The following is a 127,216-nucleotide window of genomic DNA, read 5'->3' on the forward strand; positions in this document are numbered from 1 at the left end:
CTCTGTTGTTCCTGTGAATTCACAGACCTTGTCTCCTCTGGCCTTCATCACCTAGCAGGCAACAGGGACGGGTTCTCACTGTGCCCATTTTACAGATAAGGGAACTGAGGCTCTGTGACCTGTCCGTGAGTGAAGAGGTAAATCTGGGATGAGAAAGCAGGCCTGGGTCATTCCAGGACACCCAGTTGACTGCAGGCAAACGGGTTTAGGAGAGCGCTTAGGTCTATGCCTGCATCTCACCAGCACCTTCATTCCAGGAGGGACAGGGTGAGTGGTTTGGATAAGCCACAAGAAATGTTCCAGAGCATGGTGCACATGGAGCACATTACCCTCTTGCTCAGAGAGAAGCCCCTGGAGGAGATCAGGAACTGTTGGTTTCTGAAGGGTGTTGATATCAGGGGGTGTTGATTTTTCCTGCATACGGTCTGCCCTACCTGGGTGGGATTCCAAAGATGTTTGGGTCCTTGTTCCTTCTGGGAGAAAGCACCTGCCACTGGGGTCCATCCACAGCCAGTGGGGATCAGCGCACACCTGGCCAGGCTCACCGAGATTGTGTGGGGTCTCTGAAGTAATTTACCTGAATGAACCCCTGACCACTGCTTGGGGAGTGGCAGGGCCCAGTCTGATTTCATTCTCCCATGCTGGATTCATGGGCATGGGGCTGGCACTCAGAAGGGTGCCACGCTTGGGGTGTAGTGCTTCAGTTACCATCTTGGAGTTCTTAGTGATTTTTATCTTTGAATTTATGCGTTATAAGTGATGTTTGATGGGACAATGGAGTGTGTTCTGGGCACTTGGACCTGCCTCCAATGCCTCCCAGGGACAATTCTTGGCTGCCTGCTTTCCACTCTGTGGGAAGCCAGGCCCTGCCCAGCCTCCAGCTCCCTGTCCCCACTGTGACTGCCACTGCCTTCCACCTGGCAGGGGCCTGGGTGCCAGTGTGAGGAGAGTCAGGGCTCAATGTTCACATCTCCGGCATCACCAGGTGAGACATGGTGGGCACTGGCCGTTCTTGCCCTGGGCTGGCAGTGACATATGTTTCATGGGCAAGGTGGGTAAGGGTTAGCCTTTCACCCAACCCTGATCCAGGTACCCAGCACATCCAAGCACTGAAATTGCAATGCCCTTGGAGGTTACCCATCTGCCAGGGTTTGGGGCAGTGGCCTCAGGGAAGAGGAGGTAGATGCTTGACTTCTCCACCCTGGGTCAGATTTGTCAGCTGGTGAAGAGCCTTGTGCTCCCATGCCAAGTCACTGTTTGGGGCCCCAGGTGCCTGCGACAATCTGCACTCACTTGCGAATATCCCTGAGGATGCATGAGTGAGCATGGCATTAAATAGGAAATTTAAAAACAACAAAAATCATGACAGGTCAAGAGCAAGATGACAAAGAAAGTAAAAAGCTTTTCGCGAGAATACCTTTAGCAATGCTTCTCCCCTACTTTAAAACAGAGGCCCTGCGTTTTCCTAATGTACTGGACCCTACAGATTACGCAGCTGAACCTACCCCCGTGTACTGGGTGTCTTGACCTGGTCAGCAGGGCTCAGCCATGAGAGGTCTGGGTACAGGCAAGAGCAGCCTCTCAGCCAATAAACATGTCTTCCTCTGAGACCGTAGCTTTACAAGGAGACATGCTTGGCAGCGTGCCAGCAGGAGATGCCGCCTGGTCAGGGCTGACATATCTGCAGCAGGGACTCTGGAAGTCCCAGGCTCAGAATCAGAGCTGGCAGGGCATGAAGACAGCCAAGGGTACACGTCCTGAGGGGCCACCGGAGGACACTGAGGTTGAGAAGAATTGGTGACAGCGTCACACAAGGAGGTGGAGCTGAGCAGGATAGGGCACTCACATGGTCTGGGCCAATTTCAGCCTCTTGCTTCACAAATCTACCCAGAGAAGGGACCGCACCCCAACCCCAGTTCCTTCTGAAGTCATCGAGGGAGGAAAGCATCTTCTAGCTGGGATTCTCAAATCCCCCAACTTGAAGCATCCAAGCCCCTCTTTATTTGTACCTTTTCCAAGATCACATGGGGTCCCTCTGTAGCTCCCAGCATTACTTCTCTTACTCCTAACACTCATCATCCCCAGACATCATCTATTGTTTCCTGTCTTTTAGCCCCACTGGAAAGTGCAGGGGCTTCCCAGTTTCCCTCATTGCTGTGACCCTGTGGGTCCTTAGGGCTGATACATGGTGGGCAGCCCAGCAATGTTTGTTGAGTGAATAAATGAAACCAACCTCTGCTCTGATGTTTCTTTGTACGTTTCCGTGTATGGAAACAGTTAATTTGTCTATCTATCCACCTATTCACTCAGCATTTATCTTACCCATAATGAGCACCAACCACTTATTGAGCACCAACTGTGTACCCAGGACTTGGGCTAGTGCTGGGGACACACTGGCAAAGAGGGACAAAAGCAAGATCTCTGCCCTTATGGACACTGGAGTCTAGGTGAGACAGATATTAACTAAAGATTATGAAAATATACATGAAATGCTCATCTTCATAAGTGACACCATGCTGAGAGAAAACTCAACATATACTATTTAGTAATCACCTTGGACATGAGGTCACCACAGCACATGAAGATATTCTTACTCCTGTTTTATGAGAAGGAACACCAAGGCCAGAGAGAAGGAAATTGAAGTTCAGAGAAGGCAGGTCATACAGAGGGAGCTGAGTTGCAGAAGCTTATTTTTTTATTATAAATTTTTATTTTACTTGAAGTTTCGGGGTACATGTGCAGAATGTGCAGGTTTGTTACCTAAGTATATGTGTGCTATGGTAGTTTGCTGCACTTATCAACCCATCACCTAGGTTTTAAGCCCCACATACATTAGCTATTTGTCCTGATGCTCTTCCTCCCCCGCTGCTCCCCACACCCATCGAAGCTTCTTGATGACTTATTTTATTTTATTTTTTGAGACGGAGTCTCGCTCTGTCGCTCAGGCTGGAGTTCAGTGGCGCCATCTCAGCTCACTGCAACCTCTGCCTCCCGTGTTCAAGTGATTCTCTTGCCTTAGCCTCCCCAGTAGTTGGGATTACAGGCGCCCACCACCATACCCAGCTAATTTTTTTTTTTTTTTTTTTTTTTGTATTTTTAGTAGAGACAGGAGTTCTCCACGTTGGCCAGGCTGGTCTCAAACTCTTGACCTTAAGTGATCCGATCCCCCTCAGCCTCCTAAAGTGCTGGGATTATAGGCGTGAGCCATCGTGCCCAGACAATGACTCATTTTATAGATGGGGAAACAGAGGCTCAGAAAGCTTAAAGAACTTTTCTGAGGTCACACAGCTATTAAATATAACAGCCATAGTCTGAACCTTGTCTGGCTGACTTTGAGGCCTGGCTCTACACTCTCCTTTGTCCTCCTAAGTCTTTTCTTTTGTTAAATGTTCTCCTTCCTCCAGTGTCCCTTACCCTGTCCTGCAAGTCCCTACAGGATGTAGCTCCCCTGCCTCCTGTGACTTCACTGACTGATGCCATTGAGTGATTCTGGCTGTCTCTCCAGCACAGCGCACACACTCCTGCCACAGGGCCTTTGAACTTGCTGTTCCCTCTTCCTGGAACGCTGTGCCCTGGTTATTTGTGTGCTTCTCTCTGTCCCTTTTTTCCCTGGCTCAGGTGCCTGCTCGGTGGCTCGGAGAAGCCTTTCCTGACCCCTTGCCTAAAATTGTGCTGTTGTGAGTCTTTATGGTTCCTCCTCACCTTGCTTTGTTTTTCTCCATTTAAATCGCTCCATGGCAGCAGAGGTCACGCTTACATGTTTATTTATTCTTTGTCTCTCCCTCACTAGGCCCTGGGCTCTGTGAGGGCAGTGGCTTCATCTGTGTAATTCCCTGATCTTCCCAGCACCTGGAATAGCGCCCAGCACACAGTAGGACTTTGATATTTGTTAAGCAAACGAAGGAATTTTTTTTTTTTTTTTTTTTTTTTTTTTTTTTTTTTGAGACAGAATCTTGCTCTGTCACCCAAGCTAGAGTGCAGTGGCATGATCCCGGCTCACTGCAACCTCTGCCTCCCAGATAGGGTTCAAGCAATTCTCCTGCTTCAGCTTCCCAAGTAGCTGGGATCACAAGCACATGACACCAGGCCCAGCTACTTTTTTTATTTTTTAGTAGAGACGAGGTTTCACTGTGTTGTTCAGGCTGTGTTGTGTTCGAACTCCTGGCCTACCTCAAGTAGGTCTGCCTGCCTCAGCCTCCCAAAGTGTTGGGATTACAGGTGTGAGCCACTACACCTGGCCCAAAGGAAGGATTTCTGTCCTCGTTCTGCACAAGAGGAGCCTGAGGCTTGGAGGAGCCGCAGGATGGCAAACTGGACGCTGCTGAGCTCTGAGCCCAGCTCTGGGGCCTGTCCTTCCTGCCACCAATACTCGGAGGAGGCCCCACGGAACCCAGGGAGGCCCAGGAGGCATGGAAGTGAGTGCCGGGAAGTCAGCAGCCTCGCCCTTGACAGCTGGCCATAGCTGTCAAGTCCCTGGAACCTGGATTTGGGAGAAAGTGATAAAGGTGAAAAAGTTGGCCCTCATTTCCATGTAGGCCTGCCAGCTCCACTCAAGCCTTGCTACTTACCTGTCCCTACCAGACACAGGACACTTCAAGATTCCAAGAGATGGACAGACTCAGCGTGATAGGGCTTCCAGGCTGGTGCTGAAGGGAAGTGCCAGTCTCCGAGGACATATAAGCCAGAATGTTTATTTTGTAGTTCAAACCCCACAATGATCCAAGAAGTTGGTATCTTATTACCACCTCCCCTTGGCTCTAAGATGGTGTGTGAGGACCCACAATTCCCCTACTTTTCCTCTCATTTGGGAGAGTTCTCTGAATTTTCCTAAAGGTTTACGTTTTTATGGTGTGAGAGGAAGTATGAACACAGGAATTGGCTGAGTCTGGGGGCTCAGGAGGCAGGAAGATTGGGTTCCAATCCTGGCCCCTCACCTCCTGGCTATGGGACTGTGGGGGGATTTCCGAACCCCTTTAAGTGATTGCGATCAGTTTTTTCATCTGGATGACAAGGGTTGTGATAAGTCCCACCTCATAGGATTGTTCTGAGGATCAAATGAGTTGATGCACGTGATATGCTTCGAACAGTGCCAGCGACTTAGTGAGGCTGCAATAAGCTGTCTCTCGTGGGACTCAGAAGCTGGAAGCCCTGGGGGCTCTTTCCTGTCCTCCCACCCCACATCAGCCAGGGTGGGAGCAGAAAAGAGGGGGCAAGGAAACACTGGGAGAAAAGACATACTTGCTCCCTCACCTTGTAGACCTCGCCACAAACCAGTGAGCTTGATGAAGCAGGAGTGTGATTCCCTTTAGCCAGATGACGAAGCCACAGTGGAGAAAGGTGGAAGGATTTGCCCAAGATTGCAGTGAGGATAGGCCAGAATCGGAATCAGACATTCGGATTCTGGGGCCAGTGCTACATTCTGGTCACATTCGCACATTGCACTGCTTTTCCTTGGATCTGCCTTCTGAATGGCAATGGACTGATCATGACTCAGATGAGCTAGAACCTGAAGACATGATAGGGAGTTGGACCCTGTTTTACTGCTGATGCTAGGTCAGAGCACAGCCACTGAACTCCAAGGCTGTTCTAGGAGCTTTCAGCAGGCACTATCAGTCTGTAATGGCCATAAGATATTTATGGGCCGGGCGCGGTGGCTCAAGCCTGTAATCCCAGCACTTTGGGAGGCCGAGACGGGCGGATCACGAGGTCAGGAGATCGAGACCATCCTGGCTAACACGGTGAAACCCCGTCTCTACTAAACAATACAAAAAACTAGCTGGGTGAGGTGGCGGGCGCCTGTAGTCCCAGCTACACGGGAGGCTGAGGCAGGAGAATGGCGTAAACCTGGGAGGCGGAGCTTGCAGTGAGCTGAGATCCGGCCACTGCACTCCAGCCAGGGTGACAGAGCAAGACTCCGTCTCAAAAAAAAAAAAAGATATTTATGGACAAGGAGTTCCAAGAAATCCTCAAAATGTAGGTGGATGGATGAAATTCCACTTGGACACAATTATGGTAAACGTCATTTAAGTAATTAGCGTCTGAGTACTTTTCTGTATATGTGGATGGGGGAAAGGAAGGGTAATTTCTGTTTGCTAAGTACCTAGCAGGTTCTTCGTGTCTGTTCTTTAATCAATTAATTAATTTTTTTTGAGATATGGTCTTGCCCTGTCACCCAGGCTGAAGTGCAGTAGCACAATCATGGCTCACTGCAGCCTGGACTTCCCAGGCTCAGGTGATTCTCCCACCTCAGCCTCCCAAGTAGCTGGGACTATAGGCACATGCCACCAGACCTGGCTAATTGTTGTATTTTTATGTAAAGACAAGGTTTCATTATGTTGCCCAGGCTGATCTTAAACTCCTGAGCTCAAGCGATCCCTCCGCCTTGGTCTCCCAAAGTGCTGGGATTATAGGTGTGAGCCACTGTACCCAGCCTTGTTCCTTAATTTAATACTCACATCAATAGCTGGGGAAATGAATGTCTGGTTCCAGTTTTTCAGGGAATCCTGGAGCCCAGTGTAAATGAGTCAGTTGCTCAGGATCACACAGTTAATAAACCAGTATCTGGAATTCAAATTAAGTTCTGTGTGTCTCTAAAGCACATGCTCTTTCAATCCACTCACGCTGAGGGAACTAAGCTTGCGTAAGTGCCTTTTTAACACATAAATAAGCTCTAAAGGCAGTGTGGAAAGTGGTTGCAAACATATAAATCAAATAATATGCTTAGAGGAAGAACAAAGAATGTTAACTGAAAACAATAGCGAACAACAAACTCTGAACCCTCTCCTGGTGTTGATGACTTTCACTGGAGATCATAAATAAATAGAAACTCTTAAAACCAGTCATTGGACTTGTTAATGATGGGCTGGTAGGAGAATGCTAATGAAATGTGATGAGTTTTTTCTTGTTAAAATCTCATTTCAAATAACTCCGTTCGTCATCCATTTTTTATGAGGAATGAAAACAAATGTTTTCCAAAGCTTCAAACCAAAATCTCTATGTGGGTTTCTTGTTTTGAGCCAAATATTCTGTGTCTTTTCCCAGCTGGGAATTCCCTCCCCCTCTTTGTTGGTCCAAGTCCTATGTGTCCTGCTGGTCCAACTCCTCCCTCCACCGTCCTCTGACAGAGAGTCAAAGTCCTGGGTTCAAATCCAGTATTCCCCCCTTTTTAAAAAAAAAATTAAAATTTAATTTTTGTTTTAATATAAACCATTTTAAAATATATTTCCCCCGTAAACGGATACATATGTTGTTTATAGAGCCTGTTTCCACTTATCCCTAGAGATTGTTTTTAAAAGTTGTTTGTAAAATTAATTTTGATTTTTTAAATTAAATAAATCATATATCATTTTAAGGGTCAAATGGTTTTAAAAGGCATGTAATGAAAAAGAACAGCCCCACCCTGTGCCTGCCCACCCAAATCTTTTCCCCAGATTGAGCATTTTCAACCTTTAGTTATTTATTCTGGCATTTTCTCACCTCTTTCTAAATTGCCTCTCTGCACTGATAATCCTTGATTTTTCAGTATTAGATATTATCGACGGACTTTCTGTTATGAAGAGTAACTCTTATGCTGCTTTCCCAAATACCCTCTCACCATTCTCATAAGAGTATCATTTTTTGTTAGATCAATATTCTGTGGTTACTATTATGACCACATAAATAGTGTCCATAGTTATGCCACATAATATGCTTTAATTACATTTCCTGTCTTGTATAACCTTTTTTTCTTGAAGTTGACCATTGCGTTTATGTTTTCTTTAGTTACCTATGTGCTTGTCGTTAATTTCACCTCTTCACTCTCTCAGAAATGGAGAACTATTCTGAGCAAATTTACACACGCCAGGTAATATCCCAGTTCCCTTTCTCCTCTTGGAGTCACTTCCCCTGGAGAACGTTGCCCTCCTACCGCTGGTTGTCCTGGAAGCCATCAAACTGCTGTCAACCCTGGACTTCCCTGCTCTGTCATCTGAGAAGTCCCCTTTGCCCGTTTCCTGAGTTGGAGCCCTGATTTCCTGGGTTCCAGGCCTTCCTTTTGCCTCATTGATTTCCTTTCTTGGAGCATCTCCTTCAGTAGCTTCCTGAGAGAAGCTGCATGGAAGGTAACATTTTCTAAGTTTTGCTTGTCTAAGATTGTCTTTATTCTCCTCTTACATTTCAATGATAGTTTGCTTGAGTGTAGCATTGTACCTCTTCCAACCGTGGAACCATTTCTCTGTGATCTTGTTTCCAGCTATTGATAGTCTGATGTCATTCTAATTCTTATTTTCTCTCTCTGTGGGGTTTTGGGATCTTCTCCTTATCTCTGTTGCTTGGGAATTTCATCATCCTGTGCATTGGTGTGGTTCTTTTTTGTTGTTTGTGCTGGGCCCAAGTGAATCATTTCAGTCTGGAAACCTGTGGCCTTCAGTTGCAAGAAAGTATAGGTTAAGCATCCCCAATCTTAAAATTTGAAATCGGAAACGCTCCAAGATCTGAAATGTCTTGAGAGCAGGCATGATGTCACAAGTGGAAAATTCCACATCTGATCTCGTGTGACATGTCACAGTCAAAATACTGGCACACAACACATCGTTTATTTCATATCCCCAAGGGAAAAAAAGGCCTTCTCAGCCCCCTTCAGCGGTGATGTATCTTTTCCATGCACATCCACATTCCCTCCACCCCTCAAGCACTCACACAGGGAATAAAATAGCACTTGCACAGGCTGAGGCACCAATGACAGGTTCCCCACGATGCCCCACATGAAGCCAAGATCTACCTGCATTACTCCCTTGGTTCTTTTTCTTATTCTCTGCTGTGTGGTGTAAAGTTATTGATTAAGGCCAGGCACGGTGGCTCACACCTGTAATCCCAGAACTTTGGGAGGCCGAAGCGGGCGGATCACCTGAGGTCAGGAAGCCGAGATAGCCTGGCCAACATGGTGAAACCTCGTCTCTATTAACAGTACAAAAATTAGCCGAGTGTGGTTGCGGGCACCAGTAATCCCAGCTACTTTGGAGGCTGAGGCAGGAGAATCGCTTGAGCCTGTGGGGCGAAGGTTGCAGTGAACCACTGTACTCCAGCCTGGGCAACAAGAAAGAGACTCCATCTCAAAAATAAATAAATAAATAAATAAATAAAAATAAAATAAAAATAATTAATTAATAAATAAAGTTATTGATTAAAAATTTAAAGACCTGCTGATACTCCCATGGAGTGAGAAAAAAAAAAGAAGCATTTGTGTTTATCTATAACATGGAAAGTCAAGCTGTTGGAGAAGCCGGACAGTGCTGTAGACGTGAAACATTGGATGGAAGAGCTCAGTGTTGGAATGACCACAGCACATTACCTGAAGAAACAGAAGGATGAACTGTCAAAGTCCTATGCCGCAAGTCGTGAACAGAAGTTAATGAAAACTAGAAAAACACTGTGTATAGCTAAAAATGAAGATTTCAGCTGTATACTGAGTGTGACCCCGTCAGTTGTTGTGTACCCTGATCATGAAACAAGCAAGGATCGGTCACGCTGAACAAAACATCAAAGGAAACTGTGAATATTCAACAGGCTGGATGCAGAAATTTAAGAAAAGACAACATTAAGCCGAGCTCGGTGGCTCGTGCCTGTAATCCTAACACTTTGAGAAGCTGAGGAGAAAGTGTTGCTTGAGCTCAGGAGTTTGAGCCAGCCCGGGCAGCATAGTGAGACCTCATCTACACAAAACATTGTTTTTTAAGATTTTTTATTTCCACTGTATTTTTATTTCACATCATCCCAGATTCTTTTTGTCTCCTTAAAACATAGACTTACAAGACAATTTAAATATTTTTGTTAAAACAATTATGGTCAATGCCCCACTGTGTCTGCAATTAAAAAATACATATCCTGAATATTTGGGGATGAGATTTCTGTTTTGATTTTACTCCAGAAAAACCAATTACTATACAAAACATTTTTAAAATTAGCCAGGTATGGTATGTGCCTATAGTCCTAGCTACTTGGGAGGCTGAGGTGGAAGGAAGGCTTGAGCCCAGCAGGTCGAAGCTGCAGTCAACCGTGATCGCACCACTACAATCCAGCCTGGGTGAGAGTGTGAGACCCTGTCTCAAAAAAGAAAAGAAAAACTACCAACATTAGCTGGGCATAGTGGCTCATGCCTGTAGTCCCAGCTACTCGGGTGGCTGAGGTAGGAGAATCGTTTGAACCTGGGAAGCAGAGGTTGTGGTGAGCCCAGATCACGCCACCGCACTCCAGCCTGGCGACAGAGCGAGACTCCGTCTGAAAAAAAAAAAGAAAAGAAAAGAAAATTAAAGACAGCATTAAATTATTAAAGATGTGTGATGATAAAACATTTGCTGATCAAGAAGCAGTGAGGAAATTCAGTAACGAGTTTGCAAAGGTCATCACTGATAAAAATCTGACACCATTGTAGAACAACTCCACAATGCCGATGAAACATCACTGTTTTGCTGTGATTGCCCCAGAAAGACAGTGACTACAGCTGATGAGACAGCCCCTGTGGGAATGAAGGATTCCAAGGGCAGAAGGATTGTGCTGGGATGTGCTAATGCAGTAGGCACGCATAAGTTTGAGCTTGCTGGGATGGGCAAACACTTGCACCCTCACTGTTTTCGTGGAGTAAATTTCTTACCGGTCTAATTGTTATGCTAACAAAAATGTATGCAATGCCAATTCTGATTGATTTCACAAACATTTTGCTTTTTAAAACTCAATTTAATTTAGTTTAAAAAAACAGAGACAGGGTCTCATGATGTTGCTCAAGCTGGTCTTGAACTCCTGGGTTCAAGCAATCTTCCTGTCTCAACCTCCCAAAGTGTTGAGATTACAAGTGTGAGTCACTGTGCCCGGCCTATTTCACAAACATTTTGTACCAGTGACTTGTGCTCAGGGAAGCTGAGCTAGATTATGACCACAATATTTTGTTATTCCTTTTTTATTTTATTTTAACTTTTTAGAGACAAGGTGTCTCTCTGTCACCCGTGCTGAAGTGCAGTGGTGCTATCCTAGCTCGCTGCAGTCTTGAACTCCTAGACTCAAGTGATTCTTCCACCTCAGCCTCTCAAATAGCTAGGGCTACAGCTAATTTTTAAATTTTTTGTAAAGACAAAGTTTCGTTATGTTGCCCAGGCTGGTCTCAAACTCCTGGGCTCAAGCACTCCTCCCGCCTTGGCCTCCCAAAGATGCTGGAATTACAGGCATGAGCCACAAAACCTGGCCAGGTTTTGTTACTCCTCAACAACAGTTCTGCTCATCTTTCAGCTGAAATTCTCATAAAAAAAGGCTTATGCCATGTACTTTCCCCAAATGTGGCTTCATTAATTAAGTCATGTGACCAGGGTATCCTTAGATCAATGACGAGTAAATATAAAAACCCTCTCTTGAACAGTGCACTAGCAGCAGTGAACAGTGGTGTGTGTGTGGGAGATTTTCAAGAGGAGTTGAGCACAAAGGATGCTGTAAACACTATTGCCAATGCTGAGAACACAGTGACTAAAGACACAGCTGTGCATGCCTGGCACAACCTCTGGCCTGTGACTGTGTTCAGTGATGATCATAAACAAGCTGGTGACTTTCAAGGATTCCATATGTCAAGTGAGAAAAAAAAATCACGTCTGACCTTATATGTGCAAAATATAGACCTTCAGCATTTATCAGTGAGCTGGAAGAGGTGAATATAGAAGTTTTTAACATTGAGAATGGGGCTCCAATTGTTCATTTATTGACTAATGGCGAAATAGCTGAAATGTGTCTGAATCAAGGCGATGGTGATAATAGTGACAATAAAGATGACGTTAGCACTGTAGAAAGAGTGTCTACACGCAACACGATGAAAATGCAGGATGGGCTTATTGAAGGGCTAGCACGCTGCACATTCACAACAGAACAACAAAATCGTGTCCCTTATAAAATCAAAGAGAGACTCTCAGAAAAAAAAACCCTATTAATGAGGCAGAGGACCCTGCAGGAAATATTTAAAAAGCCATCCTGCGGAGTGCCTTCTCATCCCTGGAAGACTCACTTTCTCGTTCCTCAACTGCTTCTCATGTTTTTTCTCGCCCAAAACAAACCAAAGCGAAAAACAACAAAAAACAGTTACTAGGCCAGGCACTGTGGCTCACGCCTGTAATCCCAGCACTTTGGGAGGCCAAGATGGGTGGATCACCTGAGGTCAGGAGTTCGAGACCAGCATGGCCGACATGGTGAAACCCTGTCTCTACTGGGCATGGTGGTGGGCACCTGTAATCCCACCTACCAGGGAGGCTGAGGCAGGAGAATCGCTTGAAACCGGGAGGCAGAGGTTGCAGTGAGCTGAGATCACGCCATTAGACTCCAGCTTGGGTGACAGAGCAAGACTCCAACTCAAAACAAACAAACAAACAAACAAAACCAGTTATTAGTAACCTTTTAATCAGACAAGGCATTGCTGGCGAAGTCGAACGCCTGCCTTTGCTGGCTGCTACTGGTTAGCGGTGATGCATGAGTTCTCGTGATGCTGCTGCACTGCTTGGGTACCCTGAGCATATGATTTTTCATTGTATTAATGGCACATCTTTTTTTTTTTTTTTTTTTTTTACTGTTAAAGTACTCGTGTTACTAAGTGTAAGAAAATGGTTGTTTATCGGTAGAATATAAATTAAGTCAGGAATGTTGGTAATGCCAACCAACCAAGATTGTCCACATTGGTGGCTGAGATAATCACACCGTTGCTTGCTTGCTTGCTTTTGAGATGGAGTCTTGCTCTGTCACCCAGGCTAGAGTAGAGTGGCATGATCTCAGCTCACTGCAACCTCCGCCTCCCAGGTTCAAGCGATTCTTCTGCCTCAGCCTCCTGAGTAGCTGGGATAATAGGTGTGCACCATGCCAGGCTAATTTTTGTATTTTTAGTAGAGGCAGGGTTTCACCATGTTGGCCAGGCTGGTCTTGAATTCTTGACCTCAGGTGATCTGCCCTTCTCGGCCTCCCAAAGTACTGGGACTACAGGCGTGAGTCACCATGCCTAGTCCCTGCACCTTTGCTTTCCGATGTTTTAGTGTACACAAACTTTGTTTTCTGCTAAAATCATTAAAAATATTGCATAAAATTACCAGCAAGCTATGTATATGAGGTTTATATAAAACATAAATGAATTTATTGTTTAGACTTGGGTCCCACCCCCAAGATATCTCATTATATGTATGTAAATATTCCAAAATATGATACAAATTCTGATATGGTTTAGCTCTGTGTCCCCACCCAAATCTCATCTTGAATTGTAATCCCTATATTTTGAGGGAGGGATGTGGTGGGAGGTGATGGGATCATGGGGGTGGTTTCCTTTATGCTGTTCTCACGATAGCAAGTGAGTTCTCACGAGATCTGATGGTTTTATAAGTGGCAATTTCCCCTGTTCCTTTCCTCTCCTGCCACCATGTAAGACAGGCCTTACTTTGCCTTTGCCTTCTGCCATGATTGTAAGTGTCCTGCGGCTTCTCCAGCCATGTGGAACTGTGAGTCAATTAAACCTCTTTCCTTCATGAATTATGCAGTCTCAGATATTCTTTATAGCAGTGTGAAAATGGATTAATACAAATCCTAAATGCAGAATACTCATTGTTTCAAACATTTCAGATAAGAGATACTCAACCTGTACCCTTAACTGCAAATTTAATCATCTATCTTCTCAGAATTCCTATTACTTCCTATTATTTGGACGTTATGCTGATTAGATCAATCCTTTAGTTTACAAAAATCTCTTAAAATCTCTCCTATGCTCCATTCTAGAAGATTTTCTGAATTTTATTCATTTCCTTGGTTTCATTTCTGCTCTCATAGTCGTCGTATTTAAGAGCTCTTTCGTAGTCTTTGAATGTCCCCTTTATTATAGCATCCTGTTCTTATTTCACAGATGCAATATTTATCTCTTTGAGGCTTGGAATTATAGATTTTTTTAAAAATAAGTTTATTCTGCTTGCTGCATTTTCTCTGTTTTCTCTGAGTTCCTTCTCTCTCTCTCCCTTTCTGCTTTCATCTTCCTTTTCTATATCAAGAGATGTTTCCCAAATTACTGGTGACATTTGCCCAAAAACGTGGAATAAGAGCTCTGTGGGCATAGTCTGGGTTTGTGGGCAAGTCAGGCAATGAAGCAGCGATCCATCATTTCACTGGGGCTGCCGAAATGGCAGTTTGTGTAGGTCTTTCCCCTTAAGCCAGTGGGTTTCTCTAGAGGGGAACCCTTCAGTTTCTTCCCAGGGGAGGGCAGCAAGGGCAGAGCCTGGCTGCCAGGTTTCTGGGAGCCAAGTGGGGAAAGATGCCCAGAGGTCTCACCATTGAGAGTGCAGATTTCCTCCACATGTTCTGGGATTAGCCAGGTGTCAGGACACCTCCTTCAGATGTGTTGGTGTTCCTGAAGCCAAAGCCTGTTTGGGGCAATTCCTCCAGAGAGGAAACCAGAGTGGTAGCTCATGAGGGGGTGGTACTCATCTCGCTGCCTGTGATGAGGACCTTCCCACCAGGCCTGTGTGCTCCCCATTCATTTCCTGCCCCTGGGATTCTCATTCCTGGGCTATTACTCCTGGCTCTAGGCATAAGTGGCTTACTTGTGGTCACTCCCCTCGAAGGCTGGGATGGAACTGTGAGAGAATACGTTTACTTTGTTAAAAAACACCCAGCTTGTGGTTAATTGGTTACAGAAACCTCAGGGAACTAATGATGCCTTTGGGAAAAGTTTTCACAAAAAAGAGATGAGTTTAGAACATCTCAGGATTCTCCCACACATGACCAACTGGATACCTGCTAAAGTATGACCTGGTTTCTAAAGACCCAGTGCAGCAATCTTAGGCTGATGTTTCTTTCCAGCTTAGGCTTGGTTAATTTCTTGCAGGTGCTGCAGTTTTCAATGCAGGGTGTATGTGGAAACCACCTGGTTTCCATCCCAGAGGATACCTGGTCTCCATCCCACGGCATTTTAAAAGAGGTTCTGTGTGTGCTTCAGGTTACACAGTCCTGGTGAAGAGTCACGGCTCTGAAACCAGCATCGGACCCCAACATACAGCGAGAGGAGAGCAGACCCAGAGGGAGTCTCCTGGCCTGTTCTCGAACTAGGGAGACCTCTGGGATTGTCAGGGAGGGGGAGTCCTTCGGGACCCACCCTTGTGACTGAGAAACAGAGAGGCCCAGAAAAAGCAAATGACTTGCTAAAGTCATGAAACTGGCAAGTGATGAAGCTGGAATTTGAACCAAGCTAGAAGTTAGGTCTCTTGACTCCAACCTCTGGTTTTCATTTCCTTTGGGCATGTATCTGTGAGACTGGAAAATGTATCCTAATGGATCTATTCATGGTCCGGGGCCATGTGGCCAAATCCCACATAGGTCCCCTCCCACAGAGCCCCAAAATAAAGAGTAAAGCAGAATAAAATGAACCAACTTTAATCAAAAGGAAATTCTCCTTGTGCCTCTTCTATGCCTGGCCGACACTGGGTGCTGGGACTAGTGAGTGAGGTGGTCCTTGCTGTCAAGGATGGAGGGAAGGAAACTCCCTAAGAGCAGCCTGTGCTGAGCCCAAGACACGTGCACCAGACACAGACTCAGGGCCACTCAACTAGCAGCAGGTGTCGCCACTGAACAGGTAGGAACGCCAAGGCTGAAAGGGTAACAGATCTTAGCAAGGGTCACCCCGGTTTAAAGTGGGGTTATGGGTTGAGTGCTTGTCCATATTCATATGCTGAAATCCACAGTATTATAAAAACCCTCATTCCCAGGTCAAGAGATGCCTACGTAGCCCACAAACACGCTCAAATTCATGTGCTGAAATCTAACCCCCAATGTGACAGCATTTGGAGGTGAGGCCTTTGGGAGGTGATGAGGTGATGAAGGCTGAGCCCTCATGATGGAATTCATGTCTTATGAGAAGGGACCAGAGAGCCAGTGTACCCTCTTTCCACCATGTGAGGATCCAAGGAGAAGTCAGGATTCTGCAACCCAGAAGGGGGCCCTCGCCAGACCTTGGCCTTGCTGGAGCCTTGATCTTGGACTGGCAGCCTCCAGAATTGTGAGAAATAGGAGCCTATTGTTGATAAGCCACCTGGTGTGGTACTTTATTATAGCAGCTGGAGCTAAGAAAAATGGTGAAGCCAGGTTAGAACTCAGCTCTCTCCAATTTACAGCTTGTCGGGGCAGAGGGAATGTATATAGGTCATTGCAGCCTTCCCCAAGATGTGCTATCGCAGGTGGTCCTTCTTCCCCAGAGATTCTGCCCATCACTAACCCCAGGGGCTAGGGTTGAAGGAGTGGAGGGAAGAGGACATACCCTCTGAAAAGCCATCTTCCCATGCCTATGGGCACAGGTAGAGCCTGTGTTGAGTTACAGGTCTTTGGCATAAGGTGTTACAGAACTGGGCTGTGTTTATGAACTACCCAGGGATCTCTTGACCTGGGAAGCAGGGTTGTTATAATGCTAAGCCTGGGGAAGGCAAGGGGAACAGGGGTCATCAGAGGTTACTTTGGAGGGTCTGACTCAGTCTCCCATGTCTCTTTTTCAGGCCTACTGAATTCGCCGAGAAAGCCCTTGAGGGAGTGGGTGGCAGTCAGGCAGCTTCCTCACAACGAGGAGTTAGCCAGCCTCAGCTGCGGCAGGCCCTGCCCACCTGCCCTCAGCGGGTGAGCAGAGGAGCCCAGTGCTATCCCGAAGGAGGGTATCTTAGACCTGGGGGCAGGCACACCTAGCTTCTAGGCTGCCTTGTGTGCTCCTCCACTTCTCTGAGCCTCAGTTTCCTCATCTCCAACATGGGATGACTGATGATAACACAGTAATGCCTACCTTGTGAGGTTTTTGTTTTTTTTTTTTAGAAGATTAAGAACTGCAGTGGGGGAGCATGTTTTGCAAAAACGTCAGCTCCAAATAAACATCAGATTTCCCTGTCTTATGTGCTCCCATGGTCCCTTAAATAGCACTGAAGTTCACTACGTCACTGTCATTTTTACGGCATGTCTCCATGGTAAGGATGAAAGCTCTCTGCCAGTAGGCACCTAGGCTGCTCTGCTCATTGTCAAATTCTTGCCTGATGCTTAGGTGCTTAATAAATACTGTCTAAATGAATATATACAAATGTTGTTGTTAATATGATTGCACGAGATAGGATTAATACATCTTTTGTCTTATGAATAGAGCATTCTATACCAGATTTTGTCTTCCAGGTTATATATAGGGACTCCTCGAGAGTCAGTGTCTCTCTCCTTCTTTCTCACCGTCTCCAAATTCCACCTCTGTCCATGCATCTGTCGTCCTTGAGTCCAAGCCAGCACAGACCCTTCTTCCTCAACCCTCCCAGGCAGCCCCTGTCCTTTCCCACAGGGAATTTCCAGGCCCAGGCCTGGTAGAGGTCAAACTATCTGGACCTGGGACCCTCTTGAGTCCAAAGGCAGGCTCTAGTCTGACCCAGTACTGGTCTCAGTGATGGACTGAGGCCATCATAGGCTGTGGCTGGGCACAAACCTCCTGATCAACTTGAAAAAGATGTCAAGAATCTGAAAAAAATCTATGTTTTGGCTGGAGCCTCGGCTTAACCCCTCATGAGCTATCTCTGTTGAAAGGCTTTTCTTTTTTTTTTTGGTTTTGTTTTGTTTTGCGTGCAGATTATTTGAGAACTGCTTGGCACTTGGGAATTTTCCATTGGCGTGAGCTGAGCCTACTAGTGCCAAGAAAGGAGAGAAGAAAAATCAGAGAAAATGGGTCCCGCTCTCCTGCCAGTCTCAATTTGGGAGACTTTTTCCATCCTTGGGGCCTTTTGTGAAAAATCAAACTCTGAGGCCTTCTAGGGAAAATCTTTGGGCTTTTGATTCTCCAGCGTGGAAAGTCTCTGCATTTGAATAGTAAGTAGTGAAATGAGAGGGGTGTGGGCTACGGAGGCCAGAACAGTTGTGTGCACTTATTTATTTTATTTTATTTTTTCCTTTATCATGGGGAGGCAACATGGTTTCTGTAGTCTGAGAAAGCTTAATCAAACTGTGGCTTTGTTAGTCACTTCGTGGGTTGGAGAAATTATGTTGTTTCCTAAGCCTCAGTTTACTGCTCTGTAAAAAGAGGTAATGGTACTCATTTTGACGAGTTATTGGGAGGAGTGACTGTTTCTATGTGTGTTCTGTGGTCTTCTTCTCCCTGGGGAGTATGTGTGTGTGTGTTTGTTTTATGAATGAGGGGCTTGGTGGAGATGGTGTTTTCCTATAGGGGTTTCTGAGCCCCACTGCCTAATTATCTCTAAAAGTCCCTTGCAGTGTTAATCAAATGAAGAGCTGGGTCCTCAGCTGGGAAGCTGAATCTTGGAGGGTGGGACCTGAGCTGGTGCAGGGGGAGTTAATCAAATGAAGAGCTGGGTCCTCAGCTGGGAAGCTGAATCTTGGAGGGTGGGCCCTGGGCTGGTGCAGGGGGAGTTAATCAAATGAAGAGCTGGGTCCTCAGCTGGGAAACTGAATCTTGGAGGGTGGGCCCTGGGCTGGTGCGGGGGACTTGCCTGAATCACTTCAGGTTAGCATTCCTCAAGGGCAGGTGTGTGTGGCAGGGTGGTCTTTGGGGCAGTGGGTGCTAAGATGGTGAGCAGATCTGGTCAGAAGCCAGGACGACATAGCCTGCTGAGATGATGCTGTTTTATGTTCCTCTCCATATTTATTTTGGACTTTAGGGGAAAAAATCTTGATACAATAGAAACTTTTCGTCATGTCTCAACTGTACTATGGGATCTTAAGGGAAGAATCTTTGTAAAGAGAGTGAAAATGTGTGGGGGCCCTGAGCAGGCTAAGAGTTTGTCCTCCAAACTCATGTTCCCTAAATGTCTTCATTCTCATCTGGGGGCAGGAGTGGCAGGTATGGGGAAGTAGGAACCCTGATGCTACATCTCTTTTGCTGTCAGAACAATTCTGCTCTGGCCCAAATTTGCAGGCTGTACAGAGTAAAATAAAACTATAATTCACTGAGCCCCCTCCACTAAGATTAGATCAACCAACTATTGATCATCAAGCCTGTCTTTGGGGGTCTCATTTTTCAATCCTAGGGGACCCCTCAAAGAATTCTTTCCTGTCATATTGCCCTTGAGAGAATGTTGCTAAATATAATTCCCTCCATCTTACTCTCCCTGGAATGATCTGGCCCCTCTCATAAATAGCTTCAGAGACATGCTCAGCTGTTGGTTCTGTTTTCTCTCTTTCCTTTTATAGACAGGGTCTTGCTCTGATACTGAGGCTGGAGTGCAGTGGGGCAACCGTAGCTTAGCTGAGACCACAGGTTCACGCCACCATGCCTGGCTAATGTTTCTTTTCATCTTTGTAGAGATGAGGCATCACTGTTTCCCAGGCTGGTCTTGAATTCCTGGGCTCAAGTGATGCTCTCACTTCAGCCTTCCAAAGTGCTGGGATGACAGCCATCATGCCTGGCCTTGTTGGTTCTTAATCTGGCTCTGTGAGGCTAAGGGGGACAACCAATCTCCCCTAGGCCAGAGAGGTGGGTCATGGTAGCAGAAACCACCATCATGCATGAAGTAAAGAGGAATAGGACTGGGAGGTCCAAAACCCCTTCCTTGATGGAGATTCTGTGTTGCAAACTTGAAAGTTAAGGGTTTGTTTACATTAAGGAAACTGCTAGCTTATTATAGTTTATAAAACAGCACAGGACTGGCATGTAGTAGGCATTGCGTATGAGGCAACGTGGTGCAGTGTTTATAAGAGTGGGTTTTAGACCAAAACTCTCTGGTTTCAAATATAATCACTATCAGCCATGTGACTTTGGGGAAATTACATAAGCCCCCTGTACCCCATTTCCCCATCTGCAAAATAGGGATGATGACAGTACTACTTTACTTGGTTGTTCTGAGGACTAAATGAGATAATACTTTAAAAATGCTATCACTGGGTGTGACATGCTGTGGTAGGCAAAATAATGGCTCCCAAAGATGTCCACTTCCTGATCCCCTGGACCTGTGACCACATTAGATTCATGGCAAAGGGAAATTAGGGCAGCAGGTGAAATTGAGCTTGCATATCAGCCATCCCTGAGATGCAGAGCTCATCTTGGATGATCTCAGTGGCCTGATGTAATCGAGAGGGTCCTTATAGGTGGATGGGGAAGGCAGAAGAAAGAGAACCAGACCAATGGCAGCCTGAGAAGATTGTGGCCCACAATTGGTGGTTTTGAGATGGAAGAGGTCATAAACAAAAAATGGAGGCAACCTCTGGAAGCTGGAAAAGGCAAGGGAACAGATTGACCCCTGGAGCCTCCAAAAAGGAACATAGCCCTCCTGGAACCTTGATTTAGACTCGTGCTGGGCGTTTGACCTACAAAACTATAAGAATATCCATTGTGTTGTTTTATTTTTATTTTTTTTTCACTGTTCAAAGTTTATTGGGGTTTTAGTTGGTATGACACTTGGATAGTTGGTTGCATTGTTTATATGTAGATGTTTCTTTTGCAGTATATGGCAATGTGTACTACTGATATATATAGCACACAGAATAAGATCCTGTGAAACAGTTATGCACAAGACATGAAATATTGGATTTATACACTGGATTCTAGGATGTGACTGATTGGGAAAAAAATGTTGGACTAGGCATGTTTGGTGAAGGAGCCAGGAAGTTATATAACATACAGTAAGCATCCATCTGGCTCAAGGGGTAACTGCAGCATGTGCAGCTTTGGCAGTGGTGCCTCAAAGGTGGTACACTTATAGGACTACACAAGATTAGTACCATCCAGCATCAGGATATAGCTGTAGGATTTTACAAACTATGCCTCTTTCTAACTTTAGGAATTGATGCTTTTCCCAGTCCATCTTAATATTACTGCTTTAATCACAGATCAGATAAAAAGGATGACATGCACAACCTCCAACTAAAATCCTGTTGTAGCCTAGACAGTGAAGTGGTGTGACATCAGAAAACTTTAAAATTGCAGCTCTTTTTGGATCCCCCAAAGTGTATCTGCACTCTTCTTCAAACAGGCCTCTTCCTCAGGAGTCAGAATCACCTTCACAAGGTGTGAGATTCCACTCTGTCCCAAGATGCAAGGAACACTAAGGAAGACATCATCCTTTATTCCATAGAAACCCTTAATCGTGATGGAAATCGGGTGTACCTGCCTAAGATTCTTCATTATACTCTCTGCCAAATCTGCCACAGAGAGACCAAAGGCCCAGGATGTGTAGCCTTTCAGTTTAATCACCTCATAAGCACTCTTGACCACCTGCTTGTGAACCTCTTTCCGCTGTTCTTTATCTGTATCAGTCCCTAAATCTGGGTGCAGAATCCTCAGGGAGGTACCAGCAACATTCACTCCACTCCATACAGACACGCTGGACTATCCATGCCCCCCAAGGACCCACCCATGACAGCTTGAAGGGTGGACTCCCAGCCTTTCCTCCATCAGGGAACGGAATTGGGCTGAATCCAGATTGCAGCCACTTCCAATAACACAGCTTTTGGGAAAGCCACTTATCTTCCAAGCCACACAAGTCAAGATATCCACTGGGCTTAAAACAATAAGCAACCTGCAGTTGGGCTGTATTTTACAATATTAGAAATGATGAATGTAAAGATGTTTACATTACACTGGACCAAATTAAGAGAGCTTCCTCCTTCTTGCTGATGTGCCCCAGCTGTGATCATGACCAGCTTGGAATTTGCAGTTACATTATAGTCTTTGCCAGAGACCATCTTTGGTTTTCTTAGGAAAAGTCTGCCATATTGGAGATTCATCATCTTTCCCTTTAATTTGTTCTCCGTGACATCAACAAGAGCAAGTTCATCTGCCAAGTCCTTCGTTAAGATACTGATGGCACAGGCCATGTGAACAGCACCAACCTCAACAACGGTAATCATATTCTGGGGGGTCTGTTCTTCCTTTAGAAGATTATGAATCAGCTGATCCTTGAGAATTGCCATATTGGACTTAGAACCAAAAGGAATCGGGAATGCACATTGGGTGGCCATCGGGGGCATGCAGCAAGGAGATTTGGACTTGGTGGCGGCGGCTCCAGCTATTGTGTTGTTTTAAGCCACAAGTTCTTCATAATATGTTACAGGATCAACAGAAAAGTAATCATATATGGTAGGCATTGAAGAAATATAAACTTTCAATTTTCCCTTTACGACTGTTCAGATGTTTCTTTTCTTAACCCCTAGAGAGCAGACATCATACATTTATTTGCGATGACCAGAGCCATGCCAGGCATACACGAGGTGGTCTAGAATGGATGAAAAAACAAACTAATGAATATGGGTGTCTTAGTAACTAGCATTGGTTGTGTTCCTAAGGTGTGATGATGTGGTAGGCTGAATAATGGCCTCCATACATGTTCATGTCCTAATCCTCAGAACTGGTGGGTGTGTTAGCTTATAGGCAAAGGGAATTTGCACCTGTGATCAAATTAAGGTTTTGAGATAGCGTGATGGTTAATTTTATGTGTCAACTGACAGGGTCAAGTGATACTCAGGTAACTGGTAAAACATTTCTGAGTATGTCTGTGAGGGTCTTTCTGGAAGGGATGAGCACTGAATCAACAGATTGAGTAAAGAAACTCTGCCTTCACCAATGTGTGTGGGCACCAAACAATCTGTTGAGGGTCAGGTAGAACAAAAAAAGTAGAGGAAGAATGAATTTGCTCTCTCTTCTTGAGCTGGAACATCCGTCTTCTGCCCTTGGACATTGAAGCTCTTGGTTCTCGGGCCTTTGGATTCCAGGACTTGCTGGAAGTTACACCATCAACTTCCCTGGATGGGGATGGTCCCAGTAGTATAAGTCCTGGAGCCAATTCCCATAATAAACCTCCCTTTCTATCTCTCTATATATCATATTGGTTCTGTTTATCTGGAGAACTTTGACTAGTACACACAGTATTAGTTTTCTGTTGCTGTGTAACAATGTTACCGCAAATTTAGCAGCTTAAAAGAGCACACGTTTATGAACTATCCTGGATTATCTGGGTTGACCTAATGTAATCTTAAGTGTTTTTATAAAGGGACACAGAAGACTCAGAGTTACAAAAGTTATGTGATGATGGAAGGAGGGTTTTGAAAAAGCTACACTGCTGGCTTTGAAGATGAAGGAAGGGGCCATGAGCCAGGGAATAAAAAATGGAATTTAGAAGCTGCAAAAGATAAGAAAATAATTCTGCCTTAGAGTCTCCCCAGGAGTAACCAGCCCTGCCAATGCTCAACTTTAGCCCAGTGAGACTGATTTCAGAATTCTGAACTCTAGGACTGCAAGCAAGTGAATATGTGTTGTTTTACGCCACTAAGCTTGTGGTACTCTGTGACAACATTTATAGAAAATTAATACAGCTTAGTATAGGAGAATGGTTTCCTTCCCACTGGCTGAGTGTACATCTGAAAGGTGGTGTATTTTGCCCATTTTCAGAGAGAGAAACTAAGACTGTATTAGTTATGTATGACTGTGTAACAATGTTACTATACACTTAGCAGCTTAAACCACTTCACATTTATTATCTCATAATTCTGTGGGTCAGGACTCTGGGCACAGAATGGCTGGGTCCTCTGCTCTATGCCTTCACAAAGCTGCAATCAAGATATTGGCTGGGGCTGTGATCTCATCTGAGGTTTGACTGGAGGCTGTGCTCATAGGTTTTGGCAGTTCCTTGTAGGCTGCTGGACTGAGGGCCTCACTATCTTTTTTGGACGGAGGCTGGAGCTGCCCTCAGTTCACTGCCATGTGGCCCTCTCCATAGGACATCTTACAACATGGCAGCTTGCTTCTTCACACCCAGCAAGAGAGGTTACAATCTTTTGTATCATAATAATGTGCATCTCGTCACAAATCACAGGCCCCACTGACACTCAAGGGCAGGGGATAACACAAGAGTATAAATGTATTAGTTGCTTCCACACTGCTATAAAGATACTACCTGTGACTGGGTAATTTATAAACAAAAGAGGCTTAATTGACTCACAGTTCCACATGACTGGGGATGTCTCAGGAAACTTGGCAGAAGGTGAAGGAATCATGGCGGAAGGTGAAGGTGAAACAAGGACTTTCTTCACATGGTGGCAGGAGACAGAGTGAGAGGGGGGGAGATGCCACAGACTTTTAAACCATCAGATCTTATGAGAACCCACTCACTATCACGAGAACAGGAAGGGGGAAATCCACCCCCATGATCCAATTACCTCCCACCAGGCCCCTCCCCCGACACCTGGGGATTACAATTCAATATCCGATTTGGATGGCGACACAGGGCCAAACCATATCAACAAACATCAGCTTATGGGGCCTCCCCAGAGGCTGTCGACCATAATGACCCAGAGAGGGTCATTATGAGTTGAAAGAGTTGGAAGCAGGAAGTGAGTGGCTCTCAAAGGGAGGCAGTGTGATAAGGGAGTCAAGAATATTTGCCCAAGGAGACTGTGTTATATCAAATTCCAACTATGGCACTTCTTCACCTTGAGAACATTACTTATTCTGAGCCTTAGTTTCCTCATCTGTAAAATGGGAATGATAGAGCACAGGCCTCGTAGGACAGCTCTGAGGTTACTAGTTGATCTGAATATAAAGGACTCTGCTCCTTGGAGGCCCTGAATCAGTGCCACCCATGTTCACTATGTTTCCTCCAAATTGGTTTGTTTTGCATGGTAGGGTGTCTGTAGGTGTAGATTCTTGAAAGCAGTTTGACTGGCAGCAGAGGGTGCTCTTGTCTCCCAGTATCCATCAATCCAATTTCCCTTTGATGATGGGATCCACCAGTTTGGGTTGGGTTCGTGGCCATCTAGCTGAAGCCACTTTTCTTAACACCCCTTGCAGCAAGGGGTGTGACCAAATTTTGATAACAAAATTTTGTGTACAAATTTTGGTCAATGGGGTATGAGCAGAGCCCATAAAAGGAGCACTCTTCCTCTTCTCTCTTCCTGCAGGCAGGAATATGACAAGAGCATTGACACCAGTCGTGGTGACGGCTGAGAACGAGCTAGAGTGCCCTGCTTCCCAGCTCCTCACCAGCCCTGGACCTTCTGCGGAGACTCTACACAAGTGAAAAATAAACTCTTTCCTTTTGAAGTCACTGTACTCAAGGTTGCTTGTTAAAACAGCCTCATCTGGTTCTTATTTAATACATGGTTGTTCACTGGCTTTAGCTGTGAAGAACAATCACATGCAGCCAGATGGAATAGTTCCTGCTTTAGAATCATGTGTGAATCCTGCTCGAGCCTGGATTCCCCAAAAGCAGAGCCTGAGACAGAAGCTTTTGTTTGAGGACTGTTAGTGTGGTCCCAGGATCAGGTATGGGACAACAAGTGAGGCTTGGGTGGAGGAGTGCCTTGGCTCCACCTTCTGTGACTTCCTGATCTCCTCCAACAATTCCATGAGAATCAGAGCAATCATTAAAGGTCAAGAGAGTGCAGCAATTTTCCACTGACTTGAAGTCCCTGTTGATTAAGGTTTATCCTATTTGATGTTTATTCCTCACAGTTCTGAAGAGTGCATGTGCCCAGCCCAAGGAGGCTTCCTGTGGCATCCTAAGCCCAGTATTGATAAACATTGGGTGAGATGCTGTCAGGTCACTGTTGCAGGAAGCTGGGCAGAGCCTGTGAACACCTGGCCACCACAGCTGGGGCTGTGATCATACATAGATGAGGCCAAGAGGATCTAAGGTGGTACACAGGAGAGGGCCCTGGGAGTCATCAGAAGTGGTGGGTCAATGAGCCAAAAGCCCGTTCTTCCACCATGCTCGCTTTCCCCTGAACTCAAGCTGTCAGCAAAGCTGCATTCCCCCAATCCTGAAGGCTCTAGGGGAGGATCCTTACTGCCTCTTCCAGCTTTTGGTGGCTCTAGGTGTTCCGTGGCCTGAGGCTGCATCATTCCAATCTCTGCCTCCGTAACCATATGGCCTCCACTGTCTGTGTCTCTCAATGTGGCTTCTCCTTTTCTCTCTCTTCTGAGGACTTGTCATTGGACTTGGGACCTACCCTAACCCAGCATGAACTCACTTTGAGACTCTTACCTTAATTACATCAGCAAATACCCTAATTCCAAATAAGTTCACATTCTGAGGTTCCGGGTGGAAATTTCCTTTGGAGGCCACCCCATTCAACCCACTACATACACATTTAAAAACCATCTGGAGGTTTTCCATTTTCTGTTTTAAGGGTCTGAAACCCAACTCGTTTACATAAGACAAAGGCTGACATGAGACTGGGAAGGATGGGAGTGGACCTGACCTCAGATATGGTCAGGCAACCTCTTTTTCTCTGTTTCTCTCCACTGCCTCCCTCTGTGCCTTGGCCCCATCTTCTCCCCCTGACAGAGAGCCTTGTCCAAGCAGGAGGAGAAGCAGAGTCACAGGCCACTCCCAGCTCCAGCCAAGCCAGACAGGAGAGAGTTCCTCTTATGGTGACTATATATGAAGTCCCAGGCAAGGACTCTCTTGGCCCAGCTTGGGTCACCCTCCTGAAAGGAGGGGCATGCAGGGACGCTGGGGGCAGCAGGTGCCCACAACCTATCAACTTAGTGCTCGAGATGCCCAGCCTTCATCTCCTGACTCTCCCACTGCACCTAACAGTGTTCTTCCCAAATCCTTCAAGCTGTCTCCCCACTGTGCCTGGCACACACTGTTTTCTCTGTGTGAGCAGTCTTCCTGGGGAAGTTTTACTGCCCTACACCCTGCACACAGCCCCCAGCCCTGGCTGAGCTGAGTCTGTCCTCGGTGCTCCCTTGACCTGCTTTGTTTCCAGCAATCACCAAGCTTAACACGTGTGTCCCAATGATTTAGTGTCTCCCTCACTGCCCCTGAGCTCACTGAGCCCAGGCACCAGGTCGCATCATCCTAGCAAGCAGGAGCTTAGGGAATGTGCACTGAATGAATGGATGCATGAGTGAAGGAAATCTTGGGCAAGCTGGGAGATGAGTCATGGCTGGAGGTGTGGTGGGTGGTTCTGGGAGACTCTATTAGTTTCCTGTGGCTGCTGTAACAAATGATCAAAAGCTGGTGGCTTCCAACAATAGGAATTTATTTGCTCAAAGTTCTGGAAGCCAGAGGTCTGAAGTAAAGGTGCCTTCAGGGTTAGTTCCTTCCTGGAGGCCCTGAGGGATAAATCGTCCTATGCCTCTCTCCTGGCTTTCAGTGGTCATCAGTGATCCTTGGTACTTTCTGGCTCATAAACTCTCTCCAGTCTTCACTCCACCCTCACATGGCCTCCTCTCTGTGCTTTCGCATGGCCTGCCTATAACAACATCATCCATTAGTTTCAGGGCCCACCTGAATCCAGTGTGGCTTCACGTTAATTTAAGTAATTACATCTACAAAGACTGTTTCCAAATATGGTCATATTCTGAGGCTCCAGGTGGACACAGATTTTGGGGGGGTGTTATTCAATACAGTATAGAGAACTTCTGTACGTGTTTCAAAACGTTATCTGAGACCTGAGAGCACACCTTCCCCTGCTTCCTCCTGCTTCCTGGGGTCACCTCTGAACAAACTACCCACACCCAAGCTCTGTCTCAGGCTGTGCTTTGGGGGGCACCAAAACGATGACAGGGGTAGAATGCATACCAACTTCAGATCTCTTTTTAGTACTGGCTGTTGGGGCCTCCTTGTTCCCCACCCTGCAGCTGAGTCACCACCAACACCCACAGACCAGAGACTCTATGATTACAGTTAAAGTCAGTTGGGGACTTAGCATGTACAATCACTATTGTCCCCACTTTACAAGCAAGGATACTGTGGACCCAATCCATTCTATCACTTGTCCAAGGCCACACAGCCAAGGAGTGACAGAGCCAGGTTGAATCCAAGCCATTCACCTGCCCAGCATAGGCTCCTGCCCTCCGTGTCTCCAGGGACCCCATTGAGCACCTGATTCCCTGTGTCCTTGGACCAGCCACGTGACCCATTGACCTGCTGCATGTGGCCATTCATCTCTGCCTTGAATTTTGCAGATGTTATGGCTGAAGACCAGGATTCTTGCTGACATCCACAATAGGGGAGGCTCAAGAAGGAAATTTGTGAGTTGTTTCCTTTTCACGCTTTTTTTGCAATTATAATTTTTATTTACTTATTTAATTGACAAATAATAGTCATGTATTTATAGGGTATGATGTGATGTTTTGATATATGCATACATTGTAGAAAGATTAAATCAAGCTAAGTAACATATCCATCACCTCACTTATTTATTCTTTTCTCATGGTGAAAAAGTTTAAAATCTACTCTTTTAGTAATTGTAAAATATACAATACATTATTACTAATTGTAGTCACCATGTTATGTGACAGATCACAAAAACCAACTCCTCCTAAGGGAAACTTTGTATGTTTTGACCTACATCTCTCTTTTCCCCGTTCCTGACTCCCTCTCCAGCCTCTGGTAACTACTGTTCCACTCTGTTTCTATGAATTAGATTCCACAGGTAAGTGAGCCCATACAGTATTTGTCTCTGTATCTGGCTTATTTCACTGAGCAGAATGTCTTCCATTCTTATCCATGTACCTCCATGCAAACAACAGGGTTTCCTTCTCTTTTTAAGTCTGAATAGGATTCCACGGAGCATATATGCCACGTTTTCTTTATGTATTTATTAATTAATGGACACTTTAGTTACTTCCATATCTTCTTTGTTGTGAATAATACCACAGGCGCACAGATACCTCTTTGACATATTGATTTTAATTCCCTTGGATATATACTCATTATTAGTCCATTTTCATACTGTTATAAAAAACTGCCTGAGCCTGGGTAATTTATAAGGGAAAGAGGTTTAATGAACTGACAGTTCAACATGGCTGGGGAGGCCTCAGGAAGCTTACAAGCGGAAGCAATGTGTCTTCTCCACAAGGTGGCAGGAAGGAGAAGTGCTGAGCGAAAGGGAAGGAGCCCCTTATAAAACCATCAGATGTTTTAAGAACTCACTATCATGAGAAAAGCATGGGAGAAACTGCCTCCGTGATTCAGTTACATCCACCTGGTCTCTCCATTGACTCATGGGGAATTTGAGATATGAGTGTGGACACAAAGATTTGAGTGTGGACACAAGATGAGATTTGGGTGTGGACACAAAGCCTAACCATATCAGCTCAGCAGTGGGATTGCTGGATCATATGGTAGTTCTATTTTTCATTTTTCTGAGGCACTTCTATACTGTTTGCTGTAATGGCTGTACTAATTAAATTCCCAACAGTGTGCAAGGGTTTCCTTTTCTCTCCACCTTCACCAACACTTGTTGTCTTTTGTCTTCTTGATAATGGCCTTCACACTTTTTTGAATAAGGTAAATGATAGGTTTGAAAAAATGTTCTTGCCTTGATGAAGACCCTTTGTACCCAGAGCATGGCATAGGTAAAGGATGAAATCTCAAATTATAGGCATGGGCACACCTCCCCTCTGCCCTATGCTCAGGATTCTCACTTGGTCTGGCATCTCTTGAGCTCTTGTTTTGCTGACCATGGTGAGGGGTAGAGATGATGAGAAAAAGAGGAAAGACAGGAGGACTGATTAGGGGCTGGGGGATGTGGAAGGGGAGGGGAGAGAGAAGGAGATAATAGCAATTGTCATTGGACTTTGGGGACAGAGACAGCAAAGAGCATATCTTTTTCTATTTGTGCAATAAACTCCCCTTTCATTGTTCTTTCAGAACCTCCTTTAGAAGAGGGTGACATTGCTGGCCAGTGGATTGAAGCCAGATTTCTGCTTCTCTTGGTGATGACATGATGCTGAGAAGGTCCTGCATGAATTAAGACACAATATACTGCAAACATCAGAAGGCTCATTCAAGGTGGCGTAACCTGGAAGAGTGGAACATATTGGCTCAAACACTGGGAAAGCTCACAGGTAGAGCACACTTCTGGGTTGCTTGGTCCACATATCATCAGATGGAAGCTTAGTTTCTCTATGATCCTCTTGGTTCTGCCAGTCTCTAGGTATCATTCATCAGTTTTGCTCTCAAGCTGGCTTTGGGGCTCCCAGAGCTACATGCTTTTGCCTTCACTAGAGAAGAGAACAGGATTCTCTTCCATTAGCCACCAAACAGAAGTTCCAAGCTTTATTCAGAATGGACTAACCCAGGTCACCCACCCATAGCCAGTAAGCATGACTTGTAGGTGGTGGGAATTCTTCGGTTGGCTCAGTCTAATCAGGGTCCACCCTCAGACCTGGGTAGAATGGAGTAAGTCTTTATCAAACTACACAACTGCTATGCAGTGAGGTTTGAAAAGTTGGCCATTTATGGCTGCCTGAGCCCATATGGCACCTTTATGTGTATTAGGAAAATGTGCCACAATTTGTCCTTTACTTTGAGGGGATGTTCCAGCATACCCTAGATCAGTGAACTTCTCAAAACTTCACCTTTATGGCAGTTCCCACTCGTTGAAGCCCATACATCTTAAGGAGGAGTCAGTATGGTGGACCAATATGATATTCTGTGTTGTGCCTAGATGGTCCAGGGTCCTTCAGCCTTTCTGTTGCAATAGAAAGCAGGACAAAATGAGACTACTCATGCAACAGGGAAAAGTTGTGAATGTGTACTGATGCCCATCCCTTGTGAATGCATGCTGTTTCTAGTACCTTTCCTAATGGATACAAAAGTAATAAAAATAATTAAATAATTAAAAAATTCATTCTGCACATTAATAGCCACATTAATAGCCACATACCACATTAGAAGTTGCATTAAATTTCTCTAGTAAAGATACAATGTCTGGCACTGTGGCTGCCGTTGGGTCATTAATTGGTTAAATTTGTCATAACCCACTGCTCTCTGCCATGATTCATCCAATTTTTCCAGAGGTTGGGCTGCTGAATTAAGTGAGGATATGATGACCATCTGTTTACTCTTAACATTTTTGAGGGTGGTACTAATCTCACTAAATGTGAAATTGACTTTGATTTACTAGCTACACCAAAGGCAGAGTTGTTTCAAAGGCTTTCCCTACTATAATGGTCTCCTCCCAGGTTTTCCTACTACGATAACTTTTACTCCACAGGTAAAGGAACCGGTATGAGAGTTCTGGCAAATTGTCTATTCTGAATATACTTTGGGAACTGGAGAAATGACCCAGTGGACATACTATGATATGAACCTGAGCCCCCGAGTCCATTATACCTGACTCTCAACTGCTTCTACCCTCATGGGGGAACCAGGACGGCCCTTTGGCATTTTTCAGTGTCATTTTGGACCAGGTATCAAACAGTTCTCAAAAGACTTGGGCATTTCCTTTCCTTGGTGTATGATTAGCCAAAATAATGTCCAGAGGCTCTTTTTGGGAAGATATCAGGGAATCATTTCTGTATACTCTTCAGTGTTACATGGTCTCTTATCACGGAAACAGGACTCTTTTTCAATGAACAAATTCTAGAGAATCCATTTTTAAAAATGGGCAAAGGATTATGACTTTCTGTTGGGGTGGCTGGAATCAGATTTCTGCTCATTTTTTAATTTTTGTTGAAACATAGTAGATTTGCATATTTCATGATGCATATAATTTAATACATTCATATAATTTATAAAGATCAAATCAATGTAATTAGAATATCCATCACCTTAAATATTTGTATTTTCTTTATGCTAGAAACATTTGAATTATTCTCTTCTAGCTGTTTTGAAATATGCAATAGATTATTGTTAATTGTGATCACTCTATTGATCCATCAAACACTACGTCATATTTCCTCTGTCAAACTGTATATTTGTACCCACTAATCAGCCTCTCTTCATCCTCCTTTCCCCACTACCCTTTCTGGCCTCTGGTAACCACCAATCTACTCTCTGTCTTCATAAGAGCCACTTTTTTTCAGCTTCCACATATGAATGAGAACTTGTAATATCTGTCTTTCTGTGCTTGGCTTATTTCACTTAACATAATGAACTCCAGTTTCATTCACGTTGCTGGAAAAGACAAGATTTCATTCTGCCTTACGACTGAATAATATTCCATTGTGTATATGTGCCACACTTTCTTTGTCTGTTCATCTGTTCGTGATCACTGAGGCTGACTCCATAGTTCAGCTACAGTGGATAAGGCTGCAATAAACATGCGAGTGCAGGTATCTCTTCAATATATTGATTTTCTTTCTTTTGAATATATACCGAGTAGTAGAATTGCTGGGTCATATGGTAGTTCTATTTTTATCTTTTTAAAGAGCCTCCATACAGTTTCCCATAGTGGCTATACGGCTATACTAATTTACATTGCCACAGTAGTATATGAGGGTTTCCCTTTTTCTACATCCTCACCAGCATCTGTCTTTGATGACAAATGATAAAAGCCATTTTAACTAGAGTGATATCTCATTGTGGTTTTGAGTTGCATTTCTCTGATGATTAAGGATATTTGGTATTTCTTAATATACATGTTGGCCATTTGTATATCTTCTTTGGAGCAATGTCTTTTCAGATTTTTTTGCCCATTTTAAATCAGATTAATATTATTATTATCATTATTATTCTTTGCTGTTGCATTGCTTGTGCTTTTTATATATTCTGGTTATTAATCCCTTGTCATATAGATTGTTTGCAAGTATTTTCTCTCATCCAGTAGGCTGTCCCTTCACTTTGTTGATTGTTTCCTTTACCACGCAGAAGCTTTTTCGCTTGATGTAATCCTATTTGTCTATTTTTGTTTTGGTTGCTTGTGCTTTCAAGGTCTTACACAAAAAATCTTTACCCAGACCAAAGTACTGGACTATTTTTCCTATGTTTTCTTCTAGTAGTTTCATAGTTGCAGGTCTTAGATTTAAGCCTTTAACTCATTTTGACTTGATTATTCTTCTGCATATGGTTATCCAGTTTTCTCAGCACTATTTATTGAAGAAACTGCCCTTTCTCCATTGTATGTTCTTGGCACCTTTGTCAAAAATATGTTGGCTGTAAGTACATGGATTTATATCTGGCTTCTCTATTCTGTTAACTGACATTTGCAGAACATTTCACCCAACTGCTACAGAATACACATTATTTCTATCAGCACATGGAACATTCTTCAGAAAAGAACATATGAGAGACCACAAAAGAAGTCATCAAATTTCTAAAAAGTAGAAATTATATCAAGTATTTTCTCTGACCACAGTGGAATAAAACTAAACAAGAGGAACTTCAGAAAATACACAAACACATGGAAATTAAGCTACATGCTCCTAAACTACAAGGTGTCAATAAAGAAATTAAGAAGGAGATTAAAAAACTTCTTGAAACAAATGAAAATGGAAATACAACATGCCAAAATCTACATGAGAGAGTAAAAGAAATACTGAGGAAGTTTACAGCAATAAATCCCTATATCAGAAAAGTAGAAAGATTTTAAATAAACAACCTAACAGTGCGTCTGAAGAAACTAGAAATGCAGGAATAAACCAAACCCAAAATTGGTAGAAGGAAAGAAGGAATAAAGATCAGAGCAGATCTAAATGCAATTGAAACTAAAAATATACACAAGATCAATAAACAGAAAGTTGCTTTTTAAAAAAAAAAAAAAAACAAAATCAATAAACCTTTAGTTATACTAGGAGAAAATAAGAAGAAGACCCAACTAAATAAAATCAGAAACAAAAAGGGAGGCATAACAACTGAGACTATAGAAATACAAAGAATCATTAGAGACGATTACAGACAACTATATGCCAACCAACTGGAAAATCTAGAAGAAATGGTTAACTTCTGGGTACATACAACCTACCAAGTCTGAACCATGAAGAAATAGAAAGCCACAACAAACTGATAACTGATAACTGTAACAGGATAAAAACTGAAGTTAAAAACTTTCTCATCAAAGAAAAGCCCAGGGCCTGACAGTTTCACTGCCAAATTCTACCAAATATTTAAAAAAGAACTAATGTCAATTCTATTCAAACTCTCCCAAAAAAAAATGAAGAGGAGGGAATACCTCCAAACTCTTTCTACAAGGCCAGTATAGCCCTGATACCAAAACCAGACAAGAATATAACGAAACAAGAAAACCACAGGCCAATATCTCTGATGAATACAGATGAAAAAATCCTCAACAAAATACTAGCAAACTGAATTCAATAACACATTAAAATTATTTTTTATCATGATCAAGTGGGATTCATCACAGGAATGCAAGGATTGTTCAACATATGCAAATCGATAAACATGATACATCACATTAACAGAATCAAGAACAAAAAACAAATGATCATTTCAATAGATGCTGAAAAATCATCTGATAAAATTCAACATTGCTTTATGGTAAAAACTCTCAATAAATTTGGCATAGAAGGAATATACCTCAAAATAATAAGGGCATATGTGACAAACCCACAGCTAACATATTACTGAACAGGGAAAAATTGAAAGCCCTTCTTCTAAGATCTGAAACAAAACCAGGATGCCCACTTTCACCACTTTTATTCAATATAATACTAGAAGTCCAGACAGAGCAATTAGGCAAAGGAAAGAAATAAAGGGCATGTGGAATTGAAAGGAAGAAATCAAATTAGCCTTGTTTACCGATGATATAATCTTATATTTAGAAAAACCTGAAGACTCCATCAGAAAAAGTTTACAACTATTAAACAAATTCAGTGAAATTGCAGGATACAAAATCAACACACAAAAGTAAGTAGTATTTATATATGCCAACAGCTAACAATCTGAAAAAGAAATCAAGCAAGTAATCCCATTTACCATAGCTACAAAAGTTATAAAATACTAGGAGTCAACTTAACCAAAGTAGTGAAAGATCTATGCAACAGAAACCACAAAACCCTGATAAAGGAAATTGAAGAGGACACCACAAATATGGAAAGATAGTCTATTCTCGTGGATTGGAAGAACTGATATTGTTAAAGTGACAATGCTACTCAAAGGAATTTACAGATTCCATGCAATCACTACCAAAATACCAATGACATTGTTCACAGAAATAGAAAAAAATCATCTTAACATTTCCATGGAAACACAAAAAACCCAGAATAGTCAGAGCAATCCTGAAGTGAAAGAACAAAGCTGAAATTAGCCAGATGTGGTGGTGTACACCTGTAATCCCCACCACTCAGGAGGCTGAGGCAGGAGAATCACTTGAACCCAGGAGGTGGAGGTTGCAGTGAACTGAGATCACGCCACTGCACTCCAGCCTGGGTGACAGAGTGAAACTCTGTCTCAAAAAAAAAAAAAAAAAAAAAGAACAAAGCTGAAAGTCTGAAAGTATGACACTACCTGACTTCAAAATATACTACAAAGCTATAGTTACCAAATCAGCCTGGTACTGGCATGAAGACAGACACATAGACTAAGTCTCATTCATTCTCGTTCTATTTTGATTATACATTGTGATACCCTTTTCTTGGTTTTCTAGCTATCTTACCTTAGGAATGCCATATTCTATTAACTACGTCTAAGGTATTTGTGAATTAGGGACCCCTGATTGCTTATTTAGGGCAATTATCCTGACAATTAAGTGCTGCCCCTCTACTCTGCTATTCTGGGACATTATCATCCTCATTGCTACTGAGTAGCCCAATTTATCATAGCATCTCTCACCATTGGCCCAGATTACAGAGGACAGTCACTAGGAGCTTAATGTTACTTCTGCTGCTCTTCCCAGAGCACTTAATGCAGTCTTGGTAAATGGAGCATCCTTCAAAGGCTTCCTGGAGAACAGAGTAAAGCCAATAGGTTTTCTGGTTTGATATATATATCCATAAGGCATGGACACTTTTGTTAATCTTTTGATCCCTTCTTCTAGAACATCCTATCACAGTTCTGGCATCTCTAGTTCATACTATTAGGTCCATCACTTTTCCTGAGCACCTAAAAACAGCATGCTAGAAACTTCTCCTGGGTCGCTTGCCAAGATATTAAATGCTATAAAATGAGAGAGTGTCCCATGCCAATAAAATCTCCTGTACTCAGCTTTATATTCCAACTTTTCAATCCAGCACCTCCAGGGTCTCCTCCTGAGAAGATGCTCAAATTACTACTGGTATACGTTAGCTGGTCTGGAAACTTTATTGGGGCCTATTATCCTGATCATCCCTTAGAACACTTACCACTTCCCCACCTGGGTCATGCTGAGATTTGAGCCTAACTATTAGTCTGATGGCTAGAAGAGGAAACAAGGAAGATTCTGAGGAGGACAAGTGCTTTTGTGTAGGGCATCCACCTCACCAGACCCATGTACAGTCTTCAAGCTATGGACCCCCATTAACTTCCAACAAGGGAGATGGGCCACTCTGCAGGGTCAGAGGGCTCAAGGGAATTTCAAAGTTCTCAGTTACATCCATGCAAATATCTCTAATCCAGGTCTCAAGATTCTACTCTGTGCTTCTGTACCTGCACGGCACAGAAGACTCACCTAGGCTGAGCACTCAACCTTCCTTGAAGTTCTGCTATCTTCCAATTAAGTCCTATGCCTGGTCCAGCTCAGTCCAACTCCAAGTGCAGAGAAAAGAGTCACTGAAACCTTGCCAAATAGATCTTCTGATTCTCATACTCATCTTTTAATTGGTGATTTATCAATCTGAGCCTGTGGTTTTCTACCTTCCATTCATCTATGGCAGGGGTCCCCAATCCCTGGGCTATGGACTGGTACGATTTCATGACCTGTTAGGAACTGGGCTACACAGGTGGTGAGTGAGCGAGCATTACTGCCTGAGCTCCCCCTCCTGTCAGATCCACAGCAGCATCCGATTCTCATAGGAGCATGAACCCTACTGTGAACTGTGCATGTGAGGGATCTAGGTTGAGCGTTCTAGAATCTGACTAACGACAGATGATCTAAAGTGGAACAGTTTCATCCCAAAACCATCCCCTGCCACCACAGTCCATGGAAACATTGTCTTCTATGAAACTGGTCGCTGGTGACAAAAAGGTTGGGAACCTCTGATCTATGGTGTTTAGCCACAGCCTCTCAGTTCCACAGATCTTATCATTACTGTTTCTCCTGTATCTCTTATTTTAGTCAGTTTGGGCTGTTGTAACAAAAATGCCATCTACTGGGTGGCTTAAACAACAGAAATCTGGCTGGGTGCAGTGGCTCATGCCTGTAGTTCCAGCACTTTGGGAGGCTGAGGCAGGTGGATCACCTGAGGCCAGGAGTTCGAGACCAGCCTGGCCAACATGGTGAAACCCCATCTCTACTAAAAACACAAAAATTAGCTGGGCATAGGTGGTTCACTCGGGAGGCTGAGGCTGGAGAATCGCTTGAGCCCAGGAGATGGAGGTTTCAGTGAGCCAAGATCACACCAATGCACTTCAGCCTAGTTAAAATTTAGACTAGTTAGGAGAAAGAAAAAAAAAGCCAGAAATCTATTTCTCACAGTTACAGAGGCTGGGAAGTCCAAGATCAAGATGCCAGCTGATTTGGTTCCTGGTGAGGGCTCTCCTCCTGATCTGGGGACAGATGCCCTCTGACTGTGTCCTTACAAGGCAGACAGAGATCATTTCCCTCATATTTCTTTTTTATAAGGGCACTAATCCCATCAAGACTGCCCCATCCTCATGACATCATCTAAACCTAAGTAGCTCCCAAAGGCCCCATCTCCTAATATTAACCCTCTGGGGATTCAGTCTTCAATGTATGAATTTGAATTCATACAAACATTTAGCCCATAGCACCTCTCAAACTTCAGAAACATTGCACAGTCGAGTGAATCGCCCTTTCACCTATATATTGCCCCAGTGAACACAGGTGAGACTCTTAGCAATCGCATTGTTACGGCATGCCAGGGATGCCCCTGTTACCAGTGATGGGGTCCTCATGGCCATCAGGCTGGTGAGGGATCCAACTCCAGATTCCTGTCCTTAGGGTCTGTTTCCTAGCTCTGCTCCGGTACCACATGTGCTGAGTTGGGGTCCCCAGTATAGGAGCCTGGGACAAGGGATCTGGTGCAATTGAGATATTGAAGGAATACTTTCTGAGAAACTGGGAAGACAGTGAGAGAAGCAGGACAAGGTAGGGGAGCAGCTTGGCAAAGACATGGGTTCAACTGAAGTCTGGCCTTCCCTGCATTCCATGGGGAGCCCTGGGGTGTCTCATTTCGAGGCAAGGTGGAGAAAGCTTTGTATACACGTTAGTCAGAAATTGGCTCAGGCAGACCCTGGCCAGCTTGGGGACAGGGTGTAGCTCCTCAAATATATTCCAAAAGGCCAAGGGCCATTCTCCAGAGAGGACAGCTGAGAGACATTAGCGGTGTGGGCAGGGTGGGGTGCCCACCTTGGTGAGTGGGGTCTGGATGAGCAGCCTCAGCATTTCTTACTGTTTATCTTTGGACAAGTATTATTTGGTTTTTTCATCTTTTACAGTCAGTGTCTTCATTAGCACCTTTGATTTTAGTCCCAGAAGCCCTAAAATGATGTGAAATGAAATCCAGTGATGAGCAGAAAAGTAGGAGGAAAGCTGAAAGAGGAATTGAGCTGGGCTCATAGAAATGCTTTCACTCTAAAGCTGTTTCTAGCTGTTAACTAAAAGTTGCTTTTATTCCTCGGCACTTACTGTTTGCAAAGCACTCTCAAATCTTTTTGACTCGGATGATCTGCACGGCAACCGTGTGTGTGTGTGTGTGTGTGTGTGTGTGTGTGTGTGTGTGCGCGCGTGCGCGCGCGCGCACGCATCATCTCACTGTTCCCAGAGGAGTGAAGTGACTATCCCAAGGACAAGGGGCAAAGCCAGAGAGAGAAGCCAGGACCCGGCACCTCCCACCACCTTCCATTAGAGTTAGCCAAGTCCGTCCACTTCTACATGTTCACTTAAGCACTATCACTCGGTCTCAAACACGTCCTTCTTCCTTCACTCAGAGGAAAATACAGGCTACTATGGGATACGATGTTCTTGAACTATAACCTAATGTTTTAGGGTTACGATGTGAATATTTCCAAGCTTTTAAAGTTAGCCACCTAAGTTTATTCTTCTCTCTGTAAACGTGAAAGCGCTATGTGGTCTGCTTAGCTGCCTTTCTATCCACCCACCCCTTTCTGGGTTTAAATCAAGGTTTGCTTCTCTCTCCACTTGAGAAACGGGCTGGATGTTTTGACCAGTGAAAACATTTGGTTCCGTTACCAGCTGACAGCTGTTTGGCAGCACCAGGTGAGGCGATGGACTTCGCACACAGTAGGCAGGTTTCTCAAAGTTCTCAGGTTGGAGCAGAGCAAGGTGGCATGTCCAAGAAGCTGTCTCCCAGCTGCTTTATTATGCGCAGCTGCAAATCACTACAGTATGTCGTGGACGTTTTCCACTCTGCAAATTCAGCTTGTGACCGTATTTTCCCCCCTCCAGATGATAGACAACTACAGACTTTCATATCCAGGCCAGCAATCCTTCCTCCCTTCCTGGCTGCAGAATTCCTCCACTCTAGGGACCTCTCTTTTCACAATCTGACCACGTCTTGAAGGTTCTTTCTGATTATCCTCCCAGAAACGTCTGTTCTTGAAGACTGCACCTCTGAAATTCAAGCATCTCCACAGTCACCGTCTCAACAGTTCGCTTAAATTCTCTTCCTTGCCCTCAGCGTAATCATTTTTCCAGGCTATATATTTATGCCGTGTCTGCTTCCCTTACTTAGAGGCAAGCTGTATGAGGGCAGGAACTGGGCCTGTTTTGCTCACTGAGGGCCCTGGCACAGACTAGGTGCTCAGTAAATACTTACTGAAGGCAGGCCTCAAGCTTTGCATGTCTTACCCCCTGAAACCTGCCCCACCCCTGCCAGGAAATGAGGAGGCAGGCTGGGAGATTAGATGATCCTCCCAGGGTTGCAGAGCTGATTCTACCTCATTCCTCCCAGAATTCCACAGAAGAGGGGTTCACAGGCCCCCGTCAGGCTCTGCCTCTAGTGGGCTGTTATCTCCTCCTGGGAACACCCACTCTGTACCAAGAGTAAACCCAAACAATGAGCAGACGTCAGCCAGATCGACGTTTGTGGGTGTTTTATTTATTTATTTTTAAAGACAGGGTCTCACTCTGTTACCCAGGCTGGAGTGTCCTGGCATAATCATAGCTCACTGCAACCTCCAACTCCTGGGCTCAAGCAATCTTCCTACCTCAGCCTCCCGAGTAGCTGGGACTACAAACATAACACCACCATAACCAGACATTTTAATATTTTTTAGTAGAGACAAGGTCTCACTATGTTGCCCAGGCTGGTCTTGAACTTCTGGCCTCTAGCACTTCTCCCATCATGACCTCCCAAAGTGTTGGGATTGTGAATGTGAGCCACTGTGCCTGGCCTCATGGATGCTTCATGATGGACAGAATGTCAATAGAGAAAAGTGAGGCAGGACTGGGACAATGTTAGAGCTAACACTACACCCACACTGCATCATCTCAGCATGATGCCAGGTGAAAACAGGGCACTGTGATTCAGCGGACATGAGCAGAACACCCATAAAGGGAAACCAGATCCCTGGCCTATGGAAGAAAAGCTAGTTCTAGACCTCATCTGCTAGTATTGGTGTGGCTTATATTGTATAGGAGAAGAGGATAGTGTTAGAATTGAATGTGTGTATCTCCCCCAAATTCATATGTTGAAACCCTAGCCCAAAAAGTAATGGTGTTAGGAGGTGATTAGGTCTTGAGGCTGGTGCCTTTAGGATTGGGATTGGTGCCTTTATAAGAAGAAGCCAGAGAGCCAGCGAGCTCTCTTTTCACCATGTGAGGATTCACAGAGAAGTTGCTGTGTGCAATCCAGAAGAGGGCCTTCGCCAGCACCCAACCATGCCCACACTTGGATCTCGGCCTGCCAGGCCCCAGAATCTTGAACAATGAATGTCTGCTGTTTATAGGCCGGTTCTAAGGTACTTTGCTTAGCAACCTGAACAGACTAAGGTGGATAGAGACCTATGTTTGTCTGAGCACACACTAGGTACCATCTTTCCATAGCATATTTCATATTGATTTCTTCATCATGCTGTCTATTTATCATCTAACAACCCATCGCCAACTTCATCCTCAGGTGATCCAAAGTGACTTGTCATGTTCAAAATCCAATTTGGTTAAAAACAAAGCTGAGAGAAAAAAAATCAGTCAAAGAGGCAATGAGGGTGAGGAAAACCAAAGGCAAGCCAGGGTGAAATTGGCGTGTGAAATTTTGACAATTAAGTCAGGAGACTTGGTAGAGGTAGGTCATAGATTTTGTGCTGACCTCTCCAGCAGCCAATGCTGAGAGCCATGTGATCAGGCACGTGATTGTGTCTGCAAAGTAGCACTAAACCGGTTGCTCAGAAGCCCATATGATGCTAAAAGTAGCAAGATGATTTCTGGTACTAAAGCTGAACCTGGCTGGGCACAGTAGCTCATGCCTATAATCTCAACACTTTGGGAGACTGAGGTAGGAGGATTGCATAAGCCCAGGAATTTGAGACCAGCCTGGACACCATAGTGAGACCCCATCTCTACATACACACACACAAATAGCTGGGCATGGTGGTGTTTACCTGTGGCCCTAGCTACTCGGGAGGCTAAGGTGAGAGCATCACTTGAGCCAGTGAGGTGAAGGTTGCAGTAAGCTAAGACTGTGCCACTGCTCTCTAGCCTGGATGACAGAGTGAGACCTGTCTCAAAATAAGTTAATAGGTAAATGAAATAGAGCTGAACCTTCTTCCACAAGTCTTCATGGATGACACATGGGAGGATGACCCTGTGAAGCAGTGAGAAACGTCCTCAACAATGTCCGCCCAGTAACCACAGTGGGTGGTTTCTTAAAGCAGCTCAGTTGAGGCCCAGGTAGAACAAAAAAGTGGAGGAAGAATGAATTTGCACTCTCTTCTACATCCATCTTCTCCTGCCCTTGGACATTGGACCTCTTTGTTCTCTGGCCTTTGGACTCCAAAACTTACAGGAAGTTACATGGTCAGCTTCCTGGTAGTATAAGTTCCAGAGCCAATTGCCATCATAAGCCCCCTCTTATATCTTTCTATATATCCTAACAATTCTGTTTCTGCTGTTCTTAGCCCTGAATTTATCACACCAGAATGAAAAATCATAACCTCTTTTTGAAGGGGGGTTAGGTGAGATAAAATTGAGACTAGTTAGGAGAATGGGTAGACTCTAACTTCTCCATTCAGTACTTTGTTTTCTTCACAACTGAGCATGTAACACTGCTGCATGGTGGTCCCTGTAGTTCTATTTTTTGTTGCCAGTGAGGTGTTCACCTGTCCATTTGTACAGTCATCCACACCAGTCTGCATTAATACTCTCTCCAACCCTGTGAGTTAACCCTTACTATCTCCATTTTCAGTGGGGCCAAGAGGACTGAGTAACTTGCCCAAATTACCCAAGTAGTAAGTAGCAAACTCGGGTTCCAACCCCCCATCAGTCTGATTCCAAAGCTGGGATCTTTCCCTGCACCATCCCTGTTGGATTCTGCTCCTCCAGGTGACAGACCCAGGGAAAGTAAGAACTGAATGGTTTTCCTAATCCTACAAAATGGCAGCCAAGCCATGTCCATTCAGATATCAACTTTCTCACTCCCCAGTAGTCCCCAGGAACCCATGGAACAGCCTGTTCTTTTGACTGGATGGCAACCAGGAGGAATTTCAGTATTTTCTAACCAAAAGGCCTCACCCTTCTCACCCTTGCCTTTGTTTGCTGCTCTCTAGTTTTTCAAACGCACCCCCCCGCCAGATTGACTGTGGGTGGCTGCCAAACACATCTGGCCCAAAGTAAGTCCAGAATAGCGGTCAGTCATCCAGGTGTGGGGTAGACCCAGCCAATGGGTCATCTGCAGTCAGCAGTGCCACCCCCTGATTGGCCTGGGTCTAGCCCTCCCCCCTCATCTTTGGAGCCTTCCTCCTGAGGACAGGCCCTGGGGAAGGAGGAGGGAAAGGGACTGGGCCAAACATTTGGAAACGCTTGCCTTGCAAAGAGTCAGCCAAAAAAAGAGAGATTTAAACATTTCTTCTACCACACAATTGAGGAAAGCTTAGCTTGAAATTTCATAATTTTTATGCTCCATTAAGATAAAGTGTCATAGATAATGTGCAGAACTTTGGTTTGTCTGCAGAGGTAGAATCCACCATGGACCCTAGAATGGGGAAGCTGCTGGGAACTGCGGAGGCTCCAGAGCAAACTCCTCTTATGTGGATGTGGAAATAGCCCAGAGAGGGAAAGGACTTTTCACACTAGAGGGTGGCTACGCTGGGATTTGACTCTGGGAATGAGGAAAACCAATGCTATTCTCTCCCTGCTCCTGCCTCTCAGCCCCTCCAGCCTGCCCATCAAATGGAAGGGGTCTCCAGGATGGGCGGTGCAGATTGAGCAGGAGAAGGGGCACAGAGCATCAAGACCTTGTTCAGGAACAGGCAGTCACACTGTCTGAAGATCACTGGCCATGCATTTCCAGAGAATGCCATTGTTTTACAAATGCTACTGTTATTTAAGTTCAGGCACCAGGCAAGCCAGTTTGCTGAGCACCCTTGGCTAGGGGCTTGTGGGATTATCATGACTGACCCTGTCTGTTGGCTCTCTAAGGTTGCAATGAGGAATCCAAGGCATAGAGAGCTGATGCAACACAACAATGGGAGTAAAGCCAGGATTTGTACCCAGACGATCCCTTCCTTCCTCTGGCCACCTGCAAGAGTTTTCAACAACAAAAAAATAATATTGTGTGTAGCCAAGGTTTTGTAGGAAGCGGAATCCCGCCCAAAAGGGCCCATAGAGGCAAAATTTAATGAAGGAACCATTTACAGAACTGTAGGCAGGGTTAGGGAAGCTGGCAAGGGATGTAGAGGCTCTCGGTGCTCGTAATGCGGGAGTCATCACCTCCTTTGGGTCTGAAATGATGAGGGAGGAAGTAGTGGTATTGGCAGTCAGTAAGAATTATGGCAGGGACCAGGGGATGACCTGCTGCCAGCCACTTCTGGGACTTGTCTGGCCCCTGAAGGTGTTTAAGATTGCAACTTGGTCATCAGAAAAGCAAATCCCCTCCCTCTCTCCTTCTTCTGTCCCACCTCCCCCAACACCTGTGAGTGTCCTCACTGGCTGACCCCACCTGGAAGGCAGGGTGCAGGGGACCCTCAGTGCTGCAGCCTATGGATTAGATCCCAATGATACACCTGCTTTGAACCATATGGCATTTTCTATAAAAAACAGCCTTCATTGCCAACACTTAGAAGTTGGAGCCATCACATAAAAATCTGTATTTCTGGCTCCTTTTGAGGGAGAGGAAAGATTTGTTATCACTGGACCTGTGTTTCATTTGGCAGAGGGAGGCTGAAGCTGAACCACCGCCCTGTTTAGGGCTGCTGTGTTCGCCAACCCCACTCTCTGTCCTCTCAAACTCTACCCCTCTTTGTCCATTGATGACTCCTGCCTGGGCCCCAGAGTTTGTTATGTTCTTGGAGGGAAGGTAGAAAAGCAGAGCCAGGGGGGAGGAGTGACTCCGCCAGGGTCAGCAGCACCCGGACTGGCACTCAAGTCCTCTACTCTGCAGCCCCAGTTGAGTGTTCCTTCAAGGCGCATTTTGCTGTCTCATGGGGGCTTTGCCTACTGCAGTGATTCACCCCAATCCCCACTGGATCTGGGACTCTTCAGCCTGTGCCATGAGGACACAGACCCCTGCAGAGCCCACCCTTCTCTGAGTTCATGTCAGAGAACTGGGTTTCATCTCAGGGTCAGCATCTCCCAGGCGTGCAGCTGGAGGAGGAAGCCGCCAACATGCGGGCGGATCTGCAGGTGGCTGGGCTCCGGGTTTTACAATGATCCCTCCCGTTTGTCCTGGTGTTTCATACCTCACAGTACCCCCACAGACAGTGTCCTGTGAGCTCTGGGATGGCCCCACCAGATGAAGGAGGAGGGCTTCAAAGGGGGCTGCTGGGTCAGGGGGCAGGTGGCAGCACTGGGGTTGAGCTGGGATTTGATCCTGTACATAGGTCGTCTTGTCAGGAGTTCACTGCAGCGGTCTCTGTGGAACTGGGTCTGACTGGTTGTGAGGAGGGGTCGCCAATTTAGCCTTGGATTTCCCTAGATTGGCTGCATTGTAGTCCCAGGTCAGGTCACTGAATGATGGGGCAGAGCAGGCCACACCCAAACTTTTAGAGAAGCTGGGCTTACACTTTGGTGCTGTCTGATGCCACCAGCCCTCACCCCTGCCCACCTGTGGCCTATATTCTCAACTGAGGCAGCAGAGATCCCAGTTCCAATCCAGACTCTGCTGCCTGGAGTGGCAGGGTCTGTCCTGTTCTGGCCGCACCTGCCCCTGCAACTTCATTCAGGGATCTCCTTCCTGCATTTCTTGACCAAGGCTTGAACTCACTACTTTCAGCGCCAAAAACCTAGTCTTCCTCATTTCCAAGGAGGAACAGGGGCTAAAATCTTTTGAGCCCACTCCCACAGAGTGAGGGCAGAAGAAGAGTGCTCATTCTGTATCACAGATTGTGGAGTCCCTGGAGAGTCAGATCTGCCCTCAATCACTATCTAAAACCCACCTCCTGCACAGCTCCATTTGTTTTCAAAGCCTTTGTTATCACTTGCAACATGATACATTGATGTACTTGGTTTTCATTGTGTCTCCCTGTTCTCTTGATAGTCAGTGAGTTCTCACGAGACCTGGGAAAAAACACTCCCATGATTCAGTCATCTCCACCTGGTCCCGCTCTTGACACATGAGGATTATTTAATTCAAGGTGAGATTTGAGTGGGGACACAGAGCCAAACCATATTATTCTACCCCTGTCCCCTCCCAAATCTCATGTCCTCACATTTCAAAACACAATCATGTCCTTCCAACAGTCCCTCAAAGTCTTAACTCATTCCAACAATAACCCAAAAGTGCAAGTCCAAAGTCTCATCTGAGACAAGTCCCTTCCACCTATGAGCCTGTAAATTCAAAAGCAAATTAGTTACTTCCTAGGTACAATGGGGTACAGGCATTGGGTAAATACATCCATTCCAAATGGGAGAAATTGGCCAAAAAGGGGCTACAGGCCCCATGCAAGTGTAAAATCCAATAGGGTAATCATTAAACCTTAAAGTTCCAAAATTATCTCCTTTGATTCCATGTCTTACATCTAGGTCACGCTGATGCAAAAGGTAGGTTCCCATGACCTTGGGCAGTTCTGCCCCTGTGACTTTGCAAGGTACAGCCCTCCTTTCTGGCTGCTTTCACAAGCTGGCATTGAGTGCCTATGGCTTTTCCAGGCACATCGTGCAAACTATCAGTGAATCTACCATTCTGGGGTCTGGAGGATGGTGGTCCTCTTCTCACAGCTCCACTAGGCAGTTCCTTAGTAGGGACTCTGTGTGGGGGCTCCAACCCCACCTTTCCCTTCTGCACTACCCTAGCAGAGGTTCTCCATGAGAGCCCCACTTCTGCAGCAGACTTCTCTCTGGACATAGAGGCATTTCCATACATCCTCTGAAATCTAGGCAGAGGTCCTCAAACTTCAATTCTTGACTTCTGTGCACCTGTAGGCTCAACACCACATGGAAGCTGCCAAGACTTGGGGCTTGCACCCTCTAAAGCCATGGCCTGAGCTGTACCTTGGCCTCTTTTAGCCATGGCTGGAGCTGCAGGGAGATAGGGCACCAAGACCCTAGGCTGCACACAGAAAGGGTCCCCGGGCCTGGTTCATGAAATCGTTTTTTCCTCCTAAGCCTCTGGGCCTGTGATGTGAGGGGCTGCCATGAAGGTCTGCCATGGCCTGGAGATGTTTTCCCTATTGTTTTGGTGATTAACATTCAGCTCTTTGTTACTTATGCAAAATTCTGCAGCAGGCTTTAATTTCTGCACAGAAAATGGAGTTTTCTTTTCTATTGCATCATCAGGCTGCAAATTTTCCACTTTTATGGTCTGCTTCCTTTTGAACACTTTGCCACTTAGACTTTCTTCTGCCAGATACCCTAAATCGTGTCTCTCAAGTTTAAACTTCCACAGATCTCTAGGGCAGGAGCAAAATGCCACCAATCTCTTTGTTAAAGCATAACAAGAGTCACCTTTGCATCTAAGAAGTTCCCAACAAGTTCCTCATCTCCATATAAGACCACCTCAGCTTGGACTTTATTGTCCATATCACTATCAGCATTTTGGTCAAAGCCATTCAACAAGTCTGTAGGAAGTTTCAAACTTTCCCTCATCTTCCTGTCTTCCTCTGAGCTCTCCAAACTGTTCCAACCTTTGCCTGTTACCCAGTTCCAAAGTCACTTCCACATTTTCAGGTATCTTCATAGCAGCATCCCACTCCTGGTACCAATATATTGTGTTAGTCCATTCTCATGCTGCTATAAAGAACTGCCCAAAACTGAGTAGTTTATAAATAAAAGAGGTTTAATTGACTCACAGTTCCACATGGCTCGGGAGGCTTCAGGAAACTTACAATCATGTTGGAAGGTACTTCTTTACAGCACAGGAGGAGAGAGAATGAGTGCCGAGAAAAGGGGGAAGCCCCTTATAAAACCATCAGATCTTGTGAGAGCTCACTCACTATCATGAGAACAACATGGGCAAATTTGCTTCCATGATTCAATTATCTCTACCTGGTCCCACCTTTGACATGTGGGGATTATTACAATTCAAGGTGAGATTTGGGTAGGAACACACAGCCAAACCATATCACTTCCCCTCTACATGATGCAAACTTTACAGGGTTGGGGACTGAACCTGTTAGGTTCAGTGCTGTATCCTTTGTGCATGGAACAGTGTCTGGCATATCATAGGTGCTCCAAAGTATTTGTTAAATGAATAAATAAATGCCAATACATTGTTTGCCTCCTGTGGGGTGGATGTCTGCCCCTCATCTCTCTTGTCTTTACCTGTCCCCACAGGTGCTGTCCCTACTCTGAGCTGTCAGTCCCACCCCCTGGCCACTCCAAACTGAACTATGATGCTGCCACCTTCATTGATTCTGGGGGCTGCTACTTTCTGTAACCCCTGACCCCATGCTCCCTGCTGGACTGGGTTAACATGGGCCATAAAACCTAGGTTAGTTAATAACGCAAGAAACACTTCCCCTAGGCCCCCAATGGGTAAGGCTTTGGCCTTCTAAGTTTACAATCCAGGGGTTAGAGGAGGCAGAAAAACAAACAACAAACATGGCACCAGACCCTGGGAGTGGCCTGGGGAGGACAACAATGACACATCCTTCAAGGGCGGGCTCTCAGTGGGTTGTTGTGTGCCTTCGGTTGCAGATGCCAGAAGCCAAATGTAACCAGCTTAAGTCCAAGAGGAACATCTATTGGCTCAAGTCCTCAAAGATGGAAAAGGAGCATGACGTGGACGTTGCAGAAGGGCCAGCACAGCCAGAAACAGAGTGACATTTTCTCCACAAGGATACCTGCTTCTCTGCACACTGTGGCTTAGTTTTCTTCTGTTACAGTTAACTGGGGAGACATGCCCCTGGAGCCATGTCTGACTCAAGAGGAAAAGGTCTTCTGTCTCCTGCTCTTCCCTGGAAAATCCTTTGGAAGAATGAGGTTGGCTCACCTGGGGTGCGAGCTCCCCCTTGGGCCCAGGACTGTGGTCTAAGAGATGAGGCACCAGGCAGCCAGGAGATCTCACACACGCCTCTGTGAGCAGAGAGACGGGGGCTGCTACCAGACAAGGAGCGAGAGGGCTGGGATTACACAGAGGGCTCTCTCTAGGTACTCCCTGGGACCTGGGTCTGCAGCCATATCACACCTCCCACTCCTTGGCCTGCCTAGTTGGGCTTCTTCCTGCCTGGTGGCCCATGCTGTAGAAGACCTTCATGCCTTGCTACTGAGACTATGCATGCTATCATCCTAGTCTGCTAAGGACACTGAGCTTCCACCCTGTCCCAGAGTCTAGATGCCCTCTGTCCTTACCTGCACAACAGAATGATCGCTGCTGCCTACCCACCAGCCTCTGCATATGCCCTCCCCACACCCTCGCCCCTACTCCCACGAAAGCAAACTCCTATTACCCTGTAATACTCAGTGCAAGTGCCAGCTTTACCATTCTCAGCTATTCTTGGGCTCTCAATTCCCAGGCCCTCCTCAGGCTTCCCTAGCCCTCTGAGCCCAGCAGGCTGCAGAGCCACGGGCTGAGGGCTGGGCCATGATAAGTCCATGCCCTGGAGCGTGGATCTGCTGAGTGGCTCTTTGTGGTTGAGCAGGGGCCATCTTGGTTTAGTGCCTGGACTGGGATTATTTTCCTCTTTTCTCCCCCGTGCATCTCTGCCTGTCTCCCTGTGCAGATGGGAACCCAGGGAAAGGCTACTGGAGCCCCCCTTTAAGTGATGTGCAAAACATCCCAGGGGCCAGCAGCCTAGTGCGGTGAAGGACAGGCTGTCAGGTGTGTGGGGGTAGGGAGGTGGGGGCTCAGTTCCCTTTGCCTGGTTACCTTGGAGCCCATCTTACTAAAGAGGATGGTTTCATTAGCTGGGCCCCGGTGTCCCAGAATTCTGGGTAAATAAATTATCTTGAGGATCCAACTTCCTGGGTGGCTTTGCCTGACTTTACTTCCTTGGAAGCAACCTTGAGTTCCTGGACACAGTTGTGCCTGCCACTTGCCACTCAGCTGTCCAGAGAGGACACACCAAGCACACCCACAGTGGGAAGCTCTCAGAGGGCAGAAAGGCCCAGTGGTCAAAGCAAGCGGATGCAATAGAACAGGCTGAGGGAGCCCAGCAGCAGTAGCACCAAGAACTCACTGCAGGCCAGGCATCCAGAGAGCACACTCCATGCCCACATGCAGCTCACAGTCCAGTGGCTGGCTTGGCTGTGGGACGCCGGTGACTCACTCAGTACCGTTCAGCCCATGTGAATCATGGCGCTGCCGGTTGCCCAGGCCAGGCTGCCGGCCAACCTCTCTGCACAGCTGGGTAACATTAAGAACTTGGCGACGCCCGCAGCATGCAGCAGATCCTCTGGGCCCTCTTGCTGTTGTTGTCAGATGTTGATAGGAGTTTGGGAAGCAAGTGAGGAGCATGTTCATTCTGGGCTGGGTCAAACCTGGGCAGAGATGAAGGGCAGGATGGGCCTGAGGTGACAGCCTGCAGGGCATCTGGCCCCTCTTTAGTTCAGTTGTCAGCTCTGAGCCATGGCATCCTGGGTACATTCATGATCTTCTCCATGCCCCAGGGTCCCCATCTATTAAAGGGGATATTGGGGGATCCTGGGAGGACTGGGTGAGAGTGTATATAGAGAATACCCAAAACAGTGCTGGCACATAACAGCTGCCCCACACACCTTAGCCATCCTAGGTGCCTCAGTCTCTCCTGTGTCCCTTTTTCCTCCCCCACCCCTCCCCATCTGTCACCCCATTCACACATTCACACCAGCCACAGTTGGTGGGCATCCACGTTCTCCTGAGGGTCCACCTGCTCCTTCCCATCCTCTCTGTCTCCTCCTTCACCAAGATTTTCTTAATATTCTAAGCTCTAGAGTCCTAGAATGTTCCAGTTTCTAGCACTTTAGGACATTCTAGGCCCCACCAAGCATGTGCCTCTGTGTCTTTGCTCACTAGGCTCCCTCAGCCTTCAACACCTTGAGAGCTTCTTTGGAGGCCCTAGCAGGGATGCACAGCTACTTATATACCCTTGGCTGAAGACCAGTCCTCCTCTGTCAGAGATGGTCGTAACTGCAGCTTTGGGAGGGACGCACGTGGTGTGGTGAGGGAGGAAGGGGACACCTGCCTGGCCAGCCAGATCAGCCGAATCAATTTTGGCCATCAGTGGGGTGACAGATGTCACAGCCAGATCACCCTCACATTCCCCTAGCCTTGAATACCTTTCCCCATCTTCTTCACCTGGCACTTTTTCTTGTGGCAGGAGATGGCAGGATGAGATTGTGGTCTTCCATCCACACAGGTAAGTGACAGTCCTCAGCTCAAATTGCCTCCTCTGTGAAGCCTTCCTAATCTCACCTCCCCATCCAGGTGGACTCCTGTGCCCCATGGAGAGGTAGACATCCACATCCCACAGTGGCCCACCCCATTGCTCTGTGCTCACCTCCAGTTTCCTCCCACATAGGAACTCCTGCACAGTAGACAGCCACTGGGGCAGGCTCATGGGGGCAACCTCCCACACTTTTTGAAAGACTAAATGAAGGACTAACAGGAGGTGGGGAAAACGCTGGCTTGGCAATTAGGAGAGCAAAGCTTCCATGTTCTTCCACACCCCTAATCTTTGTCTCAGACCTTGTCAGGCCTTGCTTTCTATTTGAGAACCCCAGGACTCCGAGAAGACCCAAAGCCAACCTGCTCAGTTACCAGCTGAAAACCATTGACCATGGTCTCCTTGGGTACACTCTGGAGCTTTATGAATGCTCCAATTACCCTGTAGTCTCATGGTAGGAGAGAGAGATGGAATTGGGAAGAGACCTGAGAAAGTGGTTTTTTGTTTTTGTTTTTGTTTTGTTTTGTTTTGAGATGGAGTTTTGCTCTTATTGCCCAGGCTAGAGTGCAATGGCGGGATTTCAGCTCACTGCAGCCTCTGTGTTCTGAGTTCGGGCGATTCTCCTGCCTCAGCCTCCCAGATAGCTGGGAATACAGGCATGCACCACCACGCCCAGCTAATTTTGTATTTTTAGTAGAGATGGGGTTTCATTATGTTGCCCAGGCTGGTCTCGAACTCCTGACCTCAGGTGATCCACCTGCCTTGGCCTCCCAAAGTTCTAGGATTACAGGTGTGAGCCATCACACCTGGAAAGACCTGAGAAAGTTACCGTCATATTTCAATTAATGAAATCCTTTGACAGCTTTCTGTTTTGAGTCCCTTACTGCATGTACATCTGCAGGGAGGTATGGAAGTGAGGTGGGTAGGGGATGTGGGGAGAGGTGGTGGTATACCCAGATCCTTACAAACATCTAAAACTATTCAGGATTCATTTTTTAAAAGTTATTCAAATATTAGATTCCTGGAAATGGGGAGAGAGTTCAGCCTCTGGAAGGTTAACACTGTGCAGCCGATTTGTCCAAGTCTGACAGATTTTTCTCCCCAAAAGACTGCTGGGCCTTGGGACCCTGTAATGAGACTGCTGGGAGCCCCAGCCCTCTTGCTTCTATTTCCTTCACTCCATTGTCTCCCGAATGTCCCAGCCTCTTCCTGGCTAGTAAATGCTGATGGCCCTGAGTGACCATCCAAATGACTCCAAGCCTTGGATTTCTCTCCTAGGAAACAGAGAATAATTTTTCTCTATCGTGCTCATAGGGAAGATGAGGGCTGTGGAGACAAAACGGGCTCAAACATGAGAAATAACAAATTTCCTATTAAATGTAAAATGGTGAAGAGGAAAAGGAAGTGGGCAGAGAGCTGGGACTTGTGGATCTGAGCCGTGGCTTCCTCTAGTTCATGAAGGGATGGACCTTGTTTGAGTCACTCACCATCTCTGGACCCTGGTTTTCCTGATGTATAAATAAGTGTCTTGGATCTGCTCATTTGGGGGATGTGGCCAGCTTCCACCTTCCGATCTTGCATACCCCATTTCCTGTCCTAGCAGCCCTGGAGGAGAGGTTCCCATCAGGTTTGGTGAAAGTTTCTTTCCAAACGATATGGCCATGGAATGCTAGGTTGGGATCTACTCAGAGGCTGCGGCTCCCTCCATCTCTGAGACCACGCCAGCAGACTGGGGCTCTCACATTTTGAAGCATGCTATGGAATCTGACCTGGCCTAGATTTCTCGGCAATGGGGTTATGTCCTTCTGACTTGGCCATCTGAAGTAGGACCCCAGGCAAGAGGACACCTTCTCAGAAACTGATTCATGTTTATGAAAGTCATGCATCACTGTTCATGGCAGAATTTCCTCCAGGACTGGTTTCTCCAGCAGTGAACTGTCACACCAATACCATGTAGAAAGCTTGGGGGTTGAGGGTGCTAGAGTCTTGGGCCAATCATGATGTAGATGCGGACATGAGCTCCAGTTCCTTCCTGGTTTTGCCACTTCCTAGCCGTGTAGCCTCAGAGAAATCACTTGACATTCCAAGTGGGATGGGGGTGATTGGATCACAGGGGCGATTTCTCTCATGCTGTTCTCCTGAGAGTGAGTGAGTTCTCACAAGATCTGATGGTTTTATAAGTGTTTGGAAGTTCCCCTTTCGCTCTTCTCTCTACTGCTGCCTTGTGAAGAAGGTGCCTGCTTCCCCTTCGCCTTCTGCCATGATTGTACGTTTTCTGTGGCCTCCCCAGCCATGTGGAACTGTGAGTCAATTAAACCTCTTTCCTTTATAAATTATCCAGTCTCGGGCAGTTCTTTGTAGCATTGTGAAAACAGACTAATACACCCCCAAACCTGGCTACCCCATCCATCAAAGAGGGACAATAATAGTGTGGCCAATAATTAGATTGCATTCCCCCAAAGCAGATCCCAATACATAGATTTGATTAAAGTAATTTATTTGGTGATGACCCAGGAGTCAGGGGTCAGGACCGAGGAGTGAGACAGGAAGGGAGGTAAATTCATTCAGGTGGGAAGATGGGCAGGTCTTCACCAAGGGCAATCAGGCTTGATCCCCCAGGAGCCTCTGCAGGAGTACATGGAACACACCTCAGAGCTGCTCCACTGTGGGGTGAGGAACCTGGGTGTTTATCCATTGTCTGTGGGCTGCTCTTAGGATGTTAGTGCCTCAGAACGCCCCACCTACCTCGTGTGTGGACCAAGCACGCCCCTATGACCAGAGAACACCCTCATCCACAGAGATGCAGGAAGTCAAGGCTATGTTTGGGAACTCTAGGGTAGGCAGAGGGGCATGGGCCAGGTGCTGATGGCTCCTACTGTGCCAACTCGGTTGCTATGAGGGTGATGCTTACAACAGTGCCTGGCATGTGACCAGCTCCAAATAACTCACTTATTATTACTATTAGCTATGCCCCAACTTCCTCCATTCCAAGTGAACCCAGAGTTTGTTTCAGCATCAACCTTTCTGCTTGTAGCCATGGGTTTCAACGGAGGCTGACTCCAGCCCAGCTCCAGGGCTGGGGTCTTGGTTGGTGTAAATGAATCATGGCCCCCATCTATAGTACCTTTTCTAAAATTTTCCTCAGGAAAGGAACCAGAGCACAGGTTTACCTCCAGGATAAACTTATCACTTTCTCACAGGGTCAATATCTGTGTGTTACCTTCTTTAAGAGAACAAAAGTCTAGGTTGGGGAAGTTCTCCTGGATAATATACTGAAGAGTGTTTTCCAACTTGGTTCCATTCTCCCAGCCACTTTCAGGTACACCAATAAAATGTAGGTTTGGTATTTTCATGTAGTCCCATATTTCTTGGAGTCTTTGTTCATTACTTTTCATTCTTTTTTCTCTAATCTTGTCTTCACACTTAATTTCATTGATTTTCAATACCTGATATCCTTTCTTCTGCTTGATTGATTCAACTATTGCTACCTGTGAATTCTTCATGAAGTTCTCATGCTGTGTTTTTCAGCTCCATCAGGTCATTTATGTTCTTCTCTAAACTTCTTATTCTAGTTAGCAATTCTGCTAATGTTTTTTCAAGGTTCTTAGCTTCCTTGCATTGGGTTAACACGTGCTCCGTTAGCTCAGAGGCGTTTGTTATTATCCACCTTCCGAAGCCTACTTCTGTTAATTCATCAGACTCATCCTCCATCCAGTTTTGTTCCCTTGCTTGCAAGAAGTTGTAATCTTTTGCAGAAGAAGAGGTATCAGGTTTTTGGAATTTTCAGCCTTTTTGCGTGGTTTTTCATCATTTTCATGGGTTTATCTACCTTTGGTCTTTGACGTTGGTGACCTTCAAATGGGGTTTTCGCGTGGACATCCTTTTTGTTGATGTTGACGCTATTCCATTCTGTTTGTTAGTTTTCCCTCTAACAGTCAGGTCTCTCTGCTACAAGTCTTCCACTCTAGACCCTGCTTGCCTGGGTATCACCACTGGAGGCTGCAGAACAGCAAAGATTGCTGCCTGTTACTTCCTCTGGAAGCTTCATCCAGAGGGGCACCTACCAGATGCCAGTTGGAGCTTTCCAAGATACTCCTCAAGAAGAGCAACCCCAAGACACATAATCATCAGATTCACCAAGGTTGAAATGAAGGAAAAAAATGTTAAGGGCAACCAGAGAGAAAGGTTGAGTTATCCACAAAGGGAAGCCCATACACTAACAGCGGACCTCTCTGCAGAAACCATACAAACCAGAAGAGAGCAGGGGTAAATATTCAACTTTCTTAAAGAAAACAATTTTCTGTCACCCTGATACCAAAGCCTGGCAGAGACGCAACAAAAAAAGAGAATTTTAGACCAATATCCCTGATGAACATCGATGCAAAAATCCTCAATAAAATACTGGCAAACTGAATCCAGCAGCACATCAAAAAGCTTATCCACCATGATCAAGTGGGCTTCATCCCTGGGATGCAAGGCTGGTTCAACATATGCAAATCAATAAACATAATCCAGCATATAAACAGAACCAAAGACAAAAACCACATGATTCTCTCAATAGATGCGGAAAAGACCTTTGACAAAATTCAACAGCCCTTCATGCTAAAAACTATCAAAAAATTCGGTATTGATGGAATGTATCTCAAAATAATAAGAGCTATTTATGACAAACCCACAGCCAATATCATACTGAATGGGCAAAAACTGGAAGCATTCCCCTTGAAAAGTGGCACAAGACAGGGATGCCCTCTCTCACCACTCCTATTCAGCATAGTGTTAGAAGTTCTGGCCAGGGCAATCAGGCAGAAAAAAGAAATAAAGAGTATTCAATTAGGAAAAGAGGAAGTCAAATTGTCCCTGTTTGCAGATGACATGATTGTATATTTAGAAAACCCCATCATCTCAGCCCCAAATCTCCTTAAGCTGATAAGCAACTTTAGCAAACTCTCAGGATACAAAATCAATGTGCAAAAATCACAAGCATTCTTATACACCAATAACAGACAGACAGCCAAATCATGAGTGAACTCCCATTCACAATTGCTTCAAAGAGAATAAAATACCTAGGAATCCAACTTACAAGGGATGTAAAGGACCTCTTCAAGGAGAACTACAAACCACTGCTCAACAAAATACAAGAGGACACAAACAAATGGAAGAACATACCATGCTCATGGATAGGAAGAATCAATATCGTGAAAATGGTCATACTGCCCAAGGTAATTTATAGATTCAATGCCATCCCCATTAAGCTACTGATGACTTTCTTCACAGAAATGGAAAAAACTACTTTAAAGTTCATATGGAACCAAAAAAAGAGCCCGCATTGCCAAGACCATCCTAATCCAAAAGAACAAAGCTGGAGGCATCACACTACCTGACTTCAAATTATACTACAAGGCTACAATAACCAAAACAGCATGGTACTGGTACCAAAACAGAGATACAGACCAATGGAACAGAACAGAGTCCTCAGAAATAATACCACACATCTACAACCATCTGATCTTTGACAAATCTGACAAAAACAAGAAATGGGGAAAGGATTCCCTATTTAATAAATGGTGCTGGGAAAACTGGCTAGCCATATGTAGAAAGCTGAAACTGGATCCCTTCCTTACACCTTATACAAAAATTGATTCAAGATGGATTAGAGATGTAAATGTTAGACCTAAAACCATAAAAACCCTAGAAGAAAACTTAGGCAATACCATTCAGGACATAGGCATGGGCAAGGACTTCATGTCTAAAACACCAAAAGCAATGCAACAAAAGCCAAAATTGACAAATGGGATCTAATTAAACTAAAGAACTTCTGCACAACAAAAGAAACTAGCATCAGAGTGAACAGGCAACCTACAGAATGGGAGAAAAATTTTGCAGCCTATCCATCTGACAAAGGGCTAATATCCAGAATCTACAAGGAACTTAAACAAATTTACAAGAAAAAACAAACAACCCCATCAAAGAGTGGGCAAAGGATATGAACAGACACTTCTCAAAAGAAGACATTTATGCAGCCAACAGACACTGAAAAAATGTTCATTATCACTCACCATCAGAGAAATGCAAATCAAAACCACAATGAGATACTATCTCACACCAGTTAGAATGGCGATCATTAAAAAGTCAGGAAACAACAGGTGCTGGAGAAGATGTGGAGATAGGAACACTTTTACACTGTTGGTGGGACTGTAAACTAGTTCAACCATTGTGGAAGGCAGTGTGGTGATTCCTCAGGGATCTAGAACTAGAAATACCATTTGACCCAGCCATCCCATTACAGGGTATATACCCAAAGGATTATAAATCATGCTGCTATAAAGACACATGCACATGTATGTTTATTGCGGCACTATTTACAATAGCAAAGACTTCGAACCAACCCAAACGTCCATCAGTGACAGATTGGATTAAGAAAATGTGGCACATATACACCATGGAATACTACGTAGCCATAAAAAAGGATGAGTTCGTGCCCTTTGTAGGAACATGGATGCAGTTGGAAGCCATCATTCTCCGCAAACTATCACAAGAACAGAAAACCAAGCACCACATGTTCTCACTCATGGGTAGGAATTGAACAATGAGATCACTTGGACACAGGAAGGGGAACATCACACACTGGGGCATGTTGTGGGGTGGGGGGAGGGGGGAGGGATAGCATTAGGAGATATACCTAATGTAAATGACGAGTTAATAGGTGCAGCACACCAACATGGCACATGTATACATATGTGACAAACCTGCATGTTGTGTGCATGTACCCTAAAACTTAAAGTATAATAAAAAATGAAAATAAAAACAAAAATAGAAAACAATTTTCAACCCAGAATTTCATATCCAGTCAAACTAAGCTTCATAAGCGAAACAGAAATAAAATCCTTTACCGACAGGCAAATGCTGAAGGATGTTGTCACCACCGGGCCTGCCTTACAAGACCTCCTGAAGGAAGCACTAAGTATGAAAAGGAAAAACCAGTACCAGTCACTGCAAAAACATACCAAATTGTAAAGACCATCGACACTATGAAGAAACTCCATCAACTAACAGGCAAAATAACCAGCTAATATCATAATGACAGGATCAAAGTCACACATAACAATATTAATTTTTGCTGGGAATAGGCCCCCAAATTTGGCCATAAACTGGCCCCAAAACTGGCCATAAGGAAAATCTCTGCAGCACTGTGACATGTTCATGATGACCATCACACCCACACTGAAGGTTTTGGGTTTACTGGAATGAGGGTAAGGAACACCTGGCCCACCCAGGACAGAAAGCTGCCTAAAGGCATTCCTAAGCCACAAACAATAGCATGAGCAATCTGTGCCTTAAGGACATGTTCCTGCTGCAGATAACTAGCCAGAGCCCATCCCTTTATTTCAGCCTATCCTTTTGTTTCTCATAAGGAATACTTTTAGTTAATCTATAATCTATAGAAACAATACTTATCTCTGACTTGCTGTCAATAAATATGTGGATAAATCTCTGTTCAGGGCTCTCAGCTCTGAAGGCTCTGAGTCCCCTGATTTCCCACTCCATATGCTATATTTCTGTGTGTGTGTCTTTAATTCCTCTAGTGCCACTGGGTTATGGTCTCCACAACTGAGCTGGTCTCGACAACTTTAAATGTAAACAGGCTAAATGTCCCAATTAAAAGACACAAACTGGCAAATTGGATAGAGTCAAGACCCATCAGTATGCTGTATTCAGGAGACCCATCTCACATGCAGAGACACACAAAGGCTCAAAATAAAGGGATAGAGTAATATTTACCAAGCAAATGGAAAGAAAAAAAAAAAGAAAAAGAAAAAAGAAAAAAAGCAGAGCTTGCAATTCTAGATACACAAAGGCTCAAAATAAAGGGATAGAGGAATATTTACCAAGCAAATGGAAAGAAAAAAAAAGGAAAAGAAAAAAGAAAAAAAGCAGAGCTTGCAATTCTAGATACACAAAGGCTTAAAATAAAGGGATAGAGGAATATTTACCAAGCAAATGGAAAGAAAAAAAAAGGAAAAGAAAAAAGAAAAAAAGCAGAACTTGCAATTCTCATCTCTGATAAAACAGACTTTATACCAACAAAGATCAAAATAGACAAAGAAGGGCATTACATAATAGTAAAGGGATCAATGCAACAAGAAGAGCTAACTTTCCTAAATATGTATGTACCCAACACAGGAGCACCCAGATTCATAAAGCAAATTCTTAGAGACCTGCAAAGAGACTTAGACTCCCACACAATAATAGTGGGAGACTTTAACACCCCATTTTCAATATTAGATAAATCCACGAGACAGAAAAATTAACAAGGATATTCAGGACTCGAGCTCAGCTCTGGACCAAGCAGACCTAGTAGACATCTATAGAGCTCGCCACCCCAAATCAACAGCATATACATTCTTCTCAGCACCATATTGCACTTATTCTAAAATTGACCATATAATTGGAAGTAAAACACTCCTCAGCAAATGCAGAAGCATGGAAATCATAGCAAACAGTCTCTCAGACCACAGTGCAATCAAATAAGAACTCAGAATTAAGAAGCTCTCTCAAAACTGCACAACTATATGGAAACTGAACAACCTGCTCCTGAATAACTACTGGGCAGAAACCAGGAAGTTCTTGGAAACCAATGAGAACAAAGACACAACGTACCAGAATCTCTGGGACACAGCTAAACGAGTGTTTAGAGGGAAATTTATAGCTCTAAATGCCCACAGAAGAAAACGGGAAAGATCTAAAATTGACACCCTAACATCACAATTACAAGAGCTAGAGAAGCAAGGGCAAACAAATTTAAAAGCTACTAGAAGACAAGAAATAACTAAGATCAGAGCAGAACTGGAGGAGATAGAGACATAAACACACAAAAAAGAAATACTTTCAAAAAATCAATGAATCCAGGAGCTGGTTTTTTGAAAAAATTAGCAAAATAGATAGATGACTAGCCAGGCTAATAAAGAAGAAAAGAGAGAAAAATAAAATAGACACAATAAAAAATAATAAAGGGGATATCCTCACTAATCCCACAGAAATACAAACTACCAACAGAGAATACTGTAAACAGCTTTATGCAAATAAAATAGAAAACCTAGAAGAAATGGATAAATTCCTGTACACATACAGCCTCCCAGGACTAAACCAGGAAGAAGTAGAATCCCTGAATAGACCAATAACAAGCTCTGAAATTGAGACAGTAATTAATAGCCTACCAACCATAAAAAGCCCAGGACCAGATGGATTCACAGCCAAATTCTACCAGACATACAAAGAGGAGCTGGTACCATTTCCTCTGAAACTATGCCAAACAATCAAAGAAGAGGGACTCCTCCCTAACTCATTTTATGAGGCCAGCATCATCCTGATACCAAAACCTGGCAGAGACACAACAAAAAAAGAAGACTTCAGGCCAATATCCCTGATGAACATTGGTGTGAAAATCCTCAATAAAATACTGGCAAACCAAATCCAGTAGCAAGTCAAAAAGCTTATCCATCATGATCAAGTTAGCTTCATCCCTAGGATGCAAGGTTGGTTGAACATACACAAATCAATAAACAGAACCAATGACAAAAAACACATGATTATCTCAATAGATGCAGAAAAGGCCTTTGATAAAATACAGCATCCCTTAATGTTAAAAACTTTCAATAAACTAGATATTAATGGAATGTATCTCAAAATAATAAGAGCTATCTTGACAAACCCACAGCCAATGTCATTCTGAATAGGCAAAACTCGAAACATTCCCTCTGAAAACCAGCACAAGACAAGGATGCCCTCTCTCACCATTGCTATTTGACATAGTATTGGAAGTTCTGGCCAGGGCAATTAGGCTAGAGAAAGGAATAGATGGTATTCAAATAGGAAGAGAGGAAGTCAAATTGTCTCTGGTTGCAGATGACATGATTATATATTTAGAAAATCCCATTGTCTCAGCCTAAAAACTTCCGAAGCTGATAAGCAATTTCAGCAAAGTCTTGGGATACAAAACCAATGTGCAAAAACCACTAGCATTCCTATATGCCAATAATAGACAGAGAGCCAAATCATGAGTGAACTCCCATTCACAATAAAATATCTAGTAATACAGCTTACAAGGGATGTGAAGGACCTCTTCAAGGAGAACTACAAACCACTGCTCAAGGAAATAAAAGAGGACACAAACAAATGGAAAAACATTCTATGCTCACGGATAGGAAGAATCAATATCATGAAAATGGCCATACTGCCCAAAGTAAATTATAGATTCAATGCCATCCCCATCAAACTACCATTGACTTTCTTCACAGAATAAGAAGAAACTACTTTAAATTTCATCTGGAACCAAAAAAGAGCCCGTATAGCCAAGACAATCCTAAGCAAAAAGAATAAAGCTGGAGGCATCACGCTACCTGACTTCAAACTATACTATAAGGCTACAGTAACCAAAACAGCATAGTACTGGTATCAAAACAAATACATAGACCAAATGAACAGAACAGATACCTCAGAAATAACGCCACACATCTACAAACATCTGATCTTTGACTAACCTGACAAAAACAAGCAATGGGGAAACGATTCTCTATTTAATAAATTGTATTGGGAAAACTGGCTAGCCATATGCAGAAAACTGAAACTGGACCCTTTCCTTACATCTTATACAAAAATCAACTCAAGATCGATTACAGATTTAAAGGTAAGACCTAAAACCATAAAAAGCCCAGTAGAAACTCTAGGCAATACCATTCAAAACATAGGCATGGGCAAAGATTTCATGACTAAAACACCAAAAGCAATGGCAACAAAAGTCAAAATTGACAAATAGGCTCTAAATAAACGAAAGAACTTCTGCACAGCAAAAGAAACTAGCATCAGAGTGAACAGGCAACCTACAGAATGGGAGAAAAATTTTGCAGCCTATCCATCTGACAAAGGGCTAATATCCAGAATCTACAAGGAACTTAAACAAATTTACAAGAAAAAACAAAGAAGCCCATCATAAAGTGAGCGAAGGATGTGAACAGACACTTCTCAAAAGAAGGCATTTATGTGATCAACAAGCATGAAAAAAAGCTCATCATCACTGGTCATTAGAGAAATGCAAGTCAAAACCACAGTGAGAGAGTGTAAATTAGTTCAACCATTATGGAAGACATTGTGGCGATTTCTCAAGGATCTAGAACCAGAAATACCATTTGAACCAGCAACCCCATTACTGGATATATACCCAAAAGATTATAAATCATTCTACTATAAAGACACATGCACACATATGTTTATTGAAGCACTATTTACAATATCTAAGGCTTGGAACCGACCCAAATGCCCATCAATGATTAACTGGATAAAGAAAATGTGGTGTATATACACCATGGAATACTATGTAGCCATAAAAAAGGATGAATTCATGTTCTTTGCAGGGACATGGATGAAGCTGGAAAGCATGATTCTCAGCAGACTAACACAGGAACAGAAAACCAACAACACATGTTCTCACTCATAAGTGGAAGCTGAATAATGAGAACACATGGACACAGGGAAGGGAACATCAGACACTGGGGCCTGTAGGGGGGTGTGGGGCTAGGGGAAGGATAGCATTAGGACAAATGCCTGATGCAGATGATGGGTTGATGGGTGCAGCAAACCACTATGGCAGGTATATACCTATGTAACCTGCACATTCTGCACATGTATCCCAGAACTTAAAGTATAATAATAATAAAAAAAGAAAACAAAAGGCTTTGGCATTTTTCCTTTAGTACCCTCCCTGTCTTCACAAAGGTCTCGGGTTTGCAGTCAATGTGCCTGTTTCTTGTTCTGACGTCTGGAGGGCTGGGCCTAGAAAGGAGGAAGGCAGTCATTTGTGATGAAACTGAGAAAGTTGAATGAAGCTTCCACATTCTTGCAAATTCACACCTTTTCTGAGTGCTGCACTCAGCCACATGCTAAGTATTTCAGTGCCTTCTGGGGGCCTGGGAGGCTGGATGAAATTATTGAGTTATGAAGTAATTTTACTTGGAATGAACACTGAATTTTTTTCTTGCAACAAAGAGACACCAACATGTATCTGACTTTTTTTTTTCTTGGTAATTAATTTTAGGAAGTACTTGTGAATACAATCAAGATGAGGGTGGACAAAGTCATACTGGGCGTCGTCTCAGAGCTGTAGAGCCAAACAACAGCCTTAATGAACAAAGCCACGTGGTCTTGGGGTTGGAGGGAAGGTTAATAACTGACCCAAGGCCTCAGCAATGCTGGAGGGACACTGAGGGCTCACTCAGGCCCAGAGATGTGGGGAACCCTGGAGGCTGGGAGTCTCCTTGACCCCTGCATAGAAAAACAATGCATTAGGGAGAAAGCCCTTCACTTTTGCTGCTTTACAATGGCCTGATAGAGCTGTGTGGACCCTTCTGGTAAATTGGGACATTGGCTATTATAAAAGAGGTGTCCAGGCAGTGAGGGGGAGAAGTTAATATTATTAATAATAATTCTGATGATTACTCTGCATGAGGCACTATTTCTATTCCCTACAGCTCTCCTGCAAGATAGACATTATTAGGCCCATTTTTATATGCAAGGAAATTGAGCCTCAGAGCATTAAGTAACTTGCCCTGGAGCATGTGTCTGGTAGCAGGGCAATCAACTGTCCCGATTTGCTTGGGACTGGTGTGGTTTCAGCACTGAAATTTCTGCATCTCTGGAAACCTTCTATTCTGGGCAAACTAGGACAGTTGGTCACCCTAGAGGAGTCAGGGCCTATGTGATGGCCAGGTCCACCTGGTTCCCAAGACTGTTGCTCTCAACACTGTGCCAGCCTCATACGTAAGGCAAAGCTCTTTCCTGTAAGGCCGCATGAATAGGAAGCTGCAGAGGAAGAATTTGAACCCAGGACTGTCTTCCTCCAGAGTGGGTGTTTTCTTACCAGGCCATCAAGACAGGAGCACCTGACTGTAGATACACAATGACAGTAGGTTCCAGAATGCCTTTAGCCCTGTGGTGCTGCTGTGAACCGATAGGTAGGCTTAGTAGTTATGCCTTTCTAGGGGGCGCACATATTCCTGGGGGAGAAGCTGGAGTCTTTGTAGCATCTGCATCCTGGCCCTGGCTTGGGCCCAGGCCTGGTGGAAAGCAGGGATGTCCTAAAGCTTTGAGGAATGAAGGAGGGAGGAGATTGCACACAAGGTTGCTTTCATTTAAAGAGCAACACCAGGCTGGGCAAAGTGGCTCACACCTGTAATTCCAGCACTTTGAGAGGTCAAGGAGGACAGATCACCTGAGGTCAGAAGTTTGAGACCAGCCTGGCCAACATGGTGAAACCCCATCTCTACTAAAAATAAAAATAAAAAATTGTCCGAGTATGGTGGTGGGTGCCAGTAATCGCAGTTACTTGAGAGGCTGAGGCAGGAGAATCACTTGAACTCGGGAGGCAGAGGTTGCAGTGAGTCGAGATTGCACCACTGCACTCCAGCCTGGGATGACAGAGAAAGAGCAAGACTCTGTCTCAAAAAATAAATAAAAAACAAACAAACAAATAAAGAGCAACACCAATGTTCAACTGCTCAATAATCAGCAGACACAAATACAGATATAAAATAAAGACCAATTTTAGTTGAGGTGTCACTTCTCTTTGTCTCTCTGTCTTTGTGTCTGTCTCTCTCTCACTCTCTCTCTCTATATATATGTATAAATAATAAGTAACATATTCTGTCGCCATATTTATATACTCACAAAAGTTTTTCAAGCTGTTTCTCCTTCCTTGAAGCTGTTTTGAATTTATGAGCAACTAGAGTGGAAAACTTGTTCTTCATTGTGGCTGGCATTAAACATCACATTTAGCTGCTTGTCCTAATTATCCCTAGATTTGTTTCCATGTTATGCTACTCCCCGGAATCCCTGTCTTTCCAACTTCCCTGGTTCCAGGGCCCCTGTGTTCTCCTTCCTTGTAGCCAGAACAGAGCCCAGATGGAAAGATGTGCCAGCCGAGTCTATTTCAAGTGACTTTGCACCTTGGCTGTTGGCACACTGCTGGTGTGTTCTGATACCTGCTCTCCTCTCTTTCTATGGTAATATAAGCCTGATGTTTTGGCTGAGCCTACAGCCACCCCCAAAGTAAAGACTACATTTAGCAGCATTCTTTGCAGCCAACTGTGGCTCTTTGAGTAAGTTTTGGCCAAAGGGTATGAGTGTGACTTATACAAGCTCTGAGTTATGCCCGTAAAGGGAAGCCTTGTACCCTCTCCAGCACCATTTCTTCTCTTCCTGCTAGTTGGAATACAAGTGTGTTGGTGAACTCTTTGGGAGAATTTCTTCATTTATTTAACTGGGATAATCCTGAATGAAAAATTAAACAAAGAAATAAGACTCCATGGTGGATAACCAGCAGAAATAAAAGACAATAGAAATAGACCTACAAAGATGTCAGATATTGGAATGGTCAGAGGCTGACCACAAAACAACATCATAGAGATGCAGAACAACATCCTAGGAGAAGCTTGGGTTCCTGTTACCTTGGGGGCTGCCTGGCTAGCCTGCATATGTAAGGGAGAAGTCAATGTCTACCTTGGGCCTCTGCTATGGTAACTGACTCCATATCCAAGTAGCATACTGCTTCTCTGTAGCAGCTAATTTCACGCCTGAGTCACTGTTTTCCAATCAGTATGTTAGTAGATGCTATGGTTTGGACATGGCTTGTTTGGCCCTGCCAAGTCTCATGTTGGAATTCGATCCCCAGTGTTGAAAGTGGGGTCTTGTGGGAGGTGTTTGGGTTGTGGGGGCAGATCCTTCATGAATGACTTGGTGCCATTCTTGTGGGAGTTAGAGTTTTCATTCTTAATTCCTGCAATATCTGGTTGTTGAAAAGAGCCTAGCACCTCCTTCCATCCCTCTCTCAGCTCCCCCTTCATCATGTGTTCTCCACATACCAGCTACCTTTTGCCTTCTGACATGAACGGAAGCAGCCTGCAGCCCTCACCAGAAGCAGATGCTGGTGCCATGCTTCTTGTACAGCTGGCAGAACTGTGAGCCAAATAAGCATCTTTTCTTTATAAATTACCCAGCTTTGGGTATTCCTTTGCAGCAACACGAGTGAACTAATAATAATGTATTTATTAGCATGGCCATTTTCAGAAATAGCTTAGGCTGACACCAAACAGAATTCAACTTCTAGGGCTTTTTAAATCATAATTTTGGTGAGAACCTGACCATTCTTTTTTTAACAGATGGCAATTGCAAGGGTCCAGAAGGCTCTAGAATTGGTTGGAATTGGTAGAAAAAGAGAAGGAGGTGATGATGGTGGAGGGGATAGAGAAGGCATGATAGCATCTAACCTTTATTAAGGGATAACTATGCACCAACACTATGCTAAACACTTTACATGTATACTCCTGCGAGTTATGCACTCATACAACTTCCACTTTACAAGTGAGGAAACTGAGGCTTGCTATGCCCAGTCACACTGGCTTCCCTGCAGTTTCTCTCTAACATTGTGCTTCGTCCTATGATCATCACTTTGCATATGCTATTCCCTCTGTCCTGGATGCCCTTCCTACCTCAGGTTGTCAGATACGCAAACAAAACTCAATGAATAAACAAAAACAGGAGGTGCAGAGAAATGTGGAATATCAGATCCACAATGAGTAAGGTTTTATTATAAACACATCTCATGCAATATAATAATGTTATGCTAAACATTATTTGTCTATTTGAAATTCAAATTTAACTGGGTGCCTGGGCAGCCCCATTTATTTTTATTTTTATTTTTTATTTTATATATTTATTTATTTATTTATTTATTTATTTATTTATTTATTTATTTATTTTTAGACAGAGTCTCGCTCTGTCACCAGGCTGCAGTGCAGTGGTGCAATCTTGGCTCACTGCAACCCCTGACTCCCTGGTTCAAGCAATTCTCCTGCCTCAGCTTCCCGAGTAGCTGGGATTACAGGCACATGCCACCATGCCCGGCTCATTTTTGTATTTTTAAGACCAGTTTTCACCATGTTAGCCAGGGTGGTCTCTATCTCCTGACCTCATGATCCGCCTGCCCTCGTCCTCCCAAAGTTCTAGGATTACAGGTGTGAACCATCACGCCCAACCCTGGGCAGCCCCATTTTTATCCCAACCCTCTTACCTTTTGTTTGTTTGTTTGTTTTGTTTTGTTTTGTTTTGTTTTGTTTTAAGAGGGACTCTGCTCTTGCCCAGGCTGGAGTACAATGGTGTGATCTAGGCTCACTGCAACCTCTGTCACCTGGGTTCAGGTAATTCTCATGCCTCAGCCTCCCAAGTACCTGGGACTACAGGTGTGCACCACCACGCCCAGCTAATTTTTTTGTATTTTCTGTAGTGACAGGGTTTCACTATGTTGGCCAGGCTGGTTTCAAACTCCTGACTTCAGATGATCCACTCACCTCGGACTCCCAAAGTGTTGGGATTACAGGCGTGGACCACTGTGCCCAGTCCCAATCCTCTTACTTTACCTGGTTATTTCCTGCCTACCCTTCCAATCTCAGCTTGAGTGCAACTTCCTTAGGGAAGCCTTCCCTGACTCATAGCCCAGAAGGAGCCCCTTGCATATAGCTTCTCCAGGACCGTGCATCTTGCCCTCACAGCCCTTATCTCCATTGGACTGTTTGATTAACTTGCTCTCCCTCAAGTGGACTGCAATGACCTTGATGGCAGGGTGCGCACCTGCTTTTGCTCTCCATTGCATGTCTCCCCCACTCCTAGCACATGCCTGGCACATAGCACATACATGATAAAAAGAGTTGTGGAATGAAATAAAGGGCGGTGGAGTAACTGGCCTAAGACCCCCCACTTAGCAAGCAGGAGAATTCAGAGTCGGTGCTAAGACGCAAAGGCAAGAGATGTTTGAAAGGAAAACCTCCCTCCTTAGCATGGCCTCTCGGGCCTGCCACCTGCCTCCGTGGCCCCTCTTGAGGAAGGCAGCTCCGCGGGTTAGTCACGGTCCCTGGAGCAAGACTGTCCGAGATGGAACCCAGGCTCAGCTGCTGAGAATCTGGATGGTCATGGGCTAGCCACCTCACCTCCCTGGGTCTCAGCTTCTCTGTTTGTAAAATGGTGAGCAAAACCTCTCACAGGGCCTTTGAAAGGATTAAGCGAGTCAAGACCTATGAAGCCATAGAACAGTGCCTGGCACCTCCTATGTGCCCGGTAAATGTGAGCAACTGTGATGCCACCTCCACTTCGCTCGCTGTGTTCCCGCTGGGCCTGAAGAGTGATGCCACCTCCACTTCGCTCGCTGTGTTCCAGCTGGGCCTGAAGAGTGCCTTCAGACCCTGGGGACTTTGCATGTGCTATTTCCTTTGCCGCTGAAGCACTTCTCATCTTTTTTTTTTCCCCTGATCAGCTCCTTCCCATTCTCTAGAGCTCATCTCTGCTTAGAAAGGTCTTTCTTTGGCCGGGCGTGGTGGCTCACACCTGTAATCCCAGCACTTTGGGAGGCGTAGGCAGGCAGATCGGGAGGTCAGGAGTTTGAGACGAGCCTGGCCAACACGATGAAACCTTGTCTCTAGTAAAACTACAAAAATTAGCCAGGCGTGGTGGTGTGCACCTTTAATCCCAGCTGCTCAGGAGGCTGAGGCAGAACTGCTTGAACCCAGGAGGCAGAGGTTGCAGTGAGCCAAGATCGCACCACTGCACTCCAGCCTGGATGACAGAACGAGACTCTGTCTCAAAACAACAACAACAACAACAAAACCTTTCTTCTTCCCTCCACTGAAGGTTCATACTCTTTCCCTCCCCATCCTGTTTCACTGGAGCCCTGTGTGCAGTATGTAACGAAACGAATATTTGGTGTGTATTTGTATAGGGTCTGTTTTCTTCTACCAAACTGTAAGTTCTACAAGGACAAGGACCTCTCCTGATTTGCTCCCCATGACTTCCACAGTGGCCAGCATAGCACCGCACCAGTCATACAGTAGGCACTCATGGTGAACTAATACACAGTGACAAAACCTGCAGGACCTGGTGGCTGATGGCATGGAGTAGGGAGAAGAGAGGAAGAGGAAGGTCCTGAGAAGTGGGGGACAGCTTTGCCTTTAATGGAAGCAGGGCATGGGGAGGGCCCTGGATGCCGTTCAGTTCAGTAAACGTTTATTGAGTGTCTGCTAGTTGTTCTACTTCTTTCCCATCAGTTAATCACACAAGCTTAAGTCAGAACATGGAAAACATCTCATGGGCCAAATAACACAGATGAAAGCTCTATGACCTTGGAAGATACTCCCATAGCAGCCGCCTTGAGATCTCTATGTGTATCTAGGGACAGATGGAAATAAGAATCATAATTGATGCCAGGAATTGCCAATTTAAAAATACAAATGATATACAGTGATTTTTAAAAATCCCATAAGATACATATATTTTCCATTTTGCTGAAATGATAACTGAGTCTTAGAGGCAACAAGCGATTCGTCTGAAATCACAGAAAGTAGCAGGACTGTTGAGATTTTACCCTTTGTCCATCTGGCTCTAATGCCTGTGCTGTTGCCCCATTTACCCTGCAGCCTCTGAAAAGCTGAACCTTGACATGATTGGTCCGGCTGCCAGTCCCAGCTTAGCTCGATATAACAGGAGCCAGAGGTCTCACGGTTCATGCACTCAGTGCTGACCAAGCATGCCCTCTAGGACCTACTGCTGGGGGAGCAAACTCAGCAGTCATTATCCTGATTTGCTATTCTTTCGTTAATTCTTTCACCTTTTGATTTACTGATTAATGCATTCATTCATTCATCAAAATGAATTGCACAGGCAGACATGTAAATAGGAAATCGTAGCAAGATGTGATTACCTGGGAGTGGCAGTGTTGGAGCAGATTGGCCCTTGTGCTACCAAAGTTCCCAGGACTGGAGGACCAGACAAGTTCTTGAATCTCTAGGATGGGGTGCAGAAATGGAAATCCACTGGAGACATCAAGCACGGCAGCTCCTGTTGGATCCCTGGGGAGCCTAGGCATATCTCATCTCTTGTTAATCCTCATGTCCTTGCTGCCTTAATCAAAAGCAATCACAGTATGTGTGACTTAAAAGGAATGGCCAAGAGGGATTTAATTCAAAACAGGCATGTCTAAAACTAAGCACACCACTGGATGGGATTATGTGAACAAAGAGAAGGTAGCAAGTCAGAGGCCATCTGTTCATTCACAGGCACTCCTCAAGGACTCCTCGTGCCAGGGCCAGGGCCTCATAGGGCCTACAGTCTAGGGGACAGAAGAACAATGAACAATGACCATGCAGCAAGCCACGTGCTGGAAGGAGGGATAAACGCAGAGCTGTGAGCCTGGCGGTCTGTGGCTATAACTGTCCATCTCACCACTGTCCGCACTCAGGACCTGGAGGGCAGAGCATGCCTCTGTCTTCCCAGGCAAGGCTGCTAGAGTGCAAAGTGAAAATGGTGGGCCCCTTTTTCAAACTGGAGAAAAGATGTTGACATAGATGTGGTGAAAAGGGAACACTTTTACATCGCTGGTAGGAATGTAAATTAGTTCAACCACCATGGAAAACAGTGTGGGGATTCCTTAAAGAACTAAAAGTAGAACTACCATTCAATCCAGAAATCCCATCACTGGGTATCTACGCAAAGGAAAAGAAGTCATTATATGAAAAATACGCTTGCACACGCAAGTTTATAACAGCACAATTCACAATTGCAAAGATATGGAACCAACCTAAGTGCTCATTGACCAACAAGGAGATAAAGAAAATGTGGTATATAGGCACCATGGAATACTACTCAGCCAAAAAAAATGAACAAAATAATGTCTTTTGCAGCAAATTGGACAGAGCTCGAGGCCTTTCTAAGGAAGTAACTCAGGAATAGAAAGCCAAATATCATATATGCTCACCAGTAAGTAGGAGCTAAGCCAAGAAGAGGACACAAAGGCATAAGAGTGATCGGGGACTCAGAGGAAGTTGGGAGTGGGGTGAGGGACAAAAAACTACGTATTAGGTACAGTGTAACTGCTCAGGTGACAGGTGCACGAAAATCTCAGAATCACCACTTAAGAACTTATCCACATAGCCCAAAACCACCAGTATCCCAAAAACTATTGGAAAAAAAAAAGTTACTGAAATATAAAGCATCTTTCCTTTTGTGGTTTTCTTCTTGCCCTGTGATAGTGTTTCTTTAAATTTACTATTAAACTGCAATCATGGCAGGGTGAGGTGGCTCATGCCTGTAATCCCAGCACTTTGGGAAGCTGAGGTGGGCAGATCACCTGAGGTCAGGAGTTCAAGACCAGCCTGACCAACATGGTGAAATCCCATCTCTACTAAAAGTACAAAAATTAACCAGGAGTAGTGGTGGGCGCCTGTGATCCCAGCTACTCAGAGAGTTGAGGCAGAAGAGTCACCTGGGAAGTGGAGGTTGCAGTGAGCTGAGATCACGCCATTGCACTCCAGCCTCAGCAACAAGCGAGACTCCATCTCAAAGAAACAAAACAACCAAACAAAAAACCCTGCAATCTAAGTTAAAATAAAACTAAAAATCATTAGCATGAATTTTATCACTTATCTTTATATTGTGTGATGCCAGTCTTCCGTGCAAATATGAGTGCATCGATCTCTTATATAGAATCTCAGGAATTACACGTTCCTATTCTATCTTGTAGCTCCTCCAGGCACATGTATTTCATTCTTACCTAAACACTGGAAAAGAGGCACAAAAGAAACTCACTGGTTTTGGTTGCACCTCTGACACAGGCACATTTTACCAATGCTCTCTATCTGTGCCTTCCTGCTGAGTAAGGAAGGACTGGGCAAAAAGGGAATTGTGTCCTGCCCTGTCTTTCTTTCAATACCATCACATCCAGTGTTGGTGACTGGTTAATTCAGAGAAGCAACATCAGTACAAAAGGATTGGACAAGGTCCCTCTGTCATTCATGTTTCTTTGAACATCATGGCCTTTTTTCTGCATTTTGACCCAAGTTTGGGTTGTAACAAAAAGCATGGGCTCCAGGGGCAGTCGGAGTCCCTGTTACTGAGATGGAGAGGCCTCATGCTTGCGATGCAGTTGCTCTGGGTCGCGCTAAACTCTCATACATCATGGATCCATCAGAAATCCGGACCTACTGAGTGCTTCATGGAAATGGGGTGGCAGGGAATGGCAGGTACACTGCATGCTGTGGTGTCTCCTCTGCTCATGTGCAGGCTGTATTGTCCCATCAGTCTTCACTCACAAAACACAAGTTCAAAGACAACGCCCTTAAGAATTTCAAGACTGGGATAGCAAAACATTAAACCAAGCATGCGGCCCAAGGCCTTGGTAAACTTTTGCTGATGAAAGAAAACTTTCCCCAACGTGATTGTATTTGACTTAGGATCAATAGGTTAAATGGAAGTCTTCTAGGCAGGGAAGGGGGTAAGATAGGCCTAACTGGAGGCAGGAGAAAGTATAGCATGATGGGAAATTGTGGTCAAATTGGCAAGGCTGACAGGTCTTGTGCCAGGGAGGGAGGGGCACTTATGAGGCTGAATAGGAAAGCTAGAGCCAGATTGAAGCCATCTTTGTCTTCTTAACTAAGGACATTGGAACTCTACTCACTGTCAATGGGAAACAAGTGAAGATGCCTTTAGGTCTTGGGTTCAGAAAGAGGACTCCATTGCAGGGGAAGTTGCATTAGAGGAACTGGCAATGAGACTGATGCAAACAGTCAAAGCCTAGGGCCATGGGGGCTGGACCTGGGTGGGGCTTCAGGACTGGCAAGAGGGTTCCATTTGAGGGAGAATTCAGAAGGACAACCAAGAGAAGGGGTGAGTAGCCTGCAGGAGGCAGAGAGGCAGGTGGGAGCTGAAGGCAATCCATGGCTTGCTTTCCCATCTGGTCGGCTGCATTTTCTAACTTCTGAACTCAAGAGCTTGGAGACACTACAGGGTTGAGAGACCTCTGAAAATTCCCTTTGGATCCCACTGCCTGCAATTTCTTCCATTTACTGTTTTCTTCTTAGGACGAGCACATTGAAGCAAGGGAAGGAAAACATTGCACAGGGCATGCTATTTTTTAGAAAGCCCATGGCACAAATAAAAAATATAATATTTCAAGGCTTCGTTTATTCGCAAGGAAGAGACCATGTCTGCCTATAGGTTCTGGATAGCGCCCCAAACCCCACTGGCCTCTGTAAACACTCTTGGATGGTAAATAATAGTAGAACCAGTGTTAAATCTATTCGTTAGGGTCTTGGCATGAGCATACCGTGATTTCAGAAGTCCCTCTTGAATTCTAGGAAACAAAACTTACTGCTTGGGATTTCTATGCAGAGTTATTGCTGGAGAAAGGTGGAAGGGCAGTGTTCGTGCCAACGGAAACTTGTTATTTTTATTTACTTATTAAGTCATGAGCATCATCCATACCTTATGCTTGCAACATAAACTCTCTCATATATATAACTATATAGCATGAGAGTGAGATTTTCCTCACACTCCTAGGTTGGAGCCTGGGCCCCCCTCTTATATGAGAAAACAGGGGCTTCTGGAGGCTAGTGACTTGCCTAGCATCATACAGTTGGAAAACACTAGAACTTTCTCTCAGTGCTTCATGGTCCAAGTTTCCACTAAACCAGTGTTTCGTTTTTCCATGAAAGCATTCCTGTTAAAGAGCAAGGCCGTCCTGAGGGTTCTGGGAGAAAAGGTTACAGTGGGGTCCTCTAATGAGAAAAATGTGATAAAAATCTAGTACTTTATCTTCATTCGTGCATACCTTCCATCTTATTGTATACTACACCAAGTCTGTTTTTGAGATAGAAATAGTGCTTTGAATGACTTATCAGTAGGACAAATGCTTAAGAACACATGTCACATTTATCTTGTGTCTTGGCCACTAGGTAAGTCCCTGCGCTACTCAGCCTCACACTGAGGTGAACTGTTCCATACTGTAGCTGCCACTGAGCCCTAAAAACAGGATGAGAAGATATATATCACCCACAATAACGCTACCTAACCAACAAACCCAGAATCTCAGCAGCACACAACAGTCAGCATTTATTTAGCTCAGGGGTCAGGTGGAGGGTGACTGATTTTGGCCCATGGTCAGCCAGGCTCCCCAGGGGCAGCCCAGCTCAGGCCCCACAGACCTCTCATCCTCCTCCAGAGACCAAGGCTCTAACCCAGGTGTGCTCTTCTCATGGCAATGGTACAAAAACCCAACCACCCAAACACATCCCGACCACTGGTCATGTCACACCTGTTAGCATTCCACCAAGCAAAGCAAGCTATGTGACTGAACTCCAAGTCAATGGGTGGGGAAATAGTCTTGTTTGTTTGTTTGAAGAGATAAAACTGAAATAATAATATGGCAAAAAGTGTGGATACATGGAGGGGTGAGGATTTGGGGCTATTAATGAAATCTTCCATAATTGTGAGATAACTAGCCAGGTTATTATCTGACAGTCCTATCGACTTGTGTCAGGGACCGAAATTTTAATGACAGCTCAGCTACTTTTTAGAAATGTGATCTTCTACAAGACCTTTTCTCTCTCTGAGCCTTATTTTTCTCCTCTGTATAGTAGGAAAAATAGCTCCTTTTTAATAGAGGTCTTACCAGGATAAAGTAAATGATTTTATGGAAAAGCATATTATGAGAAAGCACTGTGAAGACATTCTTACTATTACCCCATGTCATAGGTTTCTTGAGTTGCTATACTTAGCTCCAAATAACTTCTGATGTTAAAAATAATCAAATCCAGACTATTGGCTTCTTTAGAACAGGGATATAATTATCAAAAGTAATGAAAGCAACAACTACAGCCTCCATGACAAAATAACAATAGGAATACAGTCGGCCCTCTGCACCCATGAGGCATTGGGTCCAGGACCCCTGAGGATATCAAAATCCATGGATGCTCAAATACCTTCTAATCAGCTGTCAGTACCCATGGGTCCCATGTGGACACTGAGGGCTGGCTTTACTGTCACATTTACAATTGTACTTCCTAGCGGTATCTCAAACACTAAGATGTAGTACTTATTCCAATGAGTGTTTGCTGGGTGAATGAATGGATGGATGGATGGATGAATGAATGAACTGGAAACAACAGTGATACGTTTGAAAAACATTTCTCTGGTTTTAAAATTGGCTTTCAAAGGGGAACTCTAGAAAAATATCTAGCTGAAGCACCCTGGGAAGTCAGAGTTCTACCTGCTTTGAGGAGTAATTACTCATCTCTATAGATAGATTGTAAAGGTTTTCTTCAAAAATCCCTAGCAGGCTTGCAGAGCCACACTTAGTGTTTGTCTTTTCTCTTCAGCCAAGTAAAACAGTTCTTCAAGCCAAAAGTTCTTATCTTTATTCTCTGTGACACAGTCAAGCCCCTAAGCTTTGATAATTGGAGGAAAGAGAAATTGGCGTATTATTGACAACCACAGATGTGTCCAGTATTTCCAAACGTCAATTCCTTGGTTCTCCCAAGCTCAGAGAGAAGCACTAGAATCCGCAATTTACAGATGGGGCTCTGAGCTCAGCAAGATTGTGGAATTTGAACCCAGGGAACAGTTTAGGCCGGTTCTGGCTTTTTCCCTGGCCCACGATGGTACTAAATACTTGCTATTTGTTTGCTTATCAGTTAACTGAAGCTACTATTAAGGCAATAGCAATTTGGCATGGAACAAAATGATATAACACCTCTCAGCACCCCAGCTCTCAGGGCAACATCCTGAACCCCACCAGGCTCGATGATTCTGACAATGGTGTGGTCCAAGCCCCTCATTTGCCAGATGAGAAAACTAAGCTCCAAAAATGAGTGACTTTTTAGGGTCACACAGCTAGTTAGTGGCAGAGCTTGATTTGCTGGAAAGTTCTCTCTCTCTCTCTCTCTCTCTCTCTCTCTCACACACACACACACACACAGCCAGGCTGAGGCAGGGGTTGTGGGGTGGGGGTGTGGTGCCACCAGCTTCTTACTGTGAGGGACCAGGCCGCAAGCAATGCTCATCATCCCCCACTGCCTTTCAGAGTGGGGTTGAGAAACTGGTGGAGGCTGAAGGCCTCTGCACCCTGGAGGACAGTGGAGTCTATGGACACTGAACACATTTGAAGGGCAGCCCCTCAGCCCGTACATTTGTGCAGTGCTCCCCAGGACTGATTTCCCCAACCGGATCTTTATCAAAAGCGTGACTGAGCTTCAGAAGCAGCCCGGCTGGCAGAGGAGACTTGGGAAAGAGCAGTGGCACGGTGGATTGTAAGCTGTCAGAACAGGAAACAGATTCACAATGGTGGTTTCAGGCTGGTTGACTCTGTGTGCGAGGGAACCAGCCCGTGACATGAAGATCTGTTCTGGCAGGCTGTGGGCAGCTGAGGCATTTCTATCACATGGGTCGGGGCCTTCAAATGGTCCAGCAGCTGCCCCTCTTTGCCTCTCGGAGTGAATGGCTGGGTAGAACTGACTCTGTGTAAAGACCAGCTCTGCTTCCTGAGAGAAAGAGCGCTGCCCTGTGCCCTGTGCAGTTTCACCACTCTCCTGCTGTGTGAGCTTGACATATCACTTAGTCTCTCTGTGCCTCGGGCTCCTCCTCTTTCAGATGGGGGCAAGAGTAGTGGAGAGTAAATGAAATGCATAATTAAATGGTTCGTCCTCTAATATCATGGAGATTAAGTAATTTCAAAACCAGAACAATGCAAACAGAAGCGCTCAGCACACGTTGGTTAATGCTCTTACTGTTTCTGACCCTATCCCTTCTGTCGCAGGCCAATGAGACAGAGTTTTGGCTACTTCAACTCTGCCTGGGGTCATCAACCCAAAGTTTTTGGACCTGAGCATTTATCCCTAAAATTAACATCAACCGCTCATTGAATAGCTCTGGTTTGCCTGGCACTGTTTTCGTCCCTGTATATAGCATCTCATTTAATTGAAATAACAAATCTGTGCGCTAATCATACAATAAAAATAGCCAGTGAGCATTATTTGAACATTTGAGGTGGACTTTTAAACACTTTGCATGTATTAACTCTATGAATTAGGTTTTAGGGCTTATTTCCCCAGTTTTGCTCAAAGAGAAACTTGCAGCTTAGATATCTGAACTGAACAGACCAGGTCTGGACACTGCAGATCACAGGGAGACTTAATTTCCTCTGGATAAAACCCCTCTCTCTCTCTCTCTCCCTCCCATGCACCCCCACCCCCACCCACATACACTGTCACACATGTGTGCAACTGTGCATGGAAATAGCATTATTGGAATGGTAGGGAAGGGGTTCCATGGGCTATCCAGGCAGCCTGCCTTGGCCTGTAATCTCACCTACCTGGAGCCCAGTGTAGGATGGAAGTGGCTGGGGGCCGGGTGAATGAGCTAAAGAGGCCCATGAGCAGCAGAGGCAGGGGCTGTGCCATAGCAGGGCAGGCTAGAGGCTGGAGCACAGTTCAAAGAGATGGTGTATTAGTCCATTTTCACACTGCTGAAAAAGACATACCCGAGACTAGGTAATTTGCAAAGAAAAAGAGGTTTAATGGACTCACAGTTCCATGTGGCTGGGGAGGCCTCACAGTCATGGCAGAAGGCAAAAGGCATGTGTTAAACATGGCGGCAGGCAAGAGAGAATGAGAGAACGAAGTGAAAGGGGAAACCTCTTATAAAACCATCGGATCTTGTGACTTATTCACTACCACAAGAACAGTGTGGGGGAACCACCCCCATGATTCAATTATCTTCCACTGGGTCCCCCCCACAGCACGTGGGAATTATGGGAGCTACAATTCAAGATGAGATTTGGGTGGGGACACAGCCAAACGGTATCTGATGGGATGGGGGCTGGATGTCCTGCTGGGCCCTGGCTTGCCAGTTTTTCTGGCATCAGGAGGATCTACAGGGGAGTCTAGATTTTCTGGCAAGCCAAAAAATAGCCATGTTTCATTGGCCCCCTCTACTCTGAATGCACTCATCCCTCCCACAGCCCAAGCTCTCCCTAGTGAGTGAATTTTATTCATTATTTCAGATCAGTTTGGGGGTTCCTCCTTGACTGCCCGAGAGAATGGTTCCCTGGGCTCCCATGGCATTTGGAACTTTCTTCCACCTGAGCATCTGCTTGTAGTCTGAGTTCTGCTCTTGACTGAAGGAACCCTCAGGGCCATCTGGGTTCTGCCCAGCTTAGCACAGGGGCGTGGGACACAATGGGAGATGAATAAAAATTGGTTGACTGATGACAAATAGAAGCCTTGGGGAGCAGGATCCAAAAGGAGTTTTTAATTAAAAAGGGAGAAAGAGGAATGAATACAACAATCTCATCATACAGATCAGAAGGCTGGGACTTGGCCAATATTATGGGGCTGAACTGTGTCCTCCCAAATCCATATGTTGAATTCCTAACCTCCAGGACCTCAAAATGTGACAGTATTTGGAGATAGAGGCTTTAAAGGTGTAATTAAGTAAAATGGGGTATTAGAGTGGCCCCTAATCCAATATGACTGGTGTCTTCACAAAAAGGGGAAATTAGACACAAAGGCACATACAGAGAGAAAACCACGTGAAGACACAGGGAGAAGACGGCCATCTAGAAGCCAAGGAGAGGGGCCTGGAACTGATCCTTCCCTCACAGCCCTCAGGAAGAACCAACCCTGCCCACACCCTGAACTTGGACTTCTGGTCTCCAGAACTGTGAGAGAATACACTTCTGATGTTGAAGACTTCAAGGCTGTGGTACTTTGTTACACAGCCCTAGCTGATTCATACAGTGAGTTGAAGGGACTTGTTTATTGCCACAGGTCTTGTGGTGGCAGAGCCAAGAGTTAAACCCAAGTCAGTTTACTCCAAGGCCCATTTGTTGATCTCCCCACTCTATGCATCTTTCTTAGGAGTTCTCCCAACTTCCTTTTGGGATAAGAACCGTTCTTGCATTTACCCAGCCTCTACTACTGGTACTCAAGTAAAACTCCATTTGATCAGGAGGAGAATGGTGATTCTGAAGCAGGATGGTGAATGGAAGAGTTAAATTCAATGGGCCGGGTGTGGTGGCTCATGCCTGTAATCCCAGCACTTTGGGAGGCCAAGGCGAGTGGATTACCTGAGGTCAGGAGTTTGAGACCAGCCTGGCCAACATGGTGAAACCCCGTCTCTACTAAAAATACAAAAATTAGCCTGGCATGGTGGCATGTGTCTGTAATCCCAGCTACTTGGGAGGCTGAGGCAGGAGAATCACTGAAACCTGGGAGGCAGAGGTCTCAATGAGTTGAGATCATGCCATTTGCACTCCAGCCTGGGTGACAAGAGTGAAACGCCAGCTCAAAAACAAACAAAAAAATTCAATGAACAAAACATGTGCTTACTATTTTATCTTGATGAGATTTTTATTGTAAAGACCATCAACCTTTACATTGACCCTTTCTGTGCATCTTATCTCAGGAATGAAAGCTTTACAACTGTATTGAAACAAATGTGTCTGCGTTAAGTCCCTTCACATATGAACTAAAGAACACACAATGAGGGGGACATCAGTGGTGTCTCCAGGCCTGGGGCCCAGCATCTGGACCAGGATGGTTCAGAATGTGGACTAAGACATAGACTGTCTGGGTTCAAATCCTGCCGTTGCTGTTGTAACTTGAGGCAAGGCATTCAATCTCTCTATGTCTTAATTCCCTCCTCTTAAACATAGGGGCAAAGCCAGTATCTACCTCAGACACTTCCTTTGTGTTCCCTGGGAGGATTGGCTGAGGTGGGTAGTGCATGCCCAGTGCTTACAATAGTGCCTGTTCTGCACTAAGTACTCTAGTAGGTGGGTTATTGCTATTGTTCTTACCATCATTGAGATCAGAGGTTCTTGAATGTCTCCACAGGTCAAAGGGGCTACAAGAAATATTAAAATAATTTAAAAATCAATTATGGGTCAATCATACAAACACACATAAAAGGTTTGATTTTGTATTTTGCTTCCAAACACAGTTGATATAGGAATGCAGACATTTTGCGAGGCTGGCCGCTCTCCCTATTATTACTACAAACACCTCCCTGTGCCTGGAGTTTTACTTGGCACCTTGCACATGTTGAAGCTTCCTTCTCAACTACATAATTCTGTGTTACGTAGTACTGAAGTCCATTTCCCAGGGCAGAAAAGGCCAGGAGGCTTGCCTGATGCAGGACCCAGGGTAGAGGCAGATCCCAGATTCTAACCCAGTTCTATCTTACTCCAGAGCTCTTTTGGGGGGATTATTTCTATAGGGTCAGTTTCTAGGAGTATAAGACTTCTAATTCTCAGAGCCCATTTTCCAACCTCTTGGATCCCTCTTGGAGTGCTAAGAACATTATAATTCCTCAAAAACCCAATGTCTGAATTGAATTAATGAGAAAAACAAAGCAACAAAGCAATGAGTTTAATTCATGCCCTGCCATGGGTTGGAATGTCGAGTTAGGCATCCTCGTGCTTTTAATTACTCAGCCAAGTTGTGGTAGGTTCTGCATTCAGACTGAATGCCCTGGTCCCGCTCCTCTGTCTCCAGTGCACCAGGGGAATTTGGATTCCACCTTGGAAGGCTGTTGTTGACACTTGGTTTGCAGAAAGGAGTCATGATTTTGCCTGTATCCAACAGTCATTGTGGAAGGGGGTGGTGGGGTTCAGATGTTTCTGGTTTTTTCCCAAGAGTTTTCCTCCATCTCTGGTTGTCATTCGTTTCTGGTACTAAACATTCCATTTTCTAGGAACAGCTTGGGAATCTGACCATCTCCAGGAGCTGAGAGACAGAGAAATTGTGGATCCCTCGAGGATACCTTCAGGGGGAGGGAGAAGAGAGATGTATGAATTCCCCAGCCTCAGAGCTCCCAGGAATTGCAATGTGTTTCTCCTGGGAACAGTTTGAATAGTTAAATAAATACTGGCTGTAAAACCATTATGGAAACCAGGCAGTACTTGTCAATAATGGCAATTGCTAGGAATTGGAGGTGATGGCATGGGCTCAGAGAGATAATAGAGGAAGATGTAAAGAGCCATCGGTCTAAATGTAAGGAGCTGGATAATAATGATAAAACCAACAATAACTAGCAAGGCCAAATTGTCTCAGTCTTCCTGGAATTTCCCTGGTTATAAAACCAAAAGTCCTATGTCCCAGAAAGCCCCTAGGCTCTGGGCAAACCAGCACAGTTGATGACCCTAATAATAATGAGTGTCTTAAATAACATGAGTTCATTCAACTAAAGAGATATATTTGCAACACCTTTTAAACGACGGCTAAAATGCATCATCCTGAAATGTCTCAGGAAAAGGCATTGTGCAGTCCTTGGTTGATAGTTCCACCATGAGCCCTGAGAAAACCTCAGTTGCTCTCAGGCTCAGCACCTCAAAGCCAGCCAGCCTTCTCAGGACATTTAGCTCTGACCTATCCCCTGAGACCTCAGGACTCACCAGAAGACCTGAAACCGTCAACACAGCCCCTTGCAATCTGCAAAGGGATGTGTCACCCGTTATTCTACATCAGTCTCCCAGCAGCTCAGGAAAGCAGAAATAGTGGGCATGGCTGGTCCCATTTTTTAGATTAGCAAACTGAGATTCAGAGAGGTTTAGCCACTTGCCCAAGGTCACATAGCCAGTTGGTGACCAAGCCAGGACTGAAGGCCTGGTCTGGCTGATGCCAAAGTCTGGGGGCTTTTCACTGTGATATCTACAATTTCCCTGAGTTATTTCCTTCATGTGAAAAACTAAGATCTCATGCATCCAACAGACCAAGGCCAAAATTATCTCCACTCGAGGGAGTCTAGGGAGCACCTGGATGAGCCAAACCCCCACACTCCTGTGCCAGGCCATGGGGACAATGACACGTTTTTAGGAACCTCGCATCCTCCTGGGGCAGTCACATATGCTTAATGACACTGGCCAGCTGTGCATGGATGTAGCATTGGCTGCAGTGGAGGGAGAGTGGCTTTGGAGTGAGATTAAGTGTGGTTTACACCCAGCTCCATCCCTTACTTGCTGGGAGCCTTGGATTCCCCATCTGTAAAATGGCATTATGGTAACCTTGCAAGGTGATGGTGAGAATTAAGTGGGAGGACTTTTGTCCACACAGGAGACGGGAGAGTTACCATTCACTGAGCACTACCCTTGTGCCAAACATGGTTCTAAGCACTTTGATGGATGAAATAGTTTAATAGTCTCTGCAGAGATGGGTTAGGCTGGTATGTGAGTTAGATGCAGGTCAGCAGAAATGGTACTGGAGCTGGGACAGGCAGGAGCGGCAGCTGCATAGGGTTGCTAGATACAAGTTTTTAGTCTAAGTGCGCTCCATGCAATGTTTGGGACATACATAGATTGAATAATTATATGAAATTCCAATTTAGCTGGGCACCCTCTATTTTTATTTGCTCAATCTGGCAGCTTTAGGTCTGGACAACCGTCTCCAATAAAACCAAAGCATTTGTGGCTCACCTGCACTGTTTCTTGGGCACTAGAGGGTTAGAGGGGCATGCAGGGGGTCAGAACGCCTTTTGAGCCTTAAATGTACCAAGTCAGGGCATCCCTGCAAGTAATTAATTTTGCCCATTCTCTCCAGCTTTCTACGCAGGCCAAGTGGATGATTTGCCAAACTCTCGTGTTTGTCTAACTTTCTCTTTTGGTGAAATCCATCATTCATCTGAATCCCCGTTTCTTTTCTTTCCTGATGCCCATCAAAATGATTTGTGTAGCTCCCCATTTTTCCTGCTGGTCCTTGCTTATACCCCACAATTATTTTGAGTATGAATAAGGAAGGAAATATTCTCTCTCAAGATCTTGTAAGAAATGTTTTAAGGTAGTGATTCCCAAAGTGTGGGCCTAGGACCACTGGCATCAGCATCACCCGGGAACTTGTTAGAAGTGCAAATTCATTGGAAACTCTGGGGTAGGGCCCAGCAATCTGTGTTTCCACAAACCTGAGGCTCATTCAAGTTTGAGAACCTCTGGTTTAGGGGAAACACCTTGCATTAGGCAGCAGGAGAGTTTGGATACCAGTTCCATTCCTCCCAAGCTGATTCAGCTTGTGAAAAGCACTCATTCTCCTACTGTTTCCTTCTGTTGAGAGCAATGGTGGAACCAGGGCTCCTATTTCCTTGCAGATAAAGGCGACATGCAGGGGATCCCTCAGCACTGTGTCTGGGAGGAGGAGCAGTCAGCTAGGTGGAGGCCCATGGTGCTTCTTGTCCAGACCTAGACACTGCCTGTTCCCTGCCACCCAGCCTGCAGGTCCCCAGCCAAGAACAAAACGACGCGTGCTGCCAGTTGGCCTTGCAATGGGAGGTGGCCCAGCGCCAGCCCTTACTAATTGCTAATTTGCACTGAAACAGCAAACAAAGCCCTTCATGTGAATGCCCTGATTATTTGGCCAGTTCTCCCCCACCCAGGGGGCCATCCCCCAAATCTGGAGCCATTCACCCCAGGATTCCAGGAGGCCACTTGCACTGGGGGTTCTTCCCAGTCCCAAGAAAAGCCAGTTTCTCTCTGCAGCTAATTGGGATTGGGGAGGAGCTTGCTACTTTTCTGTTCTTTTTCTTTCCAATGTTTATGCTTCACCACAAATAAGAGAATATAATGATTTTTCCCCTGTGGGCAGAGCTTTGGAGACAAAGCAGAGAGGTAGGAAGAGCAAGATCCTCAGCTCATTCACATTCACGTTGTAACATTGTGAATTTCCAAGCTTTTCAGCCTTGCAGAGATTCACTTCCATACCTGTTTCAGGAGTATCCGTTGGTGCCTTCCCAGCACTGAGACCTAGGTAGGAATGCCTCCAACTGCAAGTCATGGTCCAAGGACCTCCAAGTCTCCCCAGGGAGTCTGTTAACCCTGGTTTCACTTTCTTATGGCTCAACTCCCACATCCTCATTCTCTTTCATTCTCCCCCATTACCCTGATGCACAAAGTGCAATTCCTTCACCAAGTCAGCAAGAAAAGAGGAATCCACAGGTTCCAAGCATTCTGCAATCTTGCATAGACAGAAAACTGGCAGGGGTTGGAGAGGGTGGAGGAGTTGAGTCGGGTGGCATTTCCCACCCTCTGACTACCCAGCCTCTGCACCTAACCCTGTCACATGCAGCTCCCCCAGGTCTCTAGAATTTTCAGAGCTGATCAGGCCATTCTTCCAGCAAGGGTGACTGTGTTTCTCAGAGGAACTTGGTTCCAAGAGCATGAACTTTTCTTCATCTTGTTACATCTCATCAATGAGAGTGGACTAAGTCCCTTTCTTTTGAGAGCTTATGTTTTAGTGGAAGGAGAAGAAAAAAACCCACACAAATGGGTAATTACAGAATGTGTCAGGTGGCAATAAGAGCCAGTGAGTTTGGATTTGGACAGCCTCTCTTGTACTTTCTATTTTGCATGCCACTAGCATGAAAGCTCCAGGAGACAATATATTTTAAGAGTAGCTTTATTAAGTATGATGGAATATGATAAACTACATGTAAAGCATACAGTTTGCTAAGTCCTGACAAATGCAGACACTTGTGAAGCCATCATCACCATGGAGATAGTGAACGAATCCGCTGCCCCAAGTTTCCTGTGCCCCCTTGTAAATCCCTCCTTTTGCTCCTCCCATCTCCTCCTCATTCCCTCTCATCTTCAGACAACCACTGAACTGTCTCTCACTGCAGATTCCTTTGCATCTTCTAGAATTTTATGTAAGTGAACTCATCTGGTGCATATTCATTTACGTCTGGCTTTCTTTTTAGCATGATTATTTCGATGTTCATCTCTGTTGATGCATTCATCATTAATCCATCTGTTTTTATTGCTAAATGTATTCTATTTATGGGTATACCACTGTTTGTGTCCCCATTTACCTGTTGATTGACATTTGGATTGTATTATTATCATTGTTTTGAAACAGGGTCTCACTCTGTCACCCAGGCTGGAGTGCAGTGGCACAATCACAGCTCACTGCAACCTCTGCCTCCCAGGCTCAAGTCATCCTCCTATCTCAGCCTCCTGAGTAGCTGGGACTACAGGAAAGCACCACCGGACTACAGGAAAGCACACCCGGCTAATTTTTGTAGAGACAGGGTTTTACTATGTTGAGGAAGCTGGTTTCAAACTCCTGGGCTCAAGTAATCCTCTCACTTCAGCCTCACAAAGTGCTGAGATTACAGGCATGAGCCACCATGACCAGCCTATTTTTTAAATTATTAAAAATAAAGCTGCTGTAAACATTTGTGCATAAATCTTTGCACAGATGCATATTTAATTTATCATGGTTAAATACCTAGGAGTGGAATGGCTGAATCATAGGGCAGATGTATGTCTAACTTTTAAAAAAGTTGCTGTTTTCCAACGTATTTGTGCATTTTACATCTTCACCAGTACTGTATGAGGGTTCCAGTTGCTGCATATTCTTGTCAAATTTTGCTATTAATCAATTTTTAAAATTATAGACACTGTAATAGGCATGTAATAGTGTTTCGTTGTGATATAATTTGCATTTCATAATGACTAATCATGTTGAGCATCTTTTCTTGTGTTTATACCATCCAGATATCATCTTGGGTAAAGTGCCTGTTCAAATATTTTGCCAGTTTAAACAATTGGGTTGCTTTTCATAGTATTGTAAATGGACTTTTATTTCAATTTCTGATTGTTAATTGCTAATATTTAGAGATACAATTGAATTTTCTATATTGATCTTATACCCTGCAAACTCAAAATAAACTCACTTTACTCCAGTAGCTTTTTTTTGGTATATTGCATCAGATTTGCTACATAAAGGATCATGACATTTGTGAATCAAAATATTTACTTCTTTTTTCCCCATTTGAGTATCTTTCTTTTTTCTTGCCTTATTAGAGTGGCTACAACCTCCAGTACAATGTTGAGGAGAAGAGATTATACCAGAAATCCTTTTCTTGCTCTTGGTCTTAGAAGGAAAACAGTGGATTATCCACCATTAATTATAATATTGGGTATAATCTTTTTATATATTCTCATTATCAATTGAAGAAGTTATCATATGCTGACTTGCTGAGATTTTTAAAAATCAGAAATGAATGTTGGATTTTCTAAAATGTGTTTCTGCATTTGTAATGATATTTGTTTTTTCTGATTTGTTCCGTTAATAATGTGAATTACACTGAGCAATTTTTTAAATGTTTTGTTAGGCCATTTCTGCATTGCTACAGAATACCTGAGGCTGGGTAGTTTATAAAGAAAGAGGTTTAATTGGCTTGCCGTTCTGCAATGTGTTATCTTTTTTTCTAATTTCTAAAGGTAGAAGTTGAAATCATTGATTTGAGACCTTGCTTCTTTTTAAATACAGACATTTTACATTATACATATCCTTCTGAGATTGCTTTAGGTGAATCCTAGAACTTTTAATATGTTGTGTTCTCATTTTTATTCAATTCAAAATATTTCAAATATCTCTTTTGATTTCCTCTTTTACCCATAGGTTCTTTATCAGTGCATTATTTAGTTTCCAAGTGTTTGGGGATTTTAAAAGACACTTTTCAGTTATTGATTTCTAATTTCTATTTTAATTCTGTTATAGTGAGAGGGTATATTTTTATGTTTTGAATGAGTTTAAATTTATATATTTATTTATTTATTTTGAGACATGTTCTCACTCAGTCACCCAGGTTGGAGTGTAGGCATCATCACAGCTCACTGCAGCCTTGACTTTTTAGGCTCAGGTGATTCTCCCATCTCAGTCTCCATAGTAGCTGGGATTACAGGCCTGTGCCATCACACCTGGCTAATTTTTACTTTTTTTGTAGAGACAGGGTTTCACCATGTTGCCTAAGCTGGCCCCGAACTCCTGTACTCAACCAATCCACCTGTCTCAGTTGGCCAAAGTTCTGGGATTACAGACATGAGTCACCATGCCCAGCCAAGTTTAAATTTATTGAGACTTGTTTCATGGCCAAGAATATGAACTACTTTGGTTAATATTTTATATGAACTCGAAGCACTTGAAGATAATGTGTTCTGCTGTTGTTAAGTAGGATGTTCTCTAAATGTCAATCAGGCTAAGTTGGTTGACAGTATGGTTCAAGTAATAGCTATATTACTAATTTTCTGTTTACTTTTTCTATCAGTTATTGAGACAGGAGTGTTGAAATCTGACTATCATGGATTTCTCTAGTTGTCCATTTGTCCTTTTAGTCCTGTCAGTTTTTGCTTAATGTGTTTTGAAACTCTGAGATTATGGGTCCATAAATGCTTAGAAGTTTTGCATCCTCTTAATGAATTTACTCCTTTATCATTATGAAATTACTCTATTTGTTCCTGGTAATATTCTTTGCTGAAATCTACTTTGTCTGATGTTAATATAGCCACCCTAGTTTTCTTTGATTAGTGTTAACATGGTGTATCTTTTTCTAATCTGTTACTTTTAATCATATTGTGTTTTCATATTTAAATATTTTTTTCTTTTTGAGGGGGTTATTTTTTAGTTTTCTTTTTTTTCCTTTTGGTGGTAGCATATAGTTTGGTCTTATTTTTTTCCTTATTTGATAATCACTCCCTTTTAACTAGTGTGTTAAATGTCATACATTTAAAAGCATTTGACATTTAATTTGTTTACTGCTATCACTGAGTTTAACTTGCTGCTCATTTGCTACTAGTTCCATCTGTTTATAGATCCTTTTGCCTGGTTTTGGATTAAATGAGTATTTTTAATGATCCCATTTAACCTGTTTTGTTTACTTATTAGATATCACTATGTATGTATATGTGTGCAAATGTGTGTGTGTGTGTTTTTAGTGGTTGCTTTAGTTGTTTATATTATTTATCTTTAATAGATTAAAATTTACCTTGTAAGAACAGTATACCACTTTGTGTACAGCATAAAAACCTTACAACAGTATATTTCTATTTCTTTCCAGTCTTCATGCTATTGTTATATACATTTGGCTTTTATATATGTTATTAATAAAAACACCACATTAATATCAGTTTTAATTGGAAGAGTTCATTCTTTTTAAAAAGAGATTTAAATCACAGGAGGAAAAACTTTTCCTGTTTATCTACATATTTATAATTTTGAGTGCTCTTCCTTTCTTTGCATAGCTTCAGCCATTACCTGATATTATTTTCTTTTTGTCCAAGGGACTTCCTTTAACATTTATTATAGGGGAAGTCTGCTGTTGAGGGATTCTTTCAGCTTTTGTATGTTTAAAAATATTTCAATTTTATCTTCATTTTTTGAAAGATAGTTTTGCTGGGTATAGAATTCTAGGTTGACATTTCCCTTTTTTTTCCTATACTCTAAAGATGTTGCTCCAGTGTCTTGTGGCTTCATTATTTCTGACTAACAGTCTGCTTGTAATCCTTATCATATTTCCTGTATATATGACGTGCTCTTTCCTCTGGTTGCTTTCAATGTTTTCTCTTTATCACTGTTATTTATGTATTTATTTATGTTAATTAAAAGTTTTTTGAGACAAAGTCTCACTTTATTGCCCAGACTACAGTGCAGTGGCAGGATCATGGCTCACTTCACCCTTGATCTCCTGGGATCAAGTGATCCTTTCACTTCAGGTTCCTGAGTAGCTGGGATTATAGTCATGTGCCATTATTCATGACCAATTTCAAAGCAGAAGAGGGAGGTAGAAGCAGTATAATCAAAGATATGACAATATCTCACTATGTTGCCCAGGCTGCTCTCAAACTCCTGGGCTTAAGCAAACTATCCTCTTTGGCCTCCCAAAGTGCTGGGATTACAGGTGTGAGCCACTGCACCTGGCCTATCACTGGCTTTGAGCAAGTAAGTTTATGATGTGTCTTAATGTTGTTTTCTTCAGGATTTTTTTGCTTGTCCTGTGCTGAGCTTCTTGGATATGTGAGTTTATGGTTTTAACCAACTTTGGAAGTTTTTGGCTATTATTCCTTCAAATATTTTTTCTTCCCATTTTTTCTATCTCCTTTGTTTCATGATTCCAGTTATGCATGTCTACTTTTTGGGGGAGAAGGGTTCTTTTTACTCTCCTTGTGTCCATTTAAATAGCTTCTGTTAAATCTTAAATTTAACGAATTATTTCTTCCATGGTATCAAATCTGTCCTTAATCCCATCCAGTGTATTTTTTATTTTAGAAGTACTTTTAACCCCCAGAAGTTCAATTTGGGTATTTTAAATATCTTTTGTGTTGCTTCTTAATATGCTCAATCTTTCATCTACATTTTTGAATACATAAAATACAGTGAGAATAATTGTTTTGATGCCCTTGTCTATTAATTCTACAACCCATGTCATTTCTGGGTCCGTTTCTATTGATTGCTCTTTCTCTTCATTATATGTTGTATTTTCCTACTTCTTTTCATGCCTGGTAACTTTTTAGTCAATGACAGGCATTGTAAATTTTACCTTATTGGGTGCTAGATATTTTAGAATTGCTATATTTTTGTGCTTTCATTTGGGATACAGGCAAGTTACTTGAAAACAGTTTAATTATTTTGGTTATTTCTTTTAAGTTTGTGAGGTGAGACCAGACCATCATTTAGCCTAGGATAAATTTCTTTCCACCACTGAAGTAATATGTTTCTGATTTTTCTACTGGATGTTCCACAAATAATAAGGTTTTCCACTCTGGCTGGAGGGAAGAGGAACTCTTCTCATACTTAAGTAAGCTCCAGAGATTGTTCCCTCTAATGCTTTCTAGTGGTTCTTTCCCTAGTCCCAGGTATTTTTCTTTTATTCCCTACTTTTCTTATTCCTCTTTTGTAATCTCCTTTGTGGATTCTACCAGCTTTAATTTCCCTGGACTCTCAGCTCAATCACTTCCACTCAAGGCAATCCCTGGGCTCCATCTGGGCTACTGCTTTCCCTGTCACTTCATGGGAATTCTCTCCAGGCTGGGTGTGGTTGGCAGGAAAATGGCTGCCTAAAGATTTCCATGCAGTGAGGTGGTTTGGATTTGTGTCCCCACTCAAATCTCATGTCACATTGGAGGAGGGGCCTGGTAGGAGGCGATTGGATCATTGGAGCAGATTTCCCCCTTGCTGTTCTCATGACAGTGAGTGAGTTCTTAGGAGATTTGATGGTTTAAAAGTGTGTGGTACTTTCCCCTTCATGCTCTCTCTGTCTCTTGCCACCACATAAAGAAGGTGCTTGCTTCCCCTTTGCCTGCTGCCATGATTGTAAGTTTCCTGAGGACTCTTAGTCATGCTTTTTGTTAGGCCTGCAGAACTGTGAGTCAATTAAACCTCTTTTTGTCATAAATTGCCCAGTCTCAGGTAGTTCTTTATAGCAGTGTGAGGATGGACTAATAGAGATGGCAAAGGGGAACTAAGGTTGCAGATGGAACTAAAGTTCTAATCAGTTAACCGTAAAAAGAGAAGCTTATCCTAGTTTATTTGGGTGAGTCTTTGAATAATCACAAGGACTCTTCAAAGCAGAAGAGGGAGGCAGAAGCAGTATAATCAAAGATATGACAATATGAGAAGAACGTGGTCCAACATTACTGACTGAAGCTAGAGGTATAGGGCTACAAGCCAAGAAATATGGGCAGTCTCTAGAAATTGGAAAAAACAAGAAAATGATTCTCCTCTACAGCTTCTAGAAGGGAATGGAGTTCTGCCAACACCTTGGTTTTAGCCCAGTGAGATCCATTTGGATTTCTGACCTCCTAAACTGTAAGATAATCAATTTTGTTATTTATGCCATTAATATTGTGGTGATATGAGACACCAGCAATAGGAAACAATAATACATGTTTGGTACCACAAATGGGGTGCCGCTACAAGAAACACCTAAAAATGTGGAAGTCGCTTTGGAATTGGGCAATTGGTGGAGTTTGGAAGAATTTTCAGAAGCATGATAGATGAGGCCTGAATTGTGCTGAACCCACTCTCAATAGAAATAGGGATCTTAAGAACTTGGCTGGTGAAGACTCAGGATCAAGTAAGGGGCACAGCAGGGAAAGCCTATATTGTCTTAGAGAATATCTAAATCATCATAAATAGGCTGTTGGTAGATGGGTGCTGCTGGAGAAGACTCAAAAGGAAGTGAGGAGCATGTTATTGGGAACTGGAGTAAAGTGAGTCCTAGTTACAGAGCAGCAGAAGACCTAGTGGAATTGTGACCAACCATTATTTGGAAAGCAGAACTTGTAGACTATGAAAGTGGACATTTAGCTGACAAAATTCCAATCAGAGTTGAAAGTCTGGACATTACCCCCAACATATTCCCTCCCACCCCTTCCCCAATTGATCCCTACCCCCACATCTGTAAAGGTAAGGTCTGTTTCCTCAACTATAGATTAGATTAACTTGTTTTAAAACTTTATATAAATGGAATCATTTAATATGTACTCTTGTGTAAGGCTTCTTTCACTCACATCATATTTTGGAGATTATCTGTGTTTGTGGGTGTATTGGCAGTTCATTTTTTTTTCTTGAGTAGTATATCATTGTTTAAATACCACAGCTTGTTTACCTGCTTTCCTATGAATGGACTGTTTCCAGTTTTGGCTATCACGAATAAAGCTGCTGTAAACATTCATGAGCATATGTTTTCATTTTTATTATTTCATCTTTAAGTTATGATGTTAATTGGAAAACAGCAGGGCCTTGAGAATTGGAAATGGATACATGGGCAGATTCCAATGACAATGAAAACTTTGAACTTCTAGACTTTGCCAAGCTTCCTTTGCCAGCAGAAGCAGCACTCCTCCCCTGTCTGAGGAGGTTCGCCTCCTGTTGCTTACAACTCTAGTGAGATTCACTGAGGTTATTGCTGATTGGGGGACTGCCAACCCTCCTCAAGACCTCCTGCAAAAACACTTCATTGCATCTAAGCTAATAACAACCCTCAAATTCTGTCATTATCCAGTGGGCTGGGGCAAACTGTGACCAGGGAGAAAGAATCACACATAACAAGACAAAGTCCAGGATGCTTCCAATGTATGTAAGAGACTCAAAACACATCACATTATTTTTGCACATTAAGGAATCAGTATAAATTTGGTATTAAGATAATTTAATATTTTAGAGTGGTAGTCTTTTGACTCCAATTAAATAAACAGTTCAATAATTGATTTATATTTGTGATTTTAAGTGGAAATCTTACTAAGCTTATATATATTATATATATAGAATATATCTTATATAGATATAAGATATAGATCTTGTATCTGTAAGATGTAGCTCTCATATCTTATAGATGTCATATCTATGATATAAGATATAGATGTCCTATCTTATATATCTCATATGTATATCATGTATATATACTTCACTATTTATGTAAGTTTATCTTATGTATAAGAAGTACTTCAGTATTGAGAAGAGTTGTCAGATCACTGAGATATTTAAAAGCAAATTGAGTGTAAGCAATTTATAAATGTAATTCAAAGTCTTGAAGATGTTTAATTTTTTGATTTGGTTAGTGGGATCCAGCATTATTTTTGGATCCCTTATAAGTGATTAATTGCTGGGCATAGAACCAGCTTTTAAAACACTAATAGAAAATGACAGTGGCTCATCAAAATCCGTGTCTTTTGCTCCTTGGTGGACACTATGTTTCCCCATCTCGTGGCAGTGAAATTAGCCAAGTAACTGAGTTCTAGCCAAATGGAATTGAGCAGAAGTGGTGTGGCCATTTTCCTTCTTGGTGGATGAAAACCTCTCACAGGCCTTCCTCCCTCCTACTGGCCAGAATGGAGATGATGGAGGCAACTTTGCCAGCAACTAGTTGGAGGGGGCAAAGCCTTGGTCAACTTGGGTCCCTGAGTGGCTTCATCAAATAAGGGGCATTCCCACATCCATTTTTCACTTGTGCTATTTTGGCACCTCTGTGGCTGTTACATAAGCAAGAAACACACTTCTATTGTGTTGGGCTACTCCATGTTTAAGACTCCTTGTTGCCTAGCCTTCCCTGATGAATACATTAACAGAATACCAAAGCCTAAGAGACAATTAGGTGTTGGTGAGCCAAGCACTGCAGCACATGCCTATAGACTGAGGCAGAAGGATCTCTTGAACCCAGGAGTTCAAGGCTATAGTGTACTATGAATGCACCTGTGAGTAGCCACTGCACTCCAGTCTGGGCAATATAGCAAGACCCTATCTGCCTAAAAAAAAGATTAGGTGTTAGAGTTTGTATCTTTGTAAAAAGCAAAGCAAACTTCTGCTCAGACTTTTCTTGGCACAAGAATTACCTTTTGCAAAGCTTCACATTGGTAGTGATTTTCCACTTGGGAGCTCATATCTAACACAGCTGTTGGGGAACGTCACTTTTTTCTTCTTCTGTAGTCTCACTTCTGATTTTCTCCCATGACAGATCTAAACCCTGTTGTAAGGGAGTTCACAGATCAAACATAACGTTGAAGAGAATGTTAAAATAAAACCTATTTCAATTTTTAAAAGTAATATGCTGTAATCCCAGCACTTTGGGAGGCCGAGACGGGCGGATCACAAGGTCAGGAGATCGAGACCATCCTGGCTAACTCGGTGAAACCCCGTCTCTACCAAAAAATACAAAAAACTAGCCGGGTGAGGTGGCGGGCACCTGTAGTCCCAGCTACTCGGGAGGCTGAGGCAGGAGAATGGCGTAAACCCGGGAGGCGGAGCTTGCAGTGAGCTGAGATCCGGCCACTGCACTCCAGCCTGGGCGACAAAGCAAGACTCCGTCTCAAAAAATAAATAAATAAATAAATAAATAAATAAATAAATAAATAAAAGTAATATGCACTCAAAACATTTGGAAAACATAGAAAAGTCAGAAAAATATCATAGAAAGTCAACCACTGACAATATTCCCGTACTCAATATTTCAAGTTATTTTTTATTTTACATAGTTGATATCGTATTATATACAAAAGGTTATTCTTTTTTTTCTTTTTTATTTCTTTTTTTGAGACAGGGTCTCATGCTGTTGCCCAGACTGGAGTGCAGTGGTGCAATCTCAACTCATAGCAACCTCCGACTCCTAAACTCAAGTGATTCTCCTGCCTCAGCTTCCTGAGTAGTTGGGATTATAGGTGTATGCCACTACTGCCCAGCTAATTTTTGTATTTTTGGTAAAGATGGAGTTTCACCATGTTGGCTAGGTTGGTCTTGAACTCCTGACCTCAAATGATCCACCCGCCTCAGCCTCCCAAAGTACTGGGATTACAGGCATGAGCCACCATGCCTGGCCCAAAAGGTTATTTTTATGTTGTGATTAAAGGAATTTAAAGTCTAGAAACAAGTTGAAAATAGATTCAGGAGTCAGACAGATCTTAGCTTCACTACTGGAGGGGAGAATTCAGCTTGATTTCGCCACCATACCCAGGCCTGCTGAGGCCTGCCTTAGGGCCCTCTATGGGGAGATTTTACCTATAGTAGGACATTCACCTGGCCAACTGCAAGGTGAATCACCACCTCACATACCTTGGAGCCTTCAGAAGTGAAAGAGAGATGGAAGACACAGGAAAGTAGTTTTTAACATATTAACATACCCACTTGAGAAAAGTAGATGAATGCATGATAGCCTCTCACTGCTTAAAAAGTCTGCCTCTGCTATTATTTTTTTATTTTTATTTTTTATGTTTGACTGATGACAGCTTTTAAGTCTCACCCACCCTTTCCTTATCTGGGCAAACTGATTTAAAAAAAAAAAAAAACTGGGTTCTCTCTCCATTGCCATTGGTGGGAGGTTTAACTAGGTAAGCCCTTGCCCACAGTGCGCAGGAACCTTTCAGCCCAGCACCCTAGCCACAATGAAATCCCCAAGCTAGTCTCCTTTTTCCAATCCCTCAAGCCATTTTTGGACCTGTTGGAGAGGCCTGTCTGACTCTCCCCAGAGACATCCATGATGTCAGTAGCAAATCTTTTGATACCCTTGGGGCATTCATGTGACATCACCAGCCTTAACCTTTGACTGTCTTGGCTGGGGGCCCACGTGCTCTGCAGATGACCCTACAAGTGCCATCTCATCTATCAAATAAATCATTTCTGTGTATATCTGTATGCATGCACATTTATTTATTTTTCTTACTGACACTACCCTCAGCAATGCTGTGCGTAAAGACATCTCTGGACCTGGAGTTATCCTGTTCCCTTAGGATAACTCATTAGAACAGGGAGTACATAGAGAAAAGGCTGTGCTCATTTTAAGTTTCCTGAGATGTATTGGCGTATAGCTTTTCAAAATGTTGAACCACATCTCAAGGGAACCGGACAGTATGGCAATCATGAGTGTGCTGTGAAGACCTCCAAGACAAGGAGTTATGGACCAAGGCCCCCAGCGACTGCTCTCTGAGGGTTGGGAGAAACTGAAGTTCCCTGACAGTGACTTTGGTTTGAAGACGTGACAGTGGCTTTGCTCAGCCCTCTCTAGGCTGCACCTCTAGGGCACTTCCACCAACCTCCTTTCCCTCTCTCCTTCATGGGGACACCTGGCCATGTAGTTCCCCAGCCTTCCCTGTGTCCTCTTGCAGGTGTTTCCCCTAACAAAAGAGGAAGGTGTTTCCCCTTTGCACATTTCATCCCACCTGGGCATCTGCTTCTTAGAGTATCTGGACTGACACAGAAGGAGGAGTGGGCAGAGTAGCAGCTCAGAATCTGAACTTATGAGTCCCAGGCCCAGTTCTGCTCCTCCCTAGCTGTGGGAATGTGGCCAGTTGACCTTTCCTCTGAGTTCTTCTCAGTTCCTACCTCTGAAGGACAGGGATTCATGAAACATGTTTGACAATGTCGCTGTGAAAACAGTGAAACTCTGAATATGCAATGCACACACACAGCCACCTTTTCGTTCCTTTCACATTTCATAGAAAATCTGGCCTGTTTAAACATGTACAAAGGTATACATGGCACAGAGGCACCCATGTGCCCAAGATTCAGTGTGAACCTGAGCTGTCACTGCAGGCACCTCCTGATGGGAAACTGTAGAATGTCGCCTTCCAAGTGTCAACCTTGGCCCATGCTTTAGTGACTCATGGGAACTCAGGCCAGATTCCGCCCTGGGCGCCTGGTCTGCGTGAGTCAGGAACACAGATCTTAGCCCATGGCCTTTGGCTCATATCTGGACAGCTGACCTAGGGTGGGGTTTCTAGGACAGATTGTTTGGAAGACAAGACCACATGGCGAGAAGATTCGGCAAGTCCCTGAAATCTGAATAAGCACAGTCAGGCTAACAGAATCTGTACTGGAGGTAGGGCAGGGACCTATCCCGAAGAATTATTCCAATGACTCTAAATCTCAGGCTGGGAGGCTTTTGGCAGGTCACTCTGAAGCTTGAGTTTTAAGTCTGTGGCCAGAGACGTATTTACTGCTGCTTGTTCTCCATTGGTCATCTTTTCATATTTAAGATGTCCTGGGTTTGATCTCCAGCTTAAGAAAGAAAGGTCATGAATGAAGAGAGTCCTTAGGGCACTTGATTTTCCTCTTCATATTTGGTAAATAATGGGGATAAGAGATAACTAGTGTAATAATGCTCACAGTCAGAAGGCTGTAGCGTTTGTTGGGAGTGTGATGAACCAGAGTTCAGTCCATTCAATTCTCACCAATCCTCTGAGGCAGATGCTCCATTGCCCTCATATTACAGATGAGGAAACCGAGGCTTAGAGAGGGGAAACAAACAAAACCAAGTGTCAAGGTGAACTTTCGTGAATCTCTCTAACTGGACCTAGGGGCGCCTCTTGGTTTCGTTTCCTGGGGCTTTAGGCTTCCTGCTGGGACCGAGGGGGGCTGCGAAATGTTCCAGAGAGAAATCCTGGATCCTACTGAGGATAGAAGCCTTTCTTTTATTTTGCTCTTGATTTAAAATGTTCAAACACAAAAACAATTACTGAGGGCAACATAACAAAGACCCATGCTCCACAACCAAGATTTCCTAATGTTAATATTTTCTCCTATTTGCTCAAATTTTTATTTTCAAAAGAAATTAAGCACTATAGACATAGCTGGAGTCCCATCTCTTCCCTCCTCTGGGCCCAGTCTCTCTGTGGTATCTCAGAGACAACTATTTTCTGAATATGAGGGTGACTTTCCTATCCAGGTTTTCATGTTTTTACAGTATATGCATGTGTTCATAAAGAATACTGCATATAATATTGTTTTCTGGGCTTCAAATTTTACAGATGTTTCTTACTGTACATATTTTTGCACAGCTTATCTTTTTCCTACTTGATCTTCTTCCCACTCTCTAACCTTGCTGATCCAAACAGATCTGGCTAGTGCATTTTAACTATTATGTGGCATTCGGTCATATAACTATACGACCACTGATCTTTCCATTTCTGTATTGATTGGTGTAGATGTTGCTGTCAATTCTTTGACATTATAAACAGCACTGAAAGAAACATCTTTATTTGTGTTTTCTTGTGCATAAGTTCTTCTAGCATATAGACCAAGGACTGTACCTATTGAGTCATAGAGAATATGCATTTTCCTTTCTCCATCTCTCCCTCTCCTGTTGTTTCTTTCTTCTTTTATTAGTGCTCAAAACTAAACTATTTATCATTCTTGATTCAACAAACTCTCATTAGTGATCTATGCATGGCTTACTTATTTGCTCTATCTATCTATCTGTGTATCTATCTATCTACCTATCTCTCTCGTCTCTCTGTCTCTTTATGTATATATCTATCAATGTAGGTCTAAATGTATCCCCCAAAATTTATATGTTGAAACTTAATCTCAGTGTGATAGTAGTAAGAGGTGAGACAGTTAGGAGGTGATTAAGTCATGCAGGTGAAAGCTTTTGGGTGGAATTAAGGCTCTGTGAATATGGGAATAAACAAAACTCACTTTCTCTTAATAAATTCTCGCAACATGTTTCTGTCACCAGATATGTGGGGTTTTTCCTTCCATACATCAAAAAAGCAGTAAGTTCTGTAGTGGACACCAGCAAGGTGTCCTGTAATTCAGTTCAGTTCTGACATTGTCCACCTGGAAACAGTGTCAGATCCCATAGGTTGAGGGCTCAGTCCCACAAGGCTGCGCCTGACTTCAGATGCCAATCACAAGCTCCAGATTGTCTTATCTGTGCTTCTGACCCACTGGCTATAAATTAGGATTCCCAAGACCCTGTCTTTGGGTTGGATTAATTTGCTAGAGTGGCTCAAAGATCTCAGGGAGATGCCTACTTACATTTACTGGTTTGTTATAAAGGATATTACAAAGGATACAGGTGAAGAGATGCATAGGCTGAGATATGGGGAAAGGGGCCCAGAGCTTCCATGCCCTCACCAGGTGCATCACCCTTCAGGGACCTCTATGTGTTCAACTCTCCTGAAGCTCTCCTAACTCAGTCCTTTTGTTTTTTTAAGGAAGCTTCATTACATAGGCATGGTTGATTAAATCATTAGTCATTGGTGATTAAGATAACTTTTAACCTCTCTCTCCTTTCTGGAGGTGGGGGTTGGGGGGCTGAAAGATCCAATCTTCTAATCTTGCCTTGGTCTTTCCAACCCCTGATCTGAGGCAACCTAGGGTTGCCAGCCATCAGTCAACTCATTAGTATATAAAAAGGCACATCACTTTGAAGATTCTAAGGATTCTAGGAGTTGGATGCCAGGACACTGGGATGAAGACCAAGAGCAAATATGTATTTTACAACATCACAAGGGGCCTTATAAAAGGGCTTGAGAGCATGGGATCTCTTCTGCCCATGTGAGGACAGCATATATCCCTTTTGCCCTTCCACCCTGTGTGAACACAACAACAGGGCGCCATCTTGGAAGCAGGGAATAGACTCTCAGCAGACGCTGAATCTACCAGCACCTTGATCTTGGATTTCCCAGCCTCCAGAACTGTGAGAATACATTTCTCTTGTTTATAAATTACCCAGTCTCAGGTATTTTGTTATAGCAGAACAAACAGACTAAGACACTATCATCTATCTTTTAATTATTTTTAATAACTTAATAAGAAATTTGAAATCCATCACTGAAACAAAATCTAACCTATATCTAACATGTTTCTGTCTCCTCCCACCTTAAACATCCAGCCAGCCAGAGACAGAGGGACTTCCTGGTTTTCTTTTTGGTGCTTTTAGGCATCACAAGGGATCTGAGGGTGGCTATAATATAGCTGTTAGATGGCTCTGTAGGTACGGTTATATATTTTTGGTACAAAGTCTTTGTCAGTGATGCATATTTCAACTAAATATTTCAACTTCTTCAAATTGTGTGCATTTTCCATTTTGCTGAATATTGCCAGTTGCTCTCAAGTCACTGCATAGGCATACCTTTCTGGAATTGTGCAGAAGTTCCCATCTGCAAATATCCCATCTGCACTACTGTTATCAGGCTTAATATTGTTTGCCTGTCTGGTGACAGTAGTATGGTGTCGTCATTGCTTGATCTTGTGGTTTTATGATTCCTAGCAAGAACGAGCATGTTTTTATATGTTTATACACCATTTGGACTTTCTGTTCTGTGAATTGTCTCTCATATATTTTGTCCATTTATTTTCTATTATGCTGTCTGTCTTATTCTCAAGGGCTTAAAAGCATTTTAATTTGTTGCCTATTCTAAAGGTTGCTAATATGTTCTCTCAAGCTGTCTTTTACATTTTTGTGGTGCTTTTTGTCTTACATGCATTAAATTTCCATGTAGTCACAGTTGTTCATATGTTTGTGATTTGTGGTTTTTATTGTTATAAAATACACATCACATAAGACTTACCATTTTAAACATTTTAAAGTCTATAATTCTGTGCCATTAAGTATATTCACGTTGCTGTGTAACCGTCGCCACCATCCCTCTCCAGAACTTTTTCAACCTCCCCAGTTGAAACTCTTTCCCTATTAAATGCTAACTCCCCATTCCCCTTCCCCTATCCCCAGTACCCACCATTCTACTTTTTGTCTCTATGAACTGACTATTTTATGTACCTCATTTAAAAGTGGAATTATAAAATATTTATCTTCTTTAATTGGCTTATTTAACCGAGCATAAGGTCTTCACAGTTCATTTATGTTGTAATGTATATCAAAATTTCCCTTCTTAAGACTGAGTAATCTTTTAGTGTGTGTGTGTGTGTGTGTGTGTGTTTGTGTGTGTGTACCACATTTTGTTTATCCCTCATCCATTGATAGACAGTTAATATAGTTTGGTGTCCCCATCCAAATTTCATGTTGAACTGTAATCCCCAGATGTTGAAGGAAGGCCTGGTAGGAGGGGATTGATTCATGGGGGCAGACATCCCCCTTACTGTTCCAGTGAGTGAGTTCTCATGAGATCTAGTTGTTCAAAAGTTTGTAGCACTCCCTTTATCTCTCTCTTTCCCCTGCTGCCATGTGAAAAAGGTGCTTCCCCCTTGCTTTCCACCTGGATTATAAGCTTCCTGAGACCTCCTAGCCATACTTCTTGTTAAGCCTATGGAACTGTGAGCCAATTAAACCTCTTTTCTTGATAAATTACACAGTCTCAGGTAGTTCTTTACAGCTGTGTGAGAACGGACTAATACAGAAAATTGGTACCAGGAAAGTGGGGCATTGCTATAAAGATACCTGAAAATGTGGAAGTGACTTTGGAACTGGGTAGTGGGCAGAGGTTGGAACAGTATGGAGGGGCCAGAAGAAGATGGGAAGATGTGGGAAAGTTCGGAACTTTCTAGAGACTTGTTGAATGGTTGTGACCAAAATGCTGATAGTGATATGGACAATGAAGTCCAGGGTGAGGTGGTCTCAGATGGAGATGAGAAACTTATTGGGAACTGGAGAAAAGGTCACTCTAGCTATTCTTCAGCAAAGAGACTGCCAGCATTTTCCCCCGTCCTAAAGATCTGTGATACTTTGAACTTGAGATAGATGATTTAGCATATCTGTCAGAAGAAATTTCTAAGCAGCAAAGCGTTCAAGAGGTGACCTGGCTTTTTCTAAAAGTATACGCTCATATGCATTCACAGAGGTAGTCTAAAATTGGAACTTCTGTTTAAAAGGGAAGCATAGGGTAAAAGTTTGGAAAATTTGAGGCCTAACCATGTGCTAGAAAAGAAAAACCCATTTTGCAGGGAGAAATTCAAGCTGCTGGCTGCAGAAATTTGCATAAGTAAAGAGAAGCTGAATGTTAATCACCAAGACAATGGGGAAAATGTATACAGGGTCTCTTTTGCTACAGAAATTTGCATAAGTAAAGAGAAGCTGAATGTTAATCACCAAGACAATGGGGAAAATGTATACAGGGCCTTTCAGAGACCTTCAGGGCAGCCCCTCTCATCACAGACCTGAAGGCCTAAGAAGGAAAAATGGTTTTGTGGGCTGGGCTCAGGGCCCTGCATCTCTGTGCAGCCTCAGGATATGGCATCCTGCATCCTAGTGCTCCAGTTCCAGCTGTGGCTAAAAGGGCTCAAGGTACAGCTCAGGCTATTGCTTCAAAACGTTTAAGCCCCAAGCCTTGGCAACTTCCATGTGGTTTTGGGCCTGTGGGGGCACAGAAGGCAAGAGTTGAGGTTGGGAACCTCTGCCTAGATTTTGGAAGATGTATGGAAATGCCTCAATGTCCAGGCAGAAGTCTGCTGCAGGAGTGGAGCCCTCTTGGATAACCTCTGGTAGGACAGTGTCAGGGGGTGCAGGCGGGGAAATGTGGGGTTGGAGCCCCCACAGAGAGTGCCCACTGGGGCACTGCCTAGTGGAGCTGTGAGAAGAGGGCCCTCATCCTCCAGATCCCAGAATGCTAGATCCACTGACGGCTTGCACCATGCTCCTGGAAAAGCTGCAGGCACTCCGCACCAGCCTGTAAAAACAGCCATGGGGGCTGTACCCTGCAGAGCCACAGGAGTGGAGCTGCCCAAGGCCTTGGGAGCTCACTCCTAGCATTAACATGCCCTGGATGTGAGACATGGAGTCAAAGAAGATTTTGGAGCTTTACAATTTAACGACTACCCTGCTAGGTTTTGGACTTGCATGGGGCCTGTAGTCCCTTTGCTTCAGTCAATTTCTCCTATTTGGAGAGGAAATATTCACCCAACACCTGTAATCTGTATTTATGCAATGTCTGTACCCAATTGTATCTTGGAAGTAACTGACTTGTTTTAGATTTTATGGACTCATAGGCAAAAGGTACTTGCCTTGTCTCAGATGAGACTTTAACTTGGAATTTTAAGTTAATGCTGGGATGAGTTAAGATTTTGAGGGACTGTTGGGAAGGCAGGATTGGTTTTGAAATGTGAGAAGGACATGAGATTTGGGAGGGGCTGGGGTGGAATGATAAGGTTTAGCTCTGTGTTCCCACCAAAATCTCACGTTGAACTGTAATCCCCATGTGTCAAAGGAGGGCCTGGTGGGAGGTATTGATTCATGGGGCAGACTTCCCCCTTGCTATTCTAGTGAGTGAATTCTCATGAGATCTAATTGTTTCTTCTCAAAAAGGAGGTTGTTTAAAAGTCTGTAGCACTTTCCCCATCTCTCTATGTCTCCTGCTGCCATATGAATAAGTTGTTTGCTTCTCCTTTGTCTTTAGCCATGATTGTAAGTTTCCTCAGGCCTCCCAGCCATTTTTTCCTGCAGAACTGTGTGTCAATTAAACCTCTTTTCTTCATGAATTACCCAGTCTCAGGTAGTTCTTTATAGCAGTGTGAGAATGGACTCATGCAACAGTTGAGTTACTTCCAACATTTTGGCTATTGGGAATAATGCTGCTCTAAGCATAGATATACAAATATCTGTTTGAGTCCCTGCTTTCACCTCTTTTAGATGTAAACCCAGAAGTGGAATTGCTGGATCATATTTTTAATTTTTGGGGGTAATTTCTATTATGTTTTCCACAGTGGCTGTATCATTTCACATTCTTATCAATAATATACAAGGGTTCCAATTTCTCCACTTTCTCACCAACAATTGATTTTTCTGTTTTTGTTTTTTTAAATTAATAATCATCCTAATGGGTGTGCAGTGGTATCCTGGTTTTGATTTGCATTTCCCTAATGATTAGTGATGTTGAGTATCTTTTCATATGTTTATTGGCCATTTGTATATCTTTTTGGGAGAAATGTCTATTCAAGTCCTTTGCCCATTTTTGAATCGTACTGTTTCTTTTTTGTTGTTTTTGAGTTCTAGGAGTTCTTTATTCTGGATCTAAATCCCTTATCAGATTCATAATGTGCAAATTTTTTCTCCCATTTTATGAGCTGCCTTTTTACTCTGTTGATAGTGCTCTTTGATACACAAAAGCTTTAATTTTGATGAAATCCTTCTTATCTATTTGTTTCTTTTTTAGATTGTGCTTTGGAGTTCATATCCAAGAAATCGTTGCCAAATTCAATGTCATGAACTCTCCTACTCCTTTTTTGCATTTAAGGTATCTTTACCTTCAATAAACTTTTATTTTAAAGTGTCTTTTTTATATTTAATCTTTTGTTAAGGAGAAGTATATTTTTATGAATGAAATGAGTAAGGGATCCAATGTATTTAATTTCATAAGGCTTCCTGATTGTTACAAACCATTTCTTGAATAATACTTTTTCTCCAATATTTGTAATGCTATCTTTGTACCTATATATGGGAGTGGGGAAGTCTACCTCTCTCATGCTCTTTATTCAGTTTTACTAATCTACATCTTACCCCTGGGTCAACACTACACTGTCATTAATACAGTATATAATAAGTTTTGCTCTCTGGTCGGACCTGTTCCCCTTTGTGGAGAAAAGAGCTCATATAGGAGGTCTGACACTGCTCTCTTTAGAAAGTCCTGCTTACAAAGTTGGTCCTAGAATGATGTCTGGGAACCTGGATTTGGGGATGGTTGCCACCATTTCCAGAACTGATAAGAGTGGCTTACTGTGCCTAAACCATTTGTGCAAACACTAGGTTCATGTTGGCCACCTGCTTCACTTCCAGGAGTCTGGAAGTTTGGTCCATGTCAGGCAGAGGGGGCCCATGTATCCAGGCTGCAGTAAAAACCCTAGATGATGAGTCTCAGTGGCCTTCCCTGATAGATGTGCTGTCATAGCTCATTGCTGGAAGAATCAAGTGAGTCCCATGAGACTCTACTGGGAGAGGACCCTTAGAAGCTTACACCCAGTTTCCTCTGGACTTTGCCCCTGTGCCTTTTCCCTTTGATAATTTTACTTTGCATCCTTAACTTTCATAAGTTATAGCTGCAAGGGTGACCACATGTCAAGTCCTGTGAGTCTCCTGGTGAATCATTAAACCTGGGGTGGTCTTGGGACACCCTTTCTCCTTCTCTGGTGCCTCTTTCTTCTTCCTTTTATTCAACAATATCTTGGTTATCCTCATATCTTCGTTTGTTTTTATGACTCTTACAATTCTCAAGGATTCAGTTGACATCTCACTGCATTTGCCGATAAATCTGGGGGTGGAAGGAGATCAATATCTATGTCTATGCCAAATATTGTGTGTTCATTCTCACTACCAGCCTCACCATCCTGAGCTCTTCCCTGTGCCTCTGGATCACGGAGCCTGAAAACTATGTTTCCCAGACTCTGTTGTTCATGGGTCCAGTGAGAGTCCATCATGTGAGGCACTGGCATGAGGTTGGAGGGAGGAAGTGAAAGCCTCTTTCTTCTCTCTGGGACTCTGTGTGTATTGCAAAGCACAGACATAGAATTTTGACCACAACGTTGAGCATCTTTTTGAGAAGCACTCACATTGGGCTCCAGCATCTGCCCTATGATCCCAGAAACCTCAGAATTCCTGACCATGCCCTTCCTGGGTTTTGCTCCTTCAGCTTTCCAAAGACTATGAAAACCTCTAATTCTGTATCATATCTCTTCATCCTTAGAGTTCCCAGAATGGTTTCTCTTTCCCTGGCCAGACCTTAACTAATATTGTTAAATCAAGTGTAGCCTAAAGTTGCCTCCTTATATACTTCAAGTTCAGTCTAAAGGTTTCTCTGTACATAATAAACTGCAACTGAATTGGATGTGTAAACAGACTAACCTACTCTAGTGCCAGTCACTGTGTTTGGGCAAATTAAAGACAGCCAACTGTTCAAATTGTTCAAATAAGGCAAATGCCAAGCTATAACCAATCTAGCTGTTTCTGTGCCTCAATTCTATTTTCTGTAGGTCACTTTCCTTTTTCTGACCATAAATGTTCTTCCACCACATGGCTGCACTGGAGTCTCTGAGCCTACTGTGGTTCGGAAGGTTGCCTGATTTGCAAATAATTCTTTGTTCAATCAAACTCTTTTAATTGTCTACAGTTTTGCTTTTAACAATATGACACCAGCTGGGCACAGTGGCTCATGCCTGTAATCCAAGCACTTTGAGAGGCTGAGGTGGGTGGATCACTTGAGGTCAGGAGTTCGAGACCAGCCTGGCCAACATGGCGAAACCCCACCTCTACTAAAAATACAAAAATTAGCCAGGCATGGTTGCACCTGCTTGTAATTCCAGCTACCTGGGAGGCTGAGGCAGGAGAATTGCTTAAACTCAGGAAGCAGGGGTTGCAGTGAGCTGAGATCCCAACATTGCACTCTAGCCTGGGTGACAAGAGCAAGACTCCATCTCAAAAACAAAAACACAAAAACAAAAAACAATATAATACCATTCTGGTTCTTCTATGCTCCATCATTTCATTTATTTAGGTCTTTTTTATATCCTCGATAGTTTTATAAATTTCTCTATAAAGTCCACCAGCAGAATTGAGCTCCCATTGCCCACAGCAGCATTCATGGTAACTGTTATGATATGAATGTTTGTATCTTTTCAAATTCATGTGTTGAAACCTAATCACCAATATTATAGTATTAGAGGGTGAGGTCTCTGGGAGATGATTAGGTCATGGGAGTAGAGACCTCATGACTGGGACAAATGAGGCCCAGAGAGGTCCCTTGCCCCTTCCACAATGTGAAGATGCAGCAAGAAGGCCCCATCTAGAAACTATAAGAAGGCCTCATCTAGAAACCATAAGAAGGCCTCATCTAGAAATCATAAGAAGGCCTCATCTGGAAACTGTAAAGCAGGCTTCTCAAGACACTGAATCTGCAGTGCTTTGTTCTTGGACTTGTCAGCCTCCAGAACTATAAGGGAAAAATGTCTGTTGTTTATAAGCCACCCAGTTTATAGAGTTTTGTTATAGCAGCGTGAACGGACTAAGACAATAGCAAACCCTCACACTGGTTTCCTTTTCTGCTTTCCTGTCTCACGCCTCCCCTTGTTCCCTTACTCCTGCTTCCTGGGATCATCTTCCTTAATAAGCCACGTGTTTAAGTCCATTCTCACACTGCTCTAAAGAAATACCTGAGACTGTCATTTATAGGAAAAAGTTTGATTGGCTCACAGTTCCATGGGCTGTACAGGAAGCATGGCTCTGGCACCTGCTCAGTTTCTGGGGAGGTCTCAGAAAGCTTACAATCATGGTGGAAGGCAAACGGGGATTGAGGCGTCTCACAAGACAGGAGCAGGAGCAAGAGAGAGAGGGAGGAGGTGCTCCACACTTTTAAACAACCAGATCTTGTGATAACTCACTCACTGTCATAAGAGCAGCACCAAGGGGATGGTGCTAAACCATTCATGAAGGACCACCCCCATGATCCACTCATCTCCCACAGGGCCCCACTTCCAACTTTGGGGATTAGAATTTGACACGAGATTTTGGTGGGGACACAGATCCCAAACATATCACTGCTTATGCCTAAATCCCTGTCTTGGCTTGAAAGAAACCCACACTAAAATATGCATTTACTCAGAAGCCATAATAACAATAGCTACTATTACTGGATAGGCATGTGGTTATGCTGAACAAACAGTATCTCCCTTAATTCTCCCAGAATTCCCATGGTGCACTTACTTTATGAACAAGGAAACCAAAGCACAGAGAGCTGAAATAACTTGCTTGAAGTCAGAAAGCAAGGATCTGACAGATCCTGGGTTTTAACCCAGGACTCTCCAACTCCAAATCTTTGAACTTGCCCCACCCCTACTCTGATGTCAAAATCCAGATCCTTCCAGGAGTGTGTTGTATGACTTTGGTTGCGTCATTTAAATCTCTGAACTTGCCTGGGTCTGAACTGGATGATCTCAAAATCTCTTTCTAGCATTAGCAGATGATAGCCCCGTGACACCAGGATGCAGATCACCTTCCAAGTGTCCCTTCCGCAGTGGTTTGCATGGAACAGAGGACATAGTTTCACCTCCAGCTCTACAGCCCTTGCAGATCCCCTACACCATGGCTGTCTCACTGATAAAGGCCAGAGCCCAAGTCTGGAAATCCACAATCCACGCAGAAAGATGGAAGGAGCCTGGGAAGAGGGAGTGAGCTCCCTCCGTGAGGCCCAGGGGCAAGAGGAGCCCCTTACTGTTCCAGCCCCACAAGGGATGGTTTTATGCTTCCTGCAGAGGGTAGCCTTGCAATGTGCATAAATTAAGCACGGTTCAGTCTTTATTGCCATGCAAAGCCTTGGGAGGACTGTTTTATATGTCTCTGTTTGCATGGCGTTAGCATCATATAGGCTGAAATTAATTCCACCAGACGGGCTGCTCACAAGCAGAGCCAAGAATTTCCTGGGAAGGAGTTAGGTCTGACTTTGGCAGCCACTGTGTGCAGTGATAAAGGCCTCTCAGACGGTCTCACATAGCCGGGGCATCCAAGGGTATTATATTCTTTGGCCCCCGAGGGCTATTTCTCCCTCTTCCAGAAAACTGGGTGTGGAGTATGGACTTGGAGTCAAGGCTGATCACAGATGGGAAATGGACCCTGGCATTCTCCCTCATCCCCTGGATCATTTGATCGATGAGGCTAGCGAATCCCAAACAGGCCAGTCATCGCCCCTGTCTCAAAGCACCAGAGCCATTGGGTCTGACTTCTGGGCTGGCTCCCCTGCCCTGAAACCAGACTATTGCCCACAGGAGATGGTTCCCTGAGCCCTGTGGCCTTGTTTCTGCCTTGTGTTGTGTCGATCCTTTGTTTTGCAAAGAACTTCTAATATGTTGTCCTATTTGAGGCCTCCCAGAGGTGGGGAAGTAGGGGAGGTGATGTTATTAGGCATGCTAATCATCATTATGATAATCACCACCATTTACCAAGCATTTCCCTCTGTACCAGCCCCCTTGGAAACACTTTACACCCGTGAACACGTTGCTCTGCAGAGAGACCCAGAGAGGAGAATGAAATGACCCAGGGCAGAGACACTCCCAGGGAATCTGCTCTGTGCCAGCCTCCTCCCCAGAAATTTCACAATCCAGAACTGTTGCAAAGCTTGCAGCTTGCCAAACATACTGTGTTAATCTCCATCCCTTTGCTTATGCTCTTCCATTTATGTGTCTAGCATTCCCTTGAAAATGCCTATTCATCCCTCAAAACCCAGCTCAGGATGCGTTTCCTTCTGCAAGCCCTGTTGTATCTCCCCAGGCTGATTGCATCTCCATTCAACTAGCAGGTATTGGGAAGATTTCAAAAAGAGTAAAAAACTCTTGTCTGCACAGGAGCTTAGTTTAGCGGCTGCTGAGTCTAGTCCCTCTTCAGAGCCACTCCCCTCCCTGACTGTCCCCTTCTTCACTCTCCATAATCCTGTTGGGTTTGGTCAAGGAGTGACATCCGCACATCTGAGTGGGGGAGAAGAGTGGGGGTGGATATTGGTTCCCCTAGCTCCCTCTCTGTGTGGTGTATGCACTAGGTGTTTTGTTTCTGTATTCAGATTATTTGACCTCTGAGGCCTTGCTAATTCTGAAGGGTCTGCCCCTCCCAGGGCAGGCCGATCTAGAAATGGTCAACAATTCACTCAAGAGTGTGTTTTACAAATGCCAACCCCCAGATCCAGAACCCACATCCTCCACCTCCTCCCCTGTGGAGCTGTCACACTCCACCTGCCCTGATCACCCCAGGGCTGGGAACCAGACAACGCTGGGCAGTAACTCTGCACCCCAGATCAGGTAAAATTATTCAAACCAGCAATCCTAAGCCTGCCTGCCCTGTCTCTTTTTTCCTTCCCATCAAAACCTCAATGGAGGCTCTTGCCTACCATCTCCCCTCCCTGTCTCCTGACCCACCCAGATGTTTCCCCCGTGGATCTTCATAGCATGGTGAGCCCTTTCTCATTGGGAACTCTAAGGGACAAATGATCTTTTCAGTGCCAGTCCTCTCCCAATCTGCTGGCCTTTTCATGCCTAAATAATAATACTATGGCTGGGTGCAGTGGCTCACGCCCATAATGCCAGCACTTTGGGAGCCCAAGGCAGGCGGATCACCTGAGGTCGGGAGTTTGAGACCAACCTGACCAACATGGAGAAACCCTGTCTCTGTTAAAATAAAAAAATTAGCTGGGCGTGGTAGCATGTAATCCCAAATACTTGGGAGGCTGAGGCAGGAGAATCGCTTGAACCTGGGAGGTGGAGGTTGTGATGAGCTGGGATCTCCTATTGCATTCTAGCCTGGGCAACAAGAGCAAAACTCTGTCTCAAAATAATAATAGTAATAATAATATGTACATACATACATGAACACATGAGGTTGCTTAGGGCTGGCTGCTTCTGTCTGCTGGAACCCCACTGCTCTGGCCCGTTGCTCCCACCTTGTTCTTCTGTCTCTGTTCCAGTGACCACCCCCTTACTCCCCATCAGGCCTAGGAGCAGTGACACCACCCCTCTTAGCCCTTGGGTTCTGCACTGTCTCTTGCTGGTTACCCAAACCTTGTTCACAACTTGATGAGTAGTCTTTGTATTAAAGTCATCTCAGTTACACAGTTTGAGAGTCTCTGTTTCTTGGAAGAGATGGAGCCATAAGCAGACCAGTTGAATACCCTCCTCTCCATCTATCCGACCACCTTCACTTGCTTGTCTCAAAATCTGCCTCCTGCAGGAATCTTGAGTCCAGCCTCTGCTTCCCACATCTTGGTGTCCCTGCACAGCAAAGCAATCCCCATCCTGCAGGGAGCTGAGACAAGCAGCAGGATGGGAGGACAGCATGTGGTGGTTTGTCCAATGGAGGGATTGATGGAGGAGTCACAGAGGATGCCCTAGTCTCCAGTGTCACCAGTGGTGGGGCCAGACAGAGAATAGGCTTGTCGGGGAAAGGGATGAATTCATTCATGGTGTACTGAGCTGGAGGGGCCTGTGGCATCCACATGGCCAGGCCAGTGAGCCAGGGAAGAGGGGAGTCATGGTGTGGAGAAACCCCCCAGGAACCATGCAGAGAGGAATGAGAGTGGATCTAGGGGAGCCAGGCTGGCATGTGGAAGCAGCAAGAAGCCACTGCTGGGGCAAAAGGCAGAGAGAGGAGAGGAGAGGGCAGAGTCCAAGGGCCAGGCAAGGCAGGCTCTCATGGGGAAGTCCCACGGGCGTGGGCTGAGAGGAGCCTTTGGATTTGCCAACTGAAACATCATGTGGGCCTGTGGTTTTTGTGGCAAGGAGGAGGGGGCAGAGGTGCGTTTGAGCAGGCGAGGATGACCGTCGAAGGTGAGTGAGTCCTGACATGGACGTGCTCAGAGGATAGCCTCGGATACGCGCAGGTGCGTGAGAAGTGTTGAAGGAAAACAAACACGGGCAGGAGGTGTATTGGGGGCTAAATTGTGTCCCCCTCACCCACATTCACATGTGGAAGCCCTAAACCCCATACTTCAGAGTGTGATTATCATTGGAGACAGGGCCTTTAGGGAGGTGATTAAGGTGAAATGAGACCATCAGCTTGGGGCCCCAATCTGGTACAGTTGGTGTCCTCATAAGGAGAGGAAGAGACACCAGAGCCCTCTCCCCTTGAGCATCCACACCGGAAAGGCTGTGTGAGGACACAGCAAGAAGGAGGCAGTCTACAAACCAGGTAGAGAGGCCTTACCAGGAACCAACCCTGTTGCACCTTTATCCTGGACTTCCAGCCTGCCAAACTGTGAGAAAAGAAACTCCTGTTCTTTAAGCTGCCTGGTCTGTAGTGTTCTGTTAGAGCAGCCTGAGCTGACTAATACAACAGGTACGGTCACCTGGCCTGGTCGGGGGCAGGTGGGGGAAGGACAGGAAATGGAGAGAGCTGAAGGATGGGCAAAGTTGAGTGGCTGAAAGGGTGGGGAACAGCATTTCAAGCAGAGGGAATTGCATGTCCAAAGCCAGGCATGGAGCAAGCATGGCTCATTGGAATAATCAAAAAACAGGTCATTTTTAGAGTAGGATTTGCCTCTCTCTCTCTCTGTGTGTGTGTGTCTGTGTGTGTCTGTGTGTGTGTGTCTGTATTTAGTTTTTCCTTATGTTTTATTTCTTATGGGGCCTCAGATGCAGAGGGTTGTGGTGATTGTTTCCTGACCTCATCCCCATCTAGTGGGAGAAAGCCTTTATTTTCACTGATTTCTTCTCTCTTAGCTCCATACCCCAGCTCCGTTCCTCTCATAGTCAACCGTTCTACAGTTTTGACATGTACTTTTCAATTATAAAATATGTGCTGCTATTTGTACACATATATATTTTTTGTAGGATATATTGGGTCCCATATCTCGGTTTCTCCCTGTCTTTTTTCTTTCCCCCTGTCCTTTCTTCCTTCTCCTTCCTTCCTTCTTTCTTCCTTCTCAGGCTTGTGTGAGATCTTAAGATCCATCATGCTGCTGTGAAGTGGTGAAATCTGTCACTTATACGCCAGGGCATTGCATCCCCCTCCATTTTCCCCGTAATGGACACACAGGGTGTTTTCCTCTCCTTGTCCTAGGGTGGAGATTTGCAGAGTGTCTGATGAAGGAGGGAGCGAGACAGGAGGCCAGGAGCCCCAGGGATGGCAGGATGGGGAGGGTCTAGTTCAGGACAAGGGAGAAGAAGGAGGTCGTATGCTCTTGTGTGATTTCTCTAGGGACAGTGTGAGTGGATGGATTTGCCCAGGGTCGGAAATGGCTGGGACCCACGAAATGACAGGGAAGGGAGCAGATGCCGGCACCTTCCAGAACACCCTTTCATTTCACCCAGTGAGTAGGGGAGGCCCAACTGAGACTGGCTAGTTGCTCTGGGAGGTGGACCAGCTGGCATCCTTTCAACAGATTGTCTTTAAATACTTGTGGAACGCTTATTTGGAGGGGTGCAGAGAGAAACTTATTTTTATTAATAAAAATTGCATGCCTCTCTATGCTCAAAATAAGAGATTTATTATGTGCATTTATTATAGGTGATTTTCCAAACCAGACAGCATCTTGGGAGACATATTAAAGAGTCTAAAATGTAGATAATAAAATAAAGCCCTCATCTGGGGTCAACAGCCCTACATAATACCTCGTTCTGTTTCTGAATCTCAGCTGGCTGTGATTTGCAACTTCACATTCCCTCTTGATGGCTGGAGCCAAGTGGATACAGCTTGCGGAGCCTGGCACAGAAATCTATGGCTGAGGTGGGTCATCCAGAGAATAGCGTGGTTTAATTTCCATTCCAGGCAGCGTCCACACTGGCAGGACCAGGGTTCAGCTCCCATTTGGCCAACTCTGTAAGCTATCGTGACTGGAGACCTGTGCTAACTGGAGCTGGATTTCTGATTTATGCCAGTGAGGTTTTCATGCCCTTACTGAGCCGTGTCCCAGGCAGAGGCCTGGCTGGCCACCCTTGACACACCACTAGAGGTAGCTGCTGTAGTCCTCATTTTACAGCCGATAGCACAGGGACCAGAATGGCTAAGTGACTTACTAAAAGCCACATAACAAGACTGTGTGCATGGTGGTTCATGCCTGTAATCCCAGCACTTTGGGAGACTGAGCTGGGAGGACTGCTTGAGCCCAGGAGTTCAAGATCAGCCTTGGCAACAAAGTGAGACCGCCCTATCTCTACAAAAATAAAAAAAATTAGCCAAGCATGATGGTACACACCAGCTACATGAGAAACTGAGGTGGGAGGATTGCTTGAGCCTGGGAAGTTGAGGCTGCAGTGAGCTGTGATCACACCACTGCACTCCATCCTGGGTGACAGAATGAGACCCTAATTCAAAAAATGAAAATTAAAAAATGAAAAGCCACCAACACGAAAGCAATGAAACTGGGATTTGAATTCAGCTGATCTCAGAGCCCTGTTAATGCACTGGGCCTCATAGCATATAAACCATGTCTTTTATTTTCTGTATTCTGATGCTTTCATGTCTGGGACCTTGCAGACCGTAGAGAGACTGCCCCTTCCCAGGCCTAGCCAGTTTCTATAGATTGGAAACCACTCCTGTGAGTGTGACTTTCAGATGTAAACCAACCAGTCCACATCCCACCTCCTCCACTGAGTTCTCAGTCAGGACCACTGTTCCCCTCTATGCCCCTAGACAACTCAGTGTAGCTACACTGCCTTGTCCATTCCTTCCCATGGAAACCACAGCAAAGGCTCTTACCCACGTGTTTCTGCCCCCTCTGCCTCCTGACTGACCCTCATGACTTGCAGGGAGAGCTGTGCCTCTCATTTCTAGGGATCTGTGAGATAAAAACTTTTTCATTCATGACAGTCACTTCTTTGGGTCTTACCATAGTTGATTAAAACAAATCCTGGATCACCTTAAGAATGCATGCATTTTCTAACAATCAATATCCTGTTGATGCCAGGTGCCTGGCTCAGAGCTTTCACCCTCCCTTTTTCTTTCTGGGTATAATCACATACAGTAAAATGCCACCCATCTTATCTTCATCAGCCCTAGCACTACCTCCTATCGTCCCCGGTTTACCTACAAGGAAACTGGATGGCAGAGAGGTTCAGTAATTTGTTGGACATGCAGAATAAACCAGCAGCTGAGAAGGAATCAAGTCAATGTCTCATCAATTCATCTGACTCTCTAACGACAGGGTTGGAAAATAGCCTCCCGTTACTTCTCCTTGTGCACCTGACTGAGCCCTCTTTAAATTCTGCAAGAATCACTCACTTATTCATTGTCTCACGTGCTCATTCACTGTCAGTGACTCTGTGCCTAGCCCTACTCAAGGCACTCGGGCAATAGAGAAATGATTCCAGTGTGGTCCTTGTCCTCAAGGCCCTGCAGGCCAGCTGGGGTCAGGCACACACAGAGAAGTTGGGGAGGCTCAGTGGAGTTGGCGCTGGACTGGGGGAAGCAGAAGTATCCGGGGGCCTCCCTGGCCCCGCATGATAGAGGGAACGTGCAGCCCACAAGCCCCGGGCTGACTGGGCTCTGGCCGTGCCCTTGAGATCAGAGCCCTCCATTTCCTCTCTTGTTTTAACAAGCAGGGAATTTCCGCATCTTCTACGACCTGAAAGAAAATTCCACCAGCCCCTCTGCTCGCCGTTCTTCCCTTCTCTTCCCGCAAACCCCTTCTGTCTTTCCCATTTGATCCTGAGGGCTGTATGATGTTGTCTTTTTCCTGCAAATGATGATGTGAACCTTAGTTACGAGGGTATCCAATGCCACCTTCTACATCATCACAAATATTAGCTTATCCCCTTATCTGCAAGGGATATGTTCCAAGACCTGCCGTGGATGCCTGAAACCTCAGACAGTACCAAACCCTAAATGCGCTATGTCTTTTCCTATATGCACATACCTATGATAGAGTTTAATTTCTAAATTAAGGATGATAAGAGATTGACAACATTAATAATCCAATAGAGCAATCATAACAATCTACTGTAATAGAACAATTATAACAATCTACTGTTATCATAACAATCTACTGTAATAACAATTATAACAATCGATTATAATAAAAGTTAGGTGAACACGGTTCACCTAACTCTCTTTCAAAATATCTTACTGTACTGTACTCAGCTATTTCCAGAGCTCAGTTGATCATGGATAACTGACACAAGGAAAGTGAAAGTGGGTGAGAGAGGCCTGCTGAATCGGGAAATTGTTAGACAACATTCTGCAGTGGCTGAACAGTGGAACACCCTGTTGTCATTTCAGTGCTATACAAGAAGATTAACTGACGTGGAAAGCTGTCCATTATAATAAAGATCAAAAAGAACTTGCAAAATACAAGATGCCTTATGATCCCATTTGGTATAAATATTAGAAATATATGCATCAGTGTCTAAGGATTGGGATTCAGGAGGTTTTCCTTTTCTCCCAGCTCATTTGTGGTATTCTCTATTTCTGTAAGAACAGGTATTGTGTAAAACAAAAACATTTGCATTTACTATGGCCCTTCCCTGCTTTCTACCAAGTCTGTGTTACTGGGCACAGAGATGGTCCTGGAAGAAGAGAGATCTCGGGAAGGAATGGTCCTGTTCCAGGAGTCGGGAATGTGATTGTCTGCCCTTTTGCCCCACAGTGATCCCTCCAGGTCCCCAGGTGAGGTTAAGAGCCCTGTCACAACAACCTTTGGGCTGTGGTCCACCCCCATGTCAGGCACTAGAAGGTTCATCTGCAAAGTAGAAATAATTGCCTCCACTCTCCCTGTTGGAAATTGAATGGCTTTATGCACATAAAGCACCCCGAGGCCTGGTACACACTAAGTGCTCAGTAAAAGCCCAGCCATGGGCACCCTACCTTGTGCTCTTCTCTCAGCTGTCCTTGTGCTTCTCTGCTTCCATTCCTCATTCCTCCTCACTCCGTCTTTTCTCATCCTCTGTCTCTAGTCCTTACTCCCACAATCCCTTCTTTGTTTTGCTATCTCAGCAGGACAGGAGTGTCAAGACCAAGTTTCCTCCCAATGGTGTTATCTCATCGAAGCCTCATAACCTTGCAGTCAAATTAATGGTGTTATGCTCATTTTATAGAAAAAGAAACTGAGGCCCTGCATGATTCACTGTCCATTGGGATTGGTTTTGGATGGCTGTCCCAAGTCTCCAACAATCCTGTAAGCACTGAGGATAAAGACTGCGTCCCCTTCAACCTCTGTATCCCACAACCCCCACCCTGCACCCATTTTGTGAAGCCAAAATAGGTAGGGCCTGGGTGAGCAGGAAGGACCTAGTATGATGGTGGTGGTGAAAGGATTATGTCACAGTGTAGACAGAGTAGTTAGATTTAGACTCTTACCTCCTGTTCAGGAGGCCTCAAGCCAGTAGCTAATTTTTCTTTTTTCTTTTTATTTATTTATTTATTTATTTTTTGTTGAGACAGAGTCTCGCTGTATCACCCAGGCTGGGGTGCAGTGGCCGGATCTCAGCTCACTGCAAGCTCCGCCTCCCAGGTTTACGCCATTCTCCTGCCTCAGCCTCCCGAGTAGCTGGGACTACAGGCACCCGCCACCTCGCCCGGCTAGTTTTTTGTATTTTTTAGTAGAGACGGGGTTTCACCATGTTAGCCAGGATGGTCTCGATCTCCTGACCTCGTGATCCGCCCGTCTCGGCCTCCCAAAGTGCTGGGATTACAGGCTTGAGCCACCGCGCCCGGCCGCCAGTAGCTAATTTTTCTAAGCCGAGTTTCCTCATCTGTAAACCAGAGATAATAGCAGTCCCCACTCTCCATGGGCTGCTGTGATGATTAAATGAGAAATACACATAAAACTCCTAATAGGAGAGCTGGGTGGGCCATGTGCGTGCAGGACAGGTCAGCCGGGGTGGCGCTGTGCTCTGGACTGAAGGCGGGGCGGGGTCAGGTCTTCCGCTTCCTTACCTGAGGCAATGACTGTGCCCCAGCCTTATCAGCCTGGTGTTCTGGATGCTACTGGAGTGGGGGTGGCACTCAACTGAGGGTTGGGGGCTTCACAGCAAATTCATTTCCACTCGCCCAGACCATGCCCTGCCCCCTTTCTTACCAGGACTCATGAAAACGCGGTTGCATTTTCCTTTAGCTCTTGATGAACCAATAACCTTGGACATCTGAAAATAAAACGTCTCTGGCCCCCACAGCCTAGTGAGGTTGTGTGGCTCTGCAGACATTATAAACATCAAATTAGATGGAAAATTGCCCGGGGTCCCTGTAAATGAAAATTACTCTTTTTTATAGGGGGAAAAAAATGACCCTTATAATCGCAACAAACAATTCCGGGCTCTTCCTTTTATTAGCCGGCTCACATGGCAAGCAGTATTTTCTCATTCCACCACTTTGGCTCCAACCCATGTTTTTACCACATTTTGCTTTGCACATTTTCACAGCGTTGTAACATGAAAATGAGGTTCTGCCCTCGTCTTGAGTTCCTGTTGGAAGGGGATGTTTTGCCTCTGCAAAGTTTTCGCCTCCTGGTGGGTGCTGGCTGGGTCCAGGCTTGGCGGAGGGTATGAAAGAGCACTGGATGAGGGGTTACAAGACTAAGCCTGCTGTGTGACTTCCAGCTGGTTGCTTAACCTCTCTGGGCTGCACTTTCTTCTTCCACGATAGGAGTGCGCTGGATTGGGTTAGGGATGGCACAGTCAATGCCTCTAGGTGCCAGCAAGGTGAGGTCCATGTGTGATGGCCTCCACCTCCATGGGGTCATGCCAGGGCTTGTGGCCTCCCATTCATGTCCAAATCCCAATATAAAAACTTAGGCATGTTTTCTTTTTTTCCTGCAGAACCTCACAAGAAAATTTGGGAAACAAGGCAAAGAGGGAAGATGCTGTTGGCTCTAGCTCAGAGCTTCTCAACATAGGACTGATTTGGGCCTTGATTTGGCCATGTCTGGGGCATTTTTGGCTGTCATGACTGGGCCATCATCTGGTGATGCTGCTGACATCCTGTGGGTGGAGGCCAGGGCTGTGGCTAAGCACCCCACAGTGCACGGCCCTGCTGCCACTGACAAAGGACTAGGTGGCCCCAAATGCCCCCCGTGCCCAAGGCTGAGAGCCCTGCAGCAGGGCGGGGTTGGGTTGGATTTGGGAGTGGAGACTGGCTGGCCTGGGTGGGTCCCTGCCACTGGCTTGACACTCTGTGAGGCAAAGCAGTGCCCGTGGAGCCTTGGATCGCTGAGTCAAGGCCCACATGAGTCAGCAGGGCCCGAGCACCGCCTCCACACTCTCTGGCTGTGATGGGCCTGCAGACTGACGTTTTTCAGGGGCTGGAGAACCTCAGACGCCTGCCCCCAAACCCCAGGCGGGGCCTAAAGATTTGCCAGGGGTGGGGGTGGGGGACCAAAGATACTGGTTAAGTGTTGAGGAGTGAGGAAGCCACAGTGACTAAGCCGGGCCTGGGCGCCGCGGGCTGATCCTAATGAAGCCCAGCCAGTCTCTCCTTCACAGTTTTGACACAGTTAGAAAAACTTTCTCTTGTTTAACTGGAAACAGCCACTCACACTCACCCTCTCACATACCGGTTGCCTTCTTGTCGATCATAGGAAACAAACGAACCTTTTAAAAAATCACAAGTGAAATGTAAGGAAACAGTCTGAGCGGGGGCATTAGGGGTCTTGAATTCGGCCCCCCTGGGCAGGAGAGAGCAGGAGTGAGATATGTGACGCTGTGTGAGTCCATCCTGCCTCCATTCTGTGCTCCAGTCTGGAATGGGGCGGTGGACACGGGCTCCTCAAGCCTGCTGGCTCTCTCGGTTTAGATTTCTCCTCATGGGAGTGGGAATCCGGGCAGGGGCTGCTTCTCAGGGCCTTCTCACAGCTCCCTTCTCGGGACATTTCAGTCACAGATTTGTGAACCTGCAGTTTTGGGAGGATGCCTACAGGTCACCTTGTCCAACCTCAAATGCAGATGCGCCCTCTAATTTCTTCCCAAGAGGTAACATTGTCTCTGCTTGGCCGCTCCTGGGATGAGGGGCTTACTCCTATGCCCAGGCCAGTCAATTTCATTCCCGGACACCCCCTGGACAGCTCTGGCTTCCATGTGTGCTTTTTTTTTTTTTCTTTTCAGACGGAGTCTCTCTTGCTAGGCTGGAGTGCAGTGGTGTGATCTCGGCTCACTGCAACCTCCGCCTCTTGAGTTCAAGCGATTTTCCCGCCTCAGCCTCCCGAGTAGCTGGGACTACAGGCATATGCTACCACGCCCAGCTAATTTTTTTGTATTTTTAGTAGAGACGGGGTTTCATCATGTTAGCCAGGATGGTCTCCATCTCCTGACCTTGTGATCAGCCTTCCTCGGCCTCCCAAAGTGCTGGGACCACAGATGTGAGCCACTGAGCCCAGCCTACCCAAGCTTTTGAATGCAGAGCTTGCTTTTAATGTGAAGTCACGTGCCAAGTGGCCACTTGCCCTCCTCCTCCTTCTCTCTCCTGGGTCCCTGGACTCCACATCCTTGGTCCCAGCCACCCTGGTGACCCTGCTCCCTTTCCGGGCACCTTTCTGTGACTTCTACACTTGCTGCTTCCTGGCTTGGACATCTACCTCACCTGGGAAAGCTCCTATTTATTTTGAAACCCAGTTTCTATGTCCCCCTGTCCCCTACCCCAAGAACCTTGCTGAGGTTAGGAAACCATGAGAAAGGGATTTCTGTGCCCCACAGCAGTGAGGACACCCCCTCTTGGTCATTTCATATTCGATGTTAGCTCAGATAAACAATACTAGGAGGTAACATTTGCCAACCCCCCCAAGATTCACTCACTGATACTAATCCAAACTTGTTCACTCATGTGTTTGTTTGTTTAATTAACAAATATTTATCCAGCACCTGCAATGACTTATGTACTACAATAGATGCTAGGGCACAGCCAGGGATGAAACAGACAGAAGTCCTTGTCTCCATGGAGGTGACATGCTGGTTGGGGGAGGCAGCTGTTAGGTGAAATGAATAAGTAAACTGTACACTGTAATAGCAATAGGTGTGGCGGAGAGGAATGAAGTGGAGATAGTGGTGTCTGGTGACAGCTGCAATTTGATACACAAAGGGAAAACCTGGAGGTGAGGACGTCAGGTGAGCTGCTACCTGGAGACAGGGCACTCCCGGGGAAGGCTGGTGTGTTCCAGGACAGGCAGCGGGAGCTGTGTGACTGTAGTGTGGTGGGCTGGGGAGAGGTAGGTCCTGAGATCTGAGAGGTGATGGCCCAAATCCTGTAGAATCCCAGAGGCCATGGATGGGACTCGGTTTTTCCTCCAGGTGGGGTGGAAAGCACTGGAGGGTGGTGGACAGAGGATGGTGTGGTCCAATTGCAGCGGGATTCAGTGCATCCTCTGGCTGCTGCGTGCAGAAGGAACAGTGAGGGGCAAGGCGGGAGCCGGGAAAACAGGGAGAGAGGCTGGAGGCTTGGTCCAGGCTGGGGGCAGGAGGAACAGCGAGCAGGGGCTGGATCTGGGACATAGTCATGGTGATCACCTGCTGCAAGGAAGTCATTTTATTTTTAGCCCGGTTATAACGATGAAGTAGGAATGCAGAAAGATTAAGGTCACTTAAGTGCTAAAAGGCACTATGTGTGGTGCCCACCCGACCCATGCACCTGTCCCTCTCCAGGACTGAGCTTCCCGTGGGCAGGCATGTGTCCCTCACTGGGCACGTTGGGTTCTGACAAGCAGTGGGGACTCAGGGCTGTTAAATGTGGATTTCACTGAACCCCATAGCGAGCCCTTTAGGACCTCTGCCCAAGGTCATTCTGGCCAAAGGCCGCTAGAGGGCAGCGGTGCTTTTCCCGCTGCATGAAGTTTGGGACAACATCAGCAGTCAGCCTCGTCTTGTCCCAGGTCACCACTGAAGGCCAAGGAACTTAGGGAGCAGGAACACGATCAATGAGCACCCCACCGCCAACCCCAACCCTAACTCTTTGCCCAAGCCAGAGGAAAGGAACTCGTTCGAGGACCCAGGAGGGAGGCTGGATAGGGCCGTGGAGAACCACAGCATGATCCCCTCTTGGACCCCCTTCTTACACCTGGAAAAGCAGGCAAAGAAGGAAAGGGTTTGCCAAGGTTACTCGGGACTTGCTGCTAGACCCACACTAGCCCTTCTCCCAGGCCACCTTTCCTGTGATCCCAGCGACTTCCATCAGTACAGCTGATCCCGGAAGGCTGTGGGGTTGGGTGTGCTGGGTGCACCAGGTTAGATCAGCGTCCTGAGAAGGTCCCTCTGGATGGTGGAGAGGTGGGTGCACCAGGTTAGATCAGTGTCCTGAGAAGGTCCCTCTGGATGGTGGAGAGGTGGGTGCAGGGGCCCTGAACAGTCGGAGAGGAACCCGACTGGAGCAGCCTGCTGGCAGGTCCTGGCCTGCATTTTATGCCCAGACTGGATGACAATAATTGTGAAAGGCAAACAATGTTAAGTTTCTCAGCTTCTGTTATTGGTGGCATTAACGAGCCTGGGTCGATTTTTAAGAATCTACATACCACTGCAACTTGACCTTGGAGAATCGTCAATCACTTTAGAAATGCACATAGAGAGTCACACTGATGCTTTGTGTAAAAACTCCCTGCCTAAATAGTTGCTAGCAGAGAACCTCATTTGCAAGTGTAAATCTGTTTATAATTAATCACTTTTGGCAGGGCTCCCCTCCACAGCCTAGCTGGCTTCGGGGGCTCTGGCTTTTGCTGTCGATGCTCCATGTATCCAGGCCAAGCTTTCACTCTTCCCCTGACTACATTCTCCCTGACCCTTTTCCTGTCCAGGCTCTGCTCAGGCTCCTTGATCTGTCTGCCGCCAGCCTTGTCTCCCTGCTTCCTGGGGGCACTCTCCTGAGGACAGTTGCTACCATAGGTGGTGAGCCATTGGTGTGTGCCAGCCTCTTCTCCAAATGTTCTCCACGAAATAACTCACACGACTCTTCACACAACTCTATTCAGTAGGTATTATTATTAACCCCATTTTACTGTGGAAACTGAAGCCAAGAGATGCTTCGAGGAGTCAGCATCAGGATTTCAACCCAGACTTCTGGTTCAATTTATACCCAGTCTTCTGGCATTTTTTGTTTGTTTGTTTTATTTTATTTTACTTTAAGGTCCAAGATACATGTTCAGAGTGTGCAGGTTTGTTACACAGGTATACATATGCCATGGTGGTTTACTGCACTTATCAACCTGTCATCTAGGTTTTAAACCGTGCATGCATTAGCTATTTGTCCTAATGCTCTCCCTCCCCTTGCCCCCGACCCCCAACAGGCCCCAGGCCCCAGCGTGTGATGTTCCTCTCTCTGGTGTCCGTGTGTTCTCACTGTTCAGCTCCCACTTATGAGTGAGAACATGTGGTGTCTGGTTTTCTGTTCCTGTGTTAGTTTGCTGAGGGTGATGGCTTCCAGCTTCATCCATGTCCCTGCAAAGGACATGAACTCACTCTTTCTTATGGCTGCATAGGATTCCACGGTGTATATGTGTACATTTGCTTTATCCAGTCTATCATTGATGGGCATTTGGGTTGGTTCCAAGTCTTTGCTGTTGTAAATAGTGCTGCAATAAAGATACATGTGCTGTGTCTTTGTAGTGGAATGATTTATAATTCTTTGGGTATATATCCAGTAATGGGATTGCTGGGCCAAATGGTATTTCTAGTTCTAGATCCTTGAGGAATCGCCACCCTGTCTTCCACAATGGTTGAACTAGTTTACACTCCCACCAGCAGTGTAAAAGTGTTCTTATTTCTCCACAGCCTCTCCAGCATCCGTTGTTTCCTGACTTTTTAATAATCGCCATTCTGACTGGCTTGAGATGTTATCTCATTGTGGCTTTGATTTGCATTTCTCAGTGATGATGAGCTTTTCTTCATATCTTTCTTGGTCACATAAATGGCTTCTTTTGAGAAGTGCCTGCTCATATCCTTTGCCCACATTTTGATATTTGTTTTTTTTGTAAATTTGTTTAAGTTCCTTGTAGATTCTGGATATTAGACCTTTGTCAGATGGGTGAATTGCAAAATTTTTCTCCCATTCTGCAGGTTGCCTCTTCACTCTGATGCTAGTTTCTGTTGCTGTCCAAAAGCTCTTTAGTTTAATTAGATGCCATTTGTCAATTTTGGCTTTTGTTGCAATTGCTTTTGGTGTTTCAGTCATGAATTCTTTGCCCATGTCTATGTCCTGAATGGTATTGCCTAGGTTTTCTTCAAGGATTTTTATGATTTTTAGTTTTACATTTAAGTCCTTAACCCATCTCAAGTTAATTTTTGTATAAGGTGTAAGGAAGGGGTCCAGTTTCAGTTTTCTGCATATGGCTAGCCAGTTTTCCCAGCATCATTTATTAAATAGGGAATCCTTTCCCCATTTCTTCTTTTTGTCAGGTTTATTGAAGATCAGATGCTTGCAGATGTGAGGTGTTAATTCTGAGGTATCTATTCTGTTTCATTGGTCTATATGTCTGTTTTGGTACCAATACCATGCTGTTTTGGTTACTGTAGTCTTGTAGTATAATTTGAAGTCAGGTAGTATGATGCCTCCAGCTTTATTCTTTTGGCTTAGGATTGTCTTAGCAATGTGGGCTCTTTTTTGGTTCCATATGAACTTTAAAGTAGTTTTTCCAATTCTGTGAAGAAAGTCATTGGGGATGGCATTGAATCTACAAATTACCTTGGGCAGTATGGCCATTTCATGATATTGATTCTTCCTATCCATGAGCATGGATATGTTCTTCCATTGTTTGTGTCCTCTTTTATTTCATTGAGCAGTGGTCTGTAGTTCTCTTTTCTCTAATCTTGTCTGCACGCCTTATTTCAGCAAGGTGGTCTTCAATCTCTGATATCCTTTCTTCCACTTGATTGATTCAGCTACTGGTACTTGTGTTTGCTTCAGGAAATTATCATGCTGTGTTTTTCAGCTCCATCAGGTCATCTGGTTATTCTAGTTAGCAGTTCCTGTAACCTTTTATCAAGGTTCTTAGCTCCCTTGCATTGTATTAGAACATGCTCCGTTAGCTCAGAGGAGTTCATTATTACCCACCTTCTGAAGCCTACTTCTGTCAATTCATCAATTTCATTCTCTGTCCAGTTTTGTGCCCTTGCTCGAGAGGAGTTGTGATCATTTGGAGGAGAAGAGGCATTCTGGCTTTTGGAATTTTCAGCTTTTTTGCACTGGTTTTTCCTCATCATGGATTTATCTACCTTTGATCTTGGAGGCTGATGACCTTTGGATGGGGTTTTTGTGTGTGAATCTTTTTGGTTAATGTTGTTGTTGCTTTCTTCTGTTAGTTTTTCTTCTAATGGTCAGGCCCCTCTTCTGCAGGCCTGCTGCAGTTTGCTGGAGGTCCACTCCAAACCCTGTTGGCCCGGATATCACCAATGGCAGCCGCAAAACCACAAAGATTGCTGCCTGCTCCCTCCTCTGGAAGCTTTGTCCCAGAGGGGCACCAGCCTGATGCCAGCTGGAACTCTCCTGTATAAGGTGTCTGTCAACCCCTGTTGGAAGGTCTCTTCCAGTTAGCAGGCACAGGGCTCAGAGACCCACTTGAGGAGGCACTCTGACCTTAACAGAGCTGTTGTGCTCTGCTGAGAGAATCCCCTTTGGCAGGATCAGCTGCTCTCCTCAGAGCCAGCAGGCAGGAAAGATTAAGTCCGCTGAAGTGCATCTGCAGCTGCCCATCCTCCCAGGTGCTCTGTCCCAGGGAGATGGGGGTTTTATCTATAAGCCCCTGACTGAGGCTGCTGCCTTTCTTTCAGAGATGCCCTGCCCAATGCGGAGGAATCTAGAGAAGCAGTCTGGCCACTGCCGCTTTGTCATGCTGGGTGAATTCCACCCAGTCCAAACCTCCCAGTCTCCTTAGCAAGAAGTGCATCTTCTTAGTCTGGATCCTGTCCTGTGCCCAGCACTGAGCCGTGTGATAGCCTTCTGGACCCTTGGGCTGGCTCACCCTGCCATGCCATCTGTCCCCCATGCCCTTCCTGCCCCTCTTTTCATTGTCTGGCAATTCTGGGTGTCTTCTTATGTCCTCCCCTCCAGGAAGTCTTCCTGCATCAGGCCCCTTGTTGGTAACTGTCGGGAGTTCTGTGCTCATGGTTCATCCAGCCGAGGAAGATTGCTTTCCACACCGCTCTGCGGAACAGCTGCGTCCCTTCACCAGACCCACCGTGGGCCTTCGCTCCACTTTGTGAGTCCTGTTTTGATGCCACTGTCCCCTGTGTGATACCAGTGCACAGTCCATGGGTTTGTCAAATTTGTTTTGTTTATGTTTTTGTTTTTTGACCAAGCAGCAGCCAGTACGTTGGAAGACTTCAAGGTCAAAACAATCCTCACTCCGTGCAGCTGGACGCCTCCTGTGGAACCCCAAGAAGTATCCCCAGCTCCCCTCTGCCTCCTGCCCCAGCCGCCCACCCACCTAGGGGTGGCAGCATTTAACCATCTCACTCCCGAAACACAGGACACAAGAGAACTTTGTAATACAATCTTTGAAAACATAGAGGCAGGGCCAGGCACGGTGGCTCACATTGTAATCCCAACACTTTGGGAGGCCGAGGCAGGCAGATCGCTTGAGGCCAGGAGTTCGAGACCAGCCTGCCCAATGTAGCAAAATCCTATCTCTCTAAAAACACAAAAATTAGCCGGGTATGGTGGCACGCATCGGGAGGTGGAGGCACGAGAATTGCTTGAACTTGGGAGGCAGAGGTTGCAGTGAGCCGAGATTGTGCCACTGCACTGCAGCCTGGGCAACAGAGTGAGACTCTGTCTCAAAAAAGAGAAAAGAAAACATGGAGGCAGGAGGGAGTGGGGTTATTCTACAGCTGAGAGGCCAAGGTGCTTGGTGGGAAGAGCCTTGTGTTCAAACTAGAGGAACTGGCCCAAAGCCTGCTTCTGCCAGACATCTGTGCCTTCAGGTGAGCTACATCACTGTCTAAAAATCCCATTTCATCATCATCTTTCGGATGGGAGATATCCACTGTGTTCTGAACACATCTCTCATTCATTTTGCATTTTGAAACACAAGGTGTAACATCGGCCACCATGTCTGTCCATGTTCTGTAAACTGCAGAGCATTAGAGAAAAGAATAGAGGTGCAGCGAGGATGGGGCTGGCTCACAGGTTTGAGGCTGGACTGGGGAGGGGCGGCGGCTCCTTCCTCTAATGGATCCCCGCTGTGAAGAGGACACTTATTCCTAGGGCCCAGTCTCCTTGGAGGAAGCACCACCTGTGGCCAGAGATAAGCAGAAGCTATAAATTCATTTTACAGAGGTCACTCAGACAGCAAGTGTGGCTTTACGGCATCTGGGCCCCACCCCCCAAGCCAGGCTGAAGTGCAAGAGAGGCCAGGCCAGATGTGAGAGGCTTATCAGTGATTTCAGGTGGTCTGCAACACTGATAAGAGGCTCACGACACCACAGGGGCTGGCGGTGGGGAGCCACGGAGGGCCGGGGAGTGAGATGAGGCTGTGCTGGCCAGGGTCTCAGCTTAGCAGACCAACAGGAGTGAAGGGCGTCCTCTCCCTGGTGGCCCATAACCCTCTGCGTGGATCCTCCTCAGAACAGGTTTTCAATTTGTCACCGGGGTACTATGGCTCCAGATAAATTCTCCAGCGTCAAAACTGTGCTTATAAATTAATTTTCTTTGCTAGATAAGTGTCTTACCCATGATATTATGCCTTCAGAAGAGTTACTGTATTTGACTAATTTTACAGTAAACGTTTCCTCCATCGTTTTCCCACTTTTAATCAAAACAACACTTAAAAAAATGAAATACACTGCTTGAGGGTGTGAACTTGCGGAACGATTGCAGACCTTTCCACGTGCCGTTGAGCAGAGGAGACGGTTTGGGAGGGAAGCATGGGGGGTCAGGTGCTGCGGGTTTGGACAATGTACGAAGCAGAGCCTTGGAGACCCCGTGGATACACAGGGGTGGAACTCAGAGGGTTGGTCCAGAATTTACGGACTTGCACATGGAGAGGGGAGGAAAGAGGAAGGATGGAGGGAGGAGAAGGTGGCAGACTTGTCTGGTGGGAACAGCCCATTGAGTCCGTGGCTGGGGAAGGGAATTCTCACAAGTGGCTGAAGACGTGAACACAAAGGGAACACAGAGTGAAAGTCCACACCCAACAGCAAAGGATAAAGAGCCAGGGGTCAGCAGGGACAGCCAAACCAGCAGAGATGACCGGAGAATCATTTCGAGGCCTGGGATCCTTCAACCTTTTTTTTTTTCTCCTTTCCTCAGGGAGCAGGTAGGATGCCAGGCTGTGACGTGGGTCTGCTGTAGATGATGAGGCGCTGTGAGGAAGGCAGGGAATGTTCTTCCCGCAGGAGGTGAGGAAGGGCGTCTCTCACTCCCACAGCTGCTTCTGGTACTTCCTGGTAGATCAGCCCAAGACCCCTGCTTTGGCCCAGTGTGAGTGGATGGCCAGCAGGGGAAGGGTGGGCTGGGAGGCCACTGACTGTCCCAACACACCTTGAGGAGGGGTGGGAGTTGTGGGGCAGGGGAGGGGACTCGTGCTTTGGAGGTTCTACAGCTGAGCAGCTGTGCGGCTCCAGGCCGGTCCCTCTTCCTCGCTCAGCCTTGCGAGCAATTGTCTAAGCTCCAGGCCTGCCCCTCAAACTACTAAAGACACATGTCAGTCCTGAAAAGCCCCCCAAAGAGTCTCATCAGGGAATCCCTCCACAAGTGGAAAGAGCTGAGGCTCAGGGTTTGGAGACAGAATTCTACCACTTTTATGGCTGGGCGGGCCTTAGCAAATTACTGAACCTCTTTGAGTATCACTCTACCCCAAAGGCTCTCTCTGGTTTTGTTTTAAATGACATCGAAGTTCAGCTATGCTCTTTGTAGGAAGATGTGGTACTTTATGTTAAAAAAAAAAGGCAGAAAAAGTCAAAAAGGAAATAACTGAATGATTATGCCATTAATTGGAAGTTGATTTCAGTGATTCCAATGGATAACAGAATTATTACTTTAACATTTTAAATTCTGGAATAATTGAAACATTGAAAAAATTTAGAGAGCCATAAACAATCACATGCTCCCGCCACTCAGACCCAGTACATGTGAACATCTTGTCATAGACACTAATTTAAAAAGATCAAAGTTGCTGATGCTGTTGAAATCCTCCGCATATCCCTCCCAGCACCATATCCTCCTCCCTACTCTGCAGAATCAACTAGTCTCACGCATGTGATGTGTTTCCAGTCCATTCGCCCAATGGACTATACTTTTGCAACTGGTTTTCTTATTAGGCAAAGGTTTTTAAGATCAACGCAAATTGAATCTCGGGCATCTGATTC

The 127,216-nt window shown here is 44.8% G+C and overlaps 1 long non-coding RNA gene and 1 pseudogene across 1 annotated transcript; one reads left to right on the forward strand and one right to left on the reverse strand.

Moving 5' to 3' along the window:
* Positions 1-20,617: 20,617 nt before the first annotated feature.
* Positions 20,618-21,929, reverse strand: LOC103246391 (L-lactate dehydrogenase A chain-like; annotated as a pseudogene).
* A 28,384-nt stretch (positions 21,930-50,313) lies between these two features.
* LOC119627734 (uncharacterized) lies at positions 50,314-114,444 on the forward strand. Its single transcript, XR_005243976.2, has 3 exons — positions 50,314-50,666; positions 65,573-65,698; positions 114,097-114,444. It is a non-coding gene; the product is annotated as an uncharacterized lncRNA (long non-coding RNA).
* The last annotated feature ends 12,772 nt before the right edge of the window (positions 114,445-127,216 follow it).

Source organism: Chlorocebus sabaeus, chromosome 27 (assembly GCF_047675955.1).
Source record: "Chlorocebus sabaeus isolate Y175 chromosome 27, mChlSab1.0.hap1, whole genome shotgun sequence".
Lineage (NCBI taxonomy): Eukaryota > Metazoa > Chordata > Mammalia > Primates > Cercopithecidae > Chlorocebus > Chlorocebus sabaeus.